Raw genomic sequence first — 144,179 nt, 5'->3', positions numbered from 1 at the left:
TGAATCTAACTTCACCATGTCATCAGATCTGGTCATTATCTTCCATTCTCTCCCCCTCTGAGTCCTCCTTTCGCTGTTGCTATTCTCCCACTTTGTTCAGAGGGAGAATGTTGGAAGATACAGGATGTAAAGTTCATTCTGCTTGTACTTTGATTCCTCTTGGCTGACAGTTGACAGTTATGATGAAGATGAAAAGACGTATGGAATGGGACATGGTGGGCAGTGAGTCACTGAGCCGCTGGTACAGAAGACAGGTACATCCGTGGAGAATGAGACCACCAAGACATCTTCCCACAATGAGAATGCCAAGGGCTTTTCTCACATGTTTCTGGATAGTTCCAATGGGGGGGGTGAGCTGGTAGGGATGAGAGGCCTGATGGGAGCCGCTGTGTGGAGGGGTCCCTGGCAAAGCCCAGAGGGAGGACTGTCCCCAACATTTCAACGTATGACCTAACAATCCAGAACCTCTTGCTTCCAGCAAACAGGAATAACAGCAGCCCTGCCCTGTGTTGCTTGTGAGCACACGGTGGGCTGGCCTCTTCCCCCACACAGCAGTCAGAGACTCTTCCCCAACTTCTCTAACCTGCTCTACGTTTATCTGATGTTTTTCAATACAACTGTGGAAAAGGGAAGCGCTTTCATAGTCTGCAAGTTTCAGGAGGTTGAGGATTCTGTAAAGGCATCTTGGGAAATCAGGGGAGGAGGCACAAGCCTAATTCCTACTCTATGTTTCCTTGGCCTCCAGCAAAGCTTCACCTCATGTGAAAAGGGCCCATTGTAGATAAAAACAGGCTGCCAACAGCGAGACCCAACTTGGGCAAATTGCCCAACAGATGGTTCAAGTCTGTGGGTACCAGCCAAGGGCCAACGTGGCAGACAGTAGCTTCTGTTGGTGTCTTAAGTCAGAGTAATAAATATAGGATAATTGTGAGATGACAGGAATCCCTAGTGCTATTCTGCCCAAGGCAATCTTGAGACATGCTCTCTCAGGGGTTTGAATATATAACCTTCTCTGCTGTTCCTTCAAAACCTTTGTCACCCAAGCTCAGTGGCAAGAAGGTCAAGAGCTCTGGGCAGGATGGCAGGCATATTCATACATGGTTCATATGATGGAGACAAACTTTGGATCCTCTAGTCTCTCCAAGGGCATGGTGCTTTGGCCTATGGGCAGTGCCAGAGGCCAGCCCAGGAAGTAGGACAGTGGCCTTGTACAGGGGGCTCTTATTTTCCTCTGGTCCCTGAAGTGAGATGAGAAAATGGTGGGAGATAGGCTTGGAAAGGTGAAGTCCTAATCTTGGCTCTGCAGCTTGACTCTTTACTTAACTTCCTTGAGCCTTCATTTACCATCTGTAAAATGGGCATGATGTGTAGTCAAGGTAAGTCACAGGCTTACCTTGAAGAAAGGTTCTACCCTGCATGGTACTTGGAGCCTAAGTTCTCAGTACTTAAGTACTTCATCCTTAGCTCTGTCTTAGTCCATTTGGACTGTTTGTAACAAAATCCCATAAACTGTGAGGCTTATCAACAACAGAACTATATTTCGCACAGTTCTGAAGGCTGGAAATCTGAGGCCAGGGTGCCAGCATGGTCAAGTTGGTGAGGGCCCTCTCCTGGTTTGCAGATGGCTGACTTCTTGTATCCTCACACAGCAGAAAGAGAGTGAACTAGCTCTCCAAATTCTATTATAAGGCCATGAATCCCATTCATGAGGATCCTACCCTCATGATCCAATCACCTCCCAAAGGCTCCACTTCCAAATACCATCACATTGGGGATTAGATTTCAACATAGGAATTTTTTTGCAGGTGCGGGGAGACACATTCAGTCCGTAACACCTGATTTCCAAGGACTGGTGCTCTTGTGCTCAGAGGATGTCACCCTCAGTGCCGGAAAAACTGTGTGTCATGCATCTTCACAGGCTTCGGTGTCTGGAGCCCTGAGGGGGCCCCACCGCAGTCAGCACTGGGGCGCTTCCTCGGCTCATCCACCTCCAGCGCTTCTCCTCACACTGCTATTTGGGATAGACTAGCACGAAGACCCAGCTCCCGACATAGCAGTATAAGCATTTCCTGATGTTAATGCTTCAACCGCAGTCTCAAAACTGAGCTCTTCCAAGTCGTAAAATAACCCATCGAAAATGTTATAGGCTATGAGGAAGGTGGCTGAAGATTGATTTGGGGACAGTCCTTGCCAGTGACTGGTGTGATCTGGGCTGTCCTGGAGACTCTGAGCCTCTGCTTCTTCATCCATGAGATGAGAATGATACCAGTCCTCGGGCGAGGTGCTTTGTGTATTAAGAAAATTGCATATATTCAAGTACGGCATTGATAATGGAAGGGTTGGGTAACCAAGAGCACACATATCCACATATCTGTCTAGAAAAAACAAAGGTCAGAAGTAATGAGGGGTGGCTCTGTATTGGGAAGGGAAATAGGGAGATTGGAGGAGAGTTCTGAGTCCTGGGACAGAGTCCAAAGGACAAATCCGGGATATTTCAATAAGGAAATGTGCCTGCACCATGGTCTGTGGAGACTCTGTACTCTCTGAGGGGCTGAGTGTCACCCTAAGAATTGTGGTGGGTGGGGACGGGAGGGGGAGTTGGTAGAAGAGAAGTGCGTACTGTTTTCTTCCCTGTAACTGGACGGCACTATAATAGAGGGCCAGCGTCATGAGGAACTTGTGGGCACAGACGGGCATCAGGTCTCCACTGTGCCATGGGCTCTCAAGCCCAGCAGTGTGGGCACCTGGCTGCTGGTGAAGTTCCCGGAGTGGAGGTGGGTTCTTGTGCCCGACGAGGGCACAGTCTGCTGGTTAATAGGGGGCCTCTTTTGGGTTGTCTTCTGAAATAAGGAGTTTTCTTGTGTCCTTGGAGTGTTTCTCTTCAAGAGGTGGGAAGGTGGGTTATTCCTTTACCCCCCAATTATCCTTCTCCGATTCTGCAAAACAGACAGACCCACAAACAAATCAGACGTTGCTTTTCTTTTGTGTTTAACTCAAATTTCTGTGTGGAAGCTGAGAGACAGAGAATGCTTAAATTGTATAATACGTTCAGTTACAGAACAGCAAAGAGAAATATTTAGGAAAAAATCCCGAGGTGCTGCTGACGCTGTGTACGTCTTGGCTGTAGACAGAACTGGAACTTTCTAACGCGATTTTGTTCCAGTAAAGCATCTCAAGAAGATTTTAATCAGCAAAACACCAGTTGTAGGAGCAGCTGTGGTATAGTTTATCTCCTTTACACCATCTTCTCACTGCATTGCTAATTTTCAGAGCATCTTTCTTCTAACAGCTCTATTCTTTTTTTTTTTTTCCTGGCCCGCAAGTATCCCAGGATTTTTCTTTCCCCCTCGGTAGAAAAAAGAAATGTAAAGCTGATTCTAGAATAGGGTTAAAATGATTTACTCCAGATCCCTTTGAAAGAAGTCTGTGTCAAAGTTCAAGTCGTGAATACAGAAATCATGGTGAGCTGCTGGTTAATGGTGGCTGATCCCCAGAGATACACCAGAGGGAGTTTCCTGTCCAGCCAGGCAGCTTGCCCTGTCAAGGAAACCGTACCTTTTTATCAATAAGGAAAGGTTTTCTACTCATACCAGAAGGATCATGCTACAACATGACACTTTCCTTTGTCAAGAAAAGAAGAATCAAGAAAGTCAAAAGGGGCATTTTGAGAACTAACTGGGAATCTCAGAAAGCAATAGAGTACTTTCTGATTATCTTAGAAACAGGCTCTTAGAAAAAAATATTTTTTTTAAATAGGGGGAAGATCACTAAATAGACTTCAACTGAAATGCTTTTCGTTATTTGGTAGCCCCAAAGCATTTGTATAGAGCATATGTCCTTGAATGATTTTGTTTAAATGAGTTTAAGTCAAATTTGAATAGCGTGTTCCTCTGGGAACTCAGGGAAAGCCAGGTTGATTAAAAGAAAATTAAGAACAGGTAGCTGTTGCAGATAAAACTAGCTAATTATACTTCAGCATTCATATTTCCTTAAATTTTGTTCTAATAGTTATTTTTACAAGTACATGATATATGTAGATATAGCAATTTATGATTAAGCCTCACACTGTGATTATTAAACGTGATACTTCGCTCTTTTAATATTTGCAGTTCCTATTTATAAAATGCAACAACGTGTGCAATTTTCCTTTGGCTCCATGAAATTTGCTTAATGGAAACTCAGCTATCTTTGCGTATGTCACTGCTAGTTTCACGAGAGGGTAGTTGACCTGAATTTCAAGTAAGAGCACATTGCAGTTGAAAAGAATCAAATTTTGTGGTCCTCAATCCAATTATCGTTCATCCTCCACTGCCTGTACCCTGTGGAGCAGCAGTTTGGAGTCACTGCATTCTTTTTACTGAAAATATACTATTGAAAGCAGACAGAACTGGATTTCTAAGAAACACAAAAGCATTCTGTAGGACAGAGTGTGGCTAAGACAGCCAAGTAATTCTAAAAGCTCCAAACCTCTATTTTGGTGACAGACACTAGAATAAGCGGTATGTGTAGAAGAGGAGAACGGCACCTAAATGGCGCCCCAAGATGCCCAAGTGTAGGGACCAGCATTGACATTGTCCTAGGATTACTCTCCCAGGAGAAGTAATGGGTTGCCGATGAAAGTTCCTGGGAGAGAGATAAGGGTTCCAGACCTTGTTCGCCCATACCCTTGTGTAACCTTGGGCAGATGGCATGAAGCTTTGGTTTTCTCATCTCTCAAATGCTGACTATTCTGCCTCCCGCTCTCCTTAGAGTTGCTGTGAGAACCAGGTGAGTTCAGGTACGTGACTTTGCAGGGGGACTGAGTATGTAAAAGGCAGGGACCATGTTCCCTATGACTTTTGCATTCTCCCCTCACAGCTTTTGTGGAACTGTACTTTAGCTCTTTGATGACACGAATTGAATGCAATAAATGTATATAATATAGAAAACCAGAAAGTTATTGAGTGCAAGACCACCTTTCTGTTCAGATTAATAGAAAGAGGCTTAGTTCTCATCTCTGTCCTCAAAACTTGACTTGATAGAGTTGCTTAGATTCAGTTGTGCGCTGGCGATGGCTCCAACCAGCTGGGAGAGCCACTGCTGTGTATCTCCTCCCAACATCTTGTTCAAAGTAGTCGAGTTAGTAGCCTTGACATTAGCCATGCTGGATGTATTTACACCATAGAAATTAGTAAATGTGATACTGTGATATAATAAGAAATACATATTTGGTCTTTGGTCCCGGTTCCTGGCACAGAACTTCTAAAACCCTTGGAGTTTCCTGCATGATAGGGGTGAAAGGAGCATCTTTGGTTATTCATAAATCCCTTTCGATCATCCTTGACTTTGTACTAATGAGGTGACTTTTAGGGGCCCCTATACAGTTTCAGGACTGGAGCTGGTTGCTAGGTGAGCCCACTATGTGATCAGAGGGTTGGAATTTTCAGCCCCGTCCCTGATCTTCAAGAAGGGGTGAAGGGCTGGGGATTGAGTTAATCACCAATGGCCAATGATTTAATCAGCCATGCCTACATGATGGAACCGCTATGCAAACCCTAAATGACGGGGTGTGGGGAGTTTCTGGGTTGGTGAACACCTGTGCATGCCAAGAGGGTGGTGCACCCCAATCTCCACAGAAGATTTTTTGCTCAGGACCCTTCCAGATCTCTTCATCTGGCTATTCATTTGTATCCTTTATAATATCCGGCACTAACAAGTAAAGTTTTCCCCTGAGTTGTCTGAGTCATTATAGCAAATTGTCAAACGTGAATGGGCGTGGGAGCTACCCATGTAGATCCAAGATGGACAGAGTGTGGGTAATCTGGGGACCCACTACTTGCGATTCGTCTCCGAACTGGAACTGGAGGGCAGTCTTGTGGGACTGAGCCCCTAATCCGGCTTCTGGGCTAACTCCTGGTTGTTAGTGTCAGAATTCAATTAAACTGTGGAACTCCCAGTTGGTGTCCACAGAGAATTGAAAAATTGCCTGGTGTGGAAAATCCACACTTTTGGTGTCAGAAGTATTCTGTGAGTAGAAACAGATTACAGTAGAAGAAGGTACATATCAAAGCTTTTTTTCTTTTTTTCAGATAGGCAATTGTTAAATATTGGCTGGCATACCACTGCTTAGAATTTTCCTGTGCTTGTGAATAATTTTGGTTTGATCTTCTAGACTGGGAAAACCATGGAAATAAATGAATGAAAAGGTCCCTACAAAGAACTGAGGCCATTGCAACATTTTTATTTAATCAGAAGTGTGAATTAAGGTGCAAAATGCATCAACTTGCTTGCAAAACCAATTCTTGGCCTTCCTCTTCAAGTGCCAAGGACACAAGAAGACAGGCAAGTCATATCTAAAAAAGATAACACCATCCATCCATCCATCCATCTATTCATCCATCCATAGGAGGTTGAGTAACTTCTATGACCATTAAATACTGGGTATGCTCTGCTCAGCTTTCCCCTTTCCTTTTGGCTGTATCTCGGAGAACGCGTTCTCTGCCTCTCCTCACTGGATGAGCTCCCATGTAACACTGCTTGGGACAGGGAACCAAGTCCAATACTGGAGTCCTATTAAACAAGCTCATTTGGTTCTTGCCCTAAGTAATGCTTAGTAATTATGTGATATTTTGGCCTCCATCTTCTGTTCCTTTTTCAGATTTCTCAACATATTTAGAAGGCAAGTGATGAGATATGATGGTATTAAGTTAACTGTTTATATTTGAACCTATGAAACTCTAATACTTGTCCTGCCATTTGAACTGGGTTGTATTATTAGTTTTTATCGTGGGATTAGGGGGAGTGAAGAGATTATTGGATCCTATAGAGAGATGATCCAAGATTATTGAGCATTTAGAAAGAAGGAATGAACAGTGGGTCAACCAAATTTGTGGCTAAAGGGACTTTGTAGATGTGATGAAGTTAAGGATCTGGAGATGGGAGATTATCCTGAATTATCCGGGTGGGCCCAACATAATCTCCAGCTTCTTTATAAGGAAAAGAGGGAGGCAGGAGAGTCAGAGAAGGAGATGCAATGATGGAATCAGAGATTGGAGTGCTAATGCTTTGCAAAATGGAGCTGCAAGTCCAGGAACACATGCAGCATTTAGACAATGGAAAAGGCAACAAAGTAGATTTTCTCCTAGAGCCTTCCAAAAGAATGCAGCCCTACCAATATCTTGATTTTAGGACTTCTGACATTCCAAACTGTAAAGTAAGAAATTTGCATTGTTTTAAGCGATAGGTTTGTGATAATTAGTTATAGCATCAATAGAAAACTAATACGATTATGGTTCTACTCTGCTTGTTCCCCACAGTGGCTGTTGGGGGACAATTTACCTTTCTTCTCTGAACTTCTGTGAAATGGGGACAACAAGGATTCCTTCCTTAACCGAATTCTTGTCAGGTTCTTCTGAGCCTGCTTCAACTAAGCCTGGTCTTTGGCCTGCTGGGCCCAGTTTTAGTAAAAAATCTTGTTAAAACAAGTTTTAGCAAGAATCCTACTAAGCGAGTTTAGTGAGAATCTCCCCACCCTTAATATGTAATCAAGTTCCTCTTAATAATTTTCCATCCACAGTTTCTCTTACCCTACCCGTTGGCTATAAATCCCCAGCTGCCCTTGCTATATTCAGAGTTGATTTAAGTTTTGTTCCGAAGTCTCCCTCCCCTACTGCAGTAACTCTAATGAAATCTGTCTTGCCATTTTAAACAAACGTCTAGTTTAATTTCTCTGTAACAGGGATGATAATGATACCATCCCATGGGATTGTTAGGAAGATTAATGGAAATAACATACCTGTGTTGTCACGCAGCAGCCTAATCTGTCCCCTCGTGCCTGTCCCTAAAGAAAGAAGAGACTGTGAGACTTTCTTTCAGGGACTTTGCTTCACCTTTGTGCTTACACTTCATGTCTCTCTGTTTGGCCCCAAAAAATGGTTGGTCAGCCAATGACGGGTAAGATTCCTCATGGGAGGAACAACCCAAGCCAGGCGGAACTGTGTGGGGACCACCAGGAGAACTCACAGGGTCGATAGAGGTGGGCACAGTCCCCACCTTCCCCCGGCTAAGGAGAGATTCTGGCTATGTGGCTATATTCCTTCCCACAACCTTCTTGGGAAGTGAGTCAATGATGTAATAACATCAGTTCTCCTTCCATTCTTAACAATAAGTTTTAGCATAAAGGATTTGTTCCTGGGGAGGCACATATAATTGTTAAGACATCATGGGACTTTTGATTCCGGATGTTGGCAGGCAAGGGTCATTGATTTGAATCAGTTTTCTGGTATGATGTACGAGACTCACAGACCGTGGAGAAAACAATGTTACTTCTTTTTGTGTTCATCAATAAAAGCCAAAAGGTGGCCCGATTCAGGGCTCTCAGTCCTTTGAGGCTGGAAGACTGTTGGCCCCCTATTTCATAACTTTCTTGATTTCTGTTTCTTTCTTAACCCTTCGATGCCCCTTCTCGTTCTCTCACTGCCTGTGTTGTGCTGGACGCGACATACCTGGTTAGTATAGCTTTGCTGGTGTCTGCTCCAGTAGTTCCTCAGTAAAGTGTGACTTCCTTCCTCTGAACTAGGGATAGAGGTGAGCAGAGAGTTGTTGCAGCTGGAGAGGTGGAGAGAAGGCCAGCCTGGCCAGAGCGCAGTGTCTGTGAAGGAAGCAGCATGAGACAAGATGAGAAAGGAGGGTGAACGCCCAGGAGTCTGGACTCTATCTGAGCACAGGAGACTGTGAACACCATGTTTCCTGTGAAATGCATTCCTCTGCGTGAGGGTGAGGGTGGGTTTGGGTGGGGAGCTGGATTTCTGATGGCTTATGGGGCAGTGAGGGGTCAGCTAAGAAGCTATGAGACCACTGAAGGGTAGGGGGAGCAGTCATGGCTCCAACCCTGGTCTGAATTCAGGAAGGAGGCAGTGAAATGAAAGGAAGGTTGAAAGAGAAGAATAATACATTGGAAGACTTTTTCTGATGGGTGATTGCTCTAATGTGATGCAAAGGAGAAGGAAGAACTGAACGTGATTCCAGTGTGATTGTTTCCCTCTCTAATTCACTCCACTTCAGAGTCATTTCAGTGGAGGCTGATGACTATACAAGGTCCCAGTGAGTGAGGTCTTCCTTAATGCCACGCACGTGGCTAAGCATTTTAAATGTGTTCATCCCACTTGATCCTCCCTAAATCCTCATTTCACAGTTAAAGGAACTGTCAAGCATTTAAATGTTCCTAGTTCCCATGGATAGGAAGTGCTAAGTCAACGTGCTTAACCAGAATGCCATCCTGCCTGCCTTTAGAATTAAAATGATACACAGTATCCAAGCTGTTATTCCTCAACCCATCCTAGAAGAAGAAGGCAGCTATATTTCAGGGGAGGAATGATTTGGAGATCCAGTAGAAACTTGAGTCTGGTGAGGCCAGTGGTGCCCATGGTTCTCGGACTACACACATCTTCAGGGAGAAATTGTGACAGTTATTGTGAGGCTCGTCAAGTCATTAAAAGAACCCATCATAATCGCTTCACATGGGTCCCTAGGAATCATCAGAGACTGGCTGAATGGACAGTGCAACTTCTGTCAGGAGAGACGGGAGCTGCAAATGACAGCAGGACTAATCCAGCTCTCCTGTCAGACACTTTTCAGATCAAAGAGCTGGTTCAGGGATAGAGTACAGTTTCAAAATAGGATTTCCGGACATGCTCAGGAGCAGAGCACAGTTATCTGATATGGAATATGAAAAAGCTAGTTATATTTACGGTGCTTACCTCTACGTTAGAAAGTCCAGTTCTGATACAAGTGAAATATTTGATTCTTCTGCCTATAGATTTTTTACGCTAGAGCAACTTTGTAAATAAGAACTCGCCCAGCGCAAGTGATACAGAAAATAAATTGTATTTCTGGAATCTACTGTGTCCCATCCCGTATTAGTTATGATTTGATCAGAGAAGCGTAACTACTAGGAGAGACATCTAACAGGAGGTTATATTAGGGACCATATGTAATTGTGGGAGCTGATGAAACCATCTTTGCGGGAGAGAATATGCAATTATGGGAGCTGATGAAGCAGTCTTTGAGAGGCCATTACGTCTGTGCTTGCCATAGCAGGCAGTCAGGAAGGCGAGATGGATGTGAAGTAGGGAAAACAAAGACCAACTGGACCCTTCCAAAATGAACTGGAGCCTGCATTGCTCTCCCATTGCCACAAGCTTCCACCTTCAGTGATGGGTGGCCTGCCTGAGAAGCTGGTGCCCACTGTCACAGAACTGTGCATACAGCTCCCCAAGGAGTCAGGGAAGCTGAAGGAGGACTGACAGCAGCTGCTGGAGTTGCAGCCAGGCTATTGCACCTGTCAGCAGCAGTTGAATGGCCCCATGTATGAGCAGCGACAGCACCCTGTGTCTTGCACCAACCTTCCAAGAGCACAGGGAATATGGCTGCTGTTTCACCTTCATTTGCCCAACCTCATTCATGACGTTTCCTGTGGTGCGGGCACACCTGGACCTACACAGGGAAAGGAATTCTGGAAACCTACTTCCAGTGAAGCCAAGTTGACACAATCCAGATCCCCCATGGATCTTGTCTGTGTTGGGAGAAAGAGCCGATGGAATTGTTCTTGGGCTGGCAAACTCTCTTCAATAACCTAGCAAAGTGGTTATGGCAGGAAGGGGGAATCAAAGGAAGTCAGCTGGCATATGGGGTCTGTTGGTGGTAAAACTGAGAAGCTGGGAGCCTTATAGAGAAACCATGGCTCAGACTGGAAGTCTCAGCTCCACCACTAATGGGCTCTATAAACGCCCTTAACCACAAGGTTCAAAGGAGAGAACTGGATCCTGGGGTCTCTCAAGGCCGTTGCAATTCTTAAGTTTCTCATTATCTGCACTATTTCATTTGTAAAATTTAGAGGTGCCATAGTCCCCCAGCTTGCAATTGCCTCTTAGGTCAGACCAAGGGCCCCCTCACCACTGCACTGGGGCATGATGTCCTGCTTCCTCATCTTCTCCCTTCCTCAGGGACCATTACTCCACACCCAGCATGAGGGCCTGACCTTAGACCTTTGTAGGTGCAACAGATGGAAACTAATATGACTAGTTTCCCCAAACATGTTTCAGTGAAAGCTGCAAGCAGTCTGACATTCCATCCCCGATCCCTCCAGACCATCTCAGATCAACCTAGCCAAAAGAAGGGCTGCAATGGAAAAGGAAAAGGAATCTGGGCCTGCTTAGCCCAGGAACAACCAGAAAGTGAGGAGAAGCCAGACAGGGCCACAAAACGACTGTGCAAACTGGTGGAGATGGTGGCCTCCTGGGGGCAAAATGAAGAGCAGTTGAAAAGTGGATGAGACACAGTAGATCCCATAAATACAATTTATTTTCTGTATCACTTGCCCTGGGCAAGTTCTTCCTCTTGGGAAGGCTTTAGGGGTTGTTTTGCAGTTTGGGAAAGATAGAATTATCTCCGATATCTGTCTAAAGCCTTTACAACCACTCGGGTTGATCGCCTTCCCTGTTCATTGATAGAAGCGCCCCTGCATCTCTTGATCATGCTTTGCAAGATTCATGTTTTTGGGGTGCTAATAATGAACCAAGGAACAGAGATTTTTGACAAAGACACATAGTAGGACACTGAGAGGGAAGGAAGGAAAGAAGGAAGGAAGGAAGGAATAGAGGAGAAAAAAAGAGAGGGGAAGAGAAGAAGGAAGGACAGAAAGAGAGACTGTCCTGCCCTGACCCTTCCACAAAGACCAGAGACCAGAGTGTTCCAGCTGGGAAGGCCGGGCCATGCGGCCACCTGGGAGCAGAGAAGTGTGGTCCACTCTATCTGAACCACAGAACTGAGCCAGAGTTCCCCATGAAAAATCAAGGTACTGTAACCGGAGGAAGGGGATGGGCAATGGGCAGGCAAAAACAAGGGATAAAAACTACTCTCATCCTTTTGTAGAATGAGGTGATAAAGCCAATTCATTTGTAAATTCAGATTTTTATTTATCAGATTTACCTGAATGTAGGTTTCAATGTGGAGACTATTGATACACTGGCCCAAGCCATCAATAGCATTGTAAGAGGACTGTCCCATCGCACTCCATCCTGTGGCCTTCACACAGGTCCCTCCTGTGTTCATCCTTCCCTTTTTCTCTCTTACTCAAGACTTCCTGCTCTCTCTCACTCCCCATTCTTCCTCTTTTGCTTCCTCTCCTTCTGCTCTCTCTCCCCTTTATTTTCCCTGTTACACGTTCTCTATTCCCATTCCTCTCCTTCTGTCTTCCCTTCCAGTTCCTTCTCCCACCTTCACTCTCTTCTCTGTTTCTCCCTCTCCTTTCCTCCGATCCTGTGCTGTCTAAGTCTAAAGGATTAAAGCGTTTCAAAAGCCAGTTACTCCTGCAACCCTATGTTTGCAGAGTGTCAATATGAGTAAAACTCAGTGAATACACATGTTGTGACCACAAACGTGTGGCACATCTGATCACAAATGTGTGGCACGTCCCCTCAGGAGCCACAATGGAACCCCAACCATCCTGTGTGAAATGCAATGTGGAGCTCATCAACCAGTCCTCCACACGGTGGGGAGCACGATGGGAGTTCTGTCTTCAAAGTCACGGCCACCCAATGAGACAAGATCTATCGGTGGGATGATCACGCGTCCCAGAACCGCCCGAGTTTTTACCAATTGTTCTTGCATAATTGTTAACACTCTTTTTCTCTCTAAAAGCACCCAGGTTTAGATGATAAATTGTGCATTCACCCTGCATCTTTAAGAAACAGTTAATAACAGCTCAGAGTAACCATGGTCTAAAGAGCCTGTACCAAGAGACTGGGTTCTTTTTCTAACTCAGCCACTAATTTGGGGAGATTTTGGACAAGTCCCTTCAGTTCTCTGGACGTCATCTGAAAATGAGGGGTTGGAACTAGAGTCTTCACTGATCCATTAGATCGTCGATTCATTTGACAAATTGTTATTCCGCTTCCCACGATATTCTAGCTGTTCTAATTTGGGCAGATTTAGATGATGACATGAGAGTGTCCCAGCTTCTCCTTGCTTTTGTCTGCTCAATGGAATTCTGGCTTGGCCCACTAAGTATGTCTCCCAACCTACCAGGTTTTGCCAGACTGGTCTTGGAGAAGAATGGGCAAGGAGAGGAAGAAACAGGAGGACTAATGGGGGTCAAAGGAGGAGGACCTGTTTGGGGCAGAGCTGTGGAAGACAGGGGAAGAGTCAGCACCCAGGGCAGCTGACGGTGAGGGAAAAGGACTTAAAATAAGTACTACCCAAGACTAGGATCTTTTATAATGTTTGAGCAATGCCAGGGAAGAACACGAGTATTTGTACATTGCTTTTGGTTGCTATGACTATGTTCTTTTAGACCGAACCATGTAAGTGTTGGAAAAATAAAGAGAAATAAAGTTAAATTTTTTCCTTCAAGAGCCCTTGGTATATCAAGGGTGGTGTTTTCTCAAACCCTTCCAGCTTGAGGAACCCATGACCAATGAGCCAAAAAGAGTTAGAGCAATTCCTAGATGGGAGAGATAACCATGGCTGGAGGAATTTAGCGGGAACCCAAATGGGGCATGAAAAATGGGCCAGATTAGGAAAAATGAGTTTCTTTTTCCATACTTGGGTAGATTGAAACGGAGCACTTTGTACAGATAATGATCTGTTTCCCGTCCTCCAAATGCTCATGAAGTCACTCATGATGCCTCCCCCCAACCCTGTCCCCACCCCTCTGAAAACCATAACCCTTACCACACATTATCTCCTTAACAGTGGCAAGGCCAACTTCCAAAGCATTGCTCTTATAACATTTTCCACTTCAGCACATATAGCAGATAAACAGACACAATCTCTTTAAAAATTATTTGGCCACGAAAAAAGGAAACTTACAGACCATGATATTGTCTTTTTTTATCACTGCATTTGATGAAAAATAAGTGAGACCATATAAGCACTTCTAAAGCCTCTGCTTACATCACGCCAGTTCACATGCCATTAGCCAAACTAAGGCACAAGACCCACCTCAGTGGGGTGGGGAAATGCATTCCACCTCCGACATGGCAGGGGAAGAGAAATACTTGCTAACCAGTAATGCAGTCTACCAAGAGAGTAAAGGGAGGAGCAGGTACACAGCATGGAGGCTAGGAATGTTCCGGAGCCATTCACTAACAGCCAGCTGAGAGCCTGTGTGTTTTTCCCAAGAACACATTGCTAAGTCTGTGGCCTGTGCCAGGCACCACACTCGGTACTGGAGATACAATATGCAAACAAGTGAGGTATAGTCTCTGGGGGCTAAAATGTCACCAAATCACATGGTCCTTCAAAACAAAGAGGTGATTTCAATGGGAGCAAAGGAGGAATGCTTCCAACTCCTTCTTCACTATTGGGTGGCAGCCACCAACACTTTTGGCCCGCTCCAGGTGTCAGATGCTTCCCAGTACCAGGGAGTCAAGCATAGGGACGCCAAGTAAGTGCTCCCCGCAAAATGCATGTGGCAATTAAGCCATCAGCCACTGCAGAAGCCTGCACTTTGGTTGTGCTTCTCTCCAACAGAAAATGGAATCAAATTACAGGGAAGGCTCCTGCCCCCAAGGCCTGCCTGCACTGTTATCCACGCCGCAGAAATGTGGCAGTAATTTCTCTAAAGAGCTAATTGCCAATTTTAACAGAGCAAACTCAAAAATCTATGTACGGATTTCTCCCGGTAGCTAGGGCCTGGTTCACAGAGTAGAATCCAACACACAGAGCAGGGCCTGTGGGATGTCCCTGGAGAATCAATGTCACAGCCCAGAATCCCTGGAGATATCTTCCTTCGTAGTGACCCTGAAGACTAGACAATTCCTTCCTCCTTTGCCTTGTAGCACAATCTAAGCCCCCAGGGAGCTGAGTCCTGCACCCTAGGTGTGCAGTCCGCTGGGATGGAGGAGGGGCCAAAGGCTGCTGCTGGGAAGGATGTGGAAGGAGCTTGGACCAAAGGCTAGAGAGTCAGACACAGGGGAACAAGCTCCCTCTTGGTGTGGAATGCCACTGAGAGTAGAAAAAAGGGGAGTAGGTGTGAGCCACAAGCAAGGGGCCAGTTATCTTGGCACCACCATGTTCTGGCTCAGAAATGCAAGGAATCCAAGAATTTTGACATTGAACCTGGCCCTTCCAGGTGACTACAGAGATATATGTTTCATGGCAGAAGATAGAACATTTTACTTACAGTTTGTTAGCTTGATTTGTAAGTTTACATATTTAAACAAATGATTTGAGTGCCTCTATTTGTGTTCTTTTGCCAAGCCTGAGAAATGTCCAAGGTCAGCCTGTGGGCCAGGGACTCAGAAGGAGCAGGTCAGTGCCCAGGAGCAGGCTGTCCTCTCGGGTGTCTCTGATGAGAAATCACAGGGGTGTCTCCCAAAGCAGTGGGCATTTTAGATCTGTCTTGTTAACTCTGGGGTCCCATTTCAGCCAGCTGCCAGCTTGTGATTAATCTTCCAATGCTGTATCCAGCCTCAGTCATATTTACTCATTTATTTTTTATAAGCATGATTTTCCAACCCCAGAATTTCATCGAGCTACACTGGGTACCTCATTCATTTATTTCAAATTTCCTGTATATTCAGAATGACACAAAATCACCAGCATGGATCGCTTTTTTATTAACAATAGAAAAGGCAAATTGAAGAATGAATTTATCCGTCACAAGAAGCCTTTAGTCAAAAGACAAAGAATGAAAATGGTCACAGTGAGATTTCTGGGGGTAGAGGAAGGCATATTGCAAGGGGAAGCCTGAGAATTTCAGTGGAGCCCCTTTAAAAAGCCTTATTCTATTGTGACTTATGGGAGGCTTAAATATTGAATTGACTAATTAATATGACCAAATATAAAATTACCAAGAGTAAAAGTACTGATGACCTAAGGTTAAATGTTTCTGGACAAACAAGGATCCAAGGGAAGTATTGTCCAAGCAGAGACACACTTTGCACAAAGTAAAGGCAAGACATGGGCAGTTGCTCCACAATCATTGATCTGTGCTCTCTTGCTACTCAAGGTGTGGGCCTCAGGCCAGCAGTGTCAGCACCTTCCGAGGGCTTGTTAGAAGTGCAGTCTCAAAAAAAAAAAGAAAAGAAAAGAAAAAGAAATGCAGTCTCCACCTGAATCTACTATAAAATAATATTGAATGTCAACTATAATTATTTATATATATACGTATATGTGTATATATATATATACACATATACATATATATATTCACAAGATGTAAAGTACAGCATAGGGAATAGAGTCAATGGTACTGTAATAGCGATGTACGATGTCAGATGGGTAGTAGCTTGGGGAGGTTATCACTTTGTGAGATGTGTAAATGATGTCTAACCATTGTGATGTTTTGTACACCTGAAACTAAGATAAATAAATGAATCCATAAATAAATAAATAGATAGATAAATAAATGAAATACAGAGTCTCAGGTCCCCCCTCAGAGCTGCCAAATCAGAATCTTCCCTCTAACAAGATCCACAGTGATTCCCAGGCACATTAAAATATGAGCAGGACTGCCACTCATCTTTTGAGGTTCCTGTTTTTCAGCTTTGACTGCTTTGGGCAGACTCTAAAAGTCAGATAGCCATTGGCTGGAAACTTTCCGCCCTGCCACTTTCCCTCACTACTTTGCCCCATCCTTGTAAATATCTTTGCTGCACCTCTAAGCCTACTGCCTGGGATCCTGGCCCCCCTGGGCACCCAGGTGGAGATGCTCTAGAGAGCAAGGTAGAGGGGCTGCCCTGGAGGCTTTGTGAGTGTCAGGCTGATGAGTCAGGCGGATCCCTCACTCCCACCACAGGAATCGTCACCCCCAGCATTGCAATCTTTCTCATTGTAAGACACTCATTGCAATGACCAAATCTCACATTGTAATCATCTGACAACTTCTAACAAAGCAGAACAGATGACTAAAGTAGCAGCAGTACCACCCAAAGATTCAGATACCTTTATGCGTGGAAAGTTTTGAGAAAGATGCTCCTGCTTTTGAGCTCAGTTCAAACATCCTTGGAACAGTGAAAAATGCCTATTTTTGCTCCATGGAAATTTTATTCAAAAAAGTACAAGGTACCTCCAATCTAAATCTCATTTAACTCATGTTTTAAGTTTACTCTAGTCGATTCAGGCCTTGTCCAAAAGGCCACTCAATTTAATATTTGTAACATTAGTTTTCTATTATTTGCTTTGTTCTACTTTAATACATTTTTGTCATATATGCATGTGTGTGTGTGTTTTGTGTATTGGTTTATTTCCATCATTAATTTATATATTTTTGTGAAATAAATGGATTTCCAGAAACAGAGCTCCAGTTTATAACTTTGTGCCTCTAGGAAATAAGGGTTTGATTTATGAAGTGTTGATTTACAGCCATGATTCAAGAATTTAATTAACTCATAAGTCAGGTGAATTGTATTTCCTCTCCTAGGACAGAGCCAGCCCCCCTGTGGGCATGGGGGTGCTGAAAATGAATAGGGCTTCCCAGGAACTCTGTCTGGGAAGCAGTGTGGCCATTTGGGAAAGCGCCAAGGCTTAGCCCTGGAGAAGGATAACAGGTCCTGGAGTCTGAGGTTACCTTTTACTAGCTGTGTCTTCCCTCTATTTCATTATTTTTAAAATGAAGATAGTGGTCAACTCAGTCAGAGGGTACAGTGGTACCTCGGTTTTCTAATGTAATCTGTTCCAGAAGACCGTTCGAGTTCTGAAACGTTCGAAAACAGTCGACAGCTAGGCCTCAGGATCTTGAACTCAGTGGAAGACGCGTGACATAGTCGACTTCCAAGGTGTGGTCGAAAACCGAAGCATTTACTTCTGGGCTTATGGCATTCCTAAACCGAAATATTCATCAATGGAGATGGTCAAAAACCGAGGATTATCGATGTGAAATATTCATCACAGTGCTTGGTACTTAATAAACATACAGTAAGTATGAGCTATTAGCCATCCCTCTCCAGAGGGTCAAAATTGATGTGTAAAAGAGGAAACTGGGCTTTCCCCACTTGCCAGGCACAACCCTGTGCGAATACTCATTCATAGAACTAAAATCTTGCATCGCAGTTCTTGACAAAGTAAGGAGCCGTAAGGAGCCTTGCTCTTCTCCAGAAGTGACCAGTGGCAGATGGCCTCCAGGTGTGCCTTGGTCAAACCAAACATGCAGCTGCCACTTGTCCTGTGTGGCCTTGCAATAACAGAACAATTGAATGAGCTCCTGGACGGAGGAGCTGTGTCTTTCTTGGACGGGGCCTTGGGAGAAGGGGCTATGTAAACTTCCATGGTTTTTCTCAGGAAACAAACAAGACCTTTCCCCTGTGTCTGGGCCCATACACGTCTCACTGTCAACTTCCCCCTGAATTTAAAAATGGTCTTCCACATGTGGGGACAGAGCCCCAGAGAGCAGTTTCCAGGCTCTCGGCCTCACATGGAAAGGTGCTGGCTCAGGTAGTAGATGGCCGTCAGCTGTGACTAGTTGGCCATCAGCTGTTATCGGTTAGCCATTAACCACTGATATAACTGCCGTGGCTAAGCTAGCAGGGGGCAGAGTGTGGGTTTCGGATTGCAGAGAAGTGGATGGCAGGTTGCAGATCATGTGGCTCCTGCTTCCTGTGTCTCCAACCCAGCCACCAGCGAGACTATAGTGGTATGACTCCCCTATCTATGGCTCCGTGAGTGTTCCTTTTTGGCCTCACTATATCCTGTGTTCTTATGCGGGGAGTGGGACCAGAGACCCCACATGACACCCTGCGTGACACCACAGTTGTTGGGCTGTTGATCTCACTTGAAGAAGTGTCCTTAGTGACTCCTTGCAGTGGACAACACGTGAATCCTATGGTAACCAATCCCCAGAAGTTCATTCCTCAGCTGTCTCCACTGGGACACAAAGTACCCTGGGAAGAAGTAAGGAAGCCTTTTAGGGAGCTGGAATGTTCTGTATCTCAATCCGGGTGGCAGTCACATGGGTGACCCCATTTGCAAACACATTCATTGAGCTCTGTACTTAAGAAGTGTGACTTCACCCACTATATTATACATGTAGTATGTGTATATATATGTACATCCACTGTACTATGCATGCACTTTAACTAAAAAAATTAAAGAAAAATAAGAAGACCTAGAGAAGCTGTGAAAATCAACAGGCAGCCTACAACAACCTGAAACTATGCCTGCAGACTGTCAGGGAGGGTGAAATTACCTTCTGCCTCTGACAAGACATTAGATTTCGAAATCTGAGTGCTGATCATAGGGCCTCTGGAAGCTTTGCTTTCAGTTTTATTTCTGATTTTCATGGATTTGGCTTTTGACTTTAATTGAAAGCCAATGGCAAAGTTAAGAGCAAAGAGAGGTGAGCTCATTGCTTCGACAATCTGTTCCAACGAGACATTGAAGATAGCTCCTCTCCGCACTTGAGTAATCTCCACCCAATTACTTCAAGAAGGGCTGTGGAATCAGCCTTACAGGAGTTCTGATGAATTCAGAATCGGAAATCATTTGGGCCTTAACAGCTACTTAAGCATTGCTGCTAGAAATCCTTTGCCCCAGACACAAATGGTGGATTATAAATTATTTATGGACCCAATTAGGGATGTAATTGGAGTAATCTGGCAGGTTGCCATAACACTAATGCATCTAAAGTTTTCATCTTTCAGTTACACTTTTTTTTTCTGCTTTCTGTTACATTTCCTAATCTCCTCATCTGCTCTCCAGAGGTCTGCAAAAAATGTTCACGTTTCTTTTAAAAATGTGTATAAAATTCAGCTTTAGTAAAGAGTCCTTGACTATTGTTGAGTTATTCCTGCTACTGCTTCATCATGCTCCCCCAAGTGTTAGCAAAAAGCACAGAGTTCAAATCACTTAGGAAGAAATGGCTTTGGTGTGTTTATGGAGCTTCCTTCCTCTTCCCATGCCATTTCAGGGCATGTCATATCCCTTCTCTCTGTCCTCAGGGACTCTTCTTGCTGTGAACTTCGGAGATGTCCCCGTCCCTTACAATATCCCATGACTTAAATTAGCTAGGCTGGGTTTGGCTTTCTTATACCAAATTGTCCATAGGACACAAAGTGAGCTTCGTTAAGCCTTCCAAAATAAGTAATTTGGTCCTGCTCCATTAAAAACTCAACCTCCTTGCCGTGTCAGGATCGCTGAGCGGGCTAAGGCGCCAGACTGAACACTCAAGCTCCTTCCTCTTTTTAATGCTCAGTCCCACACTGAAACATTCAATGGTTCCATAGGACACCTGCCCACTTAGGGACATCCCAGCTCATGTGGATTTCCATGGTCACGCTGGGCTGCCATCTCTTTGTCTACACCTCTCTTTCCCATGAATTCCCTTTAATTCCAGTTACCTGCCTGTCTGGTTATACTGCTGCTCTGCCAGGTCTCAGGTCACTTCAGAATGACCATGTCTGTGATAAAGGCCTGGGAAAAGCATGTTGGCCTCTCAGACAGCCTCCCGCAAAGGGGTGATTTTTCTTGGTGTGGCCCTCAGGCTGCCAGCTCAGAAATTGATCTTCTCATCATCCTGAGGTGATAGACTTGGGAACGGGGCTCATGCCTACATGGCCAGAGGGGCTGACCTCTCAGGGCACAATGCTATTGCATTCATTTGGTCTCTGCAGCCTAGCTACCTGGGAAGCCCAAACACCTCCTGGGGAGCTCGGGCCTAGAGCAAGGATTTGGGTCTTCATAATTTGGAAGCTGCGTGGAACCAGGCTGGGATGGCCCCTGCAGCCATTCTTGGGAGAGCATCCCGGTGATGGAAACTACATGTCTTTTATGGATATGCCAGCCCTTGTCTCTGGAACTCTGTTTTTTCCATGCTTCCATCTCTACCCAAGTCTGTCAACCCAGGCTGGTTAATATACTAGTTCTTCAGAAGTGTTAATAACGTTGTGGTGCATGCTGGGATTTGCTGCCCAGAACCAACCACAGAATCAAGTCACTCGGTCCCTCAGCTGTTGAAATGTCACCTGCTGAGGGCTCACATCTCAGTCCCATCCTGGGAAGCTGCTTTGCCCAAGCTGCTTCTCCCTACCTAGGGACACCTGGCATCCAATGACTGGACCAATGCAGTAGCATAAAAGCCCATCCCTCATCCCAACTCACACTGCAGAGCCTGCCGACTCCAGGGCTGCCCATGAAGTTGGCTGAGGCCTTTAGTACAGCAGTGTCACTACCCAGCATCTGCACCCTGCCCTCTTCACCCCTTCATAGGTGTCAAATCCTCCAACATACAAATTCTTGTCTTAAGGTGTTTCCTGGAAAAAAATGACCTAAGACAACTGTTATTCTGATACCAAGCCTGATGAACTATAGGCTGACTTTTTATGTCCTCTGTTGGCCTGCACCTGTGTTTAGAAATTGTTGTTTCCTCCTTTCATACTCTTTGGGGGATAACCGTCAATGTTGGCTCCTGTATATGTCTAAGAGCCCTATCTGTATTACAAGTGCTATAACTCCCTACCTGTGTGAGCTTGGGCAAGTTATTAACTTCTCTGTGCTTCAGATTCATCTCTAGGATGGAGTTCAAAAGAACTTCCTCATACAGACATGGTTTTGAATGAGATAGCAACAAGGAACACACAGTACCTGACATGAGGTAGGCAGTAAATGTGTTTGTCAAATAAGTCAATGAATGAATGAATAGGTATTAACAGTGTTAACTTGATAAGACAGCCAATTCTCCTTGTGGGACTGGGATCAAAAGGCTTGAAGCTCAGCTTGCTGTTAGGCATTTATTGATTTACTCACTCATCCATTCATTAATTCAGTCCCACTCATTCATTCAACAAATGTTATTTGAACACCATGCTTGATGAATCACACAGGGAACATACAATTCCTATTCTCAAATACAATTGGGCGAGAGTAGACTGTACGTTCTTAAAATATTTTAAAGCTTACCAAATGTCTTTATATCTAAGATCTCATAAATCTTTACAACTTAAAGAGGTCAGGGCTGTTATTCACATTTCAGGTGCAGTTAAATGATTTGCTCAAGGCCTTGCAGGAAGAACTTTTATCTGGAATCCATTGTTTAGAGTATAGGCCCAAAGGGCTTTCCATGACCAGACTCCAGACAAACAGATGTAAAAAATTAAAGAGTGTGTAATTAAGTGCCAAGTGATTGAGCCAAAAAACACTGCAGGATTGCAGGCAGACTGACAATAAGTGGTGAGAGAGTTATGTGCGGGATGGATTGCAGCATTTCCCCTGCTTTCCTGCTGTGGCTATGGTGGAAACCTTCCTATCCGTGATGTCCATCTCCCTGCAATGCCTGCACTCCCCTTTCCCAACCACCAAGATGAACTCTGGAATCTGGATTCATTTTTGTAAATTAATCTATAACTGTCCCTTTAGCCTTTCCCACAACTTAACCTGACATTCTTGTTCCAAAGCCTATGATCTTAATCACTATACAATAGCCCTCGGTAGGGATAAAAGGTGAAGGCCAAAAGTTGGAAGGTTTCAATTAGGTGAAAACATAGTTTCAGTGGACTCTATGGTAGGAGGTGGTGGTTAGAGAATAGGATGTTTGAAGTTTCCATTTCAGAAGTCGTGATGTAGGGTTTGACCCTAGGAGTGGAAGTTCGAGTTGAAATGGAGAAGAAGTCTTTGGAGGTGATTCAGTCAAGAAACTGAAGACCAAGGGTAGTAGATGATTCATCCACATGGGAGTGGAAATCATCCAGAATGAAGCAATTGTTGAAGCGAGGAGACCATGAAAACAGAATCCATCTTCTTTGGCAGATGACAGAAAGCGATGAGGACGTTAGTGAATTATAACAATGAGGGAGAGGGGAGAGAAAATGGATTGATCTCAAAAGAATAGGGGCTTTCCAGAAGAAATTGTTGGTATATAGAAATGGGAATCAAGAAGAACCCCAACTCCACTTCCTGGCCCTGAAGAACTTGTGTTGTGTGAGAGGAAAACAAAGAAATGAAAAACCAGCCTCTACTTGAGAGAGCTGTAAGGGAAAGGGAATCCTTGAGGGAGAGCCTATTTAAGTCCAGAAGGAAGAAGGAATGGTTTGAGAAGGTCTTGATGACAGGAAACTTTACTGGCATATCTGAAGACACACAGGAAGTCTTTGGGATAGAAGAAGTTTGGAGGATTGGTCCATATTAGGAGATGGACTCAACAATATAAGGATGATGCTGAGTGAGGGTGGCTACTGCTGAGATGTGACTTAGAACTCTCCTTGAAGCCCAGATGCATGTAGTCAACTGCCCACTGGGTTCTTCCACCTGAATGTCCTACGCATTCCTCAAACACATCTTTTTCTTCCTCCCCCTCCCTCCCCCACCACAATTTACTCCTTCATTTCAGTAGATGACATCCCATTCATCCAGTGCCAAAACCTGAAAAATGGAATCATCCATCACAGATTTCTCTTTCTCTTTTTCTTTTACACCAATAGGTCACCAACTCTTGTTGCTTTAACTTCTTGAGTATTTACTGAATATGTCTCCTCGATTCCATTCTTCCTATGCATTCTCTCATCATTTCCTGCTCAGATTGCTAGTTGCCTCCAGCCTTGCCCATCTCAAACTCCTCCTGCACTGTTTCCAGAGTGACCTGATTAAAGCATGAATCTGACCCATTATACTGCTGTTAAAAGCCCACTGGCTCCACGCAGGAAGATGCCAGGACTGTCAGCACAGCACACACAAGGATTCCATGACCTGACCCACTCACCTCTCCAACCTCATTTCCAATTCTCCAACTTGCACTGTCTTATCTAGAAACATCAAATTGCTTGCGATTCCCCAAAACACCACACATTTTCCCCACTCCAAACCCTACCCCTATTCTTCCTATAGCCTACAAGCTTACACGGTGGGAAGTTCATGAACTTAATTGTCCTACCTCGTATATGGGAACTAGCTCTTTTGGATGTGAAGAATAAAGGGATACTAGGTTACTTTGTGAAAGGTGTTACTGTCTCTCAGAATGGAATGTACTCTGAGTGGCATGTCTTTGTGGCAGGATTGAACCAGGATACTATCTGGCCTTGTGGAGACTAGGATGGATATGATTCAGGAACTGAACTACTGTTTGGGTACTCCCATACTATTTCTTCCCTAGCTGGCTGTATGCACCCATGGCTTCCTACCCCAGTGTTTCACCATTATGGTCACTCAGCCCAATTTATCTATGCTTTATCTTTGGCTGCCATGACTAAGAGCTCTGCCCCTTCCCTCTGCTCCATGCCTCCTGCTGCCTCATGGCTCCTGCTTCCTGCATCTTTTTCTCTGTGTGTCTTTCTGCTTCTGCGCCCGGCTGTCAACTGCTCATTATCTCTCCCCATAAGATTAAAACTCACCCAAAGAAAGGCTTTGATAGGTTGAGCCAGTTAGTATCCAGTGTGGGCTTCTAAAGGATTTGAGGAATTTGGGGGCCGATCAAAGAAAAGGATATAACAACAAGAGGCAGTGACACACATAAAGCTTTGTTGGGCAGCTCTTGGACACGGTTGGGTGGGAGCGGAAGTCCCTCGTAGCATGAGACTGTCCAGAGGCTTATGGCACAAAGACCACATTCTAGAAGGAGAGGAGGGCAAGGGAACTCTCAAAGGAGAGGGGGATTGGTGAGGGGGCTTACTTGGCCAGGTGATGTCTCTCAGCATCCCAGTGGGAGTCCGTGGGTCAGAGAGCTCTGAAGGGCAGGAGAACTTGGGGTCTTAGAACCACAAGGCTCTGTCTTATCAATGGCCAGCAGATCCTGGGTGTAGTTTCCCAGGGCATGCAAAGCCTACTAAAAATCTGCTTGTTTGGGCTATTTTAAAAATAATTAGATATGTACATTTTTGAGTTTAGTGTCTGTGGGCTTTTGAACTAACAAGTCTCAGTGTGCTGTGAAGACATAAACAACCTGCGGGCCAATACACAGAGACCAGCTTTGGTTTATTTATATAACAGGACTAAATACATGGCCGGCTTCTTCTATCTCTTTGGCCAGCCATTCATGCTTAGGTCAGCTGGGATCAAGTACCCAGTCCTGCTTCAATCAGCTGGGATCAAAATGATAGAGCTGATGTCCTGGATGTGGCATCTAAGGGGTCTGACAATTAAGTTTACAAACCCATCGTAGAAAAAGGGCTACATACCTCATTGCTGAATATCACTACGGTCACTTTCGAAGTACTCCCCTTGGGAAGCTATGCACTGACATCAGCACCTAGTCCACCCTTCAAAGTAATTTTGGAACTCTTTTTCTGGAATGGCCATCAGAGCTGTCGTCATATTACCCTTGATGTCCTGAATGTCATAAGAATGTCTTCCTTTCACTATTTCCTTTGTCTTCGGGTAAAGAAAGAAGTCATTGGGGGCCAGATCAGGTGAGTAGGGAGAGTGTTCCAATACAGTTATTTATTGACTGGCTAAAAACTCCCTCACAGACTGTACCATGTGAGCTGGGTGTATTGTCGTGATGCAAGAGCCAAGAATTGTTGGTGAATAGTTCAGGTCGTTTTCATCTTTTTCATGCAGCCTTTTCAGCACTTCCAAATAGTAAACTTGGTTAACTGTTGGTCCAGTTGGTACAAATTCATAACGAATAATCCCTCTGATATCAAAAAAAGGTTAGCAACAATGTTGCAACAAGTTCGCGAACTTAATTGTCAGACCTTAGTATGCTTAAGCAGCCACTCAGAAAGTGGTTACGACCTTGACAGACACACTTTGCTCTGAAAGCCCAGAATGCCCTGTATTCCTTATGATCTTTGCCTGTTCCATTCATTCATAAACAAAGTCAAATACCATCTCTTACAGGTAGGCTTCTCCCCTCACACCTGCCCACCGTTGCTCCCACCCTCAAGTCTCCCAAAAGTCCTATGCTTGTTGCTGTCAGATGTTTTACCTTGTCATTTACAGAGGATTTTTTTACATCATTTCATCTCATCTGTGAAATTGCAAAGTATGAACTGTCTGAGTCACTCCCCTGTCCCCAGGACATCTCAAAGTTCCCAGTACAAAGGCACTCAATAAATAGCTGCTAAACAGAGTGTTTCCAGAAAAGATAAACAATACTCCACAGAGGAAGTGATGTCTGAACAGTGCTTTGGAGGATGCGTAGGAGTGACCCAAGAGATGAAAGGGTGGATGTCAGAGAGAGAACAGCCTAGATAAAAGCCCTGAGGCATAAAACATGATGGAGGAACCATAAGTACTAAGTAGTTTGAGGGTGGGGATGGGAGTGGAAGTGGATGGTCACCAGAGTCCTCCAAGGGTAATTATCATTTGGGTGTATTCAGTCCAGACCTTTGGTTTTGGCAGCACCTCTGATTCATTAATCCCAGGCAGGCTGAACTGCACTAACAAAGTTAGTTTAATAAGAAGGTATGAAATCAGAATGTCAAGTTTTTAAATTAATAATGAGAAGTATAAATGCCACACAGAACAGAATGCTTATGTCAACATGACCAGTACATTTTTTCTTTATAGATGGTGTCACATGTGAAGCCAATTTACAAACAATGATTTTGGTAAGGATGCAATTGGGGCAAGGGAGTTGCGATTTGAACACTTAATGATATCAGGCCCTGATGTGGGACCCAACGGGAAACAGATTGCATACTCGAATTGGATAGCTTGGGGGACAGTGTACTACCATCACTACCTGTAATCTAGAAGGAATGAGGGAAGGAAGTGGTAATTGGAAGCTGGAGGGAGAGAGTTGCAGGAGCAGCCACAGGGCAGAAGCTGTGGTCTTCTGCAGGACAGCCAGCATGGAGTGGAGCTGGAAGAACCAATAATCCAACCTCACTCTATTCTCTCCCTCTGATCTCCTGCCTATGTTCTCTATTAACTAACCCCAGTGTGTAGCCAGAAGACAAAGGAACCCATGAATACAGTCCACTCAGGCCAGCCTCCCAAGGCCATAGTTGGGTAGAGGAGCTGACTAAGAATAACTAGAACAACCCAAGAGATGCGTCTGTAACAAGGAGGAGACATGCAGCCTGAGCAATGCCTAATCAGCACTGCCAATTCTTTGCTGAAAACTCACCTTCTTATCATGTGCAGATGGTACCTCCACCGACCCCCTGTGAACAATATGTTTTCTTCATAGACCGTCTTTAAACATGGATATGACCTTCACTCTGCCTGACTTGGTCTGGTTCACACAGACAGGCTTTGTTTCCTCTTGCTCGTTCTGGTCCTAGAACTATTTTATCTGTAAGGAACTGTTCATATATATCATTCTCATCTATTACGGGTTGATATTTACAGTTTAACTGTCAGTCTGGAGCACCTTGCTGCACCTGCTCCCACTCTAATGACCTATAATTAAATTCTATAGGCGTTGGGGATGAGAGCTGTTAATGGCAGCCATTAATGACAAAGTATGTGAGAGAAACCAGTTAAGAAATTGTTGCACTGGAAATAGAAATAGAGAGGAAAAGATGGTTTTAAGAGCTATTTAAGAAGCTGGGTGCAAGGACTTAGGGAATATAGGAGGGAGAAAAACTTGTCTGGAAGAAAATGAATTATGTTTTGGACAGTAAAGGTTGAGGGGTATGAAGGACACCACAAAAAAGGACCTTCTCAAAAGCTGTTCTTATTCATTTGTTTAGGCTCTCTAGTGTCCAGAATCTATGATTAGTGCAAGCTCAAAGTTAACCTTTCAGCACCACAACGGAGGACAGCTCCACTCAGGGTTCTCACTGAGCCTTTCCCCTGACAGTCAAGATGCTGGACAACTGTTTGGAGGACCATATCCATACCCTTGGGGAACATTAAGAAGCATGGTTGTTCAACCACACTGACTTTTTTACTTCTTTTTTGCTGACACAAGTTAACTGATTCCCCTACCTTGGAACTCATTTGGGAATTATACATACAGTTCATCATTCCTTTTTAGCTACAGAATTATCTGTGCAAAATTATCTTGGGTGCCTTATGATTATCCAGCTATGCCAGATAAGTTCCACTGGCAACTGGAAGTTTTATAATTTCCACTTATGTGAGTATGTGATTCTCACTGGACAGTCTCCAAAGAAAGGTATGATGTGTTCTTCATCTTCATGGAGCCCACAGTCTAATTGGATAGACAAGACATTCACACATTGAATGTCTTATATAAAGCCACTTTGACACTCTGAGGAGGGGGAGACCACCTGTGGGGATGGCTTGAGAGAGGATGCTCATAGGATGTGTAGAAATCAGTTATGCTGGGAAGAGAGGGAAGGGCACTCCAGGTGAGGGCAAGGGCCTTGGCAAAAGCATGGAAAGAGGGATGTTCCATGTGCTGAGATATGGGAAGGTGAGGAGTGTCAGTGAGCAGGCATCTATCATTAGATCATTGAGTAGATATGGTAACTACAGAAATCAAAATTGGAGGATGTCCGTGGCCTTGGGTTCCTCTCACCCTAATCTGATTCCAAGAAAACAAAAAATACGCCTAGCACTGAAAGAGCTTAAGACAGGGGTTTTGAGGTCACTTTATTCATTTTTAAAAACATTATGAGCACCTGCTACAAACAAGACTCCATGGACACAAAGATGAATATCATTGAGTATTTTTAGATTTCTTTAATATACTTCATTACCAAAATTCCTTTGTAAGGTAGACAGAAAGGAGAAGATATGTGTAAGTGTGGAGAGGAAAGCTGAGCGCAGAGTTCAGATGGCTTGACTAAAGTCATGAGGTTATTTAGGGACAAAATCAATACCATCATCTGGGGCTCCTTTTCACCACTAGGGTATGATTGACCCCAAACTTCACAAACAACCCTGAGCTTACTTAGAGAGTGATAGATGACCAAGAGAGTGAGAAATGGTGTCTTTTGAACACTAATAGGTCATATTGAATGCTTACTGTGGTAGGAGGTGTAGGACGCATTCAGCTGTGAATGAAGGACCAGGAGCCATGGTCTTGGTGTCATAAAATTTGGTTTAGACTTTAGACACCTCTGTCCTAACTGCTGATCCACACAGTAGTAGACTCTTGCAAAGACTGACACATGTGTCTTATATAGTGGGAGTGCTGAAATATGTGGCAGTCACACAAGCTGATGCCATCTCTTTCCTACTTGGCTCTTTGCAATAAGCCAATTTGGTCAGATCTCCCCAGAGGAGGTCTCTACCCTACACTCTAATTGGCTTGGTCTACCTTGTAGATATCTAAATAGACCTGTTCCCCAAGTGAAGTTGTCATGTTAAAGAAGGTTGGGCAGATGGGATTCCCTTCTTTTATGTCTAGAGTCAACTGGCGATTATGTAGGAGATATAATTGATCCCTCAGGATTCTCCATGCTTTTGTAACTCCATCCTATTTTCCACTGCTTGCTTTTTTAGCCACTTAATTAGCACAGTCATTCAAGAGTAGTCAAGGATAGTGAAGAGAAGGAAGGCATTCGATCCATTTCAGCACAAATTTTGGCAGCTTGACCACCAAATTCTTTGGATCGCAATGCCGAGGCAGACATGTTAGCTACATGATTTCTTGAAATGATTCTTAGTTGAGGAAGGCATTCAGGCACAAATCATGCCTTATTCTTCTTGCTTACCCTAGAACCAATATCTTGTTTCATAAGTAAATACAATTTTTTTAAATAATGATGAAAATGCAATGAGGACATCTAGACAGAATTGCCTGAGCGAATTACAGAAGTTAGGAATCAGCAATCTGAGATCTAATCCACCACTTCAAATTTAAAAGATCCTTTCTTAATGACTCTGCCTTTATAACATTAGTTCAGATAAAGCCACACTCTCATTTCTCAGTGTATTTTTCTACATACACATGCATTCTTGAATATGTTGTAGTATTTACGTAAGTGTCTCACTATATTAAATATGTAACCTTCCTAGGTCAGATATTTTCCTTAAAGATATTTTCTCCTGCCATGGATATGATTTAGAACAAACTATGCAGAAACAGAGAATCTTAGGACCAGAAGGGATTTTTACCTAGTATCTAGTTTTACCTTCTACCTCCACTAAGTTACCTACTTAAACAACCTGAGACTGTTTTTTTAATTTCTCCTGATTTTTCAATATACCTTCATCTTCCCCTGGATGTGGAGACAGTAAAACGAGTCAATGTACTGAGCTCAGGGACCTCTAAGTCTTTGTCTTCAGGCTGCTGTCCCATCACCAACTCATGTGACTTCATACAAAAGACCAATTGTTTTCATAAGCATTTTCAAGAGTTGCAGAATTCTTTTGTGGAAATCCAGAAAGGCTGCATTATTTGAGTTCCTCTAGCAACCTAGTTATTCAAACTCAATTAAAAATGAAAGTCTAGTAAGAGTGGCTCAAGTACCTGGGTTGTTCTTGTTTGTTGGTCACAGTTTTATTGTGACTCAGAGCAGAAGGCTGGAGCTCAAGGAGAGGGGTTGCTAGGAGAATAAAGTCACAAATTGAAGCTTTCTGCCTAACAATGCCATTTTGCCTATAGACTCAGTGTACAAAATCATTGTGAAAAAAAGAGTACTGTAAATAGATCAACCAGTAGATCACTGGTATTTTGTTTTATTTTGGTTTACCAGCAAACTTTTCTCTCAGCTGGTCCCCAGGCTGGACAATTTGGAAGAAGACAATGGTTAAAGTATTAGTTTTCAAGCTTGGCTGTGCATTAGGTTCACTTGGGGAAATATTTTAAATCCCCTATGCACAGGTGGCATCTCAGAACTACTAATCAGAATCCCTGAGGGATGGGATGAGGCATCAGTATTTTTTAAATCCTCCCAAGAGATTCTAAATGTGTCACCAAATTTGAAAACTACTGTCATATAAAAGCTACTGATGCCTGGGTCCCATCACAAACATTCAGATGCAAAAGATCTTGGGTACAGCCTGGGTACCAGGATCCCTACAAGTTCCCCAGGTGACTTCAGTGAGGGTAGCCATGCTGGGAACCACTTGTTTAGAAATGTGAGAGCAATACAGTGGCTGTATAAAATGAAAGACATTCTATATGTTGTGAGAACACCTTCTTGTCCATCTTATTCAAAACCCTCTCTCTCCTACCCAGGGGAAAATGTCTGTACGTCAGGAAGGACTGATTTTTCATAGAGCTTTTCCTTATTAAGTTATTGAGTGAGGACTTCGTAATGTAATTGGGGAGGTGGGTAAATAAACCCACTACGTACATCTGCTGAGGATTTCCAACATGAAACTAACTCTAGCAATGTGAGCTATATCTGAGTGTTAGACTCCCAGAACTACTAATCAGAATCCCTGGGGTTGGGAAATGTTTCTACCTGGCGTGGAGGTGCCACACACCTCACAACCTCTCCTTCCCACCTAGGGGCTTTGAATTCCTGTAACTGGCAGAGATCAGGTATCTCCAACTCACATCAGAGACCGCCAGAAGCTGCAGAATTGGTAATACCCAAGGTGGGTGGGAACTTAATGGTTTTTCATGCTGGAAGAAAGAGAAGAGTTTGAATCGTTGGGAAGGATGGAAAGAGAGGGAAGGATGGGTGTAAGAAGCAGGCTGTAAGCTGACCGGGCCTTGCAGCCTGCAAGGTCATTCCCATGGGAAGCCTCGCCTCAACATCTTCCCAGAAAGTACAAGATAACACTAATGCAGCCACAGACATACACACTGGCCAATACACAAAACAGAATATTCTACTGACACCTGCTTGTTCTGCTAATACTTGTTTGTATAGACAACTGTTCTAAGACTGTATATAAACTGTGTGTGAAATAAAGACTGCGCCACTGCTCCGCCATCCGTGGACGGTGGACCTCCCGATGCCAGTTTTCCTGTTTTCTGTCTCCGCGTCTTTTCTTAATCTCCTCCCCCTTCCCCCTCAGGCCGAGCCCTCCTGGCTCTGCGGGCCACGGCAGATGGGAGAGAGAGGAACTGGCCAAAGAAAGTGTGTCCATCATGGTTGGACACTGGGGGAGAGGCCAGATGGGTGATCAACTTGGTGGTATACCAATATTTAAATTATTTCCGTACTCTTACTCACAGGAGAGCTACAACCAGAGAAGATCCACAAAGGTGATTGTGGGGACAGAGCCCCAGAGAGCAGTTTCCAGGCTCTCGGCCTCATGTGGAAAGGCTCTGGCTCAGGTAGTAAATGGCCATCAACTGTGATTGGACAGCCATCAGCTGTAACCAGTGAGCCACTGGCCACTAATATGACTGCTGTGGCTATGCTAGCAAGAAAATGGGGGCTAGCAAGGAGATGGTGGCTGAGCTAGATGGTGGCTGAGCTAGCAAGCGGCGGAGTGTGGATTGCAGATTGCAGAGAAGCGGATTGCTAGCAAGTGAGATTGTTTGGCAGAGACAAGTGGATGGTGGGTTGCGGATAGTGTGGCTCCTGCCTCCTGTGTCTCCAACCCAGCCGCCAGCGAGAGTATAGTGGTATGAACCCCCTACCTATGGCTCCATGGGTGTTCCTTTTTGGCCTAGCCACATCCTGCGTTCTTATGTGGGGAGAAGGAGCAGAGACCCCACCTGACACCCCGCGTGACAGTGATGTTTCCAGCAAAGCTTCAGGCTTCCTTCCTCTTTGAACAGAAATAAAGCTCTGGAGGTGTACTGAGCAAAGAAAATGTTTGAGCTCGTACTTAGACATCAGAAAACAGCAGGATTTCACACACCAGAGAAAGAAAACCTGACAAACGTAACAACCTTCTTTACATTCTCTGTTCCTTCCCCAAACTACATAGCTTATGAGGCCAAACACAGAACAAAATTTCATTTTGTAATACCCCAAATAACTATTTTCAAGCATAAAGTAAAAGTGTCCTTCTTTAGCGTAAAATGCATTTTTGTGTTCTCTCCGAGAAAGCTGTGGGACCAGCCGGTGCCTCTCATATAAGCCCCTTCTCCCTGTCCCTCTTAACCAGCTGGTTTGGCCTTGGGCCCAGGTGGCATTGTTTGTGGGCAGGGCCTCAGTCTCCAAAATGATGAGATGATAACAGGGCAAAAGAAGACAGAGGGAGGTGGCTGGCATAGAGGAGTGTGCCATTACTGACTTTAAATAATACTCTTGTCCTGAGGTTTCTTTTTTGACTCTGTTTCAAACCTGGTGGTCAGCCAGCCCCAGTGCATAGAAAACACCTATCACCCGACCTGCTCTGTCTTCTCACCTCCTCTCACCAGCGTTACTCATTAGGCAGCGTGATTTTCAGGGCTTCTCGTCTACTTTTGATTAGCTTGTTATCTGCCTTTGAACCTAAGCCCTCATTAATGAATTCCCAGATGGGAGAACGAGCCCAGCCATTGCCCGCATAATCTGTCCCTCGGGGAATCCTTTGCTTCCCATCAGAAAGGGGCAGACGTTTGGCTGCTGTCCAACCCAGGGCTTCACAATTCCAGTTTGATAAAGCCTTGGAGAGTTCCTCTCCCTCTCTGTCTCTCTGTGTCTCTCTCTCTGAATCCACTTCCTCAATCGCATGCATTTTAGAGCTGATTTAGTGCACCTGGCTTTTTCTTACACTTGAAACTTCAATGGGAGAGAAAATAACGCTGATCAATCAGCATTTATTGGAGAGCCAGGGAGTCAGGGGAGCACAGTCATTTCCAGGGCATGTGCTGGGTCAGAGGGGGAGCAGCAGGAACCTCCACCCCAGGGAGAGCTCTCTACTCTCCTAATGCTGAAGGGTCATAAATCATCCTGAGGTCTTAGCACTGAGGCATCTGTGGGCTCCGACTGTTTCCTGATGGTTTAGTGTGTGGATCTTCTTTCCTTCGTTAACAATAATAGATGTGAGCTAGTGTCATCTCCATGAAAGCCCGTAGAGAACAGTGGTTAAGAGAATGGACTCTGAAGCCAGAGAGCCCCAGGTTCGAATCCTACCTCCATCACTGACTGTATAGGATCTAAGATAAAGTAATTACTCTCGCTAAGCTTTAGTTTCTTTGGTTATAAAATGACAGTCCTCTTACTTAGCCCATATAGGGGTTCTCAACTTTAGCCTGTGTTAGAGCCACCTGGGTCTCACTCCCAGGGACACTGACATGATTAATATGGGCTGCATTTGAGGATTAGAAAGCTTAACAGCCCCCACCCCCACCCCCAAGTGCAGTCAGGATTTAGAAGCATTGTCACGTGGGCTTCTTGTGACGCTGAACCAAGGCGGCACATATAAAGCCTTGCTCCTCAAAGTATGGTCTGTGGACCTGTGGCATCTGCATTAAGAGAGAACACACTTATTAGAAATGCTGAATTCGTTTGCATGTCTGCATTTTTCCAAGATGCCCAAGTGATTAGCCTATACGTCCCAGTTTGAGAAGCACCAGCATAAAGCACCTAGCCTTAGTCTGGCACACAGTAGGAGCTCATCAGGGGAGGCAGTGGTTTTGAAACTATTACTAATATAAATGCCATGTGTTCACTAGGGGGCCTGCTTGGAACAAAAGACCTGACTGAAGTCTGCCAATTTACTGGCTAGGGAGTTCTTAGCCTTTCTGGGCTTTCCCCCTCAGTTCTACAAGGGGAAGAATTGCAACTGCCAACACCTCTTCTCAATTGTTGAGACGTTGTTGGGATGCATCAATGAAAAGGAACCGACTCATAAACTCCAGCCTCGTGAGAGGACAAAAAGCTACTAATAGGGCAGTTTTGTCACTTCCACCCCCGCCCATCAAAAGAACCCTAAAACCAAAGCCTCATTCTCCCTCCTCCTCCTAGGGAAGAGTCTTTCATGCTGGGAGAGGACTGGACTGATCTTCATAAAAGAATGGAAAGAGAGAGGAGACAAGATCGGGAGGGGTGGTGGTTGAGAGGGTGTTGAGACTGGAGTAACAAGATGACCCTAAACAATGGACATGTAGAGAAAATGAGTAGGAGAAGCAAGACTCCTGGAGTTGTGGTATCTTTAGATCTCTTTCACACAGACTGGATTTCTTTTCTGCTACTAGACTCTAACTCCTGGAATGGGACATGACTGAGAAATTTGACTATAAGGGTCCCATGGTTTAAGGGATTCATACAATGACATCTGTAAGTGCCCACCAGTCACTTATTGAGCTTGGTGTGGCAAAAAAGGACACGTACCTGAGGAGTCATGGAGAATTCATGGGTCACCTCGGTAGGAGGGAACTTGGAGGGGCTTCATATATCATTTGGGATTGTGCTGGGAGTTCATAATGAGGAGGGCTTACGAAAGCGGAGCCAGTTGACTATTAGGCTGTTTTTCACTTTTTGAGGTTGTTATGGACTTTGCTGCTTATCAGAGTGTGGATTAATTCTTGTCCTGGCTCATGCTCATTCCAGACTGAGTTCATCCATCAAAGAAAATTGCTTCTTGGAGTATAAATGAGATATCACCAGGTTTTCTTTTTTAATTTGCTATGATAGTCCTGATAAATCACATTTTAGGGGAAGGGTCTTCTCAAGGTGTCCAGGGACGTCACTGCAATTTATTTTGATCACTTTCTCTATGTAACTATCATAGAAGATTATGTAGCATGTTTTTATACCTACCCCTGGGATCCATTTGGTAAATTGTATTTTTCTAGAAATGTATAATTTCATTAGGATTTTCAAATGTATTTGCATGGAGTTGTGCAAAGTGGCCTCTTAATGATTTTTTTAAATTTCCTGTTTTGATGGTTTTTCCAGTTGACATTAATGTTACGTGTTTGTTTGCTTCCTTTTTTACTAATTAGTTTAGCAGTTTGTCTATTTTATTGATTTTTTTTAAAAAGAACCAGTCTCTTATTAATTTTTGCTTTCATCCTTATTAATTTCTTCCTTTTGCTTTTTCTGGCTTAGTTTTGTTATTTTTCTGATTTTTATACTTGGTTTTTAATTTATTTATTTTATTTTTCATTTTTATTGATAGTTACATACTGTTTCCTCTGTTTACTTCTTATCATTATTTTCAAAAGAATTCTACAATTTTATTTAGTATTTCTTCTTTGATGCAAGAGTTTAACAGTGGGTTTTTAAATTTCCAAGTAGGTGGTCTGATGTAATTAATTTATAATATTTTGATCAGAATGTAGTTTTTTAGAATTTACTGACATTTTCTTTGTGGCCTAAGATGTGCTCAGTCTTCATGAATGTTCCATGTAGAATGGAAAAGGTGTCTTTTCTATTATTGGGGTTAATAGTCAGATATATATAAGATCTATTTGATTATTATGTTGCATAAGTCTACTATATTCTTACCGATTTCTCCCCCTATATGATCTGTTTGGAACTGAGCAAATTGTGTTAGAGTTTTGTACTATTAGGGTATTTCTTTTCTCCTTATATTTCTTCTAATTTTTGCTTTCTGAAAATTGTTAAAGTGTTACTTGGTACACAAATATTAATAACAGTTATATATTTATAAAGAATTTAGCCTTATAAAGTATCTTTCCTTGCATTTTTTTTCTTTTTTAAGCTTTTGGGTATTAATTCTACTTTGTCAGATATCAAGATTGAGACCTCTACCTTCTTTTAATTTGCATATGCCTCATATATCTTTATCCACCCTTTTATTTTTTACCTTTTGAATCTTTTTTATTTTGGTTTGTCTTATATACAATATATCACTAATTTACTTCGTTATTCAATCTGAAAATCTTTTTTTATTACATCTATCAATTGATTAATATATCTTATCTCAATTCTTACATACTATTTTATCATGTATGTTTAAATATAGCTTTTAACTATATGGTTTATTTTATCTGCCCTTTCTTTGGGAAAGTATAAATTTTGTTATTTAGAAAAGTTTGCATAATTGTTCTAATGTTTACTTTTATACTATTATCTTTATGCAATACTATTTTCTGAGCTTTTGTATTTGAGCTTCTTCATTTAACGTTTAAAACACTACTATAGTTGAACGTTAAAACAAAAGCAATAGCAAGTAGTGAGCATATTATGATTCTAGTCCTCCACTCATTCACTACTGCGCATAAAACGCCAGCAGTGAGTGTTATTCACTGGCCCCAATTAAGAGGTCTGACGCTGAAACCACCCCTAAGATGATGGTCGTCATCCTCGTACGCTTCTCCATTGTAATGGCACCGTCTTTCTTGATTTGGATCAAAGTCCATCAGTTCTACCGGGTCCATTTCATCAGTCTCTCCTACTTCCTTTCAGGTAGGAGTTTTTCAAGCAAAGAGAATTTATCTGGAGAGAGAAAGACATTCTCAGGAAACTTTACCTTAAATTCGATGATTAGGCAATTCTTTCCATATGGTATATGATAAATTGGCATGCCTTCATTTAGAACACACTTCAGGTTTCCATACTTCACAATCTGACCTGGATGAGAGGTGATAACTATGGTTTGATTGTCAAGTGTAGATATTGGCTTTCACAAGCCACACAATGTTTCAACCAGCTGTATGTCCATACACATGAAAAGGTTTCTTCGAGTAAAAACAGCATGGTTTTTCTGATCTAAAGCAATGATAATATTTCCAGGCTCCAGTCCTGGCTCTTGGTCTCCTTCACCATGGACAGTTATCTTCTGGCCATCTTTCAGGCCTTTGTGAATGTGAACTTCTAGAATCTTCTTCTCTTGAACTATTTTCCTTACATTGCAGCTTTTACATCTATCTTTAGGACTGATCTGTTCCCCGTGGCCCTGTCACTCCATGCACACAGACTGAATTTGCTGAACCATTCCAGGTCCTATCTGATGAATTCTTATATACATCCCAGTACCTCAGCAGTTGGGACAGCACTCCACTGCTCCTTTCTTATCACGCCAGCCTTCACGTTTGTCACAAAGCACATGCTTTTGCAGGGCTAGTCTTCTTCTTGCACCATTATATAAATCTTCTAAGGTTGTTGAGAGCTGATGCACAACATTTTTACCTCTTCTTTCTTTCTGCATCCTTCCTCCTCCCCCCCAAAATGTATCAAAGATGTCCATGGCAGAGCCAAAACCACCACCTGCTCCACCTTCTTTAATTCCCTGTTCTCCTCCTTTATTATATAATTCCATTTTCTTTGCATCACAGAGTCCTTTGTAAGCTTGAGAAATCTGTTTAAACTCTTCTCTTTCATTTGGATTCTTATCAGGGTGGTATTTCAAGGCCTCTTTCCTGTAAGCCTTTTTCAATTCTTCCTGGGTGACATTGGGTTTGATCCCCCAAAACATAGTAAGTGGTTTCTTTCACCATTTTTGACAGCCGGTGAGAGGGCTGAAGCCAGTGTGGGGGAGCAGCAAGGAGCACGTTGCTGTGCATAGCTCAGGCAGCCACAGCTCCTCTGCCTCTCACCCAGCATTCTGGGAAGTTCCTGTGCAATACTATGAATCCCCTATTTTTTTTTTACTATTGTCTATCGGTTTTCTATTATGAGCATTACTGAACTTATTGTTTTCAGGCACACAACATTGCATCAAAGATCTAATGGCAATCTTATTTTCTTTCTTTCTTTATAAATGACTTGATCTTTTTGTCTCAATGCCCAAGATTGTTTTCAGTTTTGGCCATCCTGTGTTGGTTTTCCTATGTACATCATGTGTCCACTTAATGTGTAGTTTCATGTCCTTCTTATTTCATAAAAATTTTCTTGAGTTATAGTTTTGGTATTTGTCTATTCCATTGTGTAGGCTTTCTACATTGGGGCTTCCTGTTGTACATATGTTGGATCGTTTTTACTTGTCTTTTATATCTATCATTTTCTCTTAAATCCTTTTTATCTCTTGTATTTATTTTAAATATTTTCCTCCTTTGCAAATTTTCCCTTAAACCATTATCTGTGGTTAATTTTTTAACTCTTGGCTTCCTTCCAGTTTAGGCTTTAAGCTTCTGAAGTAATTTTTTCTATCTCTAATTTGTACCGTGTTTAGTTCTTCTCTTTCCAAAACTCCCATTTGTTACATCACTTATTTTCTGAGTTTTTCTAACTTGGATTTATGTTTTTATTGCTTTTATCATTTTATTAATTTCTTTTAACTTGCTTTAAAAATATGAAGTTAGTCTTTATCTTCTTTTGGCATTGTCTTTTTTACATGCCTTTGTTGTTTATAAAGGGGTTATTTTGCTCCATATTCTTTTCGTTCTGTATAGTAATTTTGCATAGCAGTCGAACTCAGTCCTTTTCTGTGGTTCACTTTCAAGAGTGATTAAGTTATCTATACTCTTAAGAGGAAGAGATGGATCCGGACTGCTTTTATCACTTCACAGCTCTTGAGTTCCCTCTTCTGTTGTTTTTGGGAAGTGCTCATAAACAAGTCACTGAGAGTTGCTCAAGTCACTCTCAGAGAGAAGCCACTGCCTCTCCCCTTCCCTCACTTTTATCTAGACTCTTTGTCTTTGGCTCCTATCATCTCTGTCCTTCTCAATCAAGATTCTATTTTCAGTGTTTCTTCTCAGCACAGACTTTCCCTGACAGACAGTCTGAGGAAAGCTTCTAATCCTAAGGATCAGTCTTGCAGAGAAGTGAATATTGGGGCCAAGATGGTAGAACACGGGGGCAAAGCTGTCATTAAGCTGGAAAGAGCCCTACGGTACATATGGAAAGAGAGGAGGAAAGACCATATCCCATGTCTGGGGACAGAAAGGGTAGGAAGGCCAGTAGAATGTCATGCCCTTATTCCAGAGGCCCAGGGCAGACAAGACAGAATATCCCTGTATGTTTTGGGTAACTAGAGTCATCTGGTGAGCCTAGTGCCCACCTTCTCTTTTTATCAAAGCATAATTCTCTCTCTTTCCCTCTACAGCCCCACTTTATTGTATCTATTCAGATATACTCCTGGTCAAAGAGAGAAGCTGGGTACACAGAATATGCCACAGATGGTAATGCCTTTAAAGGCAGTGGCATACATTTACATATTTAAACGTGTATTGAAATCATACTATCTGCCAAGCACTGCCCAGGTGCTAGAGATTCAACCTTTGTTAAGACAATTATTTATAAGCAGATAAGATGCTGTTTGCAGTTTTGGAAATAAATTTTTAGAAAAGCTAATAAAAGCATACCTATTTAATGAGAAACTAATATATGACAGGCATGTATATACATATCATTTAATCCCCCTCAACAATCCTGAAAACTAGATAATATTATTCATATGTCATTCTTAAGTGGCTTAGAGAGGTTAATTAACCATTCCAAGACCAGAATAGGTAGCAGAGCCCAAATTTCAAGCCCAGGTCTGTCTGGTTCTAGAACCCATCCTTTGGCCATCAATTTGTTTCTCAACTGGTCAACACTGGACAATATTGGATAATACCCATGTGATCTTGACCTCTTTAGCATCCCTAGTTCACTCTCTGGACTAACTGGGCTAAACCCAGTAAATTACAAAATACCCTAAAAACAGAGGACAGGGCGCAAGGGCAGGGTTAGGGGATAATGGATACGCTTGAAAGTTGTTTTTCCAGAGCCCACATTAAATGACCAGCCTGCAGATATTGTTCCATTGCTTTCCCTCTCCCCTACCTGGAATTGAGAATGGGTCAAAGCCTTCCTCCCCTTCCTTATACAGGACCAGGAGCAGGCACCATGGAGGGCTGTGTTCTAATGCTTATTCTTTGCTGCTATAATAGGTTTGAAAAGAATAAAATAAAGCCATATCCACACATAAAAAGCCCACGTTTGAGTGGAAAGAGTCTGACTGATTTCTTGCTATTAGATTTTTTTTTTTCACAATCTTGCAGCTTTTGTTATCTTACTGGCACCTAGTAAAGATTAACAGTGAAAATAACTTCCCAAAATTAAAAAATATATATACTGAAGATTGATGACATGGGGAGAAAATTACCCCAATTCCATGTAAACAGAGGAAGATTAACACCAGGTACAGGTACCAAATTAAAAAGTGCAACAAGCTCGTGTTAGAAGGTTAACAGTGCTTTCAAACTAAGAAGTCATGTCCTGGCGCTATTCTAAAACAAGTTCAGTTAGGGTGCTCCAAGCACCTAGACACTGAGGGGCTGGGTGGCCATGAGAAGGGAGTTATTAATAATATGAATATTAAAAAATATTAGAGGCTTCCCAGGTGATACAGTCTTGATGTCCTGACAGCTGTTCAGAATGAGAATGTTGAAGCCCCAAAGCCAAAGAAATTGCTATGTATTAACCTGACTTCTCATTCTTGGCTCTGATTATATGTAATATGACTTAAATGATTCTGTTTTTCTTCCAAATGTGCATTACTCAACAGGGCTGTATTTTGTGATTCTTTTGTTTCCTCCCAGCATCTAGGCACGATTCCAAAACCCTTTGTTTATGTGCTTTTATCTGCAAAGTAGCACTTCTCTTGGGGCAGGGAGGACTTGGTTAAGGAAGGTACATCTACCTACCAACCAACTGTCCAAGATGAAGCAAAATGGTTTCAGATTATTGGGATGTGTGGCGAAGAAATGCGCATGATGGAAACAATCTCATGGTAATAAATTGGACCCCTCCTGAGTGTGACACTCCATACTACCTCCATGAATCCGTTCATATCTTGTTTTGAAAATGTGTGAGTACATGAGAGTCTCTCCAAGGAGTATATCTCATATATCTATTGTTAACTGCATTGTATTGAAGTATAATTTATATACCATAAAGTGTATATATCTTATGCAGACAGCTCAATGACATTGTACCTATAAGATGTATCTATGTAACTACAACCCAGATTAAGACTTAGAACATTTTTATCATCTCAAAAAAACATTCTTCTGCTCTTTCCAATCAGTTGTTTCTCTTTAAAGAGTTCAGCATTTTCTTTTTGTGGTTCCACTTTAGAAAGAAGTAGAACCAACAACTAAACAGAAAGGGGAAAAAAGCTAATTTAAAAATGGATTGAGGACCTGAATAGACATTTTTTTCCCCAAATAAAACATACAAAGGGCCAATAGGTACATGAAAAGTTGCTCAGCATCACTAATCATCAGGGAAATGCAAATCAAAACCATATGAGATACCACCTCACACCTGATCAAATGTCTATTATCCAAAAGCTAAGTGATAACAAGTGTTGGTGAGGATGTGGAGCGAAGGAAACCCTGTTTACTGTTGGTAGGTATGTAAATTGGTGCAGCCACGATGAAAAATAGTGTGAAGTTTCCTCAAAAAATTAAAAACAGAACTACCATATGATCCAGCAATCCCACTTCTGGGTATATATCAGAAGGAAATCAAACCACTAACGTGAAGAGATATCTACACCTCCATGTTCACTGCAGCATCATTCAAATAGGCAAAACATGGAAATAATCTAAGTGCCCATTGACAGATGAATGGGTGACATACGTACAATGGTATATACACACACACACACACACACACACACACACACACACACACAATGGAGTATTATTCAGCCACAAAAAGAGGGAAATCCTGCCATTTTCAACAACATGATGGAACTTCAAGGCATTATGGGAAGTGAAATAAGTCAGACTGAGAAAGACAAATATTGTATGATCTCACTAAAAAGCCAAATGCATAGAAACCGTGAGAAGAATGGTTGGGGTAAATGGGGAGATGTTGGTCACAAGGTACAAACTTCTAATTATAAGATGAATAAGTTCTGGGGAGCTAATATATAGTATGGTGACTATAGTTAACAACACTGTTTTATATACTTGGTAGTTGTTGTGTGAGTAAATCTTAAATGTTTTCACTGCATCAAAAATGTAATTATGTGAGGTGATGGAGGTATTAGCTAACCTTATTGTGACAATCATTTTGCAATATATTCATGTATCAAATCATCCTATTGTACACCTTAAACTTACATGACATTACATGTTCATTATATCTCAATAAACCTAGAAAAAGAAAAAAATAGGTCCATAAAAATAATGACCATAGGAAAGCATCCCAACCTCCTGGATGAAATTGTGGTTTTCAAAGGCACTGATGAGAAGGGTTGCCGTTTGCAGGTGGTAAAATGCACATCTTCCAGATAGACATATCAGTAAAGAAACCCTGCATTTCTGCCTGCTCAGGTCACTCACGTGTGAAATGAGCATTTGGGGTCAGAGACCTCATTTTTCGCTGAGAGAATTTTTCCAGATTTAGAATCTGCTTATATTTGTTGTTTTAAATATTCAAAAAGTGAAGAAAAGAGTTAGGAAGAAGTTAGGAAAAGAAAAAATTCTGTGACCCTCACTACCTGAAGATAACCACGATTTATATTTTGGTAACTAGCTGTTCACTTCTCTCTTTGCATACACACATATATAAACTTTCAAAGGTGAGACGATATTATACAAGCTGTTTCATCAGAAAAACTTTTCTTTGTTTTCAGTCTTTTTTTCCCCCTTAGCTCCTGCTCTCTTTTTTTCACCTTTCCACAACTTTCTCTATGCTCACCTAATCATAAACATGTATTGTTCACATAAAGGTATTTTATGTATTTTACAGATACAAGATAATCATACAGATATACATATATATGTATTACATAGCTATATACCTGCATCTTTATTTTTCTCACTTTATAACAACAAAAACCATTAGCTATTGTACACATAACATGAGCCAGGCACTCTTCTAAGCATTTACATTTGTTATATCAAGTGATATAGTTCTAATACATATGTTTAAAGGCAACATCATACTCCCTGGAAAGAATGAATTACCATTGTTTAAATGCATCACCTATTAATGTGCATTCATGATGTTTCAAATATTTTTCCACTAAAATATGTTACAGTAGATAGCCAGTAAAAATATGCCAGGAGTAGAATTTCTAGAATGAAGGACATGTACTTTTAACTATATTGGTCTACCCTCCTCCACTGAGTCAAGGATAGAGCTGTCATGCCCCATTGTTTCAGGGGTTCCTGTGACCTTCTGTAGACATGACTCCCAGATTCCCATGACGTCATGCAAAAGTACAGTGAGCATCAACACAGACAAGGGAAGAAGTGTGGCACCTGCTAGATCCAGTAACTCCCAGGGCCAGCCAGCCACAGCCTGCACAGGAGGACCTCACTCCCAGACCTACGCCTCCCCCCACAGCCCAAATTCAGTAAGGTCCTACTCTGCAGAGTACAAAACTCAGGAACAGGTGGAGCAGAGTAAACCACAACTCGATCAGTGATGATGATGAATCCTAAAAAATAACCCTGTGAAGATTTTATACACACACACACACACACACACACACACACGAGGTTGGACATTAATTAATTTACTGATGTCCAGAGCTTCCAAGATGCACCTTCTAGAAAATACATTCCGTTTTCTCCAGGAATCCAGCACACAAAAGCATCAACAATGATGGCCAGCCACTTTACCTAATGTGGGGACAGAGCCCCAGAGAGCAGTTTCCAGGCTCTCAGCCTCATGTGGAGGGGTGCTGGCTCAGGTAGTAGATGGCCGTCAGCTGTAAGCAGTGAGCCATTGGCCACTAATATAACTGCCATGGCTTTGCTAGCAGAAAATGGGGGCTAGCAAGAAGATGGTAGCTGAGCTAGCGAGAGCGGATTACAGAGAGGCGGATGCCGCCAGTGAGAATATAGTGGTATGACTCCCCTACCTATGGCTCCATGAGTGTTCCTTTTTGGCCTCACCATATCCTGCGTTCTTATGTGGGGAGCGGGACAAGAGACCCCTCGTGATACCCTGCACGACACCTAGCATGCGGAAACAGGTGTCGGATTCTGAAAGACACCCCGGGTCTGGATAACTGGTTCACTCTCCCCAGAGAATGGAGAACAAGCTAGCAAGAGCAGAGGAGGAGCTCTTCAATGGTGCCTCCTACAAGAAGTCCCTGAATGGCATCACACACAAGACCATAGAGAAGAAGAACCTCTCCACCCCCCAGGAAGGGACTGGGCAACAACTATGTGCTCCCCAAGAAGGCTGAGTCAGCCACAGAAGCAGGACTGTGGTAGGAGCTTGGCTGCTCCGGAGAGAAACCCCAACATCTGTCTCCTGATCCAAAAGATGAAGATGATACTTAACCCACTCACCTCCAACACGTCTCAGCTGCTTGACAAGGCGGACCTGCTTTCCGTGGAGTTAAGCAGAACTAAGAAGCCGGTGAATCTTATGGAGATGAAGCTTAAATCCCAGGCACCCCTTTGCTCCCAAAGACCAATCATGGCAATCAAATTCCAAAACATTGTGGACCAGACTTCCCAGGTGGTGTTTCAGTTATCTCTTGCTATATTAAAAAAAAAAAAAAAAAAAAAAAACTTAGTAGTTTAAAATAGCAACCATCATTTTGCTCATGAATCTGAAATTTGGATAGGGGTTGACAGGCACAGCTCATCTCTGCTTAATTTGATAATCAGCAACTGGACTGGGGCTGAGTATCCACTTTCAAGACAGCACACTTGCTTGGCTGACAAGATGGCACTAGCTGACACTGGGAGCTTGGCCAGAGTTGGTATCCTGCGGTTTCAGTTCCTTTCCATGTGGTCTTCTCTACAGGTCTTCTTGAGCTTCCTTACAACATGGCATGTGGGTCTAAAGGTGAGTGTTCAGAGAAGCCCAGGCAGAAGCTGAAATGTTTCCTATTACCTAGTCTCAGGAGTTCCAGAATATCACTTCACTGCATTCTTTAGGACAAACCAATCACTAAGTCCATCTCGGAATCAAGGTGGGGGAGGAGAATTAGCAGCCACCTCACAATGGGAGGAGTATGAGAATTCACTGCCATCTCTACCACTGGTGGGACCTGCATCTGGCTGTATGGTCTTCCTAGAGGAACCCTCAGGTGCTTTTATGCTGTGTCATTGTGCCTCATCAGTGGAAGCCATGCTCACTCTGTTAGCAGAGAATGCTGGATGATGACGTGATGTAGACAGACTTTGACACCCATGCTCGCCAATTCATCGTTCCAGCTATGTCTATCTGTCCTCAGACCCTTACAAATCCTCATAAACAATGCTTTCACCTACCTCCCTTTTAGGGGTCTAATGCCTAAGAGGTAGGAGAAACACTCTAACCTAAATTGAATACATCATATCAGAAACTTGGAAAAATTAGTGGACTCATGCAAGGAGGTCACAAAATCCTTGCAGAACTTTACAAGTTCAATAGCTTAATGGTTTAATATTTTCACTAATGTAGACTGTAGCTACAGTAGAAACAGTCTGGGAATTATCTTTACCAAGGCAATAAGGATTTCAGTCACCCTAGATACACAACATAAACTTCCCTCCTGCTCATCGCAGCCTTTGCTCATTTACACAGGATCGGAAATTAGAATGCCTCATGTGCAGGACAAGGCACTAGTATTAATGAAATTAGTTTGGGACATTATATATGGATTGTTTCTGTGGAACCTGCAAGCCCAAGTTATTAAAATTTAGACATGCACAGGAATTTAATGAAGCAATTTCTCTAGCTCCTCTCAAACACACACACACACACACACACACACACACACGCACACACCCCAAGGCATCATACATTTCTTCTCGATGAAAAAAACCCTGAAGTGAGGAAAATGGGACTGCATTCAAGTTCTTTGTGGCTGGACAGAAGAAAGAACTGGAGCAGCTCCGATATTCCTAATTGGTTTCCCATTTAAACCTTTCTCTACACTGAGTTCCTCCAACAGAGACACACACAGGTCCTAACCAGGATGGTGGTGGCACTCTGCAACATGAATGTAGCTCTGGCCTCTGACACATGCCCAAAGAGGATTCTAAGTCTAATCAAAATTGTCTTGATTTCCAGAGGATGGAATGTGGACATACAATTGCAGAAGCAAAATTATTTATTAATTTCTGAAAATCATATGTAGCCTTGTCTGGAGAAATCAGCAGGATGTAGGAATTTAAAATATCTCTTTGCAGCCCAGAGATTTTTCTGAAACTGTTTTCCTTAATGCCATTACTGTGTAAGACTCCTCTCTCCAAAATATGAGCATATCTTCCAATAAAAAGTGATGCCTCCTGCCCCCTAGACCGCCCCATTAGGAAATGTCTTCAGATCTTCTCCTACTTTCTTCAGTGTATCTTTATATCTCTATAGGTGACTCCAAGCGATGGTAGAACAGAATACTTAACTATATTTTCCAGAATTTAACGTGTTCCAGGAAACATGTTGTAAGCCATCGCTTTTCCCCTTCTAAACAGTTTGATTGTTCAATGTTTTTTGTCTCTTTTTTTTGCCTTTGTGTCACAAAGAAAAGGAACATAGATGTATTTCAAGTTAGAATAAAAGTACAAGTCACCGTGAATGGTACAACTATTTCCTCTGTAAGTTTTAAAACATTGTATAGTGAAGTTGCTTGTGCCTGTACTAACTCCTTCAATCCTGCTTCAGTTCACTTTGGCCGTTTCTACCGGAACTTTACTCAGACCGGTTCTCCTTGTGCCTTATGGGATGTGCAAGCGACAAAGGAAGCCACATTCAGGACCCCCTTCCCACTTCGCCCCTACACCCCTGACTTCTGGCCCCCCTACCCTGGGCCAGGGCTGTGCTGGCTCCTCACTGGGGCCCGGGCGGCTGTGCATCTGGCTCTTTGTTAGGGTGACAGCAGCCTAATTGCATATTTCTTTCCTCATTGAAGCAAAATTGTTGGCCTTCTACGGGAGCTGTTTGCCGTATAATGTGCCATCTGGTCCTCCGTGATAAGGAAATAATTGATTATCTTGAAGACTCTTAACTCATCCTGCTTGCTGCACCATATGAGAGAGAGAATGAAAATTGTATGATAACCCTGCTTTCGCTAAAATGAAATAAGTGGTTATGGCTTCAGAAAGCCAAAGTTCCCTTCTAATTAATTTATATTTTCATGAACACTGATCATGTGATTACTATCTGCCAGGCACTGTTCTAAGGACTTTACAATTGTTAGCTCATTTATTGATGACACAGCCCTCTACTGCGGAGGTGTGTGTGGGGGGGGCGGGGGGGTTAGGGGTCTCCAGAATGTTCTGCTTGCTGATATGGACGTTGGTCATCTGGGTGTCCTCAGTTTGTGAAAATGTGTCCACTGTATACGTGTCATGTGTGTGCTTAGGTATGTCACTCTTCAAAAAATATTAAAACAAAAAATCCAGTGCTATTAGTTTTACCCCTTTACAGATGGGGAGACTGAGGCCCAGAACTGGCCTATGGTCACATAGCCAAAAATTGTTCAGCCCGAATTGGAAGCCAGACAGTCTGATGCTGGACTCCAAGCCCTTACTCATGCCTCATGCTGCCCCTCTGTGTACAGTGCAAGGAATGCAGGCGGTACGGGGAGCTAGGTGAGGGCGAAAGGGGACCAGGGCAAAGATGGGCTAGGTCACCATGAAGCAGGTAATACATTGGTCAGGAGTGGCCCCCAGGAAGAGCAGCAAGAGATGTCAGATAACTGGAACCCCATACTGGAGCCTTTGACTGACCAGACCCTTCTGTCTCCTTTCTCCAAATTGACTTTGTTTGGTAAAGTGAGACAAAAGACAAGTAGATGAAATCACCTGGAGAGTATTGAGGCAGACACCCACTGACAACTCTCACTTCCCTCCCTAGCTCAGAAAAAGCCCCATGACTCACCCAAGGGGGAAAAATACTAATGAACAAAACTTCCAAAGCATGTCCTGAGATTCCTAAGAGTTCAGTGCGGCTTCTTCTGCCCTCTCTGGTTGTATCTTCAGATTTGGATCATACATTCCTAGTGTCTTTATCACCATTTTATCTTTATCAACAATCAGCAATGACATTGAGGCCCTGCTATATGCCAGTAATTTGACTCGTGTAAAATATTAATATTAATACTACCACTACTAACAATAATACTGAAAGCTTAGAAGCTGAAGCCCAAGTAGACAGGCGTTACAGCACTGTGAGGTAAGTTCTTATCAGGAGTGTCTACACCATCTGAGCAGAGAGACATGCCTGTTAGACAAAGAAGGCCCTGAGGCCACAATACACTGGACCCCCCTGTAGGAGCTTAACCTGTAGGAGATAAAGATTCAAATACAAATAATTCATTTGGGAAGTGGTCCCAGGAAGTGAAGAAGTGAAACGGAGGAGGGAAGGGAGACAGCACTGGGAGTGTGAAGGTGTCCACTGTGGGCCACTGGAGCTCAGTCCGGCTGGGGCCTCTGGGAGACTGCACAAACCACGCTGGAGCTGGCCGTCATTTCACTGAGGACTAATCGCCACCAATTGTGACCAGCCCTGCGCATGCACCAAGTAGGAGAGCCATGGGGCTTGCAGCAGGAACCCCGTGGAGCAAAGTGCTGATGAGGCCACTGAAAGCCTCAGCTGCATCTTTAAACCCTGAAGACCACCTAGAAGGGGTTAGCATAATGCATCCGCCACCTGAGTCTTGTTTAATGATCTAGACGTGCTGCATTGACTCCCTCTTCTACTTCCTGTTCTGGGAGGGGCCAGCCCTCCAGGTGATGACAGGACTGAGGGCCAGACTGGCAGAAGCTGACGGGAATGCTCTGAACTCTGCCTCCGGGCACCAGGTCTGCAGTCTTGATTTCCAGAATTTTCTATAAAGCAGGGGCTGGAGTAGACCAGTCTCTACTAAGTAGAGTCAGATCTATGGATTTATTCTCTAAGGATAAATTCAACTGGAAAAGTAAGAAGTCAGCATTCCCTTGAGCATGCTGACTCAGGGTAACCCTTTTATACCTCATATATTCCTCCTGTTCGTTACATATATCCTTTTCCTGAAGCACACCCCTCTCAGTTCCGCCCCAGACCTTCCACTATTTACTTCATCGGCATGTTATTTTCCTCCTCACCACACCATTGCCATTACTGGGCTCAAGGCAGGCCCCCCTCAAACATCCTACAATAGCATATTGATTATTTTGAATTAAAATCACTTGAGAAGCAGCCTGAATGGGAGGAGCTCTCTCACCCTCCTCTGTCGCTCTAACTGCAGGTGAAATGTGCCCTCCTTGCCATAAAAGGGCTACCGAGCAATCAGATTAATGAAGATGTAGCCTTATCTCCAGAGAGAGAGAGAATCCAGAGCTGAGAAGCCTATATAAACAAACCCTTGTTTATTTTACTAATTTACTGCCCTAAACATTGTACTTAAATTGCTTACTAACTACGTACCCCCAAACCTTTGCTCCTTTGTCTTGTCAAACCCCCACAAATTTATTGTTTCTTTATGTAAAGGATATATAAATTGCCTGTTCCACTTCTCTCATAGAGAGTTATTCTTTTAATTCTTTCATGTATATATATAATAATAAAACTTGGGATTTTCTTGTTATTCTGCCTATGACAATTTTATTAGTAGCCCAGCCACAAGAACTCAAAAAGTGTAGAGGAGGGAATTCCTTCTCCCCGACACCATACAGGCAGAGAGAGTGCTTATGGCCAAAGCAATTAAGAGTGGCATATGGGTCAAGCAGCTACAACCAAGATCTGCCTAAAAAAGATAAATTTTTTTTAAAAATCTGGTTAACCTGAAAATTCAAAGAACAGGAACACCCCTCAGTATTAAGATTAAGTTGTCCATCAACTGGGGAGGAGAAATAAATAAATGATGATACATACAGTGGAATACTGACACACTGCAGCAGAGATTAACCAGACTCAGGAAACATATACTGTGTGATTCCATTTATACTGCATTCTTGAAAGGGCAAAATTTCAGGGCCAGAAAACAGATCGATGGTTGCTAGAGGTTAGAGGCAGAGGGAGGGGGTGACTGTCGACAGGGCCAGAGTTAGCATGGAGTGGCCTGAAGGCTCTGTGCTCAGAAGGGCCCCAAATTTACTTGAATGTTCTGCTGTTACTGTCTTGAAACGTTTCATCATTTTATCTTTAAACTTAAGTTTTGTAATTGAAGTCTGGTGGATCAATGGACTATGCCTGTGAACAGAGAGGATGCATACAGTATTCTTACCCACTGAGGCTGGAGGCTCTCACAGACGCCCCACAGTGGACTCCCCCAGGAGCAGATACCAGGTTCTTATCCTCATGTGAAAAAAAATTCAAGAGCGAAACAAATGTAGGAAAGCCAGGGAGTTTATTAAAGCGGAAGTACACACTTGAGAAGGAAGTGCGGCGGCACTCAGAGGCTGAGTTGCCTGGAGAAGGTCTTGATTGGAGTTTTTATGTCTCAGGGGCAGGAATTTGGGGACATCACACTGCATCCTCATCCCTAGGGGTGGGGATTTCCCTCCTTTTTGTCCTTATTTGGTTCCTCCGGAACTGTCATGGCGTCAGGCGCATGATGGGAGTTCCGGTAACAGCAATGTAAATGAGATTACAATGACATTAAAATGAGCTATAGGTCAGGCCCGGGTCATGGATACTGGCCCTGCCAGGCGAAACTAGTTCCTGTATCCTGGAGAGGTGGGTCCATACCCTGGGCTATCTATCTATCCTGCCTCACCCCCAGGGGCCCTTGCTGCCCGGTCCACGTGAAATGTTCATGAGAATGAATCTCATGTGCCTCATGAGCACAAACCCTAGGATCCATGACATTATAAGAATACAATGAGACTTAAAGTACAAGGAAAGTGGGTTACAGAACACACTGCCTCCACAGAATATTGGCAGAAAGTATGTGCATCAAGAAGCAAATTAAAAACAATTGAGTTAGTTTCGTGCAGCTTTCTGTCATTCTAGTAAGAATGAAATAACGTAAGCATGCACGAGCTATGAAATACAAATTGTGTGATTTCAATGATGCCACACACTAGTTAAATACTCTTCTATTGACATTGAAAACTGGCATTACATAGTATAAAAATGAATCATAACATATATGCTAATTATGTAAAGTTTTAATTTTTCTTAGAACATTAAATAGCAAATAAGAAAACTCCATGACAATTCCAAAGAAATTGCAGAACAAATAAATAAAGCTTTGTACTTTGCTATATTCACTAGCCCTTTATTCCTGCCTTTTGTACAGGGCCCTGAAAATTATGGAGCTGGCCCTGACTACAAAGAAGCAGCACTGGGGAATTTGGGGATGTGATGGAGTCATTTTATGTCTTGACTGTGGTGGTGGATACAGTCATATGAAAAGGGGTGAGTTTTACTGTATATATAGTGCACCTTAATTTTTAAAATAGGAATTTTTTTTGAATATTAAGAGCTCATTGTATAAGGCTTTTATGGCTGTTACTGATAACTAGAGTTAAATCCAGTGAACTTGCTTTTTGAGTTTGAAATCTGTAGAAACTGCTGTCCAGTATGACAAAATAATGGCAAAATAACGAGTTCTGAATGGTTTTCACTCCTTAAATTTTCAGAGAATCATGCTAACCAAAATCTCCTGCCTACTCAGAATCCCTGCCTGGCTTTGCTTGTTTTTTCCTCAGATATATTGGATATCTTGGATTTAATGAAATCTATTATTAAAATTAATTTCACTTTTTTTTTAAGTTATTACTAGAAAATTTAGAATCACACATGTGACTCACATTTCCATTGGACAATGCTGCACTAGATAACTGTGGGAAGATCTAGTAGTATAACATCAAGTGTCAGACACTTAAATTTGTTAAGAGAGTGAATCTCATGTGTTTATCAGAATAAAAAAAGAGTCAGGCACTTGTTTTTTAAAACCTATTAGTAACCCATTCTTTTGTTAATGGTGATTTTATATAAGAAAAGTAGTAAGGGAAGATTCTAAGGTTTCGGAAAAGATACCAGGGGGTTGGTTTTGCTTGTCACCAGTTGGGTATCCTCTGGCAAGTTTTTTAACCACTCTGTGTTCAATTTTCTTATCTGTAAAATGGAGATCAAAGGATGTCTCTCACAGGGTTATAAGTGAGGATTGATATAGGTAAAGTGCTGATAGATAGGTAAATGTTAGTTATTATTTCAGTTATCTTGGCACTCTCTGAAAGTAAGTTCTTATTTGTATTTTTATGATTTCCATCTTGAATTTTATTCTCATGTGAAATTCTAAGCCTAATGTTTGTTTGCATTAATAAGCACTCTCAAGAACTCTTTCTATTCTCTTAAATTTTTCCATTAAGCCTCACAACAACAAAATTTACCATAATTGCTAATTGGTTCTAATTTAATATGCCTACATGAACACAAATTCCAAATAATAATTATGTGTTTGATTTTTGTTTCTCTTGGTACACTCAAGTGCCGCAGTGCAGATTGAGAGTCAGTACTTCATATAAGCACCGGAATCGCACAGGAGCATCTGAAACAACCCATCAGCGAGCTCAGATGGTGTCCAGCTCATGGTTACTGAGGGCTTTCCAGGCAAAGCATTGCAGATGATATCAAGAAACCAACTCTTCCTTCAACCTCCTCCAAAAGAGAACTACGAAAATAAGAGGATTGTCCATTGGATATGATGGAAATGTTACCTTGAATAGCCATGGAAAGGTGAAATATTATTAGAATATTAATATTACAATATTGTGACAGCCTAGGGTTGCTAACCTCCTTCCTTCAGCTTGACCGCCATCCTGGGTGGGAATGGGTCTTTCGCGTAATAAGGTACCAAAATGACACACCCTTCTGTGAAGGATCAAGGATCTATTAGGCTAGAATCAGGAACTAACTCACCATTTCCACCTCCCTGACACCTTGGTGCCACCTGACGGAGCCAAGGGAGGAGGGCAGAGGGGTAGTAAAGAGAAGAGGAAGGTGACAAGAGACAGAAGGGACGGTGGACACCATCTGAGGCTCACAAATCTGTAGGATCAAAGAGAAACGCAATGGGAAGAAGAAAGAACCATCTCCTGCCATCCTCAGCAGTCTGTGTACTCATGACTGAGGCCCAATGGGGTGATTGTTTTATTTCTGGCAGTGAAATGTATCAGCGCACCAGGCATTGAAGGCATAACAATGGGATAGTAATATCAACAGCCGCCATTTATCGTGTGCTTTCCCTACCCAGAGTCTAGGCTAACGCCGCCTCTGCGTTCCTTACATTATCCAATCCATGAGATGACACATTCGTTATCTATTGCTTCATAACAAATTACCCCCAATACTTAGGAACTTAAAACAATAAACATTTATTATCTCACACAGTTTCTGTGGGTGAGGAATCTGAGAAAGGCTGGGCTGGTGGCCCTGGGTTGACTACTCACATACCTGGCAAGAGAGTGCTGGCTGTTGGCAGGAGTCTCAGTTCCTTGCCATTTGGACTGCTTGCGTTTGGGGCTGCCTGAGTGTCCTCACAACATGGCCACCAGCTTCCCCCAGAGCACGAGATTCAAGGGAAAGCAAGCTGCCATATATCTTCTGACACAGCCTCAGAAGTCACATTCTGTCACTTCCACAATATCCAATTAATTATACAGACCAGCCCTATTCTGTGTAGGAGAAGACTATACCAGGGCATGAAAACCAGGATTGGGGAACACTGGGGAATATCTTGGAGTCTGGTGGCCTCAAGAGAGCATGATTAACCCCATTTCACAGTAGAGAAAACTGAGGCACGGGAAGGTAAGTCAATTTCCCCAAAGACACACATCTGGCATGGGGCAGAGCTGGGGTTTGAACCATGGTCTTGTTGACTCCAACACCACACAGAGGCAACACTGAAGCCTGAACTGTGATTAGGAGACAAGGTGGGTGGGGTCTCTACCAGTACTTTGGGGCACAATGCACTTATGGCCTGACAATCCAACCTCCACTTATGAATTGATTCCATGGCAAATTTTCTCCTAAATTCAGGTATCCAGTCTGCACATTTTGGAACCCAACCTGCTAGTAGAATGAGAATTGCCTGCAACATCAAATTCCAGGTAGCCATCTGCTGTGAGAAATGACAATGTGACTTACTGTAGAGCAAGAATCTCACTGATTTATACTGCAAATGGGTCAATTATAAATACTGTATTTTAGAGGAATATCTATATCGGCATTCTCTTTCTATATATCAATAACTTCTAAAGTTTCTTCCAACCATAAAATTTCCTGATTCTTGAATTATAGGAAGTTAAACTATTTTATTTATTCACCACTTCTTCCTTTCCCATGATATGTAAAGCTACTCATTATCGAGAGAACCATTTTAGACTATACAACTGGAACTGTAAAAGCCAGAGAGAAGCCCATTTTCTCTTTATTCAAAACCTTATCAAATGCTCCTTGATTTTGGTGTAAATACTTCATGTAACCGTTTGTGTGCTTTTTGTTGCTCCTGCCAGCCTTTTCCAGTCTCCATTCTGAACACAAGAAAAGTGAATTTTTCTGCCCTTATGTTTATCTGGATGAACACTTTTGCACATCTATAATTAGCATTCATAAGAAAGGTCCCAAAGCATAGAGAATCTTGAAGTGTCTTCTGATTTGTCAAAGGAATGATTTGTCAAAGGAAAAGTAATTATTGTATGTGACAATATTGAGTGTACTTTGATGTATTTTGAAAACTAATATATATATATGATGATAATTACTTTGTAACTGTTTAATTAATCCAACTGCTCCATTCTTTAGCTAGAAAAGATAATGGGAAATCTGAAGTTTAAGGGGACAATTAAGATTGTATTAATAAATAGTATTAATAAAACTTAAATGACTGTCATCCCCAAGCCACTTTCTCAAAGAACAATTTTAAATGCTAAATCTAAGAAAGCTTTTCTAATACCAAGGATAGAAAAATATTCTCCTATGTTTTCTTCTAAAAACTGTACTGCTTTACCTTTCACATTTAGATCAACAACCCACTTGAAACTGGTCTTTGTGTAAGGTAGGGAGGTGAAATATAATTTCCTGGCACCTGCGTGTGGTGGTTGTAAGTCAGTGCCTGCTACATGGATTTGCGAGCAGTAGAACCTGGGAGGACATAGCATTCTGGTTCTCCCTTGAGTCATTGGGTGTACGTTGGGTGCTTCTGAGCTAGAACAACCATAAAGGAACTCTATGAATTTTTCTTTACTTGCCAATTTCTTAGAGGAAAACTGATAGTTTGGAATTGACTTTTTTGTCTTTATTTGCCAGTTTCTTAGAGGAAAAAAATGAGTGTTAAGTGGACATAAGAGCCAGAAAAGGAAAACCCCTTTATAGCAGAACTTACCCTCTTCCCAACTTGCTGCCCCCACTCTGAAATACAAGTTTTGGAATTAATAAGAGCAGTCCCCTTCAGGAGGCCATTTTGTGACCATCAGTGTCCAGGGCAGCAAAGATGGCCAAACCTCTACCCAAAGTTATTTACACACAGACAACTGAGCCTCACAGATTTTTCCATCTCAGCAATGTACCCAGCACAATTCTCCCTCCTTCTTCACCACTCGCAGGGACAGGAAGGGTATGCCGCTTGGCTATTCTTAAGAGAAACTATAGACTTATAAGTAGGACGATACAAAGGCGTTGATCTGGGAGTAAGAGGGGCTCTGGCTTGTGAATCAGGAGACATCATTTCTAGTCCCGAGACATGGGCAAGTCAATTAACCTCTCCGAGCTTTGGTTTTCTTAACTGTGAAATGAGAGGTTGGCATTGACGTTCTCAATGGCCCCTTCAATATTGTCTGATTCTGTGGTTTGGCTACTATTTTCTGGTAACAACTGAGCCTCAGAGAGATTTACTATCTTGCTCAAGATCACATTGCCAGGTATGTAGCTGAAATATGTGAATTAAGTCATATTTAATTTTAAAGCCTCCTCTTTTTTCACTAAGAGGAAAAAATAAATAAATAAGTATGTGTACTAGATACCGTAGACTTTTCTATAAAGAAGACATGCAGGACCTGCCAACATGTATCTGTGTCTGTAACCGTTTAGCTACATGTCAAATAAATTTTCCTACACACACACACACACACACACACACACACACACAGTCCATAAACTTTTGTGCATATTTTTATAGGTATTAAATGCAAATCAGGAGAGAGTGTGCCAGAAGCTGCTAGCCACATGCTTTTTAAATGGTGTGATCCTAATTTGTTTTATTCATTTCAAATCACATGTATTCTACCTATCTGCTAGTATTTTAATATTCCAGTTACAGTTTTTAAAAGATTATCACTTCTTAACTAATGTAGTACCATCTTAAACATTGACTTTCTTGTTTGTGTTTGCTCCCACAGCAATTTTGGTTTATCTTTATTAAGGCTTTTAACAAATTTAAGTTGTAATGATCATTCTGTCTACCTAGTTGTTTGTTTGTTTGTTTGTTTGAAGAGGGTTCAATGTTTACTCATCACCAAAAGATGATGGCACAAAAATACTGCTCAATAAATGCATACAAAATGAGAAAATAAATAGATGTTAAGCTCCCTAAAAAAAAAAAAATGTATGATTCTGTGAGATTCAAAACAACACTAAAGTCGAGCATGATGACAAATTTTTCTAAAGTAGAAATTAGGCTTTTAGTGTCGTGTGTGGTGATGATGCTTGTTCGTTACACCAGTAGTAAACTTCCCATATACAATTAAAATAAAATCTGAGAGCCACAAAGGAACTCCCAATTCAGCTTTTCTTTTTGATGATGAAGAAACACAGATGCAAAGAAGTCATGAGCTAATTCTTGGTTGATTCTCAGTCCTTAGACTCTCCGTCTGGTGTTCTTAGAACTAATCCAGCTGGCCTTATTAAACTAGATTTTCCAAATGGGTAAATTGAATTATGAAAATGTCACATTTAAAGTTCTCTAACTGTGCTTGGCATTTAATAAAAGGAAAGAAAGATGTGAACTCTGGTGTTTTTGTCTTTTATTTTTTCCTTTTGTGCCCACATTATTCATGGAATGCTGGAGAGCATTTGCTTTGCAGTCTTCTGTAGCACCTTGGAGAAAAAGCCAAGAAAAATAACCTGCCAGTAAGCTTGAGGACTCCTTCCCCAGCCCAGACTTGGAGCCCACCAAAGGCAAACTTAGAGTGGAAAGATTCATCTTGTCACTTTTTACTGGTGAAAGCTTTGGTAGGATGCCACGGGCTATGCTAGAGAATTTTCCTTCAGCTGTACCCCCAGGGAAATGGAGGATCATGTGCAGAAACTGGCCACATACGCCTCTGAATTCCCTAGAGTGAAGATGAGCCATCTTATTGTAGGGGACATGGATTTCCATCTAAAACAATCAAGGAAAAAATTTTTCTGAATTCACTGAGCAGAGTCACTGTATTGGTTTCCCATCACTTCCATAATAAATTACTACAAGCAAGTGGCTTAAAACAACACACATTTATTCTTTTACAGTCCTAGAGGTCAGAAGTCTGTGAAGTGAGTCTCAGGCTATCATAAGTCATAAGGTATAGGCGGGTTCTGTTCCTTCTGGAGGCTTCAGAGAAGGATCTGTTTCCTTGCCTTTTCCAGCTTCGAGAGGCCTCCTGCATCCCTTGACTCATGGTCTCTTCCTCCATCTTCAAAGTGCATCACTCCAACCTTTGCTTCCAACATCACGTCTTCTTCTGACGTCTAATCTCCTCCCTCTTTTAAGGGCCCTTGCGATTACAATGGGTCCACCTGGATTATCTAGAATAATCTAGGGTAATCTTTCCATCTCAAGATCTTTAACTTAATCATATCAGCAAAGTCCTTTCTGCCATGTAGGTTCCAGAGAGGAGGGCGATGTGGACATCTTTGATGGTGGTTGGGGGTAGGGGAGGGGGGTAATTACTCTGTCTACCGTACTCACTATACAGACATAGTGTTTGGAGAAAAAGAAGGAAATATGCCACAGGATGGTCTTCCAACAGTGTTATGCGTGGTCACTAGCAATTGATCAGAGTTGGCACTTGTATTATTTGGGACTCAGTTTGTTGCCCCTAACAGAAAACCCAACCCAAAGAAAAATGTTGGCTCACATTTTAAAGATTCGTGGATTTGGCTTCAAGCCCACACAAATGAGGACTTCCCGCTTTCCCAGTTCTGCCTTGTTCCATGTCAGCTTCATTCTCAAGTTTACACGGGGGCCCCTGGCTACTCCAGGCCCTTATTATCATGACCCCCAATCCCTCAGAAGATAGAATCTGTTTCCCCTAAGGCTCTAACAAAAATCTTGGGTTGGACCCAGTTGGCCCTGCTTGACCTGATTTGGGTCACATGCCTCTCCTTGAACTAGTCACTATGGCCAGGGGGGTGGAATTTTCCAATTAGATGAGCCTTTGAATTTGGAAGTGAAGTGAACTTTCCAGAAAACACATGGCCTGAGAGTGAGGGAAGGAAGCCCCAAACAAGAGTTTGCAGGGGCTGTTAGCACAGGAAGGGGTAATGGATATCCATGTTGAAATCCCATTGCCACCTCCACACTCAGAGACCTACTATTCATGAGATGGACTGTCATGCTGTTTGACACCTCTGGTTGTTAGAAAAGTCTTCCTTACCTTGAGCCAAAATCCACATCTTTTTAACAAGGACATACTCATTCTTATCTACACATGGGGCAATGTGGAATATGTTTACATCCCCTGAATGTTCATTCATTAATACATTCTACGAGTTTTTATTGATTGTCTGCTACTCACAGCTTAGGGAGCCAGCAGTGGACAACAGTGGATAGTTGGAGAGGTTACAGCGCAGGGGCAAGAGACAGAAAACAAACAAGCAAAGATATAAATAAGCAAAAAAGGACAATTATTGGCTGTATACCCAATTTGGATGTTCCCAATATTGTACAGTCTTGGTATAAAAGCCTTTCCCAATGCTAGCCTCCTTCTGCCTCCTCCTGGGTTCCCCAGCATAGAATGGGTCCAGCATGTGACTTAAGTTCAGCCAGTCAGATGCCTTCTAGCTCCAGGACTTGGGCAACGGGCATGAAGGTAGAGAGGATATTTGGAGATATTAGCAGCATTTGCACCAGACATTTCCCATGTCCAGGACTGCACGTCCCTTAGTTTCTGCTCAATCTCCAGTGCTAGTCCTTACTTATGTAAACCCAAATCCCCTTTCCATTAATACCAATTGGTGGTGACACTGTGCTTCTTGAATCCAGGCTTTGGTCATGATGTTTTATCTGCCTGGGACATTGTCCCCAGCCTAGCTATCCCCTGGTCTTCACTGTCTTAAGCCAATTCATTCTGTCATTCCTGGCTTAGGGGAAACTTTTGGAGCCCTTCTCTATCACCCTGAACTAGCTTCAAAACTTGTTATACACCTCTCAGCATCCTGCATTTCCCTCTCATTATGATTGATTTAATATCTGCTCTTCGACACATTGAGGGTGGGGACAGTGTTGTTCATTGGCAAATCTCCAACATCTAGCTAAGTGCCTAGCAGGCACATAGCTCTCGAAACCTCGTGTACCAAATTCAATCAATAGAGAAAAGTGGAACAAGGAATTAAATCCACAAGAAACACAGGGATCCAGCCTGGAAACAGTCAAGGAGGCAAGACTGGCGTGTCGCAGTCTTCCGTTGTGACCACATCCCAGTTCTGAGAGTGGCTTGCTTCTGCTTTAGGCACTTGGGGCTCTCATCACTATTGCCCCCACCCACCCCCCACCCCCCTCCAGAACCAGCTCTCTGTTGAGCTTTCCGCTTGTCCATGGAAAAAGCCCAGAGACTGAGTCCAGCCAAGCTCTTTCGCTAACCAGGTACATGACCTTGGGAAGGCCACTCAGTCTCTGTGGGCGTCATTTTTCCTACCCGTCAAAGAAGCAGATTACACAAAAGGACCTCGAATGTTCCTTCCACCTCAAGCCCCAGGAATCTAATTTGGATAAAGTGGTGGCAGGATTTTCCATTAAACCTCAATCCGGGTAATAGAAATAAAAGCAAGCCTTGCAACTTGCAAAAGGGAACATTATTCTTTCTTCAAATACCTTGTAAATTATAATGGCAGAGCGGCTACACCATGCCGTTTTGGGTTTGAATAAACACTGATTAGGTTGGTATGTTTTTCTGTTTCTCCCTCTTTTCTGATTACTTATCCAAAATGCAGTTTAGGCCATGCATATGTAATAAGTATTTGTAGTTTTGGGAAAGGAGCTGTAATGATTTGTAAATGGCTTCATTTTGAGTTTATAACATCTTTTAGATGTTCATCTTTTTTTTTTCTGTTTCTTTTTATTTTATTATTATTCCCTGCTTTTTTTTTTCTTTTTTATCTCTATTTTCTTAGATGTTCATCTTAATCAATACAATTACTTCCTGAAAAAGCTCGGCCCACATGTTTCCTCAGTGGGCTTCTGGAGAACAAATAATCACACAGACATTTCCTTTTCCACTGAATTCCAAAGGTGATTGAAAAGGGCTCACTGGAAAATAAATAAATAAAAAAGATGATAAGGCCACTATTTCAGAAAGAAACAATCTGGTGAAATTGTTCATGGATCAAAAACAAAATAAATGGCTATTGCAAAACTTGACTCAGAAACATTAGCAAGATGTATTTTAGAATACTTGATAAACTTCTAATCATTTCCCAGTGTTAAAATGCTGTTCCAAGTGAGGTTTGGGGATTCATTCACACAGCCGTGTGGGTCACTAACGTTCCTGATGTCATGTACTGAAAACGGGAGATTGGACCAAAACCCCAAATTATAGGCTATACAAAATATGCAGGAGGAAAATCACATCAGGACTCAAACATTTTACAATAACCACCCACCAGTATTTTTTTTTCAATTTTATGGATATATAATAACATAGATACAGAAAAGTGCACAAATGGTAAGTGTAGAGCTGCATACACTTTTTATAAAATGAACACACCAGTTCATGAGAACTCAGAGCAAGAAATAGAACATTACCAGTTCCCCCTAAAGCCCTCCTCATGCCTCCTTTCAGACGCTTCTCCCTCTGTGGTGACTTCTGAATGAGGTGACAGAGAAAGGTACCTGAAAAGGTACATCTAAGCTAATGGCAGGGTAAGTAGAATTTAGACAGGAAATAGCAGGGGGGCAGGCTGGAGTGGGGACAGTGATGCAGGGAGGTAGAGTATCCTATGCAAAGCCTGACTTCTCACAGCATAGATGCCTCTGGGCTGTGTTTGTATTTTATATAGATGGAATCATACAACAGGTACTCTTTTGTGCCTGGCTTCTTTCATTCAACATTTTCTCTGCAGCTGTAAATCATTTATTCTCATTACTATACTTCAATGTATGAATATACCTCAATTTGTTTATCCATTTTGCTGTTGTGGTCATGTGGGCCCTTCTGAATTTGGGATTATCACAGAGCTATTTTACCAGTATTTTTATCAACAAATTAGATGTGACATTCCAGGTCATTTGTCCAGTAGTTCGGAAGATGAGAGAGTGTGTGGAATAAAACCAATGAACCAGCACAATGGTTCTCAAGTGCTGGCATGCACCAGCATTCCTGGGATGGCTTCTTAAAGCAAAAACCCCTACATCCCACCCCCAGAGTGTCTGATTCAGTAGGTCTGGGGTGGGGCCTGGAAGTTTGCATTTCTAACACATATTCCTGGGTGAAGCTGCCGGTCCAGGGATCACTTTGAGAACCACTGAACTAGAGATCGTTGTGGAGCTTTGCCTCCGTAGAAACGACACTGGATGAAGGGCACAGGAAATCTGTTCAATCCCTAATGCCCAGACACATTTTCAAAATCTCTCCAACTTTATACAGCTCTTACACAGAAAATTATTCCTGCCTTTTGCGGGGAGAAGATCTTTCAGGCTGCAAGAATCAGGAACCCATTCGGGTTCCCTCAGGGGATTTGGTTTTTAAAAGGAGGAACAGGGAGTAAGGAAGCCCAGGAAATAATACCAGGAGCCACTCAGCCAGGACTTATGTCGCTGTGCTTGACAAACTTATGGAGCTAGTGAATCCGCTGGGGATCTTGTAAAAATGCAGATCCTGAGTCAGGAAGGCAAGGGGAAGGCCCAATATCCTGCGTTTCTAACGAGCTCCCGGGTGACACTGATGCTGCTTGTCCACAGACAACCACACAGAGTGAGGAGATGGCGGAGGATGGAGCATCTTTCATCCCAATTGCCAACACTGCAGCAGTGCTGCTTATCTGCTGGAAGCTCGAGGAACCCACAGCCGCTCGAGAAGTCTTCCAAGCTCAGACTCAGCACCTCCATTTCTGTTTTTCTCTGTAGCCCTTCCCCCACTCTCCCATGCCTCCCACTGACTCATGCCACCTGCTTACTCATGGCTCCTCCCGCTCTGAGCTGGGGCTCACCGCCTTCTCCCCTATTCCCTGCCTCTCAACTATCTGCTGATATTGTTTTTCTATTTTCCATTCAAATTCCCCAAGAGAGAAGATCTGGCGGGTCACAGAACGTAGTCTTTCCTGCATAGAATACTCCTGTTGGGCAGAGTCCTTGCATTCAAAGGACAGAGCACACCTACCTGTGCGTCAGAGGTGTGAGTCATGAGCCTCTTTAGTAGAAGCCTGAGAAACATGGGTACGGGGTACAAAGAATGATGACCTTGTCGGTGGTTCTCAGCCTCAGCTGCACATTAGAATTACCTACCGGAAATGAGGGGACATTCAAAAAGTACCCGGGCCAAAGCTAACAGCGTGGAAAGTCTATTAGTCTAGGGTGGGGTAGCCCAGACATTAGTATTGTCTATGAGCTCCCCAGGTGTTTCTAAATACCAGTCAGTGGTGAGAGTCACTAACTGTATTACGTCCCTAAGGTTGTTGTAACAAATACCACAAACTGGCTTAAAAGAGCAGACATGTATTGTCTCATAGTTCTGGAGGCTAGAAGACGCAAATCAAGGTCTTAATAAGGCCATGCTCCCTCTGAAGCCTGTGGGTGGCGGGGGGGGGGGGGGGGATGCATCCTGCCTCTTCCAGCTTCTGGTGGCCGCAAAGCGTTCCTTGGTTTGTGGAAGCATAGCTCCCATCTCTGCCTCCAGCTTCACATAGCCGTCTACTCTGTGTGTGTGTGTCTGCTCCCTCTTCTTACAGGAACACCAGTTATATTGGATAAGGGCCCACCCGAATGATTTCATCTGAACTTGATTACACCTGTAAAGGTCTATTTCCACATACAGTTACCTTCACAAGTATCAGAAGTTAGGACTCCAACATATCTTTGAAGGACGGGGGGATACACTCAACCCATAGCACTGACCTCTGTATAAGAACCTTTCAGCAGAGGGTTACCGCTTAGGCAGGCATGGTGAGAGTGTTCTGAAGGGGATAGTATAAGTGACTGTCACCTTGCATGACCCAAACAAAGACACTTTGGAAGTTGGTCGTCTTAATTTTCCCACACAATTTTGACAGAGCCGCTCATTCTGCCCACTCTGACCTCAACATTCAAGAAAACAAAACTCATACCCGTGGTGTCTACATTTGGAAGGTGGTTACCCCCACCACCCTAATTTATTCTCAGACCTATTTGCAAAATTGCAGAGAAAGAGCATTTTGCTGTCATGTAATTAGCATCACATACTTTGTAAGAAAACCATAGCTCTTCAAAATACCAAAGTAAATCAAGCCAAAACAAAATTTTTATGACCAGCAAAATCTGGCAGGTTTGTCAGGCTTATTCCATAAATGATGAGGCTTTGCTGTTTTGCAGGAATATGATTCCTCCCCCCCCCAATTAATACAAAAATGTAAATGTGGAGAGCTTCTTCAAATGTCACTGACTTTTTTGCATATTGACATTTAAGACATTTGCAAATTATCTGAGAAGTGTCAGAATGTTCCAATATTCCCTGAGAACAGCATGAATAATACTTCAAATGTAAATATAATTACAACGTCTTACTCTTAAAAGTCATGTTATGTAAGTGGTGGCCCAAAGCTGATTCCAAAAGCCTAAGAGTGATTTTTGGTTTAGAGTTGGCCAGGCCACAAGACTTCCAGGTTGCCACAGAAATCACATTTTCAGGACAAAAGCAAATTTTATCTATGGCATTAGCCAAACAACACATTCAAAATGTTTAATGGTCACTAAGTGACCGGGTCCTGTGTACTCAGACATTGACTTTCGGAAGACCTTGGAACATGGTGGTTATCTGAGCACATCCTGCAGTTAGCCAGACATGGGCTTCTATCCCAGCTTATCTGACCGGCTGTGTGTGCCAGGGAACATTACCAACCACTCTGCCTTGGTGTCCTAACTGGAAACTGAGAATCATACTGCCTCCCTCGCCGTTCTGTTTTGAGCATGAACTGAAACAATAAATTAAAGTGCTTAGCACAGTAACCGTCACACAACAGAGACTCCACAAATATTAGCTATTAATGGCTATCATAATTTCTGAAAGAGCAGTCACCATTTGCTCACATAATTTATGTCTGCATATGTACAGTGCTTTATCCCAAAATGCCTTATGGTCCCCATCCTTTCCCCCCAAACCAGAATTCTAGTTTCCTTGTCTATAGTGACCTTCCAACTCTTTTTCAGGTATCAAAATCAACATACCAAACATGCCATAAGTTACCTGTGCCCTGCACTCTTCTGGAACCTTGAGAAATACAAAGGAAGAGAAGGCACCATTCTGGCTTCAGAGGGTTTATAATTTTGTATGATTGGAGAACTAGGAATATCTAGTAGGGAATCAAAAGAGGTTTCATGTAAGAGAAGTTATTTGAATTGGACCTTGGAGGATAAGGTAGAAGGTTTGGTGAGAAGAGCATCCCAGACAGAGGGAACAGCAAATGCAAAGGCGCAGATCACAGAAAGTAGAAACACAAATCCAAAGAAAGTAGAAAGAAGATAATTAAAAACAGAAAAAATAGTGCAAAAATACTGCTGGAGAGAGAAGAGCTGAGAATTTCTCGGCATTGAATAAGGACGGGAGTCCACAGATTAAAATACTCTGACAAGAGTTCAGTAAAATAAGTCCAGTATTTTTTTTAATTCACACATACACATATCATGTGAAACTTCAAAACAAAAGGATCCATTAGTGATGGATCACTGGCTCGTGTGTCAACGAAGGACAAAGAAAGAGCTAGCTCTGAGAATTCATGTGCATTGCAGTTGATCATTGGCATTTCAAAGGCACTTGTAGCCTTGGATTCCTCCCAGGACTTATTAAAAATGAAAATTTTGAAAAGGATAAAGTTAAAACCCAAAATCAATCAAAGTGGAAAACAGGTTAGCTACAAAGGACTCAGGTGTTTGTCTGTAGTAACTTGGCTGCAGAAGTCACTTGAGTAATAAATATCTTCAGAGTGCTGAAGAGAAATAACTTTGAAACAGATTTAAACATTGTACAAATGGCTCAATCTTTGAGCATTTGGTTCTTTGCCAATTCTTGATGATTTTTCTTTTCTTGTCAGAAAAAGAAATCAATAGCATACTATCATTGGTATTTTAAAACCACTTCCAAATAAATGTTACAATAAAATACGAAGAATTCTTTGGACCTAAATTATATCCAAAGAGTGGATATGAATCCATTCGTGGCTTCTTCCCAGGTCGAAACTCCATCCTTTAAGGGCAGTATTCTCATTGACTTTGCGTCCAACAAAGTGCTGAATGTGGTCTTCTGGGAGAATCCTCCATAATTTCTCTCTCCATTCAATCCAAGTCCACAGATCCATTTGAAAAAGCAGCTAAATATGGGCTGCCATTCCCAGCATGCATTGTGAGTTAGGAATTTCTAATTTTAGAAAGACTAAGAAAAGAAATCGATGGGTGGCACAACTTTTCTATCCTTGAGTTTTGGTAGAAGTGTCAAAAATACCATCTCACTGATATGAAACAATTATGTTCTTTTTAAAAAACATATGCTTCAGTGTATTACTTTAAGATTGTATTAAATTATTTCTTCTTAATTTATCTATAATCAATTATCCTTTTTAGTAACGGCATCCAACAAATGATTTACAAATAACAAAAATAGAAAAGTACGAATCTAAAGAATGAAGTCTAAACTCCTTAACATACCAGGAGGTGAGACTGCCTGTGATCTGTCCCTTGGCCACCTCTTCAGGTTATCTTTCACTGTGACCCTCTGCCTCACCTGTTGCCTTACAGCTGCCAAACCGTTTGTTCCCCTACGCTCTTCCCAGGATTTCACAAGGCACTGCCTCAGCAAACTGAGGCCCGATGGAGAGATATCGGAAAAGCTCTGTGGGGACAGAGCCCCAGAGAGCAGTTTCCAGGCTCTCGGCCTCACATGAAAAGGTGCTGGCTTGGGTAGTAAATGGCCATCAACTGTGATTGGATGGCCATCAGCTGTGGCTAGTTGGCCGTCAGCTGTAACCAGTGAGCCATTGGCCACTAATATAACTGCCATGGCTTCACTGGCAGCAAATGGGGGCTAGCAAGAAGATGGTGGCTGGCAAGCGTGGATTGCTGTTAGGACGGCGGGTTGCAGACAGAGTGGCTCCTGCTTCCTGTGTCTCCAACCCAGCCGCCAGTGAGACTATAGCGGTGTGACTCCCCTACCTATGGCTCCGTGGGTGTCCTTTTTGGCCTCACCATATCCTGCGTTCTTATGTGGGGAGCGGGACCAGAGACCCCGTTGGACACCTTGCATGACAAGCTCCTTTGAGGGGAAGTCTCAGCAAACTGAGACCCGATGGAGTTATATCGGTTCCTCCCCTTCAATGGATTCCTTGGAGATGTGTGTGCGTGTGTGTGAAGGCAAAGTACAAGCTGGAACACAATGGGAACTTTCAGAAAGACAGCCAGCAGGCTACGTAGCACACAGATCTTGAGATTAACAATCGTTTACCTCTTTAGAAGTTTACCAATAAAAACTATGCGTTGGCCCGATACGGGGCTCAGTCCTTGAGCCTCGAGACCCTTGGCCCCCCTCGCACTCTAATCTTGGCTACCGTCTTTTCCTAGCCTGCGCCGCCCTTCTCGCTTCCCACAGCTCGTGTGGTGCTGGACGCGACACTCACCCTACTCTCCAGCCTCACTGGATGGTTTATGTGTTCCAGAACGCTCCGAGCTTTCTCACATTTCCACATCAATGGTCACCAGCCTGAACTGTCTTCCCCTCTCTTACACATTTCCCACAAACTCATCATCCAAAACCAGTTCAGAATCACATCCCCTACCTAGTTTTGCTAATGTGCAAAATCTGATGATTTTCTTTTCTTGTCAGAGAAAGAAAGCAACAGTGTACTGTCATCTGTATTTTAAAGCCACATCCAAATGTTACAATAGAATATGAAGAATACTCTGAAACTGAATTTGGAATTGAGTTCTGTCAGTTCAGGGCCACTGGTATTTAGACCAGGAGCAGTGGGTAATAATGGGTGGCAGCTGCCCAGCTTTGGAAAGTCACCATGAGACCCTACAATGTACAAGGAGAGGAATAATACACCATCCAGGGCTCAGAGGCTCAGCTGGGTCTTCCCTTGGAAGGTACCATAGGCGAGAGAAAATTGTTAAATTCTAAATTTTAGGTCTTTCTTTAGGAATAATGTTTAAAAGGAATGCATGCCTGACCAATATGGAATACATGAGCCTGGAGTCAATCCCGAGTGGAGCCAGCCAAAGTTTCATGGAACAGTACCCATTTCCTGTTTCCCAACTGAATCTAGGATGCGCAATTTGGGAAATGGAGGGATTGATGAGTGATGACAGTTCCCGTGTTTTCTGTGGCTTCCTAGGGGAACACACAAAGCACCAAAGCAACATGAAACCAAAATATTCCCAGAAAGGGCAGTAGAAGGAAGAGCAGGGTACGTTCTGTGACAAAATTGATTTCAAAAGCCAAAGTAAGCGCTCAGACCTGGTGGTCTGCACATGGCAGAGAATTCCTGACTTTAAGCAGAAAGATGCCCCTGTGCATTATGGGTAAGTTTCCCGGGGCTCTCCCTATGCCAGCCTCCCGGGTGGCTTGTGTCCAAAGATTTCCTGGCCTAGAGTACAAGAAAACTTCTGAGGTTTTTGCTCTTGTTCTTGTTTTTGGCTTAAAGGCGAACTTGAAAACTTCAGACCATGATAGAGAATGAAAGTTTGCCATTGCAGTTTTAGTGCAAATGTCCAAAACCCTTCCTCCAACTTTTTATCTTGAAAGTTCCAACCGATTAGAATTTGAAAGAATAGAATGAACATCTATATACCATTTGTTATGATCTTGTCACATTTGTTTGTTTTTCATTGAAACTAATTGAAAGTAAGTTGCAGACATCATGACAATTAACCCTGGAATATTTAAGTTTGTTGCTTCTAAGAGTATTCCCCTACACAGCCACAAAACCATTCGCACACCTTCGAAAGTTAATATCAGTTTAATAATATTGAATATACAGTCCATATTTAAAATTTCCCAGATCTTCCCAACAATATCCTTATAGTTTTGTTTTCAATCCAGGAGCCATTCTAGGATCCCATACTGCATTTTATTTTCATGTCTCTTTAATCTTTTTTCATCTAGAATAGCTGTCCTGCCACTTTTTGTCTTACATGATATTGGCATTTTGAAGTGTCCAAATCAGTTATTTTGTATAATGTACCTACACTGTATTTGTGTGGCTTTTTTTTCTCCTAACAAGATTCAGCTTATTCATTTTTGGCACAACAACAGAAATGAGGTTCTGTACATCTCAGTGCATCACATTAGTGGTCACCTGATGTCACTTTGTTCCATGGTTGGAAATGTAAAGATTGACCCTTTGGCTAAAGTGATGCCTTCTCAATAACTCTGTTATAAAACTACCTTTCCTCCTTTCTAATTAACTAGTAATCTGATGGCTGATACTTCAAGGCTGAAATCTGGAAGGAGAAGAGAACTTACTGGGGGAGGAGTGAAAAAACAATCCGTTGACAATTCTGTGGGAAAAAAAATTAATGCAAGAATGTTGGGGGCAGGGGTGGGGAGAAGTTCCAACATGGCAGGATAGAAAAAAAAAAAAGTTCTCACCACACAAAAAATGTTCTCACCACTTGGCCAATGGGGCAGTAGCATATAACACAAGCAGGGTCTTGGAAAGTGCTTGCTTGCAAATTGGGACTTGCCTCTTGCTACGCTTGGAACCTTGAGACTACTATGTGAGTGAGGCCAGGCCAGCCTGCTGAAGGGTGAGAGACCCCAGTCATTCCCATCACTCCCGTCTATAACTAGAAAACCAGCAGACATATGAGTGAAGCCATTCGAGACCAATTAGCCCATATCCAGGTCAGACACATGAACAAGCCCAGCTCAGAACAGCAGAACTGCCCAGGTGACCCAGAGACTCATGAGAAATAATGAATAGCTCTTGTTCTAAGCCACTAAATTTTGGGACAATTTGTTATGCAGCAAAAGCTAACTGATATACTTCAGAACCTCTCTAACACACAAACTTTGGTTCAAGATATAAACTGTACCTTATGTTTTAAAAAATTAGATCCCTTTTCATAGATTATAACCCTTTGTAAAACAAGACTGACACTGAGTCTTTATCAGGATTCTAAAAAAAAAGCAAACAAAAAAACTTAAAATGGTTTCAGCAAATTCTAAATTCAATTGAACTTAAAACAAATTATCTTGTGAGTTTCATACTTATTTTAGTATAAGGTAGACATGAGCAACTGAAGAATACATTGGAACATTCTCAACTTTTCTTAGCTGGGTTATAACATAAACACACTGTGGAGTAGAAATGCCAACCCGCAATAACGGCCAATCAATCTAACCTCAAAGAGTAAATTGAAAAATGTTTAAAGCAACAAGAAAATCCCATAGAGTGCTCAAACTTTGCTGCATATTAGAATCATCTGGAGAAGCTTTTAAAACTCCCAATACCCAGGCCACACTCCAGATCAATTAAGCCAGAATCCCTGGGAGTAGACCCTAGGTATCAATATATTTTTACAGCTCCTTTGTTTGATTCCAGTGTACAGCCAAGCCTGAGAACCAGATCCACTGAATGTGCCTGTTTCTAAGTGTATCAACAGATGTAAGTCATTCTTCAGCCTGGATAATTGAGAATACAGCACGTGATCCACCCACTAACACATGTTCCGCGACACCCTTTACAAAAGCATCAGAAGGCACGTTCATTCATCTCCAATTTCTACTCCTAGCAATTTCATATTCTAGGGAGGGTAGCATAAAATAAGTGCTCTGACACCCAAACTTCACAATTTTCCAACAATGATTAATTAATTTTTTTCTTTCTGTTCTCGAGCATCTCCTTAACTCTGGAAAGTTACCAAAACACACCAGAAGGTGTCCAGCTGTTTAATTAGAGGATTAAATATGTAATAATTTTCTCAATAACCTTCTCTACTCTGAGGATTCCCTTTTCTGTCTCTGCCTGCCTGGCAGAAAATGCTTCCAAATTTCTTTTGAAGATTTTTCTTGGCTTACTATTCTGAGTTCTTTGGCCCCTACATCCTAACAATTTTATGGCTCAACCACAGGACTCCTAAACTGTGTGCACAAAAGTCATTGTATCTATACTGTGACTTTCCCATAAGAGTCTTTTGTTACTCACAGATTTTGTCTGTATTTTACAACCTGGCTCCTACAAATCCTCTCCAGCTTTTTAAGCCAAAGATCTCTAGAATGAGCCAAATTGCTTTTCTCCCTAGACTTTTAAAACCTTCCAAGTCACTGCTGAACAGTCAGTTGCCTAAGTCATGTTACACTTACAGCAGAAGACATGTAGTATAACTCAATGTTCTCCGAACAAGAAGATAACACACCAGGTTGACGGGGTTAGAAGAGATACAGAAACTTCCCAAACTTCCTGCCCTGGACAGGGCTGATTCAACCAATTATATCCGTGTTGTAAATGTGACCATCAGCATTTCCTGCCACGATTGCCCCATCCAGCCCAGAGTTGGTATTGACTGCCTTGAACTGAATCAACTTGGGGCTATTTTGAGGCAGAAAATAGGCAGTAAAATCTGAAACAGAAAACCTAGGAACAGTCCCAATGTCTCAAAGAATATTCTAAAGTCAATTATAAATACGTTGACCTCCAACTACAAAAGAAGAAAATGTCCTGTCATTGCACAAAGGCTCATGGAATGACATTTTGAAATGTGTGCCCATCTACATTAGGTCTAAAGGGATGGTAAGGAGCTGGGGAAGGGCCATCAGTGGCAGTCGGGGTCAAAGGAAATTTGGAAATTCCATGTCACCAGAAGGGCAGGGAAGTGAAGCCTCAGTGAATGACGACCCAGCAGGAGAGTCTGCTCTGCAGGGAGAAAAGGGAACCAGGGGACTCCTGACACAGACTGGAGTCTTGTCAAGCATAGGAGAGACTGAGGAGGAGGAAAAACAGATAGAAGAGACCAGAGGCTTTCCCAAAACACAGACGTGTTTTTATGTCTAATAGGGTAAGAAGATTGACAGTTACAAACAAATTCCAGAAAACCATGAGCTAGTTTAAAAGAGTGGGTTCAAAGAGTTAAGAAAGGACAAATCTGACTGATTTCTCTGAGCCAGTTATCCTACATAGTTCAATAGGGGCCAGGAGACACACTCCACACCTTGCCGTTCATGCCTGCCCCCTCTCTTGGCAGACCCAATTCTGAACCATTCCAGGTGCTTTTAAATTTCTAGGATGTAAACCTCCTGAAGAAGAACTTCTATCCCTTTCTCTAATAAACCATTTGTTTTTCCATGGTAAATCTCAAAATATTATCTTGTATTTCATTCAGTTATCTGACGATATAAATTGAACTCAGGGGACCTCTATTGTTTTCTCCTGGCTATACATAGGAAAACCTTTATCATCTTTAATTTAATCATGTTCTTTATGCTTACAAGCAAAGATTACATATTCCAAAGGTTCTTCATGGAATGTGACAGCACAAAATACCTCCAGCCCCACCGTGACACGATCTGCCTGAAAAAGGTAGGGCGGGCCATTCTAGAGTTGCTTTTGTTGCTGGGGTGAGGAGTGGAGGGGAGGACTGCTGTCTCCCCACCCACCTGCTGGGGAAAACCTTGTGATTCTGCCTGCTCCCATCCCAGCCACAGCTGATTGGACCAAAGGTGGACAAGAGTTGCCATGTACTGTTGTGTGGGTTGTGCCCTGAACAAGGAAAGGAGTGGGTGGGCGCAAGTGAAGCCTGAGTGTGTGCCTTGACTCAGTGCAGCATCTTTCTGGAGGAGGGCTTCCTTTCCCCAATAACACCAATGCACCCGGCAGGCTAGTGGCCTCTTGGGCAGATGCCCTAGGAAGCTGGGTCCATTAAGCTCTCACTCTCACAAAGGTAAAGGGGTTAAGAAGTACAAGTTGGTACTTACAAAAGAGTCACAGGGGGACAGATGGTTGGCTCAGTTGGTTAGAGCCCGAGCTCTGGGAAACGGGGCTGCTGGTTCGATTCCCTCATGGGCCAGCAAGCTGCGCCCTCCGCAACTAGAATGAAGTCAATGAGCAGCCACTCAGCTCCCAGGTGGCCTGATGGCTCAGTTGGTTGGAGCGTGGGCTCTCAACCACAAGGTTGCCAGTTCGACTCCCGCAAGGGATGGTGGGCTGCGCCCCCTGCAACTAAGATTGAACACGGCCCCTTGAGCTGAGCTGCCGCTGAGCTCCTGGATGGCTCAGTTGGTTGGAGCACATCCTCTCAACCACAAGTTTGCTGGTTGGACTCCCACAAGGGACAGTGGGCTGTGCCCCCTGCAACTAACATCGGCAACTGGACCTGGAGCTGAGCTGCGCCCTCCACAACTAAGACTGAAAGGACAAAACAACTTGACTCGGAAGAGTCCTGGAAATACACACTGTTCCCCAATAAAGTCCTGTTCCCCTTCCCCAATTAAAAACAATAAAAAAATAAAATCTTTAAAAAAAAACAAAAAGAGTCACGGGATGTAAAGTACAGTACAGGCAATATAGTTGATAGTATTTTAATAACTATGTATGGTGTCAGATGGGTACTAGACTTATCAGGGAGATCCCTTCATAAATTATGTGTTTAACCACTATGCTGTACACCTGAAAGTAATATAAAATAATATTGAATGTCAACTATAATTTAAAAGCAATCGTCACAGGAATACTATATAGTACAGCATAGGGAATACAGTCAGTGGTATTGCAGTAACTATATATGGTGTCAGCTAAGTAATAGTCATATTGGGGTTATTGTTTTGTGAGGTGTGTAGATGTCTAATCACTATGTTGTTTTGTACACCTGAAATAATTTAGAAATGGCTTATTCAATTTTAATAAAATTTTCCTTTCCTAGATTTAAATAAATAAATAAATAAATATAAAAAGAATATTTGTCATTTTTCAAAAAAAAAAATTCTCTTTCTTTCCTAGGCATACAGGATTCCTGGGCTTTAAAGCTGAGAGGTCAGATGGTGCTTGGTCTGGGACAGAGAGAGAGAAGAACAGAGCGCACGTGCTGAGAGAAGAGGATGCAGAAAACCAGGCAGAGCCCCAGAATGTGGTGACGCAAGCTCTGTGATGATCCTCCAGCTGAGATTCTGGACCCCAAGAGCTCTGACTTGGTTTCCATGACACATACCTGGCTCTCTCCCCCAGGTTCCCCTCTTAGCATTGGCTGGTTCAAGTTGCAACCAGAGATGTTTGACTAAGGCAAAGGTCTTGTGAAAAGTTACTCCCCAGGAGACTTTGAGCTGAATCATTTGAGTCCTGTGCCCAGTCAGAATAACTTCCCCTAATTTCTCTTTACTGATGGGGCTCCCTGATGTCAGGAAGTTTCACCAGTGTGTTTAGCTTTCTCCTAGGGAAGCCTTTGCATGGCTTAACCATCTGACCAGATGGTTCTTAACCAATTGTTTGGCTATTAGAAAACATTTATGCAAAACTAACTCATTGGTTTAATTCATTCCCCAATCAGCTTTTCACAAACATTGAAAGTATAAAAAAGAAATGTTTTTTACGTGGTACCAAATATCTGGACAACTTATTGTTTTTGTTTTGTATGTGTCTATTCTTTGTTAGACAAGTAATCCATGCCTTCCATGCAGCTATTTAAAAACAAAGACAAATTAAAAATGCAATCAAAATTTTACCATCTAGATATAATCACTGTTAATATGTTGTAGTATCTTTTTCCAAGAGTTTTTTACACATGTATAAAGTATCTGGATTATAACCAGCTTTCGTTACAGAACGTTGACTTCTTGGAGGGCCAGCCTGGCTTGGTGTGCCATTTTCATTCATAATAATTTTTGAAGTGAGGCTAAAAGAACTTAGGGTAAAGAATCATAACTGGGTTAACCCTTTTGAGCAACCATCAGGTACAATGGAAGTACTTACTACTTTGGCATTTGGGATCGATGCAAAGATAATAGACTCTCGTCAAAACTGTAGAAATAGAAAGTAGAAAAATGGTGGTGGATAAGGGCTGGGAGGGGAGGGGGCAGTTATTGTGTAATGGATCTAGAGTTGTTTTTCAAAATGGAAACGTTCTAGCAATCTGTTGCTAGAACTTTGTAATAAGTGAATGTAAATACACTTAACACTACTGAACTGTACACTTAAAGTGGTTATGTTGGTACATTTTAATGTTATATGTTTTTCACTTGTATATATGTGATATATGATGATAGACTGTCATTTACTAGTTCTGGAAGTTGCCAGACTTTGGTCTAAACCAGTCCAATTGCAAAATGGCTCCCCCACACACTTAGAGCGTTAAGTGCTGCCTACAAAAGAAAAAGGGAAAATAGTTGTCCCGTCAAGAACACTTTCTCCTTCAAGAAAAATAGCAACAATCACTAATTCAAGGCATAAGGTAAAAGCTTGCCTCCGGCTCTGGGAAACTCATGACCACCAGATGAGCCTCAGGAAGGTCACGGTGTTAACCAGCTTTGGAAGATCAGTAGAAGCAAATGGGGAGATGTTGACTTCAGAACACCCTACAATTCAATATCCAGTGACACAGATTGAATTAGCTGGCCTTAAGTAACAGGAAAGTTGCAGCATGAACTTCAGCTTTGCAGGTTACAAAGCAAAGGGCATTCTATGGGAACAGACACACCATGGGAATCAAGCAATGAGAATTAAGGAAGGCCTTTGTCATTAAAAAGAAAGAGGGGATGCAGCTAGGAGAAAGAGCGTGGCACCTGCTGGCCCTTCAGACAAGGACAATGTCAGTGTGGGCTCACTCCTTCACTTCTCACCTTTCAAGGGAAGTATAAACATGAGCATTTATAATGTCCCATCTCAGCTATCTCTTTCTACCTCTTCCTCTTTTTTTCATTCTGACTTCTTCTCCAGTTGGGGATCTCTCGTTGGGAGGCTGGGACTCAGCAGATACAGACTGCACGTCTGCGTGGGGCTTCCGCCAGCCCCTGCTTTTGCCAAGGGGAAGCCCAATAGCCCTTGCTGGTCCTGCCCACACCCCGATTCTCATCATTCCCTACAAAGGGTCCCTAATGGGGCAGGGACAGTGCTGTGTGGTGAAGAGAGTGCAGGTACCCTGACATGGGGCTTGAAACAGATGAGCGATTTTGACTAGCACAGCCCCCCTCAACTGTCACTCACCATTCCCTCAAAGTCAAGGCCAACAGCGAACGTTCCATGCTCTCATATGCCTTTGTTTAAGGACATCTTTTAGTTCTCTTATTGAGAATGTTTGTGATGGGAGCAGCAAGATTTGGGAGTTTCAGGCTTCTTTATTCCCAGTTCACGCCCAAAGTGATACAAACACCAAAAATGTGCCCCCAGATGGACTATAAGGGCTTCTGAGCTTGAAAGCCACTTCAGTACCTCACAGCTGACATCCCTATGAGAGCGTTTCTGGACTCAAATGTTAGATGCATTCTGTTGAAAAGAAATGTGTGTGTATGATTTAGGCCACTTACTGGGTACAGCAGGTCCTTGAATAACATTTCGTTCAACATCATCCATCTTTCAACGTCATTTCATTATAACGTTGATGAGATACCATAGGAATCTAACTCTTGTTTATATCAATCAGCCTATGGTTAAATTATATGTTGTTTCGCTTAAACTAGCAGAACCTATCAACTACCTTAAATGAGGACTTGCTGCATATATTTTCTCAAAATCTACTGCCAGTTCCCTGAAGAAGCTGTGCCTTTGGAGAAGCTAATATCTCTCACTTTCCCCATCTTTGCCCATCTAAGCGATACTCCGAGCTGCATTTTCCAAGCCTTGCATTGCCTAGCAAAGTTGGAAAACAAAATGCCATTCTGCTAGGGAGCAGCTGTGCTGTTTTGCAGCAGAGTGCATAAGGTCCACTTCTTACAGTCAATGATTTCCGTCGGGGTATTTTTAGTTTTTGTGTTGTGTTTTTTTTTCTGGGAACATGAATACTTGAAGAAGCCAGGAAATTTTTATTGATATGTGGAATAAGAACCTACCAACCAGGGGCCAAGACATGTGTATTTTGAGAAAGGTTTTGCTACACACTCCAATTTGAGAAGTGCCATCATGGCTGATCTAATACCATACCATCTGGACTACAAGGCTTATAGTGCCCGGAGTCAAGCCCTGGTCCTGGGCATCTTGTTCACTCTTCTCCTGTTTGGTCCAGTTCTTGCTTCAATGCCTGCTTCAATACTTGCTTCACACTCCCTCAGACGCAGGCAGAGTTCAGGAGAGCAAGAGTACCTGTGTTAAATCCTGACCCCAGCCTGTCTCACCCTTGCACAAGAGAAACCACAATTCTCAAGTTAGGGTAATGGGAAAAGTCTGGAATTTGCAACCTGGTTTGAATCCCAATTTTGCCAACCACTAGCTATGTGACCTTTGGAACTTAATCTCACAGAGCCTATTCTCTCTTGGGTGAAAAATCCTGAATCTTTTAGGGTTCCTTGATAGCACACAACAGACTCCAACTCTGGGTAAATTGAGCCACAAAGGGAAGTTATTGAGGTGGTGAGGTGATTCACAGATTCAGAAACAGCAGCTGAGAAGACAGGGCAGGCTGCTCTGGGACCTAAGACACAGGAGTTAATTGTAGTCGATTGTACTATTTGGCCCCAATTCTTCACCCCTCCCTGCATCCATGCCCTTTTGCTATGTATGTAACTTTCCCATAATGGGTAAGGTGACCTGCTCCAACCTATGACTCTGGACTCAGCTATGTGACTTATCAATGGGATGTTAGCAGAGGTGATGCAAGGAGAGGCTTGGAATGGTTTTGTACATTAGTACTTGCTTGCTCTTGTACCTCTGCCATCACCATGCCAAGGGTATGTTCATATGAACCTGCTGGAGGAGGAGAGACATGAAGAACAGGGCCAGCCGAGAACTACAGTACAACCATGCAACGTGATACCCACGTGGCAAAGGTTCTGGGTACCCCCCCCCACACACACACACACACAGACATACACATTCACACACTCACTATTTCAGTGCATGTCTTCTAACTAATAGAACAGGCATCTCTGCCTGAGGACAAGATCACATACTTTGATCACACGATTCTGTTCTGCCCATGGGCGGAGCAGAGTAGACAGATTGTGAATTAACACGTTTCGGGAACAGTTCTCAGCAGACGAGTGTGAGCTCCCTCACCCCCTCTGCTGGTAGAATTCCAGTGTGTGTGTTGGGGGTATGTTTGTTCCACACTACGTCCCAGAGTTCCCCAGCGGAATGAAGTCCCATTTGCCCACAGTGGTAAATTGCATGATTCCACACCCTTTCCAGTCTCATTTTTCTACTCCCCTAATATTTCTTGGGATCACCTCCCAGTAAACTTCGTGCTCTCAAATTTTGTTCTCAACATGTACTTTTAGAGGAACCCAAACAAAGACAGCCTGTTTCACCTTGGAGCACAAAACCGAGGTCACATTCTTTTTAATACCATGTTTCCCTGAAAATAAGACCTAGCCAGACAATCAGCTCTAATGCGTCTTTTGGAGCACAAATTAACATAAGACCCAGTATTATATTGTATTGTATTGTATTGTATTGTATTGTATTGTATTGTATACCCGGTCTTATATTAATTTTTGCTCCAAAAGACGCATTAGAGCTGATGGTAGAGTTAGGTTTTATTTTTGGGGAAACATGGTATGCTAATTAAATGACTCAGAGCCCTAGGTCACCCATAGTGAAAATGGTTTTCTTCCTTCCTCTTCCTCTTTCCATAGTGAGCTCAAGCACCCCCAAAGCCAGTCTGGTTTGCATTTGCATGCGTAGAATGAAGTCCAGAAAAAAGGGGTCACCTCTAAGGGCCTGGATTGTGGAGGGGAGGCAGAGGAAGAATTTAACTTTGGACTTTCTACATTATGTGATTTTGTTCTGCACGTTTACACCCAAACCCCACCTCAGATGACATACCAGAGGGAGGAGTTTTGTGTCCTTTCCTGAGCTCAAGTAGAGACAACATGTGAGCACTTGGATATAGGGCCTTTACCTGGAGCAGGAAGCACCAGAGAAGCTGAAGGTTTACATAAAGCGACACACAAGTACCTCCCCATAAAACTAAACGCTTTCCAAACCCAACCAAACATAGCTCTTGACTCGAAAGCCTTCAATCTTTTTTATTAGCTACAGCATATAAAAAAGTTCATCTGTCCTTCCAGAGAACAATGTCATTACCACCAGGGGGATTTCATTAACTTGATTCCATACTATCAAGTCTAATTTTCAGTCCATTGATAACCTGCTTCTTGCAAGGACTTTGCTCACTCAACCCACCCTCTCCCTACCACTGCCTCCTCCTGAGAATTCTGAAAACTTTCTGAAACAGTATGAAAAGCAATCACAGGTTTCTGACCAAAAATCTAGCTTTTGTGTAAGCTACCACGTTCTTGTGTCTTCCTCCACAGACAGGGAGTATGGCTGGCGGGCAGAGACGCTGATACCTTGTCTCACTCCCGACCATCATCTTCTTGGCACTGCCCTGGAGGCACGTGGAAACCAGAGAGGGAAAAATACTCTGCCTGGGTCAGGTGAGCCAGCCAGTGTGTCTTACAGAGCCACCCTTTCCAGAACCCCGGGAAAGCCAAGTGGATTGAGTGAAAGGTGGGAGCCAGGGCCAATGCACCTTGAGCCGTTAATTATGCTCCATATTTCCTAACCATGATTCATAGAGCTTAATTACATTTACTTTCAAAGTAATTAAAGAGTTTACCTAACAATGTGTCTGCAGTCGATAACAAAGGCACATTTTTAATTTGATTATTAATTACTCTAGGAGAGACACACAGACCCATAGAAAAATAACTTGAGGTAGTTTTCTCAGGAATTTTCTCAGTGCCCCTCCAGACCATACTTTGAATGACTGAGAAGACACCCTACATTCAGAACTGAGGACAGGCGTGAGAGAAAGGCATTCCTGAGAAATCATGCTTTCGAATATTGCCTTTTTGGTCTCAACAGACAATTGATTATTGATTCAGATGCAGACCCTGGAAGTCACCTCTATCAAACACTGCTTACCACAAAAGTGAAAAATAGTTAGACCCTTATGCAGTTCGATGTGGCAATATCTACAAAAATTACAAATGCTTTTATGCCTTGAGCAATGCCACTTCTAGGACTTTGTCATTCAAATATATTTGCTCATATGCAAAAAGATGTTATGTACAAAGTTACTCATTGAAGTACTATTAATTTTATATGATAGCACCATGTATAGCACTATAGTTGCTAAAGATTGGGAAATAACCCAATTTGTAATTTAACAGACATCTTTTGAAAATATTAAACCCATGGGTCTAGCAATTGAGAACTATAAAAAAATTGTAGTATATCCACACAATGGACGGTTCTACAATTACAAAAGAAAGAAATGCTCCATATTTTGATATGGAAACTTCTTAAAAGGGAATAAATGAGATATATGATTGCATTTGCAAAAGAAATACTAGTTTTAGGTTCACAGCAAAATTGAGTGGAAGGTACGGAGATTTCTAGTATGTTCCCTGCCCTCACACATGCATAGCTTCCTCCCATTTTCAACAGCCCTCACCAAAGTGGTACATTTGTTACACTTAATGAACCTATAATGACACATCAGTATCACCCAAAGTCCATAGTTTACATCAGGGTTCACTCTTGGTGTTGTACGTTCTGTGGGTTTGGACAAGTGAATAATGAATGACAGGTACGTCCTATTATAATATCAGAAAGAGTAGTTTCACTGCCCTAAAAATCCTGTGTCCCTTCCACCTATTCATTCTGCCCCCTAACCTCTGGCAGCCGCTGATCTTTCCACTGTCTCCATAGTTTTGCCTTTTCTAGAATGTCATGTACCAGTAGTTGGGATAATCAGTATGTAGCCTTACAGATTGGCTTCTTTTGTGTAGAAAAAGGACCTGAATAAACATTTTTTCAAAAAAGACATACAAATGGCCAAAAGGGACATGAAAAGATGCTCAACATCACTAACCATCAGGGAAATGCAAATCAAAACCACAATGTCACTCAACCTACTGGAATGGCTGTCATCTTAAAGACAAGCAAAAACAAGTGTTGGCAAGGATGTGGAGAAAAGAGAACGCGAGTGTGTGGTATTGCAAATCGGTGCAGCCACTATAGAAGAGGTTCCTCAAAATATTAAAATCTGATTAAAATACAGAGGTTCCTCAAAAAATTAAAAGTAGAACTACCATATAATCCAGCCATCCCACTTCTGGGTATATATCTGAAGGAAATGAAATCATTATCTTAGAAAGGTATCTGCACCCCATGTTCATTGCAGCATTATTCAGAATAGCCAAGACATGGAAATAACCTAAGTGTCAAGCGACAGAAGAATGGATGGTATATACGGAGTGTGTGTGTGTGTGTGTGTGTGCCGTAAAAAAGCCATCAAATGCCATACAAACACACAGTGGAATATGATTCAGCCATAAATAGAAAGATATACTACCATTTGGGACAACATGGATGGAATTTCAAGGCATTTTGATGAGTGAACTAAGTCAGACAGAAAAAGACAAATACTGTATGATCTCACTTATATGTGGGGCCAAAAAAACGCCAAACTCAGAATCACAGAGTAGAATGGTGGTTGCCAGGGGGTGGGGGTGAAGGAAATGGGTAGATGTTGGTCAAGGGTACAAATTTCCAGATGCAAGATGAGTAAGTTCAGGGGATCTAACGTACAGCATGACTATAGTTAACAATACGGAAAGTTAAGAGGTACTTGAAAGTTGCCTAGAGACCAGATCTTAAAAGTTCTCAGCACACACACACACACACACACATAATTTCATTTGGTGATGGAGGTGTTAACTAACCTTATTGTGGTAATCATTTCACAATATATACATGTATCAAGTCATCAAGTTGTATACCTTACACTTAAACAATATTATGTGTTAGTCATAGCTCAACAAAGCTGTAAAAACTATTTAAAATTGTTTTAAAGGGAGGAAGGTGGGATTAGTTCCACATTAGGTGGGAAATGCAAAATCACAGAATGTCACCACCCAAAGGGCTTCAGGAATTTTGAGTTGGCATCCCAGTGGCCTATATTCATTCTGAGATCTGCTACCTTTGGCCAATGCAGGGGTTTTTTGTTTTATTTTGTTTTAACTAACCCAACAATATTTATAAAGTCTTGAAATTCCAGACTCTCTGAAAAAATGGGAAGATCTAACAAAGCAGAGTCCATATTCCCAGCTGGCAGCGATTGGCTGGGATTTCACCGTGGGGTACTCAGTCTCCTGCCACAGCTCCCAGTTCCAATTCTAAAAACCCAGAGCTTCCCTCTGTGTTTTCGGGCTACCAGTCATTAGAATTAGCGGCTTCTTAGAGTTGAATCGCCTCGCTCAGTGTATAAGGAAACCAAAGATCGGAGAGGTCATGAAAATTGCCTAAAATCAAAGCCCATTGGAAGCAAAGTGGAGGGCTCTGGAGTCTCCCCACAGACAGGTGGCGACCCAGATGGGATGGTGTTTGAACGGCCAAGGAATCTGGCAGCGGTGGGCATCCGTGGGTTTTGGTGAGGACTTTGGTGAGGGTCAGAGCCTTGAGCAAGGCAAGCTGCCCCCAGCCCCAGCTTCCTCGCGGGGGGCCTCCTCCACCACCACCCACCACCCAAAGCCCACTCTGCGCTGGTAGTCTTCCCAGCACCGGGTGTCGGCACAATGATCTGCACCCCGGCTCCTCCTGAAGGAGTCACAGTATACCGGGAGCGGGCTCTGGCCCTGGACTGGGCTCCTGCTGAAGACCCGACGCTCATCTCCTGCACCCGCCTCCCCCCACGCGGCGCCAGCCACCGTGGGACACAGAGAGCATTGCAGGTTGCTTCAAATCGCATCATCTAACTCGGGCTACTGCGGTCGCGATGACACCGGAGTGCGAAGGCGCAGAAAACCCTGCGAAGGGTCACCCGGCGGACTGGGGAGCCCCGCCAACGCCGCCGGAGCTCCGTGCGCCCTGCGCCCTGGGCGCACCGGGTGCGGGGGCCCAGCGCCCATCTTCGGCCTTGGCTAGGCGGCGGGCGGGGGACCCTGGGGCGGAGTCGGGCGCGGGGCGGGGCGCCTCCGGCTGGGTCCGAGGCGCGAAGAAGAGCGGCGGGGGCGGAGCGCCAACTCCAGCGGGAGGACAGAGACCGCGACGCTCCGGGAAAGCACGCCGGAGCGAGGAAGAAACACAGACACCCCCAACGCGGCGCCTCCTCAAGTACAAGCCTGGGTTCCCGGGGCGCGGAGGAAGCAGGCGCCGAGGCAGGTAAATGCTGAGGTCAGCGCAGCCCGGGGCTCCATGGGTGCCATGGGGGCGTCGCCCGGGCTGGGCGCGCCGACGCCCACTTCTCCGCGGGTCTGGGGCTGCTTTGCCTCCCGCCTCCCCGGGGATGCGCGCGGGCCGGCTAGCAGAAGAGGGTTGGTGCGGCGAGAGCCCCCCGTCCCATGGACCCGCTGAGACCGAGCAGGGGATGGTAAACTGAGACTGGGGAGTGCGGGCGCGGGCCGAGGGAGCCAGCGGGTGCTGGGCTGACGGGTGAGCGCCAAACTGCAGGGAAGGGCATGGGCAGGGGTGCACCTTCTTGAAAGGAGAGCAGAAAAAGGGAAGCGTCTCTGGGAAAATTCGTGCTCACTGTTTCCATCTCCACCCCCAGTTTTCTTCCCGCCCGGAGGCCAGACCCACTTTGCTTTTCAAGCCCGAATTTCTGACTTGATGCCCGCCTCTGCCAGGGCGGCGCCACTGGGGACCGCGAGGCCGCGCCGGGTGGTTAATCGCGGAAAGGCGGGCAGGAGGCTCCGGGAGCGAGTTGGTAAACGGCGGGTAGTGCATCCCGCGGAAATGGGGCCGCGATCTGCCCAATCCCGGCGCATGCCCCCTCCTCTGGGGTCCTAGTACCTGGAGATCCGTGGAGCTTGGAAGCCGAGAGGGCCCCACTCCCGCTTCTCGGTTTCGGGCTGAATACTGTCTGCGGGCATTGTGCCTCGCGTGAGACCGACAGGCGACCGGGAGGGAGGACACCCCCGGCTGCCAAAGCCTCTGGACTTGAACCTCTTTTTACCTCAGGTTGGAGTGTCCCTGCCACCCTGCAACTGCTGTCCCTGCCTTTCGGGGGCAGTTTCTTTCCCTGGCTCTCCCTCTTCTCTCACAGGACAGGGCCAGACCTCCTGTCCAGTTTGGTCCACTTCTTGCTACCAGCATCGCGTGGCCCCCACATTTGAAGTCGTTTCCAGGTGTGCTAAGGGGGTGCAGGTGGTTCACAACTGGACGACTGGAGCCCCCACTGCAATTGCTGGTGTCCGGGTCTTTTTCCAGTCCTTCGGACACCTTGAACCCAGTGGTGCCCTATCGCCTGAGGGCTCAATACTTCAGAACCTTATTTCCTCTCTCCGGGGCATCTTGAGGATATAAAGGACTTAGGGACAGGTTTGTCCTCAGGCCCTCCTGGGTCCTCGCTGACACTCTCCTGCTCTTTGGAGGGCTCTTTTCAGTTAGGCCAGGTCTTGGAACAGCTACCACTTTCAGAGGACGCAGACCTTGGTGATAGACCTTGCTGATTCTGGGAGGGGAATTGGGGGCCTGGTGAAGGAAACGAGGGAGGGAGGGGAAGCAGACAAAGGATTTCTTTCTAGAGCTCAGTTCTCAGAATTCAGGGAAGCAGCAGAATTCCCTCCCACCCACACCCCCTCCACCTGCAGAATCCTGGCTGGGATCCTCAGTCATCCATTCAACAGATTCCTCTTTTCCAGCCCCCACTATGGGCCAGGCCCTGGGCTGGGCAGCAGGAGTTTGGTTTATAGGAAGATTGGGACGCAGAGAGCATAAATCCACTGCCCCAAGATGACTCAGTCTGTCCATGTGAAAATGGATTTGGTGATTTCCAAGTCCATGGTTTGGCCAGCACAGAGGGAGCAGTGCCCTGTTTTGGAGAAAAGACCCTGCTGTATCCTAGTCCTCTGGCGTCATTGTCCCTGGCTAACATTGTGACTGCCATAGAAGCCTGGGCCCGCTCCCTGAAATAGCCTTGGAAAACTTCCAGAAGATCGCTGTGACGGCTAATGCGGGGTGATTGGGCAGTCAAAGTGGTCTTGGCTCCCAGGGAAAAGGCAAAGACAGACATTCTTCTTGAATGTGCCTGGAGAGTCCAGTCCATCCTATGCCTAGTCCCTCTGACAGTCTGACAGCCTGACAGCCAGTGGAGGCTTTTCTAATTTCCAGATCTTGTGTCACCTTTCCCCTATACCCTAGGCTGTTCTGTCTGTAGGTAAGCACAGGATCTGGTTCGCCTATACCTGGGGGACACTGGGGCAATGCTACCAGGTGTTCTCCTGCATGTTGTCCACTAGTTGTGTCTCCTTCCAGGATCCATGATGATGTATTGACTCTCTCCAAGGATGCGGGAGGGGTGCTCGGCTCACTGACCTCGTGAAAACAGAAGGTCTGCACCCGTTGCTCGTAGTGCTCAGACCCTGAGACTCCCAGCCACCGCTCTACCTGCCAGCTTCACCATGGCCACCCAGAATGGAAACACCGGTTTTGCACCCAACTTCAATTCCTCCCAAGACCATGCTTCCTCCCTCCCCTTCAACTTCAGTTATGGTGATTATGACCTCCCTCTGGATGAGGATGAGGACATGACCAAGACTCGGACCTTCTTCGCAGCCAAGATCGTCATCGGTGTGGCACTGGCAGGTATCATGCTGGTTTGCGGCATTGGCAACTTTGTCTTTATTGCTGCTCTTGTCCGCTATAAGAAGCTGCGCAACCTCACCAACCTGCTCATCGCTAACCTGGCCATCTCTGACTTTCTGGTGGCCATCGTCTGCTGCCCCTTTGAGATGGACTACTACGTGGTGCGCCAGCTGTCCTGGGAGCATGGCCACGTGCTCTGTGCCTCTGTCAATTACCTGCGTACTGTGTCCCTCTACGTCTCCACCAACGCCCTGCTGGCCATCGCTATTGACAGGTGAGGATGTCGGGCTGGGACAAAGATGGGGGCTGGGCCAGGCTGCCCCTTTCCGCACTTCACCTCTGACAGTTGGCATGGCTTCCGATGTGAATGCTCGCTGACCTGTCATGGGGCAAGAAGAGACCTGGTTTCTCCAGTTGTGGCTCGTGTCCTCCCACATAGGAGCAAGAGTGAGGCTTCTGAGCCTCCCAGTTCTGGGCCTTGCCCCCAAATGCCACATCTGTTTCGGATAACAGGCATGTCACATGACCAGGAGTGACATCAAACGCAAAAGCAAAAGCAGAAAGTTGAGGCAGCTTACTACTTAGAAGCCATAGAAGAGTTAACTAGTTTCCAGGCACGAGAGCATGTACCAAGTTTTTCTGTAACCACTACCCAGTTCAAAATACAGGACATTTTCATGCCCTAGGAAACTTCCTTACCAGGCAACTTCCCACCACACACAACCCTGATCTGATTTCCATCATCACAGTTTAGTGTTGCCTGTTCTTTAACTTCATAAAAATGGAATCATACAGGATGTACTCTTGTTCCTAGTGAGTTTGTTGCACAGCTGATTTTAAAATCAGACAACAGGGCTTGTTTGCAGAAAAGAGGAAAGGACATGCTTCCTTGGCTTTTTTGCATACATCCATGTGCTCATTTGCATACATTTGCATGAGATGTTCTGGAAGACCTTGCTCTGTTACAGATTTGTAAAATAAAATTTCTAATAGCAGCTTATGACAAATCTGACACATGTTTTATTTATGTAAACAGTTATAGGCCATCAAAGGCTGTTTGAGGGGAGCAATTGGTGTCACATCCGCTTGGTCCACCATTGTGAGCTATGCTGAAACTCATTTTGATGTTTTTTAATCATTTATCTCCCCCCCTTTTGTCCTCTTTTAACCCTTTTGTTTTTCCCTTTTTCTCAGTGCTATTTAGGTTTTTTTTTGTCCTTTTTAATCAACCAGTTGATTATTTTTCATTTATGATCATTAAATACACATACATAAAAGGCATCTTCTTTTCTATAACATAATTCTGGCAGGAAAAACAATTTTGTTATTACACCTCTGAGGCTCTCCAGCCCTGAAACCAGTGTTTATGAAATGTACCCATCAACCAACTGCACAAAATGCCCCAGGGGAAATGATACAAGGTATTCTTTGATACAGTGATGTAAAATCAGATTCCTGGGCCCCACCCCAGCCCTGCTAAACAAAAGAATTCCTGGGCTAGGACCCAGGAATCTGCATTTTTATCCAATTATCTGAGTGATTCTATTGTTTGCTCAAGTGAGAATTATCACTCTCATCCCCTTTGTCCATTGAAATTTTGTTTTTATAATGTAGTTTGGGTTTTTTTGTTTCTTTGTTTTTCTGGTTTTCTTTTTGGTAAAAGAAGTTTCTTAAGAAGCAACCATCCTGTTACAACACAAAAAGTGGTTCTTTTTTCACTACAGATCAGCTCTACCTCAGTCAGATTTCCAGTTCCATCAGCAGTTCCACCATCATTCATTGCCTTTCTTCCTGTCCCACCCCTACCCAGCCACCCACCTTTTGTGTTCAGCCCTGCACCAAGTCTTGGCAACTAATTGTCCCTCCAACCTCATCTCTTGGTCGGCCATAGCTGGACCATCATAATGCTCCTCTAACCTGTCTCTTCACCCCCCTCAGGGGCTCCTCACTGTCCCTGAAATCCATACTCATTCATGTTAAGCATCAGAATATCACCATTGATGAGTTTTCCTAAAATATTTTACTGCTTACAAACATCCAAAAGTTTCAGTACCTAACAGAATACATGCTAAATCCTGAGTCTAGCATTCCTGAGCCTTGATAATCTGATGTCCCCTTGTCTTTCCAATCTCATGCTGTGTATGGAGGAGCTACAGATAGTCTTTTCCAAAGAACAGTGTTTTTTAAGCACAATAACCATGTTTTATATCTTCCTGTCTCCACAGTGCCTAGCACAGAGCCTTATACCTGTGTCTTAGTTTGGCTTACTCCCAAACTAAACTCTGAGACAAGGATTCATGTTGCAGGTAGCACCCAGGACGCACCTATAGGGAGATAGGACGTGAGGCAGGCAAGGGAAGGCAGTCAGTGTAGACTGTGATACTGAGCAAGTTTCCACTGGGGGCAACTGATGCTTATTCCTCTTGGGCTGGTGTAGATCACACCTCAGAGTTCTCTTAGGAGTGGGAAGTGGGAAGTGGAAAGGAGCTGGGGTAGTTATACACCAACTCAGAAGTCATTGGTGAGAGCTGCTCTGGAAATGCTGTGCAGGCAGCCTAGAGGACTCTGGAAGCCAGAGGAGGCCTGCAGATAGTGAAATGCAGGTGCTAGCAGATGGGAGTGGACAGGTGTGCACTGAAGCGATAAGAGCCAAAGGATCTGAGTGGAACCCCGACAGCATCTGCTGCAACCTGGTAAATCCACAACAGGTTGCTGGCGCTGCTGTGCGTGCCCAGCCTATGGGTGTGGAAACATAAAGTAGTAGAATACACAGTCCTTGAGCTCAGGGAGCTTTTCTTCCCACAAAAGCTAGAATTATCAAGTGGCAGGTAAGAGTAACTTGGAGGAGGAAGATGTGATCATTATGTTAGTGATGTAGTCTGGTAATGATTCACGAAGATGTTGAAATTCAAGTGTGCTATCCTCACCACCTTCTACTCACCCCATTGATGAAGGCAGGATTCTCCTGCCCTAAATAGCACAAGGTGACTGAACACACAATACCTGACACTGGAGAGATGCAACCAATGGCAGTTAATTTGTCCCATTACTCACAGTCCAGGGGAGGAAGATACCACACACCATGCAGGGCCGTATGGCAGTTGCACTCAGGAACAGAATGAACCAGCTGGGGCTGTGGGCAGCAGGCTTTATAGTGACAATAGGATGGAGTGACCCTTGGTTCCCATGGGAGGATGTGATTGGCTTGTTTGAATAATTTTGCCAACTAGCAGAGAGGTAAACCCCATTAGGTTGAGGATTGGGGGTGCAGCTGGTCCAGCTGATAGAGGAACTAGCAGAACAGGTAGCCTTTACTGCTATGTAGAAGGGTGTATCTGGGGAGAAAAGGAAACTTGTGGCTAGGCCTTTGGGATGCTATTTCAAGTCACAGAGACCCTAGAAGGAGAGTGTTGACCTCAAGAAACACATCTGAGCAGATAGATGGCAACAAAACCTTGCTTTACGGTGTCAAGGCAACTTCACACACCTCATCTAAGCTTGAGATAGCCCAGGGAAGTGGGTGTAAAAGCTTTGTATCATGAGCCAGGATTCTGGTCCCTGCACCAAGTAAGCTTGGGCAAGTCACTTACTTATTAGATTCCTTAGATTCCACCCCAAGTCCACTCTAATTCTCCTGCTCTGTGATGCAGGATGACACCTGGGGGAAGGAGAGAGAAAGCCCTAGTTTACTGCCCTAAAAAATGACCCTGCCTCTCTCTGAGGTCCACAGCCCTTCTTTCTCCTCTAAGCCACAGGATATTTGGAATAAGGAGTTTTGAAAGTATTATGTTCTTGGGCAGAATGGCAAGACTGAAAGCCAAGGTAGTATCAATAGGACTCATAATAATCATAAGCCACATGTATTTACTGAACACCTATTACATGCCTAGCATTTTACAAACATTATCGTATTTAATAGTCACAGCATCCCTGCAAGATAGGTGTCATTTTATCCCATATTGCAGTTGACGAAACATAGAGAGACTTAAGTGATTCACTCCAGACTCGAAAGCCAATCAGGGGAAAAGCCGGGATTTATTCCACCTGTTTGACCCAAGGCCCGTGCTGTTTCCTCTAACCCACCCCACTTCTCCAAATGCCAAATGATCTTGGTAAAATACGATAAAGCTGGATATAATAGATACATGGGGACTCGTGCCATTTTGTCTGCTTTTGTGGGTGTTTGGGGTTAGTTAGAAACTAATAACAGTTTGGAGTTAGTTAGAAGTTGCCAAGCACACTTTCATCATTATTGATGGCTTCCCTTCCCCACCAGGTATCTCGCTATCGTTCACCCCTTGAAACCACGGATGAATTATCAAACGGCCTCCATCCTGATCGCTTTGGTCTGGATGGTGTCCATTCTCATCGCCATCCCATCCGCCTACTTCGCAACAGAAACGGTCCTCTTTATCGTCAAAAACCAGGAAAAGATCTTCTGTGGCCAGATCTGGCCAGTGGACCAGGAGCTCTACTACAAGTCCTACTTCCTCTTCATCTTCGGCATCGAGTTCGTGGGCCCGGTGGTCACCATGACCCTGTGCTACGCCCGGATCTCCCGGGAACTCTGGTTCAAGGCCGTCCCTGGTTTCCAGACGGAGCAGATCCGGAAGCGGCTGCGCTGCCGCCGGAAGACGGTGCTGGTGCTCATGTGTATCCTCACCGCCTACGTGCTGTGCTGGGCGCCCTTCTACGGCTTCACCATCGTGCGCGACTTCTTCCCCACCGTGTTCGTCAAGGAGAAGCACTACCTCACGGCCTTCTACGTCGTGGAGTGCATCGCCATGAGCAACAGCATGATCAACACCGTGTGCTTCGTGACCGTCAAGAACAACACCATGAAGTACTTCAAGAAGATGATGCTGCTCCACTGGCGTCCCTCGCACCACGGGAGCAAGTCCAGCGCCGAACTCGACCTCAAAACCAGCGGCATGCCGGCCACAGAAGAGGTGGACTGCATCAGGCTGAAGTGACCCTCTGGTGTTTCTTAATTGAAAATCCACAAGGCCGTCCTGAGAGGAAAATGTACCCATCACCGCGTTCACAGGCCGCACGGGGAAAGGGCAGCTGTGTCCCTTCCTCACCCCGCTCAAGTTTCTGGAGCCTTCTCAGTCGTCACAAGCAATGAGACCATATGCCAACCACAGCAGCTGACCTTTACTGACATCTGCTCAGCGCCTACTGTATGCACAACACCACCCGTGAGGTTACACAAGTAACGGCAACTGCCGTGCACCTGTACCGAGTGCTAGCCACATCGGTGAGACTGGACAAGGGCCACAGGCGCTGACATTTATTAATTACTGACTGGGAGCAGAAGTATTTAAAGAACAAAACTAAATGGCAGAATGGCCAGACAGAGGCTTCACATGGTCATCTGAACTGACTTTCCATCTTCCCTTATTCTGTATCCCATCACTGCGGGAAGGTCAAAAGGCAGTAAAAAAATAAGGCACTCAGACATGATGGACATGTAAAAATAAGTTTGTCAGAGTATGGGCTTTACAGCCTCATGAGAAGACAGTTCATGCCATCACATTGAGTTTTCCCACTCAGGTCCTACTACTTCCCTAGCACTTTCTCTAGGATTCTGGCAGCCAGAAAAGAATATTCTCATAGTCAGGCTATTGGTTATCTACAGGGGTATAATTTCAAAGTAAAGAACCAAACAATCTTTTCCAGTGATGCTTGAAAGCTCATTATTCTTTTGGGTGAAGACAAATAATCCTGAAATGAAGAACACAGCCAGTTCCTGACACCTTAGTTTAAAGTATTAAAGGGACCTTGGTGTCAGGGAGGAAGGGGACAGAGAAAGACGTGGAGCTTGCTACTGGCAATGAACATAAACTGCGTGGCTGTTTTGTTAAGGTCTGGACCACTTTTCTAGAACAAATCCTCTTTTACAAAATGAACTCTACTTGGAATCCAAAGGCCTGGATTCAAGTCCTAACTCAAACACTCATATGACCTGGATGTTTACTCTCTCTGAGTCTCAGTTTTGCTTCAATGAAATCAGGATAATGAAAATACTTGTACTGTCTACCTTTTAGGACTGTTGGGAGAGCCCACTGAGGTCATACTTTGTGTGTTTCAACTATATGAGTGATAAGAATGGATAAGTGATATTTAAAGTTTGTTTGGACAAGGGAAACTTCCTCCACTGTGGCTTATAATGGAGAAACATTCCCACATTTTCATCTCTATTTGGACCAGAGACCCCTGAATTCTTACAGTGTAGCCCATATACATTGGGGCAAAAAAGGAATCCCTGTCCTGGGTTATAATCTGTAAGATTCAACCTCAGAGTGTCAGTGACCCCCATGCTTTCAGCATCCCTGTTGTCCTAGAAGTGTTGACAATCTTCCCTGCATGTTGCAGACCCCAGGGCCTCATCATCTGTTTATATTATTGTACATCTGTGGTGATTGTATTTGTCCTAATTTCTTCCTGATTCATTTTGAAGCAAAGACTATATAAATGGTACCTGGTTTGGAATTCAGCCATCCACATTTGGACTATTTTTTTTTAAGAGAAAGCGTTATTTAGTTCTTTGCTTGTGGTTGTTTTTTGTTTGTTTGTTTGGTTTGGTTTTTTTTTTAAGTAACTTTTGGGTTGTTTACTCAACAGTGAAGTTTCAATCAACATTTTCTTCCATCACCACCCGGCAGACACTTTGAAGCCCAGTCACTGTACTCTCAGAAAATATTAGCCTAAGCCAAATGGTTTGTAAATTCTGATTTTACAAAATTACACAATGCATTCTAAAATCAAGTAAGTAAGTATTGGGGGTTATCTGCATTTTTAGGATTATAATAACTATTTTTATTTATTACCACCTTCTTGACTCTTCTCCTAATAACATTCTTAAAGAGTAGACTGTGTACCAGTTGTGTCTATCAAAAGAACTCACCCCCTTTTTCCCTTTGATCCTGAAATGTACTATCCTCTCTTCACTTAAATGTAACCTGAAATAATGTTTGTATATATGAGTGTGTATTTATGATTTTCCAGTGCTAGGTTGTTATTAAATGAAATATTAACATAAGGAATCTTACCAGAGTGTTAGAGCATTGTCCCCACCAATCTTTTATATATGTTAGTATATTTAGATATACGAGGTGTGACAATTAAGTTCACGAACTTGTTGCAATGATGTTGTTAACCTTTTCTGACATCAGAGGGATCATTCATTATGAATTTGTACCAACTGGACAAACAGTTAACCAAGTTTACTATTTGGAAGTGCTGAAAAGGCTGCATGAAAAAGTTAGATGACCTGAACTACTCACCAACAATCCATGGCTCTTGCATCACGACAATGCACCAGTTCACACGGCACTGTCTGTGAGGGAGTTTTTAGCCAGTAGACAAATAACTGTATTGGAACACCCTCCCTAGTCACCTGGTCTGGCCCCCAATAACTTCTTTCATTACCCGAAAATAAAGGAAATATTGAAAGGAAGACATTTTGATGGCATTCAGGACATCAAGGGTAATACAATGTCAGCTCTGATGGCCATTCCAGGAAGAGTTCCAAAATTGCTTTGAAGGGTGGACTAAGCGCTGCCATTGGTGTGTAGTTTCCCAAGGGGAGTACTTCGAAGGTAACTGTAGTGATATTCAGCAATGAGGTATGTAGCACTTTTTCTAGGATGAGTTCATGATCTTAATTGTCCAACCTCATAAATGAAGTAATAGCCATCTAAACAGTTCAACCTTAAAACAGAAAAGGAATTTGTTGAAGGCATTTTTCGAACAGCAGCAACTCATACCAGCGACCAGCCTCATCTTGGTTACATCCCTCAAGCTTACAACCCAGGAGTGCATTCATGCATGCAAATAAGCAGAGAACCACTACTTGGGCCTACGTTATTCCTTCATTTTAAAATCATCCTGTTTGTTTAATGAAAACTGTTGTTTGCGTGGAAACTGTTCATTCATGTAACTGGTGTGAAAGTAATAAATTAATTGCATTGTGTTTAACTTTTTCTTTTCAAGACTAATTAATGGTAAGCTTAAAAATACTTTTAATGTGCTAAGATATATAAACATATATACTGTTATAAATTGAAATTTTAATCTCATTTGGCAAAATGGATCCATTTTCTCAGCCAAAATAAGAGAAAAGATGGCTTTGTGATGAAGCTATCAGAGATTTTTCTTTCAGCATCCAACATCTAAAATAAGTTGATGCTCTGATTGAAGAAATCAAAAGATGGCTTTTAAGCCCTTCAGGCATAAAAACCAATTCCAGACTTATGAGGGAGAATGTGACATGTGGGAGGTGATTAGAAAACTTAAAGTGAGTTCTATTTCTAGGGGAAATGATGGCTTTGAAACTTATCTCTGCAATTTAACCATTATCTCTCCCTTGGGCTCAAGAACACACACACACACACACACACACACACACACACACACACACACACACACCAATAGGATACCAGAACAGGAAAAGACCTTGTAAGGGCATATAACTCAACGCACTCCTTTCTTAGACGAGAAGATCTGAATTTCAAATGAGGAAATGACTTAATGTTGCACAGCTAACATTTGCTGGAGCCAAAATATTGCCCCAAGGTCTCACTGTGGACCAGTAAACTGCTCTCAGTAACTGCCCTCCAGAGTCCAAAGAATGCTTAAAGGGACATTTAAGTTAGTTTCTGACCTTGTGGGAGAATCTTTAATTTTTTTTTTAATTGGGGAATATTGGGGAAGAGTGTGTTTTTCCAGGACCCATCCGCTCCAAGTCAAGTTGTTGTTTTCAATCTAGTTGTGGAGGGCGCAGCCCACTGGCCCATGTGGGAATTGAACTGGTGGCCCTTGTGTTCTGAGCACTATGCTCTAACCACTGAGCCAACCGGCTGCCCCACATGGGAGAATCTTAAACTGCACAAAAGGCACCTTCCCTCCATCTGGCAAGCAAAAAGTGCATCCCATCCAAGGGATTTCATAATGCAGACTCCAGGATTCAAGAGAAACCAGGGAGAATTACACCAGGACACTCCAGTGTTCCTGCCTTTCTTTTCCCCTAATGAGAGAGATGCCCCCACTGGGGGATGTCTAAAGACGTTTGACTTGAACGCCCCAGAAGCTATTAAGAAGTGATTCTGGAGCCATGTGGGAAGGTATATTGTGATGGGAGGCGACCCTGGCCCCAGGAAAAGCAGGTAGTGGGAGAGAGGCTTGTTGACATTCAAAGACAAAGCAAGACTGGGGCCACCCAAGACAGAGGGTGCAATTTTCACAGACATTATGACTGCTGACCCCAAGCAGTAGTCATTCTTCATGCATCCTGGGAACCAAATGCCTTTTGGCCAGCAGGTTAGACTCTCCTGACGTCTTCCAACCAGGCACACATCACCTCCTGGGGCTGTTTGAACCACTTACTCCTTTACAGGTGTTCAAAGAGCTCCAAATACAGTACAGTTTTTCCAAGAGATAAACTGGTGTAAAAAAAAAAAAAGTGTGGCACTTTTTCCAGATATAACAAATTGGTGGGAGTTAAGGAATTCATTGGAACTTGGAAAGAATAAGTAATCACTGAGCAGGGAAGTAAGCAGGGGGGTTGCCTCCAAGAAGCAGGGAGGTCAGCTCCTGGAACAGAAGGTCATGTGGACACAAGGTCCTTGTATGTCTTTGTTGATATCACTTTGTGACATATGAGTCACAGGCTGAAATGAAAGAGGTTGTTGCCAGAATCTCGTGTAATGCTGACCATGGGTTTCCAGCTCTGGATCCAGCTCCTAGGCAAGATCCAGACATAATCCTCTGACTGAACTCTGCTGCAGTGATGATCCAGTGTGTGTAGAATAGGGTATCCCATCTACTCATCCAGTCTCTGTGCTAGCTGCTGTGGAGGAACAAAAATGACGGAGATGCAAGCCTGAATCTCAAGGTGACTCTCGAAATAATATATGATTGATTCTATGTCAAAGTTGAGATACCGTAAGAACAAAAATGGAGGAAATTTAAAATACAGGTTCCTTCCAGCCATGAGGATCAGAAAAGGTTTGTGGTGGGGTAGTTAGGCTGAGCCCTGGAAGACAGGGAATGGTGGGGAGAAGGTATCTAGGCCAAGGGAATAGAATGAGCAAAGACATAGAAGAGGGGCAATGAGATGGAATATAAATGGAACAGCAAATTGCTTGGTCTGAAAGGCACACAGAATACAGAGTGTTTAGAGGAAGAATAGACTCAAGCAGCAGATTGAAGAGCAGGATGAAGAAAGAGGCCAGGCATAGGGGTGGATTCAAAAAGCCTGGGATTCACAATCAGACAGAATTGGGTTCAAATAGTAACTATTACTTAACCATATGAATTTGGAAATATGCCTTACCCAGGCCTTACTTCCTCATGAGTAAAACGGGAATAATAATAGTACTTACATAATAGGATTATATGTGCGTTAAATATATATCTTAGAAAAATGCCTACTACATCAGAAGCAGTCAACAGGTCGTAATTGTTACTTTTAGAATGATTAATTCTCGGAACAGAGTTTCTCCTGGATGAATCCAAAACATTGTATATCGCATATAATGGATATAATATTTGGGGATTATGAAACTAGAGTATTTTTATTTTCTATGATTCCCAAGTCCCTGGTATCTTGTACTCCTAACTGTACCTGACCAGCTCAAATCACAGGATTTCTTCCATACTATAGAGAGAATGCCTTTCCACCGTCAAGGCTGAGTCAGGAATTTTAATGACCCTCAAGAAGGACAACTATGATGAAGAGAAAGTGCCTTCCATAGAGGAAGAAGAAAACAGATCCCACCTCTTCCAGTCCCAATGATAGTGGGAAAGAAAGAAACAGAAGTTACTTGAAGATCAGCTGCATTTGTCCTTGCTTTCTTCAGGGGCTAAATCTAGGTGGTGAAGGTGGGAATACAATAGAAGTATCGAAGGCATAGAGAAGCCTAAGATCATGGGGCAGGGAGGCACCAATGGAATCCTTCCCCGGGGTTACCTGGGGGAGGACGCAAGCCTCTAAGAGGAGCCTGCATATGGCCCAGAGACATGGCGAAACAGCAGTGGAAGAGACAGAAGCAGGAGAGAGGAGTCTGAGACAGCGCCTTAATATCCCACAGCCAGCAGGGATCCATAAATTTTCATGTGCCCCAGTTAGGGGCCACGATGGGTAGACAGAAGCCTGGGGTTTGGTCAAAGAGGCCATTAGATGTTGGGCCTTTGCCATCAAGAACAAGTATCCAGGACTATAGGCTACAAAGGACTAGATGGGACCCAGTATTCCTCAGCAATCCATCCTGCAGCAGAGCCAGCAAGGGTCTAGGACCCATAAAACTGCACACGATTCTGAGGCTTCCTCTCCCCTTCCTCCAACATAAGGTCACAGGAAGCCCCACCATGTTGGGAAAGGAGTAGGGGGCAGAGCCTGAAATCCAAAAGGTTTCATTTGTCTGAACGTGTATGATTTAAGTTGAAGGGAATCTACTTAAGTTCAAAAAAACTATCTGTCATGAATAGATAAGTTTAAGTTGCTTCTCCACCTCCCAGTGAGATGGGGGCTCATGAAGCTTCGATTGAAGACAGAAAAGTCAAGAAGCTATGTTTTCCTTATACAGCCAAGTAGAGTGTCAGCCAGCATTTCATAAATAACAATGATAAAGAGGCAACAAAAGACTGGGGAGAAAAGAGAAAGAGAAGCTGTCACACTGGAAACACATGATAGGAATGAAAATTATCGCACAGGATCCAGATTCAGACCTTCTAGAATAGCGTTCAAAACAATAAGGAGAAACTAGCATGTCTTCAACATGGACGGTGCAGGAAAATATAGTTGTTATAGCATACAGTTGATATAGCATATAGCAAAATATATTTGATATAGTTGATGGTAGCCCTTAATATTGACAGCTTTGATATTTGTGACTTTGTTCATGAGCAATCACAAATTCATGATGTAATCGTTTGGCATTTTGGAAGGTAGAGATTTCCATTTTGCACAGCAATGACAAGGCCTTGCCAACCATATGGCAGCCTAATTTTAATGTGGCTTTCTTGTTCTTTACTCAACGTTGTATATCCAGTTGCTCTCATGGAATGATAAAAGATCAGATTCCTTTAAAAAAAAAAAAAAAAAAAAGTCCCCCAAAAGAAAGCCAATGGCTTTCTGACGATGAGAACTGGTGCTAGTATTGAAAGAAAAGAAAAAACTTAAGGTGAGAAATTAAAGATTCTCTCAAAAATGATAGTTATTAGCTAGAGAATAGAAGTTCAGATAAATTTAAAGAATACAATGACATTTTTGCTTATGCCAATCCATGGCATGAATAAACTGGATAGAAGCTGTATACTGAAACAAGAAGTGATTCATAAAATTTTCAGCAAATGTTCCAGCCTGTAAAAAAATTACATATCATGGAAGAAATTAGATGCCATAGACCGAACATGTAGTTGGGATTCCCAAAAGTCTGCATTCTAGGATGATTTATTCATGAGTGTCAAGCCGCTATCTTTCCTAGATTTCAATTAAAATTTTTAATGCCTTCTCAAGGGAGTCTTGTGGGAATATTGAGAAATATAGATGAGGTGATATGTCGATTAGATAGATTCATAGCTGGCAGAAAGAATATTGATCAAAGAATCTGTGTTAATCTGAAGATTTTATCCATTACTTGACTAGACCTAAAGAAGGCAAGATTATTAAAGGTCTGGCCCCCTGAAAGGGATATGAAGTGAATGGCAAACACGTGGATGAATTAGTTTCTCATCATTCAAGTTGTTTGAACTGCATCACCTTCAAGCATGGTTTGGCTCACTCAAACCCAGACAGTACACCTGGAGTCCCGAGTTTTCATTTTATTTCAGCACAATAAAATTTTGTTTTATTTTATTTTGTTACATTGTATCATGTAGAGGCAGCTGTAGATGAACTCTGGAAATCAGTTCTTCTCCTCCTCATTACCTACCTACCTCATCACCACCTACCGTTTGCAGAGAGTAGTGGAAACATCAAGGGAAGGAAGCAGAAAATTGGGAGGTCCACAGCTGACCCAGGAAAGCATCACCATCCACAGCCACACTGTTTTCACAACAGTTTTTTGGTTTGTTTGTTTTGTAATTAAGCCACTGCTTTTCAGATCTTTGAGCATCATTTATTGCAGGGGCAACCCCAGCTTTTTCTCCAAGGTTATTCTTATTACAGTAAGTCCTCACTTAATGTCATCAATAGGTTCTGTGACTTTCAGTGTAACTATGTTTCATGAAATCAATTTTACTACAGGCTAATTGATATAAAGAAGAGGTAAGTTCCTACAGCATCTTATAACGTTATAATGAAATGTTATTCAAGGATCTGCTCTATAGCATCACAAAACCACATGGTGCTGATGTTTCTGGTTCTCAGATTACTCCAGCTGAGCCTGACTTCTTTGCTCTAAACACGATTTTATGTAAAAACATCTCTTAATGTTGGGTTTACAAACCCACTGAGGTGGTTCTGAATGAGCCTCTACTCCCCAGTGTGACGGGCTGAACAATGACCCTCCAAGTATGTCCACATCCTAATCCCCAAAGCCTGTCAATATGTCATCTTGTAACAAAAGGGATTTGCTTGTGTTAAGTTAAGCATCTTGACATGAGGAGATAATTCTGCATTACCTGGGGTGAGCACAGTGTCATCACAAGGATCCTTATAAGACACAGGCAAGAAGAAAAAAGTCAGGAGAAGGAGATGTCATGACAAAAGCAGAGGTTGGAATGATGTGCTTTGAAGATGGAGGAAGGAACCCACAAGCCAAGGAAATAAGACACCTTCTGAAAGCTAAAAAGGGCAACAAAACAAATCATCCCCTGGAGTCTTCAGAAGGAACACAACTGTGTCATTTGGATTTCTGACCTCCAAAACTGAAAGAGAATAAATTTATATTATTTTAAGTCACTAAGTTCGTGTTGATTTGTTACAGAAGCAATAGGAAACGAATACAACCAGGTACCAATTCCATTGCTATCTTTGAGGGTGAACTATCAGGAAGCACTTTGGTCCTCCCCAAACTATATGCCTCTGGCTGAATGTTTACCCTCCTGCCTTAACATCAGTGAGGACAGCCCTAGGATGAGGTTGATTTGGAAGGCGGTCCAGAAAGGGACAGGCAATACTGCCAGTCAAGACAGGCTAAGGGTCAAGTTTAGGGAGAGCAATAAAAGCAGGAGGAACAAGCAGAGTTCAGGCTGTCAGACAACAAACTGCTCCTAAAGGAAAAAAGAAAGAGAAAATACATGTTTTAGATAAGCTTCCTTCAGGCATGAGTTATAAAGCTGTTGGCCATGAGTTCAGTGTTAATGAATCAACAATACACATTAAATAAGGTGTCTTTAAACAGAAACACTCATAAAACAATGGTATGTACTGAGTGGTTGGCAAAACTGTTGTGACCAGAGGCTCACAGAAAACTAACCCTGTAATTCCTCAAGGAGCAATTGTTCCATATTCAATAATTCAGTGTTTGCAGTGACTTTATAAAACCAACTACTGTGAATAATGAGAACTGACTGTCATCTCCTGAGTTCAAACCTCCTTCGTTTGTCACAAGACATAACCTGAAGTGCTAGTTGAATAAAACCATGGAGTCCAGGGTTTGAATTTGTCAAATGGCCACATCTGGCAGCATTCCTGCCGCCCCCTGCCCCCCCCCCAACACACACACACACAATTCTGCCACTTTGATACAAATTGAAACCCCTTGGAAAGGAAGGTCTTGGATGGGAGCACACCCATTTAACCAAACTGCAGCTCACACTTTCTAGGGACCACATATCTAGGAGAATATCTTTTTTCCTTCTCATTAAAAAACAAAAATAAAAAACAAACAAAAAAAAGAACTGAATTTGAAAGCTACAGCTCATCTGTTCTATAGCATTGTTACGGAACAGGAAGAAGAAAACCACAGTCTCCCCATCCCAGAGTGGAAAGGCGGGTAGCCTTTGGCGAAGACTTTAATTGAGCCTCAATGTAGCAATTGCAGAGCTTTTCAAAGTGGGTCTTTGCAACGCGGAGGAAACAATTATTAAGAGGTAGTGCGATTTCTTACTCCCATGGGACCCAGGTGCACAGCCTGCAGGGGGGAATTGAAACAAAAGAAAAGGAGCCAGTGATCTTCCACGTAAAAAACGGGAAGTGTAACTCCACTGAGGAAATGTGGTTTTTAAAATTATGGGGTGTGAAGGAAAATGTTGTTCTGTCTCCTTGTGGGTTTTAACTGTCTCTGACAAATATCATTTGTCCTTGGAGACAGAAGAAAAAGAGAGAGAGAGAGAAAGGGAAGAAATAAAGGGGGGTGGGAGGGAGGGAGAGAGAGAGGAAGAGAAAGAGAGAGAGAGAGGAATCGCAGGGTTCATTAGATGCCTTTCCCCCTGATTCAACAGCCACTCACTAGAAAACGTGAAGGATGACGAGGTCTGCCTGCAAAATACGCAGATGGGGAGAAGAATTGGAAGGAAGAGCTCATCCTGGCCTGTGCTATGGGAACTAGAATGTCAAGAGTCAGCCCTCACTGCCCTTCTGGAGCCCGGAGCCCAAAGGTCACTCTCATAGATGGAGTTCCTCAGCACCAGGGGCAAATCCTGGTTGAGGTGAATCACCTGGTAAACAATAGAGTTTCTGAAAAAGTGAGTGTGAGTCCTACAATGAGAATTAAAGAGAAACTGGTGCTCCCTTTTAAGGCAAGAGTAAGATACAAATACCTTCTCTTAGCCCTTCTATTCAACCTGTACTAGAAGTCAGCATAAGACAAGGGAAAAAATAATAAGAATTAGAAAAGAAGAATGCAATTGCCATCATCTGCAGACAATATGGTTCCCTACACAGAAAATCCAAAAGAATCTAGTAAAAACTCATAGAATTAATGAGAGCACCGCAAGTTGGGTACAAGCTCCAGAAACAAAAATCAATAGCGAACTTGACAAGCTTATCCCAAAATTCAAGCCAGGCACCTTTTCGAAGATGTACTTACTTATTCTACCAGAGAACAATATTATAAAGCTATAGTAAATAAAAGAGTGAAGAATTCAGGGACAGGATAGACCAATAGGCCAATGAAATAGAATATAAAGCCCCAGATACAGACACATGTACATATGGAAATTGGCAAATCAAGTTTTCTCCAAAATGTGGAAATTAAGGCTCAAGAGCTAGTTTAATCTCAGTTACAGAGAAATAAAGTGAGATTTTCACATTTGACTGTTTTTATTAAAAGTGTCCACCTCCTATCTCCCCTTATACTCTATTGTGGAGGTGCTTAAAGGGATAAGGGGACAGGACAGAAAAGGGAAATGTGTCCCCCCTCTTGAGCCTGGAGAGAGGCGGCAACATTCAGGTCATGGGGAGACTGCAGTGTCCAGGCATTCCTGCGTTACCTGTAGTGATGGGAACAGAAGGAGACCTGGGAGCCAAGATGCCCTGGCTGCTGCCCGATGGATACCTCAGGAAGAACTCAAGAGACTCTCTTGACACACAGCTGGGAGGCTGGCCCCGCGAATGACTCTACCCAAGTCCAACCAACTATTGTGTATTACAACAGAATTCCTCTACTATGGATAATATGCCGCCACTCACTTTCTAAACATATTCTTCAATGGCCCTTCCCGTGCCAGAGATACGGCTTTCACGTGTCTTTTATCACAATAATCGTTTCCATAGCCTACCAGCCTTAACGAGCAAGCCAAACTGCATAACTTGTGAGCTATGATTCTGCCACCATATATTTACACCGGCTGATTTGTGTCCATTCCTGCCTGCTCCTGGTCTCATCCCTACTCAGCCTCCTCTAAGACCGTGAGAGGAAACCTTGACCTTTTCTGCCTTCGCTCTTATTACCTACTCCAGTTCCTCTCGTGGTAACTGGCTCTCTTTCATGACTCTCAGCCTGTTGGCTGGCTCTGATCTCATGCCCAGCTTCGGGGTCCCCACCCCATCGGGACTGAGCCCTACTAGATACAGAAGGATTCCCCAGAGTGAAGATGTAACTTTGCCCCCAGTGTGAGTATCTCCACTGCCCAAAGTCCCCTGCCTCCTCCCCTCACCAGAAAGATGTCTCCCAGATTTCAGCACCAGTGCAGACCAGTAACGATGACCTATCATTTAGACTCATGTGACCTAGCTCTACTATTGAGCTTGATCCTGGGTCCTGCCCCCATATCTCCTTCCCTCTCCAACCTGCATCCCTGCTGCCTCAGAAACCAATCCCACCCAAATTAGTATCCTTGGTGCCTTTACTGTTTCTCCATGTGCCAGTCAAGGTCTGAGTAGGAATGAATTCAGTTCAGCTGGTTCAAAAGAGAAGACTTGAATGAAGGGTTAAAATGAGCTAGTGCACGTACCTGCCTGCTGGTGGGGAGTGTGTTGCTTCTGGTCCCTGAGACTTAGTGTTAACATAAATAGAAGCCGACACTCTCTGTTTTACCAGGATGTTGTTCCAAGGTGGGACATGCCAACTGCTAAATAATGCAGTTAGCCTGCGATTTTTTACAAGAGTTGTTATGGCAACCATATTTTTAATAGTCACTAAAACTTGGGAAAGAACAAGAAATTGGGACTAAGCGACAACAAAAAGTGATGGGATGACATAAATAAACTCAGAGCTGTCTGGGTCTAAAACACATGCTCTTACCCAGTAAATCAAGAGTCTCCTGCGTACATCACTTCGAAGATCCTCAAGTTGAAGACACAAACTTGGGAGACTGTGATGCCCTGCTCCTAGCATCCACCCCCTCCCTCCAGGAGAGGTCTGTGCCTTGTCTAAATGATAATTCTGCTTCTGGGCCATGGCTGGCCACCGCTGAAGCTCCCTTGGTTCTCTTCCTTCCTGAGAACCTGGAGTGTTAACGAGAGGGTGCTTCTGGGTTTCAAACGCTGGTTGCCCACTATTGTAATCAATCAGATCTGACCCTCCAACCAGTGTTCAGGTGTTTAAAGTGGTCGATTAAGAAATAATAGTTCTTTAATGAATCAGATAATTAATTAGTCAAGGGAGAAGCCAGTATGAGAGTGGGGGAAGCAGGGATATGGAAGGGGAAGAAGCCAAGCATTTCAGGTGGGGCCCCAGGCTCAGCCTGATTCCATGGGGAGCATTGGGCATATATTACACCTCAAACTCCTTGGGGAGCCGAGCATCTGTCCTCCCACATCTGTCCTTGGCTAAGAAGGGAACAGCTTGGGTCTCCCAGGCCCCTCTAGCTCTTTTGGGGGCAAGACGGCTTCACCACCCAAGACAAACCTTCCAGAAAGTACAGATGCCAGCATTCGTAGCAAAGTACACAGCAGCTGGGGATGCACGTGCAGAGCTGAGCAGAGGGACCTCCAGAGATTCTGGGTGGAACAACCGTGTCCACAACACACAACAGCTCCCCTCCTAAAAGCAAGAGCCAATCGTGTTCTACTTCAGGCAACAGATAACGCAACCCTCCTGATGCTGTTGCCTTGACTTCCAGACAGCTCTGAGGATGCACTTCTTTGTTTTCCAGCCTTGGCACGAGTTTTGTGCACCCCCTCTCAGTTTTTCTGTCGGTCCTGCTAAATGTCCGTGATCCTACAGTGAGGGACAAAGGCAGAATTTAATGGATATACTGTTCTCTCCTCTTATTGCAGTCATTTTTCTGGCTTCCCTGTAAACTCTGTACAGAGACCCTGCCCCTTCTCTTGCCTTATGTTTCCGAACAAACTGAATGAATGAATCACCAGGGATGTAGAGGGGGGCTCCCAGATGGGGTGACCTGAGCCCCAGGCAGCTTCAGGGAGTAACTGGGTTCCCGTGACTGGTTCTTTTCAAGCTCAACTCAACAGTCTACCATCGTGTCTTTGTTCCCTTTTGTTAGCCTGTTGTATTCCAGGAACAGAAGAAAGAACTTTTGTTTTCTCCAGGGAGAGAGGAGGGGTGAGGATGGGGTCATTCTGAGAGGGGTAAACTGAGACAGAAATGGGTCAGGGCCTCTGACTGCTCCTCATCCACCCCCATCTCTGTCAGAACAGGAGTTGTTTCCATACCACAAAATCAAAACTCGCGGCAGTTAGCACTTCCCAAGCCATTTCTGGCTATATCTAGGCAGCTTAGGATTGCCATCTATCCCTCAACACACACACACACACACACACACACACACACACACACTGACTGGTACAGAGTAGATAAATGGACCAAATGCTCCTGCCTCAGTTCAACTCTGCAGCTAAGTCCCGTATGTGATGCTTGAATGATCCATATGCTCTTATCATTGTGCTCTCCAAATCCCAGACAGGCTGCTAATTTCTTGGACCCCTGAGTCCCTGAAATTGGTCAGATCTACCATTCATTCATTCATTCAGTCATTTATTCATTCAACTTTTAATTGGGTTCTCACTTTGTGCCTAACATTAAGATAGGCCCAGGGAGTCTTAACTAAAAAATTTCCTAAATAAGGAAATCAGGTCCACAGAGGCAAAGTGCCCTGTGCCAGGTCAACTGAATCTGTTGATGGCAGACAATGGTCTAGAACCCAGTGCTTCCTGGTTCCCAGTCTAAGGTCCGCACATTGGACCACCCACATTCCATCACTCCAGTTACCCCCTGGACCTGCCTGGGACTCAGGTCACCCCATCTTGGAGGCCTCTTTCTACAGTCTTGGCTATTCATTCAGTCAGTTTTTCTGAAACATAAGGCAAAGAGAAGGGCAAGTCTACACAGAATCTGCATGGAAGCTAGAAAAAATGACTGCAACAGGAGAGAACAGTATATCCATTAAATTCTGCTTTGTCTCCCACTCTAGGATCATGGACAATTTGCAGGACAGAGAGGGAACTAACTGAGAGGGGCTGGAACAAAGCTCACACCAGGGCTGGAAAGAGTGAGGGATAGTTGTGGAGAATCAACAGTAGGGTCACACGAGCCCCACCCTGCAGGAGTGAGGAGAAGACTTGTAGGGGAAGAGGCTCCTGAAAACTGAAATATGAGTCTCCTGGTCTTTCTCAGGCCAGGGAGAGCCCTGCCCTGGTAGTCCTGCCAGCTTTACAAATTAAAATACAGGATGCCCACTTAAATTTGACTTTCAGATACATAATTTGGAATAAGTATGTCCAATATTGCAACTCTATCTGGCAATCCTATTCCCAAGGTTTGGATGGGGGCAGGAATACCATAAAGCCAGGATCCTTCCTCCCTTCCCTGGGGGCATTCAGGCTCTCAGGTGCTCTGACTCCTGAAAATTGGATCTATCCTATTTTCTAGATTCAGTCTGAAGTCAACAGAGCACTAGGAAGCAACTGGAAAAGTCAGACAGTTATTAATCAGAAAAGATAGATTCCAAAACATTAAAACCACCCCACCCCTTTGCTGTCAGAATTCCTCAGAAAGTGAGAAGTAGACTTATCATGCTGGAAGATCTACAGCCATCAGGGATGCCCCCTCTAAGAAAGATGCCAAAGAAGATTACCCTAACAGTAGGTAGATACTCCACACACATGAATGAATGAAGAATGAATGAATGTGCAAGCCAGGGCCAGATGGACTATAGGATTCTGCATATCAGCAGGCCACCAGCCAGGAAGTAAGAGGCTAGAGTGGGGTGTCAGGAACCCAACCTCTAAGAGACCGTGCCCCCATCTTGAATGACAACTCCCTCTTGTCTCCCAGGCCTGAGCTCAGTGGAATCCCCCCTCTTCTAAGAGCAAGGCAAGCTCCTGGAGTCAGGGATCTGGTTCACTCATTTAGGACCCCCAGGGCCTAGCTCCGTGTTAGGCAGAAAATAAGAAGACAGTTAAAAGTTAAATGGAATGGGTGAATGAATGAGTGATGGATCTTGCCCACAGGGAGCTGCTCTCAGGAGTCCCAGAAATGAGCAGCTCTCTGGGATTTGGAGTGCACAATTATAGGAATCCACTATCACCAATCCTGAGTCCATTTCATTTATTCAATATTAAATATGCTGAGCTTGTTGAGATCCAAACAGGAAAGAGCTTCATTTACCCATTTTCTTTCAAAACTGCTTGATCCCCACCCCTAGAAAACATCTCAGACTAATCAACCACTTTCAATAATAAGAACAATCTCACTTTAATCTGATTCATTGTTGAGCTATCATAAAGTCAAAACCAGTCTAGTCCAAGTCGAAATTCCAATTTCATGCAATTCTTAGCATCAATTCTCCTTTCAGCTCCTACCTGAACTGTAACTTGAAGACGTGCAATGAGGAAGGGGGCTATGAGCTGTTCTGCCCTTCCTTCGTGTCTTCCTTCCTATGGGGCAAAGCAAGAGAAGGAAGGGAGGATTAGAGAAAACAGCAGAGCATCAATGTACTTAGCTAGTGCTGTTTGTGGTTCTTTTTTGGCTGTCTCTACATGTCTCTTCTGTACATGGCAGGCTGTCAACCTTGCCCCGGTAAGGTGCATTTGGGCGGGTGGGGGCGATGGTCATGTGGAAGTATCTCTACACAAGCTTCCATCCTGTTTAGTTCTCTGAGTTAAGGTACTCTCTGCAGAAACTACATGCCTCCTCCTTTCAGATTCTTACCCCATCAGTTCATCCCAAACCTTCTTCCTGCCTGGAGTCTCTTCACCTCTTGGGCAAGCTCCCATGAAAGCTGCTTAAACCTGGTGACCTTCCATGGTATCCGCTCACTCATCCTCGCTTCCCCAAATGCTGGGGGTGCTCCTTGCTCTGCCATCATGGTCAGTGCCAACTAATATTCCATCTTTAGCATCATGACCTGATAAGACGTAGGCTCTAGTTCCTGTTTCACTTAAATCTCCCAGGTCCAGGATCTCATAAGAATTCTCCCCTCCTTCCTTCCCTGTGGCTACACCAAAATGGGACTACAGGATTCTGCATCTCAGCAAGCCACCAGCCAGGTGTAAGAGGCCAGGTGGGGGGAGTGTGGAAGAACCATGGACAGAGGAGAGGAAATACCACAGCAGCTCCCACAAGACTGAGCTCTCCTTTCCCAATGACTCGCCAATCATCATTTCAAATAGATGGTCTCATAAAGACTGGACTTAGGAGAAGAGGTTGATGACCATTGACCTTAATCTAATATTTTCTTCGTAATTCTGGTATAGGTATGTATTGCACTTCTCTTTGAAATGAGGGTAACTTCACCTACGATCCTCATTTTTAGGGCTCCACCAAAATTCCATGACATCAGGAAAACACCCTTCAACTCCCTGTTAAAGTCCACTCATTCACTCATTTATCTATTTATTCATTCAACATATTGTTAGAGAGTCCCTTATTGAGTGTAGCAGTGGGAGACCTAACTTAAGGAATCTAGAGGGAAGATCTCACTAGGAGAGGACATCTGGTTCCAAGACCAAACTGAACCATCAGTAATAATGGGCTTTAAAAACAAAAATGAAACAGTGTGATCAAATGGCCACATTAATATATGTAAAAATCTGACTCTAGGGACAAAACATCCACCTTGCACTCTGGGGCTCACACACTGAGAGCATTGGGTTCTATTTGGAACATTACATTTCCATAAGGATGTTGATAAAACTGGAGTTGGTTGCCAGAAACAGCTGCACAGGATGGTGAAGGGTATGGAAAACCATGCTCTAGGAAGGAGAGAAGAGTTCACCCAAGAAAAGAGGAAGCCTTGCAGGCAGCCGATAGCTCAGTTGGTTAGAGCGCTAGCTCGTAACAACAGGGTTGCCAGTTTGATTCCCACATGGGCCAGTGAGCTGCGCCCTCCTCAACTAGATTGAAGACAACCGAGCTGCCCGCTGAGCTTCCGGAGGGGCAGCCGGATGGCTCAGTTGGTTAGAGTGGGAGGCTCTCAACAACAGGGTTGCCCGGCTCAATTCCCGCATGGGATGGTGGGCTGTGCTCCCTGCAACTAAAGATGGAAAATGGCAACTTGACTTGGAGCTGAGCTGTGCCCTCCACAACTAGACTGAAGGACAATGACTTGACTTGGAGCTGATGGGCCTAGAAAAACACACTGTTCCCCAACATTCCCCAATAAAAAATTTAAAAACAAAGAGGAGGCCAAAGGGGGATGGAAAATAGTAACTGCCTTCAATATTTGAAGGCTAGTCATATGAATAGTGACCGTGCATGTGAGGTATAAATCAAGAAATACAACTACAAACAATGATGGAAATTCCCCCGGAATACAGATTTGGGTTGTGCATATTAAATCACTTCTTATATTCAGAACCATCTAATAATTTGCACTCCTGCCAATGAAGCTGTGAACTCAGATCTGGTTAACCATCTGTCAGGGGTTGGTACAGGGAGCTTCTATACTGCAATGGTTTCAAACAGCATCTGAAGCACATGTTAAGATGCAGATTCCTAGATCCCACCTAGGTCTGAAAATCAGTTAACCTTTGGGGAGGGCCCGGGTGCCTGTATGTTTCAATAAGCTCCACCGGTGATTCTGAAGGGCCAGCCAGGACTGATAATCAGTGCCCCGTGGGGGTAGGTAAGTATACTATGGCCATTGACAGCTCCCAGACTGAACTATTTTAGGAAATACTTAGTAGAAGAAGTAAGTTTGAGATTTTTCTAACTGAAAATAATGGACTGAACACCCAATTATCTCCTAAACCTACCTAAGAAACACTAACAAAAAGGCTTTGTAAAACACGTAAACCATTAACATGAAGATAGTAAGAGAGGAAATGGCAGCCACATTTTGGAAGCTGGGTAGCCCTAGGAAAGTAGTACCTGAACTAGGAACACAGGAAAGTGGAATCTAAAGTCAGCAGGGGAGAAATCCAAGAAACAACTTCCTTTGCTCAGCAGAACTCCCAAAAGTTCAGGCATTCGTGGGGACAGGACGAGGGTGATGCTGACAACAGAATGCAGTTGAAAGTCTGGGTCACAAGCAAATGGACTCCCAGATTATCCATCCGAAGACTGAAGGATTTTCCCCCAGAGAGAACCAAGTGGAGACACCAGGCACAGCTGAGGACTAAAGCTACATATTGAAGACTGAAAAATAAGCAAAAACTCTGTCTACGTACTGAATGTTGACACCCCACGCCTCATCCTCCTCTTGTCCCCTGAATTTTGTAGCCAGGGTCATCTCCTTCGGCTAGACAAGCTTGTTTTTTTCCACCTCTGGAAATCAACCCAATCCAAAGAGAAAAGACCTAAAGATATTGGCATGGAGTTTCCGTAACATAATGGAAGCCAAGTCACTCTGTGGTGAGACCCAAGGTCAACAAGTGTCACCCAAGTGCACAGAGCTTCGTATTCATCTTAGTGACCTGTACTTCAAGGTGAGCAGACAACCAAACATCTGAGGAAAGCCATGGACAGAGACAAACACAATAATTAGAAAAAATTTAGAGGCTAGAAATAAATAAATAAAATATAATACTATATAAATATTGCATTATATACTAAAGTATTCTTATATAAATACGAGTATATGCTATAAATAAAATATGTACTATATTTATATTCTGCATATAATAATAAATATAATATATATGACAATTCCATTTCTCCTATACATGTGTTACTGGGAGGCATAAATAGAATGTTCAAAGCAAAATTGTTTCTAATTTGAAAGAGGGATACAACCCTAAACGTCCATTGACAGAAGAATGGATCAATAAATTGTGATAATATTCATAAAATGGAATACTATATAGCAGAAATTTTTTAAAAAATTTCTTGTATTCATATTTTGGAATAAACAGCAGGAAAATGATTGAACCTCTGCTGTACATATCAACCTGGACAGGTCTCAAAATTAATATTGACTAAGAGAAATAAGTCACAGAGAGACCACACATCTCACCTCTAAGATTCACCTTTGAATTCCTCTAAACTTTTCAAGGTCATGTTTCCATCAGAAGTGGCTTTTGGGAAATCTCTCACCAGCATTGGGTGCTCAGCCCATTCAAACCACAAAAGGGGTTATATTGGTGGGGGAGGCAGGGAAGGGCTAGAGAGGGGAGCTCTTAAAACCAGCTTGTTTAAAGAGCAGCTGGAAACTTTACATGATAGAGTTCAGCTCTGTTTCCAAAGGTTTCAATCCAAAATTCCACTCCTAGGATGTTATTTGTACCAGGTCTTTCACAATTCCTTCATGGCCTCATTCTGTGCACAGCCTTTAGTTACATAAAAGACAGCCACTCCTTGTGATGGGTGTATGGTGGGACAGTAATTGCAAGATGTAAACAAAACCTCCCCTTTCCCACTTCTCCTACTGTACCTGTGACCTGTGCCCAGCTGGGAGGCCTCCCACACTCACTGCCCCCAGACAGCACCGTGACACCGCAAACACTCCCTCATTCCCACCCCCCTTCAACCCTAAGAACCTAGAGACACACACACATTTGCAGAAACATGGAGTGGGTGGGTTTGGGGGTGGGGCAGGGAATCTTAAATGGGACTGAGTTTAAATTTGAAGCGGCCTGTACATGACTGTAGTAAGTTTTATGTATTTAGGTAGAAAGGGGGCTCTCTTGATGTAGGCTACCCCAAAAGCAGACCCTGAGGAAAGATTTAAGTGCAAGTGGCTTATCTCTAGGAGGTGGTCCCTGAAAAGACTGGTAAGGGAGTTGGGAAAAGAGATGCAAAAGGAAGGCCGCCCATAAGGACTGCATTGACGAGCAGATCACTGCTGCGGGCAATGGGAGCTCAAACTGAGAAACGTCTGGGAGCCCGCGTGGAACACCCTTGGAGCCCTCACCCACCATCAATGAGAACCAGGAAGCTGGATCAGTCATTGGTTAAGTTGGTCCCCTGGTCCTTCCAGCCTGCCCTATCCATCAGGAGTGGCCAGAGAAAGCCCCCAGGGAAAGAGGCACAGTCAGAAGCTATAGGGTTACCCTCTACTGGAGCAATGAATGCTGAGGGACTATGCAGGGCCATCAACAGTGTTCTGCTTCAGAGGTTCAAGATGACTGTTTCTTTTTAGAAAACAAAGGCAATTTCAATTTTGCACTCCTGAGTTCTGGGGCTTTGAAATATGGTTTTAGGGTCACAGCAAAATCAAGCAGAAAATGTAGAGTTTCCGTATCCCCCTTGCTCGCAAACGTGCACAGCCTCTGCCGTTATCGACGTCCTTCACCAGAGCGGTGCATTTGTTACAATTGATGAACCCATATTGATACATCATTATTACCCAAAGTCCATAGCTTACATTTGGTGTTGTATATTCTAACGGGTTTGAACAATGTATAATGACATGGGTCCACCATGACAGTATCATACAGAATAGTTTCACTGCCCTCAAAATCCTCTGTGCTCTGCCTGTTCATCTCTCTCTCTCCCCGACCCTGGCAACCACTGACCCTTTTATTGTCTCCATAGTTTCGTCTTTCCAAAATGTCATGCAGCTGAAACTATACAGTAGGTAGCTATTCAGATTGCCTTCTTCACTGAGTAGGAACATGCGTTTAAGGTTTCTCCATGTCTTTTCATGACTTGATAGCTCATTTCCTTTTAGGGCTGAATAATATTCCATTGCCTGAATGTAATATCACAATTTATTTATCCATTCACCTACTGAAAGACATCTCGGTTGCTGCAAAATTACCATCAAATTTTGGTAATTATAGAACTGTTATAAACATCCATGGGCAGATTTTTCTGTGGACATAAGTTTTCAACTCCTTTGGGTAAATACCAAGGAACACAATTGCTGGATCATATGGTAAAAGTCTATTTAGTTTTGTAAGAAAACCCCCAAACTGTCTTGCAAAGTGGCTGGACCATTTTGCATTCCTACCAGCAACGAATGAGAGTTCCTGTTGCTTCCATATCCCCCCACCAGCACTTGGTGTTAGTGTTCCAGATTTTGGCCATTCTAATAGGTGTGTAGTAGCATTTTGATTAATTTTATAATATTAAAAAAATATTAAAAAATGTTTCTTGAGGTTAAATATCGTCTCCTAAGGGAAGGAGAAAGTTGACCTCTGTTCTGAGACCTCTTCATAAGAATTAAATGCAAGAAGGACACCTTAAACCTGAGGGGTCTGTGGGAAGGGGCTAGAAGCATCCCCTCTTTCCCCACAGCTGTTGGTTCCACCTTTGGCCTCATTCCCCTTCTTCCTCTCCGTTATCCTTCCCTCCTCCAACAGCCACTCAGAGGCTGATGTTTATAGAACCCTTACCATGTGCCAGGCTCAACAGACGTTAGGTGTCATGATTATGTTATTACCCCCAGAACACTCCCAAATGTTTGAAAACACCTTCAAATAGAATGTATTTTAAGTGGAGTTGGGAAATGGGATGGCTCCATAAGGAGACAGTGCAAACAGATGCCATGGGGAGAGAGTGCAGGGTAGACAATTTAGCAAGAGGATTTCATTCCAGAAGGCTCTGCTGTTTGTGGGTGACATTAAGTCACTAAAACTGCTGCATTTGATCCACTAGGAAGTGGGCAGGGTTAACACAGATATTCGTGTGCTGCCAAGGAAATTTTCCTGGCTTGTGAATCCCCGAAACCTGGAGAGTTAGTGAGGGGTCAGTGGGGTTAATTTATCAGCTCCCCAAATGGAGTTGGATGTGTTTATGCACAGTATGGAAAATGGGAGCAGGTTCAGATAACCTTCAACTTGATAACCTTCTCAACATTTAAAATAATTAGTGTGGGGGCGGCCAGATGGCTCAGCTGGTTAGAGTGGGAGCTCTGAACAACAGGGTTGCCGGTTCGATTCCCACATGGGCCAGGATTCCCACATGGGCCAGTGAGCTGCACCCCCCACAACTAGATTGAAGACAACAAGCTGCTGCTGAGTTTCCAGAGGGGCGGCCGGATGGCTCATGCTGGTTGGAGCACAAGCTGTCAACAAGGTTGCCGGTTCAATTCCCACATGAGATGGTGGGCTGCGCCCCCTGCAACTAAAGATTGAAAATGGTGACTGGACTTGGAGCTGAGCTGTGCCCTCCACAACTAGATTGAAGGAAAACTAATTGGAGCTTATGGGCCCTGGAGAAATACTCTGTTCCCCAATAAAATTTATTTTAAAAAAATCAGTGGAAAAAAAAGCAACTCAAGGATATATACATGGATGTGTATATACAGACACATATGCAAGGTTCCTTGACAATTACTTTATAAAAAGAGGATCACGTTTTACATGCTTTTTTATATCTAGCTTTTCTTACTCAGCAATACTTGAGAAAGTATCACCAAGCCATCTGCATAACTCGGACATGCTCCCTTTAATGACTGCATGATACTCTATAGCGTGATTATGCCATGTTCAAGCCTGCCTCCACATGTGGCATTTCTTATTCTATTCCTAGTTTGTTTTTGGCACAACAAACAATATTGTAATAAACATCTCAGGACCAATGTGGTCTTGCACAGACTGGTGATTTTAGTTCATGGGATAGATTTCCAGAAGAGTGTTACTAAGACATACGTAGATGTATTTTACAAATTTCCGTTTTACTTAGGCATAACTTACATACAGTCAAGTACATAATTCTTAAGTGCATGGCTCAAAGAATTTTTAAAGAATACATGTGTTTTTTTAAATTATGATAGATGTACCAGATTGCCGTTTATAATTCACATTTCCACAGCAACAAGTGAAAGTGCCTTTGGCCCTCACATCTCTGGCAGTGATTTTTCCCCCCAATTTAATGGGTATACAGTGATATTCATTGTTACTTGAATTTGCATTGCCCTGGTTGCTGGTGAGTTTCAGCCTCTTGTCACTTATAGCTTGATTCTGAATTTGCCCATCCGTGAATCATCTCTTCAAATCTTTGCCCATTATTTTCCATTGGGTGCTTGATCTTTTCCTTGTGAATTTGTGAGACCTCTTTGAATATTAACGATATTAACTCTGTCATCTGCATTATTGATGTTTCCCCCAGTCTAACAACTAGCATCACCTGTGGTTCCTTTGTTCCACAGAAGGCAGTTAACAGCAGTTAAAGGTGGGGGGGTGATGTGGGTAAAGATTTTAGAAGGAAGAAGGGAAGGAGCAAGAAAGGAGAAGACAAAAAAGACTGCATTTGAAGTAAACCCTGTACATTTATGTAAAATTATGTGTAGGTGTAAAGAAGTACAAAAGTAAAAATATTTTAAAAAGAGATCATGGGACTGCTTTTCTTTTTTAATTAAATCTTTTTATACTGAGATCATTCTAGATTCACATGCAGATGCAGGGAATAATACGGAGAAGTTCGCTATGCCCTTTATTCTGTTTCCCCAATAGTAACTATGGTAAAATATCACAGCCAGGGTACTGACATAGTCGAGACAGGGAGCAGTTCCATCACGACAGGGACCCCTCCTGCTTCCCTCCTGCAGTCACCCCACCTCCCTCCATCTTTACCCCCTCTGCGCCCCTGGCAACCATTAATCTATTCTCCACTTCCGTAATTTTGTCCTCCCAAGGATGTTGTAGACAGAATTGGATAACATGTAAGTTTGTAGGAGCGGTTTTATCACTTGGCATAAAGCTCTGGATATTCGTGCAGGTTGTTGAGTGTATGGACTGCCATCCGTCTTTAGTGCTGCATAGTATTCCATGGCATGGATGCACCAGGACCGGTCTACCTGTTCACCCATTGAAGGGCATTACTACAAATAGAACTTGTGTACAAGTTCTTGTGTGGACAAGTCTTCATTTCTCGGGAGATAAATGCCCAAGAGTGCCATTGCTCGGTCATCTGATAGGTGCCTGTTTATATTTTAAGAAACTGCCAAACTGTTTTCCAGAGTGGCTGTGCCACTGTACATTCTTGACAGCAATGTCTGAGTGATCTTATTTGTCCGAATCCTCACCAGTGTTTGGTGTTGTCACGACTTCCTGTAAGCATGCTGATCGGTGTAGGTGTGCGGTGATATCTCATTGTGGTTTAGGCACAGTTGGGGAGTAGGGATCCCAAGCGGTCACGGGCTCATGCAGCTGATCGTCCATGCAGCCTCCCCTCGCAGCCCAGCACTCAAACGCCCCCAGCCAGGCCAGCGATGCACTCTGCTCCGTACAGCGCAGTGGCCAGGAATTGCAGGTGCCCGTCTTATCTCTCCTGGTGACTGAGGGGTGCTCTCCTTCCTTAACACCTTGTTTCTCTTACATACTTGGAGATGAGATGGATCACACTTGTTACCCCTCCAGCTAACCAGAGCTCCTTCAAGATGCAATAAGACGGAAATCTCAAAGACGTTTTGAGAGGACTCAGGATCACTCATGAGCTTATCCATGCCACGGATACTTGTTGTGGTCTTCTACACAAAACTAAGGCACTGGTATGAAACATAGTGTAATATGATGGTTATGATTACGTTGGAATGCCAGTGGAAACCATACAGTTTAGGTTTGAAGCCTCAATTCCCACCTACTAGCATACGGCCTTGGACAAAGTCTCTAGTCTCTCAATGGCTCATGGAATTGCTACAGGGATTAAATTGAGATAATTCTTATGAAGAGTGTAGAGCGGTGCCTGGCACATAATAGGACTCAATACACTAACTATTATGATGACCATTTGGGGGTGCACAATCTATGCAAAGCACAGCTCTAACTGATCTACTTAAATTCTGTCTCTTAATTCTTACAGTGGCCCCGCGGAGTAGATGCCACATTTTCATAAAAGATGGAACTGAGTTTTGTTGAGGCCCGTACTATGTACTGGACATTGTGTGAGGTGATGCAAACAGGGGGGATAAGACACCCTCAATGCTGACAAGTTTGTGGAAGAGACAGAAAGAGAACAAAGCAATGACCATCCGGAGTGATGGGTGAGTGGAGGTGAAAGCATAGAGCGTAAAGTCAATTATGCGGCCACAAAGCCATTTATCGACTTGTCCATCACTTCCTCCTCATGCAATGTCCCCCAGACACATCTTACATTTCCATGGACTTGTGCTTCTGTTTCTGGACTTCTCTTGTGTTTGTCAGTCTAGTTTTATCTCCTTATGACAATATCAAACTGCAATATCACCACAATCTGGTTCTTTTCTGTCAAGAGTGTCTTGGCTACTCTTGGCTCTTTACTCTTCCATATAAATGTATAAATCAGCTTGTTGCGTTTCAGGATAATTTTATTGCAATTTTTTTTGGAATTACATTGTATTTATAGCTTGATTCTGGGAAAATTGACACCTTGATGGCCTTGCATCTCCCCAGTCACAAACATGGCACTTCTCTGCATTTATTTAGATATTCATTAATATCTTTCAATAAAATGTTATCATTTTTCTCGATAATGTCTTGCTCTGACAAGTGAAAATTCTGAGTTTACGTGGAAAGCCTTCTTATGTTAATTTCCAAAGTGCTCATGTAGTTAACACTGATTTTCATTAGCAATTGCCTGTTGCCATAAGACTTCAAGAAGAGCTCTTCAATCTAAGTTCTCATCAGCGAGGCGCAAAGGCTGGGAGGAAATATCCAGGAAGCTTTTAATTAGTTAATTTTCTCATCCACTTGCACAAGAGGAAAAGAAAATGCTCACTGCTTAGGCAGTGCTCCAAGATTTAAATAGGTTTTCAAGAGTTATAGTCTGTCACTTTTCCAACAGACACTTAAACACCATGTGCTTGGCAGCATGCTAGAGACTACCAGGAACAGATGGGAAATATATTGTAGTTGGTCCCTGTCCTCCTAGAATTTACAATGTCCCTATACAGCCAAGTCATCGCTGAGTCATTCTAAATTCCACAGCCCAGCGCTTCAAGCATCCCAACCACTGATTTCAGTTTGTTCTTCCCATTTGGCCCAAGGCAGAGTGATGATGATGACTAAAAATATGGTTCTTCTTTATTCCCACAATATACTTTCAAAAAACATTTGCCATCTGCACCCCTTTTTTAATGGAACCCGTGGTTCACTCATCCTCTCCCTCATAGGGAAGGAGCCAAGGGCCTCCCCAGTTCACTAATTGATTTTTTTCCCTAACATATGTGAGTTTCTTGTATTACGTTAGGTAGTATTTCTATCACAAGCCTTTATCTACAACTGGAGAACAAAATACGTTGCTTGCTTTTAAAGAAATTTTATGTCAGCATTTGAGGAGATATTTTTTGGAGGAGGAGACTTAACAAAGGGTTAAAGAGAAGTTGAAATCTACATCCGTGGAGAGAAAAAGACTGAAGTTGCCGCATTTGCACTGATGAAAGAATAAGCCTAGGGTACAGGATAAAGGAAGAGGGGTGCATATCTCCCTGCCTGCAACTTCCAAAGGAAAAATAATTTGAAACTATGAAATATAATTAAACTGGCAAAAAGAATATTGCATACACCTTTTTTTGGCAGGTAAACTGTGAAACGTAAGTTACATTGCCATTCTGCACCAAAATAGAAACTATAAATCTTCCATCAAGGTAAGAAAGAAAATGTAAGACCACTTTGGGATAATTCAGACTCCTACATCGTTCAGATTATGCCATCTCTACATCCGTGCACCAAATTACTTTTTATGTTAACACATGTGCTGTTCTCCATGGTTAGGTTCACACATTTCATATTTCCCTTCAGTCACTAAACACTTTAGGCATGTTTGGCTGTGGTTTCTTTCTAGCACTGCACTGTCCAAGCCAGTAGCGATCAGTCGTATGTGCCTATTTAAATTTTAATTAATTTAAATTAAACAAAATTTAAAATTCATTTCCTCAGCCACCGTAGGCACATGTCAAATGCTCAGTGGCTAGTAGCTATTACATCCAACAGCACAGATTAAGGCCATTTCCTTCCTCACAGAAAGCTCTACTGTACAGTGTTCTTTATAATGGGAAAAATTTAAAAATCAAATTAGAAGAAAGGTCTGTCTTCTTTCCTTCCTAAATCCAGTACTCCCCCTTCCTTTCTTCCCTTTCTATCGCAGCCTCTTCATACATCTGGTTCAGAATTCCTGGAAGGATTAGACAGGGTTCTCCAGGGTTGATGAGTGTGAAGAGGCTCCTGAACGTTACAGCAATGACCCCCAAAATTGTTCTATACAAGCAGCCCATCAGTCAAAAGACTTGAGCTGCAATCAAAGACATTTTAAAAGAATGAACGCTATTTATCTATTAAATAACAAATATTTAATAGATATTTTTATAATTGTATTACTAGGTCAATAGTTTGTTGTAATGAATAGTTCTCATTAAGATAGCATTAAAATATGTTTATTAGTAGTATTTTGAATTAAACATAATTCAATTTTTTTAATTGACTTAACATTGTGTGATAATATAATTTGAAGATCTGTTTCTTTCAACACTTGATTTTGATTAATGTCATCGTTGAAAAAGACTGTCACAGAAAGTAAATGCAGTAAGGACATCACTGGATGTGTTCTCCTAAATCATGATATTCATTTTTCCATCTCTTCTACCACAATTATGCAAAAATTTGCGTTGACACTTGGCAAGTAAATCACTACCGTGTTTCCCCGAAAATAAGCCCTAACCAGAAAATAAGCCCTAGCATGATTTTTCAGAATGACATCTCCTGAACATAGGCCCTAATGCGTCTTTTGGAGCAAATCTTAATATAAGACACGGTCTTATTTTCAGGGAAACACAGTATGTTCCCTGATGCTCTTGCAGACTAAGCAGAGGGTGTTGTGTTCTTATATATTTAACAAAGTGTTTCAGTTCAAAACCTACTGAAATACTTCATTTGGGAGATTTAAACAATTTGACAGTTCTGTTCCCAAGTTTTTTCCCCCCTCATTTTTTTATTGTGGTAAAAACAAGCATAACATAAAATTTGTCACCTTAACCAATTTTAAGAGTATAGTTCAGTAATGTTAACTATATTCACATTGCTGTAAACAGACCTCCAGAATGCTTTCATCTTGACAATATGAAAATGGATACCTGTCAAACAATCCTCTTCTCCCCCCGCCCTACTGCCACTGGTAACCACCTTTCTACTTTCTGTCTCTATGAATTGTGACTACAGTTGTCCCTCAGTATCCATGGGGGATTAGTTCTAGGACACCGCACAGATACCCAAATCCACAGATGCTCAAGTCCCTTATAGAAAATGGCATAGAACAAGGCATACAGTCGGCCATCCACGTCTACGAATTCCCAACCACAGAAAGAAAATACTTTGAATTCATGATGCGAAACCTGCGGATAAGGAGGGACAACCTGTACATTAGATACTTCATATAAGTAGAATATCACAAATCTTATTTGTCTTTTGTGACTTGCTTATTCATTTAGCATAAGGTCTTCAAGTTTCATCCATGTTGTAGCATGTGATAGGATATCCTTCCTTTTTAAGGCTGAAAAATATTCTATTTATGTACATACCACATTTTGTTTATGCATTCAATTGTTGAATATTTGGGTTGCTTCTCTCTCTTAGTTATTGTGAATAGTGCCACTACACACATGAGTGTACAAATATCTTTTTGAGATTCTGATTTCAATTCTTTTGGATAAATACTCAAAGTGTGATTGCTGGACAATACAATAAGTCTATTTTTAATTTTTTGAGGAATCTTTGTATTGTTTCCCATAGCAGTTGCATCAGTTTGTAAGCCTTCCAACTGTGCATTGGGGTTCTAATTTTTCCACATCCTCATCAATACTTATTTTCTGTTGTTATTTTTTTTTAATAGTAGCCGTCCTAATGAGTGTAAGGTGTTATCTCATGGTTTGATTTAAATTTCTCTGATGGTTAGTGATGTTGAGCATCTTTTAATATGCGTGTTGGCCATTTCTACATAATTTTTAGAAAAATACTTGTTCAAGTCCTTTGCCCATTTTTTAATTGGGTTGTTTGAATTTTTGTTGCTAAGTTATAAGAGTTCTTTGTATATTCTGGACATTATTAACTCCTATCAGATGTATGATTTGCAGATTTTTCTCTCATTCCATAGATTGCTTTTTCACTCTTTTGAGTGTCCTTTGAAGAACAAAATTTTTTAATGTGGTGTAGTTTCAATTGTCTATTTTTGCTTTTGTTGCTTGTACTTTTGGTGTCATATCCAAGAAATCATTGCCAAGTCCAATGTCATGAGCTTTTCCTTTATATTTTCTTCTAAGAGTATTATTTTTTAGGTCTTAAGTTTAGATCTTTGATTGATTTTGAGTTGTTTTTTGTATATGGTGTAAGATAAGGGTCCAACTTCATTCTTTTGTATATGGATATCCAGTTTTCCCAAAGTCATTTGTTGAAGAGACTGTTCTTTCCCCATTGAGTGGTCTTGATCTCCTTGTCAAACATCACTTCATCATATACACAAGGGTTTATTTCTAGGCTTTCTGTCTTATTCCATTGTCTATTTGTCTGCCTTTATGCCAGTACCATGCTGGGTTTTTTGTTTTTGTCTGTTTGTTTGTTTGTTTTCTCATTAAACTTTGTTTTAATGGGTCTCAAAATTCTGTGACAGATTTTTGGTCAAGTTGTTTCCATTAAAAAGTACTGATTTTAAAAACTAGTAACTTAAAAACTGCCACACAAAAATATAAGTGGCCCACAAAACATTCTCCTTTCCTTCTGAAGGTTTTACGATGCATTGTAATCATTAACCAGTATTTTACTATTACACTTAAATGGCCAATTGAGACAAACAATTCTGAGACTTCCACCACTGATTAAGACTGGGGTGGCAGATATTGGGGATAATATTCATTTAGTCTTCTGAGCTTTCTGGGCAGACTTGGTGACCTTGCCGGTTCCAGGTGCTTTCTTGTCTGCTGCTTTGATGACGCCCACAGCAACTGTCTGTCTCATGTAACGAACAACAAAACGGCCCAGAGGAGGGTAGTCAGAGCAGCTCTCAACACACATGGGCTTGCCAGGAACCATGTCAATGACGGCAGCATCACCAGATTTCGGAAACTTCGACCATCTTCCAGGTTTTTCCCTGAACGACGATCAATCTTCTTCAGCTCAGCAAATTTGTAAGCAATGTGAGTTGTGTGACAATCTAGCACAGGTGCTTATCTGGCACTGATTTGGCCTGGATGGTTCAGGATAGTCACCTGAGCAATGAAGCCAGCTGTCTCCATTGGTGGGTCATATTTCCTGTCACCAGCCACATTGCCACGACGAACATCTTTGACAGACACATTCTTGACATTGAAGCCCACATTGTCCCCAGGAAGAGCTTCACTCAAAGCTTCATGGTGCCTTTCACCAGACTTGACTTCAGTTGTAACACTGACTGGAGCAAAGGTGACCATTTATGCCGGGTTTGAGAACACCACTCTCCACTCGGCCCACAAGGACAGGACCAACACCACCAATTTTGTAGACATTCTGAAGGGGCAGACGCAAAGGCTTATCGGTTGGACGAGTTGGTGGCAGAATGCAATCCAGAGCTTCAAGTAGTGTGGTTCTACTGGCATTGCCATCTTTACAGGTGACTTTCCATCCCTTGAACCAAGGCATGTTAGCTCTTGGCTCCAGCATGTTGTCACCTTTCCAACCAGATAGATATTGGCACAAATGCAACTGTGTCAGGGTTGTAGCCAATTTTCTTAATGTAGGTGCTGACTTCCTTGACAATGTCCTCGTATCTCTTCTGGCTGTAAGGCGGCTCAGTGGAATCCATTTTGTTAACACCCACAATTAGTTGTTTCACACCCAGTGTGTAAGCCAGAAGGGCATGCTCACGGGTCTGCCCATTTTTGGAGACACCGGCTTCACATTCACCAGCACCAGCAGCAACAATCAGGACAGCACAGTCAGCCTGAGATGTGCCTCGAATCATGTTTTTCATAAAGTCTCTGTGTCCGGGGCATCAATGATGGTCACATGATACTTGATGCTCTCGAATTTCCACAGGAAGATACCAATGGTGACACCACGCTCGCGTTCAGCTTTCAGTTTATCCAAGACCCAGGCAGACTTGAAGGAGCCCTTTCCCATCTCAGCCGCCTCCTTCTCAAATTTTCCCATGGTTCCTTAGTCGATCCCACCACATTTGTAGATCAGATGACCAGTAGTGGTAGACTTGCCGGAATCCATGTGTCCAATGACAACGACATTGATGTGTGTCTTTTCCTTTCCCATTTTGGGTTAGAGTCAGCGGTGGTTTTCACTACACCTGTGTTCAGGTGGCAAACTTGTGAAAAAAAGACCACACTGTTTTGATTACTGTAGCTTTGTAATGTTTTGAAATCAAGAAGTGTGAGTCTTCCAATTTTGTTCTACTTAAAAATTGTTTTGGCTATTTGAGGTCCTTTGAGAGTTTATATGAATTTAAGATAAATTTTTCTATTGTTATGAAAAATGCCATTGGGATTCTTTTATTGGCATTGCACTGAACCTGTGGATTGCTTTACGTAGTATTAACATCTTAAAAAGATTAAATTCTCCAATCCATGAATACAAGATCTCTTCATTTATTTCTGTGTACTTTAATTTCTCTCAATAATGTTTTGTTGTTTTCAGCATTGAAGTCTTTCACCTCTTTTGTTAGGTTTATCCCTAAGTATTTCATTCTTTTTTAATGCTATTGTAAATGAAAATGTTTTCTTTATTTCCTTTTTGGATTGTTCATTGTTTTCCCAAATTTTCATAGTAGTATTTTTATAGTACATTGTTTTTCCAAATCTTCATTTTAAGTAAGGCAGGAAGAAAGTTGGTAGGTGACCCAACTATATTTCTTTTATCAGTAAAGTAATATAATAATGGAAACTTTAAAAATATTCTCTGCATGTATTTTATTCCAAAAAATATTTGCTTTCTTCCTCAATGCTCAAACCTCATTTTCACTTTGATGGTACATATTGTGTTTGTTTAATTTTTTATTTATTATAAAAAATTTATGAACATTTTCAAACATACAGAAAAGTAGGAAAAAATGATATAATGATCTGCCACATACCCATTACCTAGACTTAACCATTCTTAACATTTTGTCAGATTTGCTTCATGTAACTTTTTGCCAAAGTATTCACAATAAATTATAGACAATGACATTTTACCTCATATATTTTCGTATGCATCTCTAATAATAAGGTATCCTCCTCCATAACCATTATACTATTATTATACCTAACAAAATGAACTATAACTCCTTTATGTCACCTCGTACCCAATCCATATCCAGATTTCCCCAATTGTCACCAATGTCCTTTGCAGTTGGTCTGAATGAGCTAAGATCCACACAAGGGTCACACATTGATTGCATTTGGTTGTTATCTCTCTCAACTCCCTCTTAATCCAAAGGCAGATGGACAGTGCTACCTTCAGGGATGTGTCTGGACAAGGCTGTGTTAGCCGGGAGAGGCAGCGGGGAGGGACACAGAAAGCTGTGTTCATGGCTGAAAGTACAAAGACCTGTAATAATACCACATATCATTAGCTGAGACTGATGAGGTGTTCCTGCTTCTAATGCAGAACTTACTATGTACATCTGGAGCCAGAGAGACAGTTAGGCTTCTAGAAGTTTCTGAGAATCCTCACTCAATCAGATGTTGTCATCTGACACTGTGTAGCTCTGGGAGAAGATTTGGTGCACAAGTTTACAGCTCTTTGTGACTCAATTAATGTCTCTAATCTTTTTGCAGTGAATTCACTATGCCAACTTTTCTCCCCATGCATAAGTGAACCTTGTTGATTTACCCATCCATGTTTGTTGGTTGCCTTTCTGCCAGTCTGAGCCCTCTACTGTCGTTTGTTTATTCTACTGATAGTCACTTATCTTTCCAGAAGAGGCTCCCAAATTTGAAACATTTGTCTTGTAAACTGTGTAATTTATCTTTAAGTTAGCAGCTCTTATGCAAACTTTGCCACCAGACAATCAGTGAACTTCTGTGTAGTCAAATGATTTTCCTGCTCAGCCTTTTAAAATGTCTTTATTCAATGAGCTACATCAATGGAGCGTTTCTGGTTATCACCTTTTTGCTGCAACACCTAGCTTCTGAAACAATGGTGCATGCATTTTTTTATGGGATGCTCAATATCTTCACCCCAAAATCCTTTCTGTTCCCCTCAAATCAAAATAGATGATGCTTGATGGCTAACAGGTTTTTTTGATTTTTGTTTTCATCAAACACTGGTTTTATTCAAAAACTCATTACTGTTGAGACTATTATCTTATCAAGTTCATCTTTCCTTCCATGGCTCATTAAAAAATAGCTCTTGCGTTTTATGTCTGACAGAGCCTAACAAGCACTGTAAGTTGGGACACATTAGTAACATCTGAACTTTTATCAAACTGTTGCAAATTTTCCAACTGTGTAATTTATGTTAATAACTTCTAAGCCTCAAGAAATATTTTCTAGGTATCTTTCACATATTTTCTGACCAAGGGCTGCATTTTAATTTTGCTACCGTATTTTTTTCCATATGTTCTTTTAGTCGTTCTTATTTCAATAGAATGAGACAACGTTTTACACAACGTCATGTAGCTTTTCATCTTTACCCTGAAATAGGAAATATCAAAAGAGGCTTTCTAAGTATTTATCATCAATTTGAATGAAATTTGGTCAAGTTCTAGAATCAGGTGTCCCATGACTTCAACAACAAAACAATTAAAAGGACACTTTGGATCAGGGCCCACCCACTCCAGTATGACCTCATCCTAATTACATCTACACAACCCTGTTTCCAAGCAAAGACATCTCCTAGGTTCTAAGGGTTAGAACTTCAACATATCTTTTGGGGGACACAATTCAACCTATCACAGAGCTCTAAGCATCTGTTAGAGGAATGACTACAGACCCTCCCGGCACCGACATTCTATTTGTCTATAAATGAGATGAACGATGTGAAATGCTATCAAAGCGAGAAGCTACACATGGAAGAGCACAGTGACTTTGCCTATGACCGTCGGTGTGCACGACGGCAGCTGGAGGTGTCATTCTGACCTCTGGCTGTGTCATCAGCTTTGGCTTCATTTGGACCCAAACAGACTGGCTTCCCGCTACTGTTAAATCAAAATGGTAATTGCATCCTGTCACCACAGGAGTGCTCTGTTCGAGAATATTTCTTCCCACCTGTAGAAATAATTGATGTTTATAATAGGAGCCCAGAGACACTGCACAGTCATGGAGTATCTTCTGAATCATCAACGAACAACTAAATTATCTTCTGGAGAGTGTTCCTATTAAGTGCATTTGAGTGATTTCTTTGAAACTCACAGTCTCAGGATAAGTCCCTTAAAAGCAGAGGCAGAGGCTGAGACAGGATTTGGGCACACATGGTTTATTGAGGGTGACTGTCAGGAGAAGAGGAGTGAGAGAAGCAGGAGAAGGCAGGGGAAGGAGCTGAGCAAGGATGTGGTCACAGCTGGAGTCTAGCGTCCGCCTGGTTAGCAGGGAGCTCTGAAGTGTGAACAGCAACACAGAATCGGTCCCACCTGAAGGCAAGGGGCTGGCCCTTTGTACCCCCATATCAGTCCATCATTAGCTATAGGCTGTCAGAGGAGAGGGGCACAACTTCTCCAGCAAGGAAGCTCGTGGACAAGGAAAATTCTGCACAGGAGGGAGCAACTCTGAGCCATTAGCTGCCAATGCTCACAGCAGCTGAGAGACGGGTACGCTTGCTGATGCTCAAAGGGGAGCTGGCATTCTGTACAGATGGGGAAGTGTGTATGGGAGAGAAAGGATGTGTGCCTGGCTATACACTCACTGTTGTGGACCGAAATGTGTTTCCCCCCCACCTACCTCCACCCACCCCAAATCCCCGTGTTGAAGTCCTAAACCCCAGTATCTCAGAATGTGACCGTATTTCACAGAGTCTTAAAGAAATCATTAAGGTTAAATGAGGTCATTGAGTGGGGCTTAGTGCAATGCAGCTGGTTCCCGTATAAGAGGATATTAGGACACAGACACACAGAGGGAAGGCCACGTGAAGACGGCCCTCTGCAAGCCGAGGAGAGAGGCCTCAGAAGAAACCAACCCTGCTGACACTTTGATCTTGGCTTTCTAAGCCTCTGGAACTGTGAGAAAATAAATTTCTCTTGTTTAAGCCACCCAGTCTGTGGTACTTTGTTATAGCGAACTAATAGTCTAATATGGCAAACTAATACAGTCACCTATATTCATTATCGCTCCAAAGGCCAGGATGTATGGTTAGCCTGGACATCACATCCTGCTAGAAAACCCTGACCATAGTGTTTGCTCATCCCCAATGTCCAGAGGTCATCAATAAAAACAAACGCATCTAGTGCTCTACATCTTTGGAAACGTGCTTACCTTCGGGCATCTCATTAGTGTATTTCCCACCCCCATATGGGGGTGGTTTATACAGTCAGGAAGCAGACTTTGTTTTGCTAAGAATTATAAATGTGAGAGCTCCTGCATTAGGATGGTGGGAGAGAAAAGCTATTAGACAAGGCACGCTTACTGTCTTTTGTTTATGGAATATCTTCACTCTGTAATGGTGTCGAGGGATATTAAAATGTCATTGATGGAGAAAGGCTTTGTAACAACACAATCTTATTCAGAGATTTATTGATGGTTGGATTATGAGATGGAGAAGTACTCAAAGAGCTACTGATTTCTGCTATGTTGTGTGAGGGAAATCATGTATCGCTCGGATTTTACCATCTTCTTCTAAACAGTTGGCAACGAGTTGCTTTGTGGTAAGGAACTGCTGTAATTTGGGTACATGTCACAGTTCATGGAAATAAAGCTAATTCTTAATTACCTTTTCTATAATGGGACAAAGGACTGAGGAGACTGAAAGCCCCACAAAAACCATTTCGATTCCTTTCCTCTTCCTTCCCCAGACCCGTAAAGCAAATAGAAATGTTGGCTCCCCAGAGTTTCTTCGGTTTTTATGTTCTCTGTCCAATGGCTGGTAGAAATACCAAGGGCAAGGTGAGGTAGCAGGCTCCGGAGGAGACAGGAGAGAAAGGAGAAATGCATATCACAAACTAGATCGTACAGTTCTCATTTCACCCTAAGCCTGAGAGTCACACTTGACTGGGGCCGGTGGCTCAATGACTCTGGCATTCAGGCCACAGAGAAGCATCAGCTGAAGAGCTTCCTGACCTCTCAGTCCTGTTCATGGGTCCTTGGATGAAGCCCTCTGCCTGAGAAGCTGTGTGCATTTCCCTACAGCTGCTTGGAACCCTCTCCCTTAATTCAGTGGAAATTTGGGGAACATTTTTGCTCCCAGGGGCTATCTGACAGTGCATAGAGCCATTACTGGTTGTCAGCACTGTGGGGAGGTGTGATTTACTACTAGTATCCAGTGTATAGAGGGCACGGGTGCTGCTAAAAATCCTGCAAAGCACAGGACAGAGGCCCCCCCCACACACACACACACACATAGCAAAGAAGTCTCTGGACCAAAATGTCAGTAATGCTGAGGTTGAGAAACCCTGTTCTAAGTATTCTTCATGAGAACCCCCTGCTCCCGCCTTTTGTCCTGTCTTGATCTACAATATCCATCTGTGCGTCTGTCCATCCAGTCTATAAATACTCACCAAGCACCTTCACTGTGCTTGGGACTATAACAGTTGCTTTCAAACACACATGGAACGCGAATGATAGTTTTAAACTGCAGATTGGTAAGTAATGAGAACAATAACTCAGAGAGTGATTTTCCAGGCCGTTGTGGAAGAATGTTGTGTGTCTAGGAGTAAAAGGGTTGGGCTAGGGGACGGCTGCTCCATACGGTGTTGCCTGAGCTGCCTCCCACACTGCCGTCAGCTCAGGGTCCACGACCCCCTCACTTGTCTGCCGGATGGCTGGCTGTTGGCAGCGACAATGAAGTTCAGAGCATGTGTTGCTCATCCTTCAGGGGGTTCATTCACGCAGTGCTGGCCATAGGGTTCCCCAGAGGACCATGAAAGGGCAAGCTTCATCGTTGGGGAATTTTTCAAGGCTCCGTTTGCAATGCAAAGGCACATCACAGAGTCAAGGTGTGAGAAATAAACTCCACCTCTTCATGGGAGGAGCTCCAGAATCACATTGCCAAGGGGCGTGTATACAGGAGAGGAAGAATCGGAGCCATGTTTGCAATCAATCCGCAGGAAGTGACTCATTAATCTTCTTTCTGGTTCCTCTCCAAGACCAAACACGTACTGGGTTCTTCCCATCTGTTTGGTTAATAACCATTTCTCACATTCACCTTACTTAAACTTCACCCCAAGCTCAGGTGGGTCAAGCAGGCAAGTTTGGTTTTTGTTGTTGTTGTTTTACTTTATAAATGCCACACTTGAGGCTCAGCAAAATAGAGTTCTAGCCTAAGGTTAAAAGCTAGTAGGTGAGCTCTTTCCGTCTCTGGCCGCTTCGGCGCATCTGCAATGGATGGTGATGCTCAGCTGCTTGGGCTTCCTGATCAAAAGGAACAAGCAGACATACAGCAGGGAGCCCAATAATCTGAAGGCCCCGCGACTCCTTCCTCTACAAGGGCTGATTCACCGCAGACAGTGCGCGTGGAGCCAGCGGCGGACGGCAAAGGAGTGGTGGGCGTCATGAAGCGGAGATCCGGCCGGCGGAAGCCGGCCACTTCCTACTTCTGGACCACCATCCACAAGAATGCTCGGGTCACCCTCAGTAACATCCGGCACATGATCCGCAAGAACAATTGATGTCCAGACAGGTGCATGGCCATCATCCACAGAGCCAGCGACATCCTGCGCAGCCAGAAGCCCATGACACTGAAGAGAAGAGGGTTCCCCCTGCCAAGACTCCTGAGCACCTCCCTCCCAAAGCAACAAAGCATAAAGCGTAAAAAAAAAAAAAAAAGCTAGTAAGTGACAGAAGTAGACGTTAATAATGATCATGTGTCGAGTGACAACCAGGTGTCAGGCACTGGGCTATGGACTTTCTTAATCCTCACAACAACCTTCTTATGGATCCGATTTTACAGACGGGTAAAGTGAAGCTCAGAGAGGTTAAGTAACTTGCTTAAAGTCACACAGCACACGGGGCTGAGACTTTAACCTGGGACTTAAACAGATTTTTTCCTGATTCCAAGTGACCTTTGAACGTAACAGGGTTGTTGTAAAATCTGGCCGAGCTCTTGTTGGACCATTAAGTGTTCCCATCTCTGTGGGAGAGCAGGACAAATAGGACAAGCAAGAGTAGTTAGCTGAGGCCATCTCTGAACTGAAAGCAACTTCCCCCACTGCTGAAGCTGATACACAGGACATGTGGTGAAGCAAGGTCCCCCACAACCACGGCCAGTGATGTGATCTGACAGGGCTTACAGGGCTGTGCCTTCATGGAGACGGAGGCTCGGGGTGAGGAGCCGAGCCTCAGGTCTGCTGACCTTATAACAGCACCCCAGCCTTTGACCAGAACCCCAGCTTGGGTGAAGTGTCTTAGTGTGAATGACAGAGCCATATCTGAGGTTGAAGGAGAGGCAGCTGGAAGGAGTTGTTTTGCTCTAACTATCCATGTCAATACTCGTGGAAACAGGAGGAAAGACAAGGTTGTTTTTCTTAATATATTTTTCTATTTACAAGAAACGTATGATCAATGTAAAACACTGTGAAAACACACAAATAGTATTCTTCCCAAAATTCCAAATCACCCTCCCTTCCATTGTACATATTATGAATATGGTCATATCTACACTCCCTGTGCTTTTGTACACATAATTTTTATATGTAAGTAATTTACATGTATGTGTAACACAAGCATGTGTTGTGTGTGTGGGAGTAATTTACAAATATGTTTATAATTTATATCTGCCTATATAATTATGAAAATGAGGACTTCCTATATATTCTGCTTTGCAGTCGGCAACTTGTTCACCTCTGTAAGTCAATATTCTTAGTGTAAGAGCATTCACCTCTGTAAGTCAATATTCTTAGAACCTGACTGTAAGTGCTGTGATATAATCCATCATATTGTCACACCTTGATCATTTACCTGGGCCCCAGGGTTGGTTGGATGTTTAAATGAAGAGACTTGCAATTAGTTAAGTTTTGGGGTTTTTCTCCCCTATCTTTGAGGCAGAGTTGATCTGGGGTAGCTAAATGGAGATCCAGACTAAGAAGGAAGGCCAAACCTCTCTAGTTTCTGCTCCCTCCGCATGCCTTCTTTTCCCTCAGCCCTGCACAGGGTCCCACTGTCCTTGAGTTAATTAGAAATGCTGGGGGGAGCACGGCATGAAGGCAGCACATTGCATCTCTCAAGGACCCCTCGAGCGTGATGTTGAGCGGGACTTTGGAATGCATTGTTTATTTTCAAATCCACCTTGCTTCAGTGGTTCCACAATCTGTCCACACTGCTAGTCTAGTGAAGGAGGTGGAGCTCACATTTGTATGCTAGATAGTCAAGAAAAATTGTATCTTCAAGTGTGTACTTGAGGCTGATTGCCAGTTTGAGGCTATCTACCATTTTTTAAAATAAGACCTGGAATCCTCATCCTTTCTCTTTTAGAGAAATTCCAGGAATAAAGGACTTTCTTTTCTTGTACAATTTGTTTGTATCTCCGCTTGTCGTCATTATTGTGGCCAACAGAGCATCTAACCCCAAATGCTCTATGAACGAACAACACTTTCCAGCTGTGGCTGTAAGCCTTAGTAATATACCTCAAACCCACTTTTTCCCGTAGTGTCAGATGTCCTGAAGAAAATACGTTTTTAAACTGCTTGTACTTTGAGCAACAGCTCAAACTCAGAGAAGTGAATACAACGTGCAGGGTGAGACCTATCGTTTTGTGTAGCCAAGTGTTTTGATAGATGTGGTTGGTAGAGAAGGCAAAGCTCTCCCTGGGCATAATTTAGGTGAGAGAGGTGAGGATAAAGAACAGTTAAATCACTCTGCACAATAATTTGGGAGTTGGCTGCTGAGAAAAAAACAGTGGAGATTATGGAAGAGGAAGTGGGACTAAAGGGGTCCTAGCAATAGTGAAAGGAAGGAAGGGTTCATAGATGGGACATAACAACATGCTGCAGATATAAATAATTTTTTTCTAAACTCATATTTGCTACGTAGTGCTTCCATTAACTCATATGGCAACTTTGTGCAAATTAGGAAAAGATGCATTCTCTAGGCTGGATGTAGACTCGCCGTGTCTGGATGTATCCAGACTGAGTACCACTCTTTGCTAGATGTAGGACTAGGCGAGTGGAGCTGTTTTGCATTTTGGCTCCCATCACACAGCATCCTGTGTAACATGCAGCCTGCACCATAGTATCCGGCAAGCTGAGCCCACATGACCTAGCTATTAATAAATTAAAGCCAGCCAATTATCTCCATACCTTATGTATGACCTCCTGGAAAAGATCTGCCGTCCCCAGCACATATTTTCTGCAGGAGTTGTATGGGCTAGGTACAAGCTGGCTATTTAAAAAAAAAACAGTTGAGGGCCGGCCCAGTGGCTCAGGTGGTTGGAGCTCCATATTCCTAACTCCGAAGGCTGCCGGTTCGATTCCCACATGGGCCAGTAGGCTCTCAACCACAAGGTTGCCAGTTCAATTCTTCGAGTCCCGCAGGGGATGGTGGGCAACTGGGATTGAACACGGCACCTTGAGCTGAGCTGCTGCTGAGCTTCTGGATGGCTCAGTTGGTTGAAGTCCGTCCTCTCAACCACAAGGTTGCCGGTTCGACTCCCGCAGGGGATGGTGGTCTGTGCCCCCTGCAACTAGCAATGGCAACTGGACCTGGAGCTGAGCTGCGCCCTCCGCAACTAAGAATGAAAGGACAACAACTTGACTTGGAAAAAAAGTCCCGGAGGTACACACTGTTCCCCAACAAAGTCCTGTTCTCCTTCCCCAATAAAAAAAAAATCTTAAAAAACAAAAAAACAAAAAACAGTTGAATGAAATATCTAATCAGGAATTAGTGAAATAGTTTGGAGATGGAATTATTGTGGAAATTCTTATCGTGGCTATTCATAAGTTGTTCAGAGGATCTCAAACCATGAAACAATGGCATCCTTTGTGTCGTGCTTGGAAAGCCCGTCTGCATGCCCTCCCAGTCACTGCCTCAGATCCAGCAGCCCTGTCTTCCCGAAAAGCTGCTGCAGCAGATGATGTGAGTGCCCCCTCCATATCCCTTCGGCCCCCCATGCCTGCAAGGGATGGCTTCCTATACCTTGCCACTCATTACCTGAGAGCTACCTCTGGCTGCAGAAATGTTCTCAGCCCACCGGGGCAGTGGGTAAGATGTGCTGGAGGATTTGATGCCCCCAGAAGTTCTCCTTAACCGGTGACAAAGCAGGTCGGAGGAGCTTCCTTACCTCTTGGTGGTGACAAATCTGAGGAATGTGCTTTTCATAGTTCCCCAAGTTTCTTCAAGGGTATAAAGCCCCAGTTGCTCTGGCACATTCATACACATTTCTCTGTGTCATCTCTCCACACCACCGCAAGTTTGTTCTGAACTCACTTCCAAATAAGTTCATCTCAGGGTCTGATTCCAGAAAAGCCCAACCTAAAGCAGCTGCTTAAAGGACTGGTTAAGTGGATTCTTTCTTTAAGTCAAGTCTAATTTTTCAGACTCCAGTGTAGACTGGAAGTAATTTTCACAGAGCAATTTAACATATGCAAATAACATTCAAATCAATCCCACGCAGTGGGCAGACCAAGAACTACTGTTATTTCTGCAAACCTAATTATACTGACGCCCACCAAATTCGAGAAAAAGAGAAACTGTCAAAACAAAGATAACAGAAACAAATGCAGCAAAACAACCAGCCCCGGCCAGCATTGTCAACTCCCAGATGAATCCGATTTTTACGATGAGAAGTTCCGATTTCCAAAATGAGGAGAGGGAAAGGGAGAGATGTTTCAGATGTTTTCCCTCTGAAACACCTAATTTTGTTCCCACTCCCTCAAATCTCTCCACATTTCCATAACAACCTGTGTCCTATACTAAGTTAGTGAGATTCTTACAAGGAAACAATGGCACCCTACCCACCTATTGGGCAAGGCTCGCATCTAAGACTTGTTCTTGGTTCCTCTTTCTCTCATCATCCTGTACCCAGTTCATATCAGCGAGCTCCATTGGTCCCACCTATTAAATATATCCCAAGGGCCCCAGGCCTCTTTTTCAGCCCAACCACCCTGGCCCAAGCTGCCATCAGCACCTCCACCAGATTACTGCAGCAGCCTCTTACTTGGCCATGTCTGCTTCCGGGGTCAGTTTCAGTGGTTTGTGTCTTTCTAGGAATTTGTCCATTTCATTCATTTAATTTGCTAGCATACGGTTATTTATAATTTTCTCTTACAATCCTTTTTATTTCTGTAAGGTTGGTAGTGATGTCCCTTCTTTTATTACTGATTTTAGTAATTCACAAGTCTTCTGTCCTTTTTCTTGGTCAGTCTCACTAAAGGTTTGTCAATTTTGTTGATCTTTTACAGCACCAAACTTTTGGTTTGTTGGTTTTCTCCATTGTTCTTCTATTCTCTATTTCATTAATTCCCTCTCTAATCTTTATTATTTCCTTCCTTCTATTTGTTTTCGCTTTAGGTTGCTATTTTTTTTTAGTATCTTAAGGTGGAATTATTTTTTAATGTAGGAATTTTACAGCTATAAATTTTTCCTCTAAGCACTCCTTTCGCTTCATCCCATACATTTTGATATGTCATATTTTCATTTTCATTCATCTCCAAGTATTTTCTAATTTCCCCTGTGATTTCTTTTCTGATCCATTGGTTACCTAGGAATATGTTGTTTGATTTACACATATTTGTGAACTTCCCAAATTTGTTTCTGTTATATTATTGTTGGAAAACACACTTTGTATGATTTCAATCCTTTTAAATTTATTGAGGTTTGTTTTATTCCTAGTCTGTGGTCTGTCCTGGAGCATGTTCAATGTGTGCTTGAAAAGAATGTGCATTCTGCTATCACTGGGTGGAATACAGATGTCTGTTAGGTCTTGTTGGTTTAAGAGTTGTTCAAGTATTCTATTGCCTTATTGATCTTCTGCCTAGTTGTTATATCCATTAGTAAAAGTAGAATATTGAAGTCTCCAACTATTATTGTTTAATTATATATTTCTCCCTTCTGTTAGTTTTTGCTTCATGTATTTTGGGGCTCTGTTGTTAGGTGAATATATATTATAATCGTTATACTTTCCTGATACATTAACTCTTTTTTTAAAAAAATATTTTATTGAGGAAGGGGAACAGGACTTTATTGGGGAACAGTGTGTACACTTCCAGGACTTTTGTCCAAGTCAAGTTGTTGTCCTTTCAATCTTAGTTGTGGAGGGTGCCATTCAGCTTCAAGTTGTTGTCCTTTCAGTCTTAGTTGTGGAAGGCGCAGCTCAGCTCCAGGTCCAGTTGCCATTGTTAGTTGCAGGGGGCGCAGCCCACCATCCCTTGCGGGAGTCGAACTGGCAACCTTGTGGTTGAGAGCCTGCGCTCCAACCAACTGAGCCATCCGGGAGCTCAGCGACAGCTCAGCTAAGGTGCTGTGTTCAATCTTAGTTGCAGGGGGTGCTGCCCACCACCCCTTGCGGGACTCAAGGAGTTGAACCGGCAACCTTGTGGTTGAGAGCCTACTGGCCCATGTGGGAATCGAACCAGCAGCCTTCGGAGTTAGGAGCACGGAGCTCCAACCTCCTGAGCCACCGGGCCGCCCCTGCGTTAACTCTTCTATCATTAGAAAATGGTCCCCTATATCTAATATTTTTTATTTTAAAATCAATTTTGAGTGATATTATCATCACCACTCCAACTTTCTTATGGTTGTTTTTTGCATGATACAGACATACATCATTTTATTGTTCCTCATTTTATTGTGTTTCACAGATGTTGAGTTTTTTTACAAATGCAAGGCAAGAGTCTCTACTAGCAAAAAGATTATGACTTGCTTTGTTGCGATACTTGCTTTATTGCAGGGGTCTGGGACCGAAACTGCAATATCTCCAAGGTATACCTGAATATCTTGCCTTCTTTTTACTTTTAACCTATTTGTATCTTCAAATCTAAAGTTTGTCTCCTACAGACAGCATATCATTGGATCACATATCTTTATCCAGTCTGACAATTGCTGCCTTTTTAATTCAATTTTCTAGCCCTTCCACATTTAATGTTATCATTAACAGAGACGGACTTACATTTGCCATTTTACTTCTTGTTTCCTATGTCTCATGTCTTTTTTGTCCTCTGTTGCTCCTTTACTGCTTTTTTTACATTACGTAAATATTTTCTAAAGTAACATCATAATTCCTTTAATAATTTGTTTTCATTGTATTTTTCAGTTATTTTCTTAGCAGTTGCTCTAAGATTTACAATAAACAACTTGCTCACTTTTTAGCACACCTTGTATTCGGTTTCTTCTCTGTCTCAAACTTCCTCATCCCCTTCTAACTTTCAAGGACCATTTCCCAATAAGCTGCACACACTGAAATTCCCTTAGAACCTAAGGGAGACTCAATCTAAGATGAAAGGTTAAGCTTGAGCCAGATTAATGCCACCTGTCACCGTCCTGCGAACTAATGGGAAAGAAGGAGGAGGTAAAGAAGAAAGTTAGGACTTTTATTCCCCACTCCAGGCGGGACACAGTACGTGTTCAGCACAGAGAAAGGAGGCAGAGTTGTTCTGACAGCCTGAACATTCATGAAGCAACTGGGCCTTTTTATCTCTTGTCCTGAGAAGACTGGACATCCACTGGTGTGTCTCAGCAGGTGCAACGGTTGTAGCATGAACTTGTATCCTGGGCTTCAGGCCACTGCAGAAAAATAACCACTGCGTTTTCTCTATTCAGGGCCAGCCAGCTATAGCCCTAACCCCTTTGGAGCTGGGCATCAAGGAGGAGCTGCCCTGAGGCATACAGGGCCACCATCAATCTTTTTTAAATATATTGCTGAAAAATGAATCCCACTCTGACTTAGAAACGTGGCATCAGCATTCTGCCACCTTCTAAGCGGCATCAGCCAGATTTTTGATTAAGGCCTCAAGTTTCAAATAATTTGGGAGACAGTTTGATAACGAAGTAAGAAAGAGTCATTGCCAAGCGGCACTCAGCTGAGGGGCCAGAACCTGTAAAGAGGATTGTCTTAGGGTCCTTGACAATACATTTGACCAAGTCATTAAACCCTTATGAGCCTCAATTTCAGAGTCTATGAAATAATTCGAATGATACTTAGCTCATCGGGATGGGTCAGGCACAACACTTGGCCCATGGAAAGCTTCCATAAATGTCACTGATGATTCGCTACTAACAATGCTTCCCAGTGTTGTAATGGTTCACTTTAAATGTCTAACTCTCTTATTAACAAGGGCAGGGGGTATTTATTTGTCTTTGCATATTTTTTGGTGAATAAATGAAAGAATAATCACAGGCCACTGAGTTTTTTCTAAGTCCCTTGAATTCTTAAGACCCAGGCCCATAGTATAAAGAAAGGGAAGGGCAAAGGAAGGAGGAAGGAAGGAAAAGAGAAAGAAGGAACTATCACTGAGCCCAGTGAATGATTAGACTGAAGCTCTGCACAGCAACTTTTCAATTTCTCTAAGTGCCTCAGGTTATGTTCTCAAGTGCCACCACCCCTCTCGTCCCCACAGGGTCCCAAAAGAATCTTAATCATCACCAACTGGCAATTTCACAGTCTCAGCATGTTAACAACAGAAATCAGCCGTCAGTGATGCAAAGGAGACCTGTTTTTCCCTCTTCCATCCCATTCTTATTCCTCAACCAATAAACCACCTCTTCAAATAGAGGCTGACTTGGCAAAGCAAAGGAGAAATATCAGTTATTCAGCAGGGAAACAAGCTCTCTGGGGACACTCGGCAAGATCACAGCAGGCTCACCACCGAGGGAGAGCCTGACAGCCAGCTATGAAAGCTCTTCTTCTTCAAAAAAGAAGAACCGGGAGGAAGAGGGGGAGGAGAGAGAGAGAGAGAGAGAGAGAGAGAGAGAGAGAGAGAGAGAGAGAGAGAGAGAGAGAGAAGGGCGGGCAAACAGTAGAAGACAGGCTTAATTATAAACTTTATTAGGACCAGAACAGGTTTGGCTATCACTGTAACCCTCAAGGTACCTAACACAATAGCCTTTTAGTTTAATTTGTCAACATTTTCGTTTCGCCCTTTTGTGTCCTGTTCAAGACATCTTTGCCTCCTCCAGGTCATGAAGGCGGTCTCCTATGTTTTCTTCAAAAGTTTTATTGTTTTACCCTTCACATTCAGACCTACAATCCATCTGGCATTGATTTTTGGGGTACGACGTGAGGTAGGTTTTTCACATGGATATCCAAGTAACGCAGGACATGTATTGAAAAGACCACGTTTCCCCCACTGCACTGTTACCTTTGTCATAAATCAAAGTGACCATATATGGCAGGTGTGTTTCCCCACTCTTAATGCTTTCACTTTATTTACCAGTTTTAAAATTACTCCCTAGGTTGCTAGTTGGTTCATCTTTATGCAGCCGGTGTTTAATACTAATAGTGCAGTTTAGTTAGAAAAGGCAGGATAAATGCTTGATTCTTTCTCTTTGTCTACTAGGTTAAGAAATAGATTTGGTTCACTAGCATCCTCCAAAGGTGAGCAGTTGAGTTTTTAAAGTATCGTTATAAATTCACGTATTTAAATATAATTGATATGTCGCAAACAACTGTAGTTATTATCCTTACTGATGTGTAAAATATCCCATCTTGGGGAGCCTCTTCCTGGCTCTGGGGCATTTTGATGTGACTGTTTTTTAAAGCTCCCTTGCTCTCTGGTATGTTTGCAGCAATAGACAACGGACAGGTAGAGAACCATCTGACAGATGAAAATTCCACAAATAACTGTGACCGTGAGAGTTCAGCATGAGCAGACACTTATGCACATGGATATGTCCAAAGCAGACAGGGCCAGAGCCAAAATGAACTCTCCACCCCAACAGGGCCATCCTGGGGGGTGATATGAAAAGGCCAAGTGTACACAGATCAGGAAGAAAAAAAGGGGGGAACACCTGAAATAATAATAGCTAATATTTATGAAAATGTCCTGTGTGCCAGGACTTTTGAGTTAGGTCTTTACAAGGACTAACTCATTTAATCCTCAAACAGTTCCACAAGTTGGGCACTATTTTACGCCCACTTCACAGATGAGCACACTGAAATCCAGAGAAGTTAAACCACTTGCCCAAAGCCACAAGGTTACACAGCCAGTAAATGATAGAGTCAGGAGTTGAACTCAGGTGCTCTCCCAACCGAAATGGAAAAGAAGACAAACGATCCCTCCTTCTTGGATTTGTCAAGGATGGCTGTGGAGCGGGGTTCCAGCACCAGGTGGGAATCTGGACAATGCCATCAAACGCTCAGCTGTAATCTAATGTGAATTTCAGTTCCAACTGGCCTTGGGCTGCCAATGGTAAGTAAACTCAACCGCAGTTATAACTGCAGTTTCCCTTCCTTTCTTCACAAGGGTGCTTCCTTCTCCGTTCCCCAGCTTCTGTGTCCAGCCCTGGCCCTGCCTTCACTTGCACCCCCTTCACAACTCGTTCCCTTGCATCCCCCAGAAGTTCACTTGTCAGGCCAAGTGATTAGTAGGTGCTAGGGGCTGGACCAGTGCTTTGCATATTTTCTCAGTTATGTCCATTTTACAGAAGAGGAGACTGGGAGTGCTTTGTTCAAGATCACAAGGCCAGTTGAGTGCTGCGCTAGGATTTCACCCAGATGTCTCACGCCAAAGACCTGCACCGCGCTTGTGACCCACTGCTGCCCTCTGCTGGGCATGTGGCAGCACTGCCCCGCTGTGCTGAGCATGTTTTCACCTAGGTCTCCAGCTCATGCCTGCTGAGTGAGGGCATGGAGTGGGAGTTGGGAGGCAGTTGGGGGAGTTCTCATCTCAAAGCCACTGAAGAGCCTCTCAAATTGCACCAGCCAAAACTATGTATGTTATTTTGCTGTGAAGAACACCATTGGGATAACTGGTGAAATTTGAATAATGTTACCTAACAGTAAAAGGGCGTTATTATCTACAACTTTCAAACAATTCAGAAAAAGTGTGTGTGTGTGTGTGTGTGTGTGTGTGTGTGTGTGTGTGTGTGTGTGTAGAAAGAGAGATGATACGCAAATGTGACATGTTAACATTTGGGGAATTTTGGTGATGTAGGGAATTCTTTATACTGTGTTAAAACTTTTCTACAAGTCTGAAACTATTCCAAATAAAAAAGTAAATTGCACCTTCAGGAAGCCACCAACCACAGCTCTCCTGGAATTTTCTCTAGTAAACTATGGAGTCCATAGGAGACTGCAAATTGATTACCCACAGGGCCCCCTCCTGGGCTCCTCTTCATGATGACAGTCAGGGCAGACAGGGAGTAGCCTTGTGTGAAACCCTTGACACAACAGAAGGAAGAAGCTACCTCTTGGGCAGTACCCATTGGACCCCCATCAAGGCACACACATATTCACAACTACTGGCAACGATAGGGGACCCCCAAAAGGATAAACTTGTGTCTGTCCACACACTGGCCAGCATAGTGATGGAGCTGGAAAGCATTCCTTGTGAGGAAGAGTCTAGAGAGTAAGATGGGGAGCTTGGAAAGAGAAGGCTGGGTGGCGAGGGGAGGAGCTAGCTGGGGGCACAGGAAAAACATTCTGTTCGTCAGGCAAAGAGAACAGACACAGTCTGTGAGATGCAAGAAGACAGAGGAGCACTGGGTGGGGTGCTGGGAAGCACACGTCATTCTACACCGGCTCCTGGGGTGGGTCATTCCAGTGATTACACCAGAAGGCTCACTCAGGACCCGCTGAGGTTTCGCCTGGGGATGCTCCCACAGAAGGCAAGGACCACTTGTGGGGGGAGGGGGATCAGAGAGGGGATGGATTCACTAGAGGGAGTTTCAACCACTGATTCTCAACCTTGGCTGCCCATTGGAATTACTGGGGAATTTTTTTAACACACCGATACCTGAGTTCCTTCCCCAGAGATTCTGATGTGATTGATCTCGGGTGCTGCCTGGGCACTGAGATTTTTTTAAGTTCCTCGGGTGATTCTCAAGTGCACCCAAGGATGAGAATCACTGGCTTGGAATGCATTCCTTCGAACGCTCTTTGAATCTCAGAGAAATCGGGACCATGTGAACAAGCTCAGAGGGCCCATCTTTGCTGCAGGATGGGCCTTGGTCAAATGCAGACTAGAATTTATCCTGAATGTAGTCTCCATCAGATGGAGGTTTCTTGTTCAAACTGAGAAGACGGCAAGGAAAGTGGCCACCTGGTTTTATTCTATTTGAGAGTTCTCTGGTTTTTGGTTGATTTGGGAACGGGCAATGTCCTTTGGTAAATATGGGGAGATGATGGTTTTTCATTTAGGATATCGTGGCCAGGCCATCGGTCCATTCTCTGGGGCTTTCCATCCCAACTGCCTATCCTCTGAATAACCAAATATGGAAGTCACTCTTGCTTTCTTTCCCTCCCCGACCTACCTCCAGGAGACCAAAAAGGTAATGGTATCCTTCCTCGTAGAGGAAAGTGCTTGGCTGTGAACCTCAACTCTTCTCCATCTCTGGTCTCATCCAGTCTCCTGGCTCTCGGTGCAGAGTAGTATCCACACCCTGGCCACCCCTGGGCTGGACAGCCCCACGTGGACATTCACAGGCATGTCAGACCTACTGTGTGTAAAACCAAACTCCTGATCTTCCCTCTGTTCCACCTCCCACCCCACCTGTCCTCCCACAGCCCTTTTCTGCTCTGAAATATGGCGACGTCCTTCTTCTGGTTGCCCAGGACAGCAACATCTTGGCCATCCTTGAGTCCTCTTCTCTCCTACACCATATGGAATCCTTCGGCAAATTCTATGATCTGTTTCTCACCGCACGACCTGAGTTGATCCACCAACCTCTCTAGCCTGGATTGTTGCTGTTCCCCCCGTCTCCCTGCTTCTACCCTGGCCCCTCTAATATCTGTTCTTAGCACAGCAGAGTGAGTCTTTGAAGACAAACATCAGCTCTAAACTCTCCAACAGCTTCCCATCTTGCTCAGAGTAAAAGCCAGTGGCCTCAGCCCTGCATAATTAGCTACTCTCTCTGGGTCCTCACTCACCCTGCTTCATCCACTGTAGCACTTCCTCGGACACGGGTGTCTTCACACATGCTCTGGGCCACCTGGAACGCCCTTCCCCACATCCTGCAAGTCGTGTCCATTTGCCCAAACACCACCTTGGCAGCAAGGCCTTCCCTGATCACCCTATTTAAAATTGTCGCCTCTCCCCAGCAGCACTCCCTGCTGCCCTCTCCTGCCTACACTTTGTCCATCTAACACCGTTTTCACACGTTTGCCACCCTGTCCTCTCCTCCATGGTGACAGAGACTGTGCTGGCTTTGTTTGTTGCTTCATTTCTAGTTTCCAGACAAGGACAAGCAGAGAGCAGAAATCCCACAAGGGTGTGTTGAATGCACGGAGATCATCGAGGACCGGGTTGGAAGGTAGCCAGACGCACATGGCTGCACCGGTGACCAGGGAAGGGGGGGGTCATGATGCCACTGACGGGGCCTCCTCAGAGAGAGCAGGTGGGCCTCTCAGGCTTGAACAAGAACCAGCAGATGGACTGGAGACTGGGGCCCTCACCACTTCCCCATGCCCACACAAGCCCTTGGCTCCTGGTGCAACACACGAGAGCAAGGCAGCCAGGGAAAATGACTCATGTTGGTTTTCTCAACCTTGGAAACCCGTGGCTTGGAGTCAGATTTTGTGGGACTTAGGAAAGGAAGTAAATGCAGTGTTTTTTGCACCTTGAGTGTTCGGAAGCAATTCATTCCAGAAGTCCCACCCGTGAGAAAGGCAGAGGTCCCTGTCCAAAAGGCAAACAATCTGGAGGTCACACTGGCCCAAAACATGTGGGACGGTGTCGGGGGGAGGGGTTGGAGGGCTCTCTCCTAAGACTTCAGACTTGGGGCACCTTCCACCTCCCCTCCCACCAGGGCCCACTCTGACCAGTAAGCAGAGTCCTGGGGTGGGGGCCTCCAGAGCAGGTGCTGCTGCTGGTGGGACCATAAGCTGAGCAGGAGTGAGGCAGGCTGAGGGGAGCTGGGGGAGCCAGGGCAGAAGGAAATCCGGCAGAAGCAGCAGCACGTGGGAAGGCCAGGAGACCAGAGCACCTGGACAAAGGAACACGGACCCAGAGTGGCTGAAAGAGGACAGAGCCTCAGTGAGGGGGTCAGATGGGCGGGCCTGGGGAAGCTCATTGACAAGGCTGAAATAGGACCCAAGGCCATGGGAAGGCCTCGAGCAGAGAAAGCTCAGCGACCTGTACAGCGTGAGGAGTGGATTAGCAGAGGGAGCCAGGCTGCAGTCAGGATGAGGTGGAAGGGTCAGGCCTTGGTTACTGACACGCGCGCTCCTAGTGATGGGCTTCTGGAACAATGCGGGGGCCGGCTGGGGGTGCGGGTGGGGTTCAGAACACCGACTGGGGCAGGTGTCGGAAAAGGGCCGGGGTTGGGTTTGGTCATGCGAAGTCCCCACGAAGAAGCCTTGCAGAGCCATCCAGTTTGGGGACATGGACCTGGAATCGTGCAGCTGAGTGGGAATCGGAGCTCTGAGAGGGGGTGAGAACGCCCATGAGAGGGTTCAGCGGTGGGAGAGGGCCTCGAGCAGAATGTCACTATCTAGGGGCCTGCCGGGCGGGGGAGAAGATGCCCAGAAAGGCGGCTGAGAAGGAGCAGCCAAGGAGGCAGGAAGGAGAGGAGGCTGCAAAGGCCAGAGGCAGAGGGAGTCCCTGATGGTCGGAGCATCCTGGGAGGTGACGCTGGTCCCACACAATCGCGCTCCCATGTCACACCAGTGAGCAGTCCCCCCACCAGGAAGCACACGGGCTCTGGAATTTAATAGATGTTTATTTGCGTAATAGGAACATTCAAGTACATAAATAAGGTAAATACTTTCCAACGTACAGTACATCATGTTCTGACACTGCAGCGAACATACATCTACGTGTGTTGTCTAACACTGATCACACAGAGCACACAGGAAGCCCAGCAGTGGCACAGACACAGGAATCTGGTGAGCGCCCAGCGGGTGAAAGGCGCAGCAGCTAGAAAATCTTTCTAATCTGGCGTTCCTTGGCACAGAGCCACCGAAACCGGGACTTGAACTTAGGTTCAAAGAGGTGTTTCGGTAGTGCAGGGCAGAGACAGATGTGGAAGCCATTAGCAAACAGTTTCACTTGGGACAGACTCACCAGATGGCTAAACCCTCCAAGTGCTACGTACAGGAAAAGCCTCAGGAGGCTGCAAAGAGCTAGGGCCCGGCCAACGCAGGGGCACTGATGACCAGGAGGCCCTCGCCCCCAGCTCGGAGCCTTTTTCTCTACAGACAAAAAGCTGCCTGGGTCCATTAGATGCAGCAATGAGGGAGGAAGTGTCAGGCCAGGCAAACATGAGCCCAGAAGGACGAGAGGACAAGTCCAGGAAGAGTCCATCACAACAGCCGTTTACTGAACACCTCTACAACCAGGTTCTCCTGATTCCGGCCGTAATCATAACTTCATTAACTGAAAAGGAGATCGGTAAACACGATGGGCCTTTGGGTCTGATCTTCACTCCCCACTAACACCCAGGAAACAGTCCAAAGGCAAGCCGGTAGTTCTCAGTTCTTATTATTCCATCGCCTTGAGAATTTCACAGGTCCTCTGTCAATACCTCTGTCAAAGTAAAGAACTGTCTACCACACACACAAACACAAACACAATCTCTCTCTCTCACTCTCAACTCCACCTCTATCTAAAAAACAAATATTTTTCACTCAATTCAGTGCCTGCCTGCTCTCCGTTCATTCATGTATGATCCCTTGCTAACCGAGAACCCAACAGAAATACCTCGTATCATCCAACCTCAGTGGTCACCTGCTTCTATCCCATGAATACTTTGAAGAAAGCGTGAAACACAGGCCCTGGCAGGCTTTTAGGGCTTTTAGGCTTTGTCTGTATTAAAATCTGCCCCAGAGATGGTTTCTCTTTTCCCCACTCTTCTGGGCCCAAGACGTCCACTTGTATAGGGCACTGCTGCAGGTTCCTGAGCTGTGTGCACAGGACACAGCTCTTGGCCAGAGGGGGAAATGGGGTCTGGAGGCAGTCACAG

General features: G+C 43.4%; 1 protein-coding gene and 3 pseudogenes across 3 annotated transcripts; 2 read left to right on the top strand and 2 right to left on the bottom strand.

Moving 5' to 3' along the window:
• Positions 1-36,817: 36,817 nt before the first annotated feature.
• LOC117015795 (dnaJ homolog subfamily A member 1-like) lies at positions 36,818-38,011 on the bottom strand (annotated as a pseudogene).
• A 44,863-nt stretch (positions 38,012-82,874) lies between these two features.
• On the top strand, positions 82,875-92,664 carry PROKR2 (prokineticin receptor 2). Of its 3 annotated transcripts, none has more exons than XM_033094278.1 (3): positions 82,875-83,012; positions 85,107-85,710; positions 89,713-92,664. In XM_033094278.1, the coding sequence occupies exons 2-3, from the start codon at positions 85,253-85,255 to the stop codon at positions 90,407-90,409; spliced, it is 1,155 nt and encodes a 384-aa protein (XP_032950169.1). In that variant the 5' UTR covers positions 82,875-83,012; positions 85,107-85,252; the 3' UTR covers positions 90,410-92,664. The 3 variants fall into 3 exon arrangements, with proteins under 3 accessions (XP_032950169.1, XP_032950170.1, XP_032950171.1); XM_033094279.1 differs by having other exon boundaries at positions 82,875-83,024; XM_033094280.1 differs by lacking the exon at positions 82,875-83,012 and adding an exon at positions 83,078-83,282.
• Positions 92,665-120,930: 28,266 nt separating this feature from the next.
• LOC117015655 (elongation factor 1-alpha 1-like) lies at positions 120,931-122,319 on the bottom strand (annotated as a pseudogene).
• A 1,165-nt stretch (positions 122,320-123,484) lies between these two features.
• LOC117015794 (60S ribosomal protein L28-like) lies at positions 123,485-137,926 on the top strand (annotated as a pseudogene).
• The last annotated feature ends 6,253 nt before the right edge of the window (positions 137,927-144,179 follow it).

Source organism: Rhinolophus ferrumequinum, chromosome 23 (assembly GCF_004115265.2).
Source record: "Rhinolophus ferrumequinum isolate MPI-CBG mRhiFer1 chromosome 23, mRhiFer1_v1.p, whole genome shotgun sequence".
In the NCBI taxonomy this organism is placed as follows: domain Eukaryota; kingdom Metazoa; phylum Chordata; class Mammalia; order Chiroptera; family Rhinolophidae; genus Rhinolophus; species Rhinolophus ferrumequinum.
This window is presented reverse-complemented; position numbering and strand designations above follow the sequence as displayed.

What these genes read in the sequence shown, in the direction of transcription:
- PROKR2 (XM_033094278.1), top strand. Translation starts at nt 85,253, where the DNA reads ATGGCCACCCAGAATGGAAACACCGGTTTTGCACCCAACTTCAATTCC. An exon ending in CTGGCCATCGCTATTGACAG is followed by an intron (nt 85,711 to 89,712) that starts GTGAGGATGTCG and finishes CTTCCCCACCAG; the next exon opens with GTATCTCGCTATCGTTCACC.